General features: G+C 51.1%; 2 protein-coding genes and 2 long non-coding RNA genes across 17 annotated transcripts; 3 read left to right on the top strand and 1 right to left on the bottom strand.

Annotated features, from left to right (window-relative positions):
• Positions 1 to 16,676: 16,676 nt before the first annotated feature.
• On the top strand, positions 16,677 to 68,670 carry Vdr (vitamin D receptor). Of its 2 annotated transcripts, NM_017058.2 has the most exons (10): positions 16,677 to 16,693; positions 36,037 to 36,111; positions 39,492 to 39,639; positions 48,016 to 48,146; positions 53,904 to 54,088; positions 54,321 to 54,429; positions 56,454 to 56,625; positions 63,823 to 63,974; positions 64,170 to 64,286; positions 65,429 to 66,364. In NM_017058.2, exons 3-10 carry the CDS (start codon positions 39,494 to 39,496, stop codon positions 65,686 to 65,688), a joined length of 1,272 nt encoding a protein of 423 aa, NP_058754.2. In that variant the 5' UTR covers positions 16,677 to 16,693; positions 36,037 to 36,111; positions 39,492 to 39,493; the 3' UTR covers positions 65,689 to 66,364. The 2 variants fall into 2 exon arrangements, with proteins under 2 accessions (NP_058754.2, XP_063119075.1); XM_063263005.1 differs by lacking the exons at positions 16,677 to 16,693; positions 36,037 to 36,111; positions 39,492 to 39,639; positions 48,016 to 48,146 and adding an exon at positions 52,691 to 53,059 and having other exon boundaries at positions 65,429 to 68,670.
• LOC108351548 (uncharacterized) lies at positions 50,712 to 101,101 on the bottom strand. 4 transcript variants are annotated; one of them, XR_010053082.1, is made up of 8 exons: positions 98,186 to 101,101; positions 93,395 to 96,704; positions 83,958 to 84,203; positions 75,434 to 75,529; positions 74,679 to 74,991; positions 64,239 to 65,250; positions 61,719 to 61,757; positions 50,712 to 51,946 (listed from the first exon to the last, which is right to left on the bottom strand). It is a non-coding gene; the product is annotated as an uncharacterized LOC108351548 (long non-coding RNA). The 4 variants fall into 4 exon arrangements; XR_005487402.2 differs by having other exon boundaries at positions 93,395 to 96,701; XR_005487403.2 differs by lacking the exon at positions 75,434 to 75,529 and having other exon boundaries at positions 93,395 to 96,701.
• LOC103692974 (uncharacterized) lies at positions 78,541 to 80,392 on the top strand. Its single transcript, XR_593713.4, has 3 exons — positions 78,541 to 78,971; positions 79,941 to 80,129; positions 80,266 to 80,392. It is a non-coding gene; the product is annotated as an uncharacterized LOC103692974 (long non-coding RNA).
• Positions 92,253 to 130,421, top strand: Hdac7 (histone deacetylase 7). 10 transcript variants are annotated; one of them, XM_006242365.5, is made up of 26 exons: positions 92,318 to 92,535; positions 110,405 to 110,533; positions 112,519 to 112,709; positions 112,805 to 112,895; positions 113,192 to 113,303; positions 113,942 to 114,057; positions 114,509 to 114,634; positions 114,993 to 115,084; positions 115,299 to 115,409; positions 115,537 to 115,717; positions 115,907 to 116,103; positions 116,316 to 116,489; positions 117,430 to 117,631; positions 120,480 to 120,613; positions 120,746 to 120,866; positions 121,178 to 121,227; positions 122,519 to 122,626; positions 123,222 to 123,277; positions 123,394 to 123,481; positions 124,641 to 124,760; positions 124,951 to 125,048; positions 126,248 to 126,366; positions 126,990 to 127,123; positions 127,385 to 127,469; positions 129,063 to 129,198; positions 129,383 to 130,421. In XM_006242365.5, the coding sequence occupies exons 1-26, from the start codon at positions 92,517 to 92,519 to the stop codon at positions 129,426 to 129,428; spliced, it is 3,036 nt and encodes a 1,011-aa protein (XP_006242427.3). In that variant the 5' UTR covers positions 92,318 to 92,516; the 3' UTR covers positions 129,429 to 130,421. The 10 variants fall into 10 exon arrangements, with proteins under 10 accessions (XP_063120410.1, XP_063120413.1, XP_063120412.1 ...); XM_006242364.5 differs by having other exon boundaries at positions 92,323 to 92,535; positions 116,295 to 116,489; XM_063264341.1 differs by lacking the exon at positions 110,405 to 110,533 and adding an exon at positions 96,619 to 96,757 and having other exon boundaries at positions 92,328 to 92,535; positions 116,295 to 116,489.
• The last annotated feature ends 653 nt before the right edge of the window (positions 130,422 to 131,074 follow it).

Genomic DNA, 131,074 nt, shown 5'->3' with positions numbered 1-131,074 from the left:
ACCTATAAGGAGCCAGCACTCAAGAGGCAGAGGTAAGCTGAACTCTGTGAGTTCAAGACCAGCCTGGTCTATCTACATAGTGAGTTCCAGGACTGCTTTGTAAGACACTCAAAAAAAAAAAAAAATACAATGCACGTATTTAGATAATTACGAGGCCATCTCCCCCTTTGAATCTGTTAATTTTTTGGCTAGTGGATCTAGTTGGCTAATATTTTGCTTAAGACTTTCCTTAATTAAAAGTGAAGTGATGGTGATCTTGGGCATTTGCTGTAATTTGCTGTATACACTACTTTCTGTGCTTGCGTGTGAGGCGAGCTCCCATCCCCGCCCTTGTCCTCTCGGTTATTGCTGTGGTAACCAGCTTTACACAGCTGTAACTTGAAGGCATGTTCCTCAGCTCCCACATCCAATTCCCTCTCCCAGGTTCCAACTTCAAGGCCTGGTGTTCGAGGGTTTGGAAGTCTAGAAGTTCATGACAATTAATAACCCACAAGGCAACTCTTGGCCCCGGATGGACAGACGTGGGTCCTGCTCCCCTCTCTCCTCCCTGGCACACAGGATCCAGAGGAGCGCTCTACCCAGATTGCTCTGCCATAATTGTGTTGTCTGTTTTTACTGTTCCTTTTTCTTCCTGGTTCCTTCTGCCCCCTATAAAACACTTTACTTTCCCAAACAAATCGCCTACACCCAAGCCTTTGACTTCAGGTTTTGCTCTCCTGAGTGCCAGTTATGGTCCTTACCTTTTATTGAGCTTTCTGGTCTAAAGCTAACTCGATTTCTCTCTCCAGCAGGCATAAGACCCTTCAGATGTTTCTTAGTCAGCTTTAATACATTCCATTTCCAGGAATGTAGCCACTTCTAAAATGTCTTGGCTTCGAGTTGTTTGTTCTAGTTTTTCAACCATTTAATTTCCACAGCATCTCCAGCTAGATCCCTCCAGGCCCCTAAACGTCTACTTGTTTCTTCTTTCCTCCTGTGTCGGTTAGGCCTGACATGAGCTTGGCTGTATTATTAAAGATTCAACTTTTACATCTCTGTGTTACATAGTTTAAACTTTTTTTAAAAAAAATTTGTGGGGGTTGGGGATTTGGCTCTGTGGCAGAGCGCTTGCCTAGGAAGTGCAAGGCCCTGGGTTCGGTCCCCAGCTCCGGAAAAAAAAAAAAAAAAAAAAAAACCAAAAAAAAATTGTGATCTATTAACTTAGTTTCTTGGGCTTTTAAAGTAACTCATTACCCCACCCCCACCCCCTTATTACGCAGAACACTCATCATCCTAAATTTGAATTTAGAGCTGTCTCGGTGCAACTGCTCTTCAGCTGTAGCTCACGGACTGTGAAGCTCTTCCAGCCCTGTCTGCAGGGCTGCGGCTGGCAGTTTTACGCTTCAGCTTGCCTGTTTGTCTTCCTCAGGATTCCCGTGGCTGTAATAAAATATTGTGACCAAAAGCAACGTGAAGAGGAAAGGATTTGTTTCAGCCTCCGTATCCCAAACGCAGTCTGCATGAAAGGAAATCAGAGTGGGAGCCTGGAGACAGGAGCTGATGCAGAGGCCATGGAGGGGTGCAGCTTACTGGCTTGCTCACCGTGACTTGCTCAGCCTGCTTTCTTATAGATCCCAGGGCGGCCAGCCCAGGAGTGGCATCACCCTCAGTGAGCAGGTCCCTTCCACATCCATCATTAATCAGGAGTGTACACCATGGGCTTACCCACAGGACAATCTGGTGGGGGGGTATCTTTCCAGTTGGAGTTCCCTCTTTAAAACAGCGCCAGCTTGTGCTGAGTTGATATGAAAGTAGTCAGTGCACCATGTGTACCTGCTTCACGGGTTGTCACAAGAGTGCCTCGATCTGCAAAGGATGTGAAATAACTCCTACCTCAGAGTACGTGTCAAGCAACTGTCAGCGTTGTATATTCTCATACAAGGACTGTGTTAGCTGCACTGACAAGCTCCAATGTTTCATATGTACTTACTAATTCTACGTATTTTCTGTTTTACATAGTAGCTTATTTTTCAAAAGCCTGTTTTAAAAATCTCACATTGTATACCACTTTCTCACGTGCTTTGATATTGCCTGCTGTGGGGTTCATGGTTATTCCCCTCACCCCCACTCCACCCCCTTTCCTGGACCAGTCCGAGGATTATCTTGCAAAGAGACCAGAAGTTAGTCAAGATCATGTGACTTGTTTTGACCATTAAGTATGGCGGACTTTTAAAGCACAGTTATGAGGACTGAAAAGATAGCTCGGCAGCTAAGAGCACTGGCTGCTCTTGCAGAGGACCTAGGTTCAGTTCCTGGCACCCGCATGGAACTTCTGTAATTCAAGTCCCAGGGGATCTGATGGCTTTTTCCGACCTCCCTGCACACCAGGCACACATGTGGTGCATGTCCATACATTCAGGCAAAGCACTCGCATAAAATACAGATAAATAAGTAAATGCCAAACCAGATAAAATACAGTTCAGAGCAACTTAGAACCTTGGCCCATCCAGCTGGTGACAGCCTGCCAGGGTGTCTGTTGACATCTTGAACAAACATAAAATAAAAGAAGAAACTTCTGTTAGGTCAAAAGTTCCAAGGTAGTTTTGTTGTTATCGTTGTTTTGTTTCATTTTGATTAATTTTTAATGATGTATATGTGCCGTGAGGGGGTTGGGTGTGTGCACTTGTGTGCAGGAGCCACAGGGGTCAGAGGTGTCAGGTCCCCTGGAGCCAGAGACACAAGTGGCTGTGAGCCACCAATGTGTGTGCTGGAACCAAGCTCCAGTCTCCAGCCAGAGCCGTTCATTCTCTCACCTGAGGAGCCATCTCTCCGGTTTGTTTGCTGTTGTGAAACAGTGTATCTTGTATCTCAGGCCAGCCTCCAACTCCTTATGTAACTGTGGATGACTTTAAACTTTGTGCGTGGTCGCATGGAAGGGGTGTGTGTGTGTGTGTGTGTGTGTGTGTGTGTGTGTGTGTGTGTGTCTCCAAGTCAAAGCCTTATTCCCATCTTCCAGTGAACCTGGAGCTAGGCTGGCAGCCAGGAAGTTCTAGCTCTCCTGCTGTCTCCAAGCCCGGAGTGCACGGCACTAGGGGTTATGGATGCTTCCAGGTGCCGAGATTTCAAATCAGATCCTTCAGCTTGCACAGCAAGTGCTCTACTCACTGAGCTGTCTTCCCAGACTCGACCTTGAGCCTCCTGTCTCTGTCTCTCCAGTGCTGCATTACAAGCATGTCCTACTATGCCGTTTAAATCGCTCATTTGACTCTTGCCCCCTCTTGCTCTCTCATGTTCTTACCCTCTTCCCCCCCTCTGTCCCCTCTCTCCCCATTCTCTCCAAGTGCTCATTGCGGGCCTCTACTCCTCTACTCTTCTACTTCTCTCTCTCTCTTTCTCTGCCCTACTACCCTCATAACTCCCCTCCCTGTGCCCTGAATAAACTCTGTTCTGTACTAAAAACAAAAAATTAAAAAAAAAAATGTGCTCATTTGGTGTTGCCGGAGCAACCTCCCCTATCCTGCTTGATCTTGCTTCTTCTGAGTTGGATTGTGGTCAGAGAATGCAATTAGTATGAAAGTGATTCTTTGAATATTGAGACTAGGTTTATGCCCCAACATGGCCAGTTTTCATAAACACCCTACCCGTGTTCAAAACAATACTTATTCTCTTAAGTGCTGGGTGGAACGTTCCATCCTTAGAGCTTAAGTCACGTTTGTTCGTTCTTGTCTCTATGTTCACCAATTTCAAATTTTATCTTTATTTCGTTTTATTGGTATGTCTGGGTGAACGTATACACAGAGACCAGAGAGGGTGTGGGACCCCTTGGATCTGGAGTCACGGGTGGGTGTGAGCTGCATGACTTCCGGTGCTAGGGTCTGAACGATCGCCCTCAAGGTTGAACAGCAAGCGTTCCTAACCACTGAGCCACCTCTCGTGTTCTTGTGCCCGCCCAGGCTCCTTGGCATCGGGACATTTCTCAGTGTGACTCTGCAATTTTCATCTTGCTATCCTGCCCTTTGGCTCTCTGTGTCTGTGGCTCTGTCATGGCACACACACGAGCTTAGCACCATTTGAGAATCCTGGGAGACTCTTCAGAGGCATCTGAATTTTAAGTCAGTCTTGTTCTTTCCCTAGGATGTTTATTGAATGTTTATCGGTGTGCGTTGACTTGCCTTTTTGGGTGCTTTACCCTGCTTTTGCCTCTACATCTGACTACGGCTGAAAAGTCAGTCTCAAGCCCGGTCAGATCACATGGTAGGTGGCCTTTCTCTCACAGCTTTCAGTGACTTTCTGGATGTGAGCTTTAAAACACAGTTCTCCCGCCATCCACTGGGCTTCGTGGTTCCCCAGTGCTGGAACTACCTTAGCCATTGCCTCTTTGCATATGACCTGGCCTTTCTAGAACCCTGTTGCCCTGACGGAGCACAACTCATTTCCTTTACTCTCTCTGCCATATCCTTTAATGGCTCACGTTTCCACGTCTTTGCCCTCTGCTTACATTCCTGGTCTGGAGTGGGGGTGAGGGTGGGGTGGCTATAATTTCCAGTTCACTCATTTCCCCCCTTCAGGTATTGCCAAACTGCTACTTAATCTACCCAAAAGAGTTTTAAGAGTCAACACAGTATTTTCTATTCTTTCTAGAAATTCATTTGTTTTTCCCCCCCAGTCTTAATACTTATAGTTTCTTTTTACCTGATTTTTTTTTAGTTTCTCTTTTATTTATTTAAACTAATTAAACTTACTTTATACTATGACTGCATGTTTTAATATCTGAAGTTCTTGGAGTTCTTTCTGCCTTGCTTTGTGTCTGTGTGTGTCCTGGGACTTTGACAGCGACAATATTTGAGGACTGGGATGAGACAAGCCGCTCCGCAGAAACCAGCCCTGTTGGATTACACCAGTAGCAACACGGAATCACTGTGCATATATTTGTTTCCATTTGTTTTTTTTTTTTTTTTTGGTTTTTTTTTTGGGTTTTTTTGTTTTTTTTTGTTTTTTTTTGTTTGTTTTTGTTTGTTTGTTTTTTTTTTTTTGAGTCAGGTTTGCTTTGTGTAGCCCTGGCTCTCCTGAAACTCACTCTGTAGAACAGGCTGGTCTTGAGCTCAGAGATCTGCCTGCCTCTGCCTCCTACGTGCTGGGATGAAAGGCGTGCGCCACCGCTGTCCAGCCCTTTCATTTATTCTTTTGGGGAACACTATTAAGGATTCAATCCAGCACTTCATGTACACTAGACAAGCATTCTACTACTGAACTCATCCCTATCTTCTCCTCCGTTTTAACTTGGAGGCAGAGTCTCACTCCATTGTCATACTGGCCTTGAACTCACTCTGTAGCTCAGGCTGGCTCTCTCTAAACTTTGACTCTCCCACCTCAGCCTCCACAGCTGGGTTACCTACCTGTACCACTAGGACTGGCTTCTAGGATCACTTTAAATATATTATGTACAGAAGTTTTAGGATCTGGAAGCCTGTGATTTTGAACTGTAAGCCCAAAGAAGCTCCGGGTTTTGGTTACAGATTTAGGGTGTTATTTCCTACCATTTAGAATAACCAAACGAGCTTCCCCATGACTGAGGCTCACAGCTCATCCTCGCTATTGACAGCTCCCAGGAACACTTTGAGGGTTTCCCCTTTCACACAAGACATTTCTTGAATTTTATTTCCCACTACCACATCCCGTGAAGCCATTAAAACGAATGAAAGCTCAAAGACATTTCTTTATTTATCTATATATTTTATGGGACTAAAGACCTACCCATGGCCTCCTGAACACTAGGCAAGCTTTTTACCACTGAGTAACACCTCTAGCTAGCCCTTTTAATCGACTTATTTATCTGTTTTGACATGGGCTCTTGCTAATTGTCTGGTCCTGACTTAGGACCTACCTGCCTCTGCCTCCTAAATACTGAGACCACAGCTCACTTTATTTTGACCTCTGTGGATGTCTTTCTTCAGTGCCAGTTTGGTGATTAACCTGGGATTTTAGAAGGCTGTTGTTTCAACTGGGAGGCATCGAACCCTTCCAGTGATGAGAAACGAACTATCTTTTCAACCTTGGCACAGTCCCTCCCAAAGGCTCTGTCCTTAAAGGGTACGTGATGTTTGGAAGAAAGAAAGAAAGAAAGAAAGAAAACAACACAGCAATAAATTTTTAATTGCTAGGGATCAAATGTCAATCAATCATCTAATGAAGGAAGATAACAAGCGATCCCGGGAGGGACTGTGACTAACCACAAGGCAGGGATTGTGTCTGCTCACATGAAGAGCTTTGAAAAGGAAGTAAATGAGCTGTAAACAGGAAAGGAGACTTCTTACCGTTGGGCCTGAGTGCACCGGCACAGCCTGCAGGAGATGCAGTATCAGTTCAAAGTCTAAGATCCAAGAAATCAGGGAAAAGGTGGTGGGTAGGGTAACAGACGCGCTGGGTTCTGTCTCGTGTCAGCGCCCAACACAGAGGACAGCATAACTCAATTCAATTATCCTAAGAAAACACAAGGGGTTTTGGTTTTTGTTGTTGTTGTTTTGTTTTTTCACTTTCGCCTTTGAGATTCGCTTCTAATTCCCATATGATAAAGCATAAAGTTTCTGGGGGGAAAATAGCATCAAGAATTCAGTTTTTGGGGCTCATCATTCTCGGTTGGGCATCCTGTTCAGCCAGCTCTTTAAGAAACCACAGGCTACATTGTCCTGCCTAGAAATCTTGATTGCTAGTCGAATATGGAGCTCTCTCTGAACACGCAGCACTATGCCGGGTTCTAGAGCACACAAAAGCATGGTTCTTTGCCTCAAGGGAGCTCCTGGTCCCAATGTAGCTATTTAGTGTCAGTGCCAATGTCCTGTCTATTATCTGATGGTTACATTTATGAGAGGGATCTCAGCTTTTCACACTGAGTCTCTCTCTGAGCATCCCAGCAGCAAAAGGAACATGGTAAAGAACACCGTGAAGGTGGTCTTTGGAGAAGGCCACTGGATCTAGGTTTTAAGTGGACTTTTTCTTCAGTTATAACATGCATAGAGGCAAGACCCCAAAGAATGTAGTGAGTTCTCATAAAGAAAATGCATACAATTAATTGCTACCCAGGTCAATAAATAGCCAGGTCCCAGAACAGGGAAACCCCCAACTACCTTGTCCTATGTCAAGACCTCCAACCTCTTTGCCAAGGTATCTCCCATTCTAGCTTCTAACCCAGTGAACATCCCAGGCTTCTATCTGAACCTACCCAGCCGTTTGAGCTGGCCCAATGCCACTCAGGGGACAGAGTGTAAGCATACCACAGTTCTAACCTGGTGAGACCCTTTTTCTGTGGTGAAAGTTCCGAGCAGATGTTTCTGGAGTACTCTGGAATTTGTTAGACGTCCCTCCAAATATTTTGAGCATTTATCTGATGACCCCCCCCCAGGGCTATAACAAGCATGAAGAGGCCATGTGGGTCTATAGGACCATGGATGTCAGCATCCTGCCTTCCATTAGGACTCACAAATGCTGCCTGGGCCCTTGGAGCATATCATCAAGGGCTCTTTTTAAGACTGGCATGTCCACTAGCTTGCTGTCTACAGCTGCTCAAAGGGTCAATATATCTTTGGGTGGCACTGGACAACAGAAGCTTAACAGTCTCACCGTGACAGATCCAGGCCCTGGTGTCAAACAGTAGGTCTCCCTCAGGGTGAGGCCATTTTGGGGAGGAAAAGCAATCTATGCCTTGGAACTAACTGCCGGAGCTTGCGAAGTCCTGGCGGGTACTGGGTACTCGTAAGCTCACAAAGCAAGCAGAACAGTCTTCAACAGGTCAGGAAAATCTTTCTTCAGTTTAACCCTTCACCTTCCTCATTAACTTCATCCTCAACTGCAGAAGGCAGGCTACAAATGCCACTTTGTTCTAGAAATCAAGAGACAAATCCCCCCATGGATCAGGGTCTTTCTAGACAAAGAGTACAGATAAAGCCAAAGCAATTATGGCTTACACGAGGTCCTCTAAGGATCCTCTATGGTCTTGCTCTTGTGCTGGTGTGAGCGGCTTCCGTTTCTGAGTTTAATTTTCACTCTTGCAACAACCCCAGGCAGCCCGAGCCTCAGACAGTCAGATTGCACTCCTCCCAAGACCCATACGGGCAGCACTCTGGGCAGTTCTCTCCACCTGGCTCTATGGTTGGTCCCCCACGTCTCACAAAGCAGAAGCAACCAGTCGGAAGTGATCAGCAAAGGCTCCTTCAGGCCAGTGAAACTCCACCCCTCCCATGACCCCACCATCTGGGGGCCTCTGGTTCTTGGCTGATCAGAGCTGACTCTCTCAAGCCAAAGATCTCTAAGCTACCCTAACTTTAAAACATACTAGTTGGGCAAGAGAGACGGCTGAGGGATTGAGTGCACTGATCATGCTTCCAGAGGACCCAGGTTCAATTCCCGGCAACCACACATGGGGGCTCTTAACTGTCTGTAACAGTTTCAGACCACCTGGGATTCTATCTAAAAACAACCTATAAAGGTCTGACACCTTCACACAGGGCAAAACACCAATGCAGATAAAATAAAAAATAAACACATTTTAAAACAATCAAACAAAAATACCATACTAGGTAAAAAGTAAAAGTAACCTAAAACTCTGTGATGGGGATGCGACGCATTGCCAAGTGTCACTTACTATGTCCCTGGTTTTAAGATTAGGTACCATCATTGACAGCATAACTATTGATTCCTCTTTTCATTATGTAAGGCCAAGAATTCCAATTCTCTCTCTATCTCATGACCCCCCACCTCATCTCTAATCTATGAGATAAAAAGATCAAAGGGCTGGTGAGATGGCTCAGGAGGTGGTAGTCTTGCCCCATGAGTCTGATCCCCAGAGATTGCGGTAGAAGGAGAGAACTCATTCTGTGCATATGAGCTGTGGTATGCACCTAGCTCCATTCCCATGCACACACGCCACAGACATAATCATTACACGTTAGATTAAATTAAAAAGTAATTCGAGCACTCCGGAGGCAGAGCCAGGCAGATCTCTGTGAATTTGAGGCCAGCCTCATCTATATAATGAGTTTCAGGACAGCCAGGACTATAGAGAGAAACCCTGTACCTAAATAAAAATATTTATTGTCAATAATATAATATTTCTATTATGTATCTTATATATTTCTATAATTTGTATATTATAGTATCATTATCATCATTATTTAGAAAAGCATATAAGCTTTTTGGGGGGATTTAAGGCCTGAGTCTGATCTTGAGTCTGAGTCCACACTGGGCTACCCAGACCTGCCTGGGTTCTAAACACAGCCAACCTACGAAGATCAAGGAAATATGCAGCTGAGACCCCAGAAAGCAGCACAATTTTAAGGGGCTCTGCTAATGACTCCAATTAGCTAATAAGTTCATCCATCCTTCAGTAGCCCCCCTGGAGTCATCAACCCTGTGACTGGGATTTATTCTTATTCTATTGCTAATAAATCACACTCTCAGAGAGATCCAGCGATTGACCCCAAGTTGATCAGCCAATAAGAGAGACGCACACAACCCAAACGTGCCTCTCCCTACACTCTCTGTTCTTGGGACCTTACAGACGGGTGTCAGGGAGCTTTCTAGGCATACAGAGATCATGGCTACAGAGATCATGGCTAGAGACTCCTGTGTTTTCTGAAGTTAAAACTCTTTCAAAGCCAACTGAACATGGCCAAACCGAAGACTCCAATTAAATCACCCTACATCCAGAAGCTTTAACTTTCAGAGGGAGAACGTCCATGAAGGGGATATAAGACAGTAACTATGTCTAACTCCCTTTCCCAAAACCAGTGTCTCCATCAAGCCAAAGAGCAGCACGGAGACAAGGGGCAGAGTGGTGTAAATGCCGGACATCAGACTCATCTGCTGAGTCGCTGTTTGATAGCTCATTAAACATAAAGCTTTGACAGTGAATCTGACGTGCAGAGACTTCTGGATCCAGATGCTCCCTCTCTTCTTGCTAAAGCAATGACCTCTAAGAGAAGATGTTCTGTGTGGTCCCCTGTGCACAGAGAGGCAATATTCTGACTTTTTTTTTTTAAAAAAACTGTTTTGAGTTTTGCTTGCTGGTTTGTTTAAGACAGGATTGGTGTGGCCCAAGCTGGTCTTCAATTCTGTGAGGCTATGGCCTCGAACTCCTGCTGCCCCCTCTCCCACATCATGAATTCCTGGAAAATAAAATCGCTGAGAGAGAAAAAAAAATCAAGTGTTAATATGTTGGTTATGTTCAAGAGACACCAATTCCACCTTCTGGCCCTCTTATCGGGGAGCCGAGTGCCAAATCTGCTTTGTGAAATAAATATCTCAGTGCAAAGAGTAGAGGCCGGGGACAAAGGTCCAAACGTATCAAGAATATCAGTTGAAGTTAGGGCTGATATTCATTATGGTTGTCGATGAGTCCCACCCCAGTTATAGCAGGACTTGCGATATCTTAGCTACTGGTAGTAGTTCTAAAGGGATTTCTATGCGTGAGCACTGACAAATGGCTGAAATGCTTATTTAACACATCAACGCATATCTGACTGCCAGGTTCTCCCTGTGACCCTCAGTTCCTGCCGGTTACAGGCCCCCCTCCTGGCTGTCATATCTCACCGGCTACCCCAAACTTTTCCAGCCCAGCTGTCTTCCCTATAGAATAGAATCTAACCATTTGGGTACCTGGTCATTTTTATTTACTCTCTCTTGCGTCTCCAGGCTGACGCACCTGGTTCCCCTGCTCTCCCCTCTCCCGTGCCCTCCCCCTCTCCTCACATGACTCAGGGTCTTGTGCACTCTGGACTCTCCCAGGTGCCTCTGCCTCTGACTGGGCTCTCCCCTTTGCTTACAATAAACATTCTCCTCCACCATAAATACATAGGGGCAATCATGTCCTTCCCTTTTTAATTTCTCTTTTTCACTTGGGCATGACAGTTTCTCTCCTGCCGGTAGGTTTTCACAATAAAAGCATCTCGAGGTCCCTTCTCAGATGCAGGACATTCCAAAAGCGCACAGCACAAGACACCTCTGCCACCCTGTCCACGGTAACTCCAGCTGGAAAGGGAGGTGGACCGCAGGCCCTCAAGCTTTAACCATGCTGACGTCTTTGACAGCTAAGAACAATGAAACGAGGGCTTCAGAGTGGGGCAGCCAGGATTTGTGGTGCGCTTATCCCAGGCTGAAGGCCAAAGGCAGAAAAGAGGAGCTGTCAACGGCCACCTCTTTCTGGAGTCGGGGCCCCAGGGGAGAGATGTTTAACGCATTCCTGGGCTGCTGACGGAATGTCCTCCCTGTTCTGAAGAAACACGTAGGCGTGTCCAGGACCTGGGCTACGGGGCTTCTGCTCACTGGTATGAAGGAAGGGAGATGGTTGTCCAACCCCCCACCCTGGAGACTGTTTTACACGAGGAGGGATTTTAGAAGGCAGCCAACTTTCCCTTGCCGACTTCTGCAGCAGCACTGTGACAGTAGCGTAACTCCATTGCCATCTGTGTCAGCTCTGAACCACAGAGCCTCTCCACTTACTTCTCTCACTTGGCTCTTCCACAAGACCTTCTTCCTTAGAGGAACAAACTACATATTCTCCGATGGGCTGTAAATGCGATTCTCTTCACCCCCTGCAGGACTATTCACGAGGCTTGCAAAAAAAAAAACAAACAAACAAACAAAAAAAAAAAAAAACGCTCAGACAGTACCCGGATGGGTAAGGAGTGTGCTCTAAACCTCTGACTTACTCCAATGGTATTAATGGTTGACTACGAGGATTGGAGAAGTGTCATCATTGTCTGCTGCAGACTTGGACAGGAGCCTAGCAAATACCTGGGAGTTGGGAGAACTCCATGCTGCCTCTGCTTGGAGGTACAGGTAGAAGTCTGCACCTCCCCATCTGACACCCCCCCTTCCCCAGACATGCTGACTGACACCGTGTGCGGGCCAATGGATTGGCAACCTGGACTTGAAGATGTGGGCGCAGATGAGAAACAGATGCCCAAAACCCTGGAGGATAGACATGAGCTGGGCTGCTGGGAATGGGGCAATGGAGCCAGAAGGATACCTGGCAGTACCTGACTATGTCTAGAGCAGGCCGGCGGGTCTGCAGCTCTCACTCATGACTTTCCCCAAAGCTGTCCTATTCTGGGCAAGCCAGGATGTCTGAGATGCCATAGGCTTCTGGAGGATAGAAGACCCAAAGCTAGAAAACTCAGAACAGTGGTCACACTTGACTTAAGGCCACCAAAGCAAACCTTGGTAGGCAGCGGTTGCCTCAGAGACCTTGTGGTCATCATAGATGAAATCCCCAAAGCCTTGATGCCACCATGGAGCCCCTGTGGCATTCTTGATGATGCTCTTATAGTCTCTCATCTCAGACTCAGTTCTCCAGAGGTGTCCCATGGTGTGCTGGACTCAGAAAGGCAAAACTCAAATCCTGATTGAAGTCTACAATCTAGAGTGTGTGTGTGTCTGTGTGTGTGTGTGTGTGTGTGTGTGTGTGAGAGAGAGAGAGAGAGAGAGAGAGAGAGAGAGAGAGAGAGAAAGAGAGAGAGAGACAGAGCTAGTGGGGGAGGAGGGAGGGAGGGAGAGTAAGAGAAAGCGGGGGTCTCAAACCTAATTAACCCATTAACATACCAAAACAGACCTGGTCACCAGGTTCTCCCAGCACTCCTCAGACCCTATCTGCTATAGGGTATATCAGGCATGTCCTGCCCTCTACACTAAACTTCTTCAGTCCAGGGGCTGGGCTACCCTTCCTGATATAATCCAGCCATTTTAATCTACCTTTACTTTCCTAGGGTCTTGGCCATCCTCTTGGCCCAGGCTGCACCTCTTGGCTGGAGGCTCCCCTCCCCCCTCTGCCCTCCCACCTCCTCACCTCGCTCTCCCTCTCCCTTTCCATAGCTCAGGTTCATGTCCACTCTGGACTCTCCCAGAGGTCCCTGCCTCTGGTTATGTTCTCCCTTGTATCTACAATAAACCTTCTCCTCCACAACACCTAGAGGCCGGGCTGTCATGTCCTTCCTTTTTAGAAATTTCTTCTTGTTTTATTTTTTTTTTCACCCAGAAGAACCCATTTCAGGGCATCTCCTGTTTCATGGGAACTTTTCTGTACGTATTCTGGGTCGTGACAACATGCACCTTTACTGCACGGCAGCTGGCAACTAGAAAGCCATTACCCTAAGAAGGCCCCTTTTCTCTGCTTGCAGCTCCTCCATTTATTCATTTCATTTGCATCATCTGAACACAAACACGAATCCTAAAAGATGGCTAAGTTAATCTTCCCAAACTTTTAATTTCATAAAAGCATCTAAGTGAGAAGACAGTTTGGACTCTTCTCCCACCACGACCCTGCAGCTCTGTGGCTATCGGGGCATCTTTTTTTCTGGCATCTGTAGAGTGCTGTCTGTCTTCCCATGTGCCCATAACAGTAAAATACTGAGGAGGAGGAAAGAGACCTAAGGCGGGAGAAAGCCAATGGTCAGAGGGAAGCGGTCCATTGGTAAGCACGGGTCTGTGGGAATGTAAGAGACAAGGATCTGCTTTTAGGATCTTACATCATGGCTAGGAACTCGGAGAGGGCCAGCCAATCCCTGAGACATTGCCCAGGTGCAGAAAAGAGGGGCTCATCGGCTGATGACAGGCCACGTCCGCCCACACCACCCATAGGCACCCAGGGCCTAGTAGAGATGGACAGAGACCAGGGTTTTTGCCCCGTGGGATACACAAGGTGGTCTGAAGCCCTGAAGTCCCTCCTGCAGAGAGCATGCGCCTAGCAGGGATCATTTGTTAATATACAAATGGCTGGGTTACAGAGCTTTGATGTAGTCCCTGGTAAAACTGACCAGAGGTAGTCTGACCATGTGACTAACACCACCCTTCTAAAGACAACAGAGAATGAATGGTATCTTCAGAGGGGGGAAAAAGAAAATTCATATTTTGAGCAGAGGATCTAGCAGATGGTTCCTGCAACAATCTAGCAGAAGTTTGTTTTGTTTTGTTTTGCTTTTTTGAGACAAGGTTTCTCTCTATGGCCTGCCTGCCCTGAAACTCTCTCTAGAGCAGGCTGGCCTGAAACTCACAGATCCACCTGCCTCTAAAGGAATTAAAGCTACTAGCTCTGAACTAGAGTTACCAGAGAATGCTCTCTGCCCTCAAGGCTTCCAAGAAAGGAAGTAAGAACCAGTAACCTCCCTTCCAGGACCTGGGGGTGGGGGTGGGGTGTGTGTCAGGAGACAATGGCAGGTTCTAGAAGAACAAAGGGAGAAAAAAAATACTGCTTTTTCCACTGTTACAAAATTACTTTTCTGAGAACAAAGCTGGGTTAGAACAAATTCTTATTCAATATAAATACTAAGTATCTTGTTCTAAGGCGATAACCTATGATAGAGTAACACACACCACAGCTGATCATTGGTGCCTGGAGATGGTGGAAAGGGTTTGATGGACAGGGGTATGAAGGAGAGGAGAGTCAGGAGAGCCAGGTGAGAGGTGGTGGTCCAGGAATTGGGGGAGAACGAGGAGGACGTCACTAGGTGTATGGTTATTGGACCAACCACAGAGTATGCTAAACAGTGACGACATCTAGAACCTTGTAAATTCGCCAAACCTAGAACATCTGAGTTCACCGTGGTGGCTGGGTTTTTTTGTTTTTGTTTTTTTTGTTTGTTTGTTTGTTTTTAAATTTTTTGTTGTTTTAAGTAACATTGAGGGTATTTATTTATTTATTTAGTGTACATTGGTGACTTGACTGAATGGATGTCTGTGTGAGAGTCAGATCCCCTGGAACGGAGTTACAGAAAATCGTGAGCTGCTATATAGGTGTTGGGAATAACTGAACCCCAGGTCCTCTGGAAGAGCAGTGTTCTTAATGGTTGAGCCATCTCTCCGCCCCTCTCCGCACATGGTTGGGTTTTTCCTAGACTGTGATCCAATAGGTGAAAAGTACATGGAATTTTGTTCTTTTGGAGAGGCAGTATGAAAGAAATGATGCCCGTTAGTCAAAAAGAATCCAGGGTTCCAGTGGCTCTGTCATTGCCCAGCTGTCAAAATGCCAAGTTTTAAGATGCGGGGAGGCAGTTTTTGCTGCTCTGTCTTCAAAGATTGACACGAAGTTTGAATAAAACATCCAGAGAATTCCTTTCAGACTCTTGACTGTGCTACCTATGTTAAATTCCAGGTCACTGCTGTGAAAGACTCATAGCCAATCAGTTTGGAGTATGTTGGTGCTTATCTTCCTTCCCCTCCTGCACAGGCTCCTAGGACCTCAGATTGCCCTAAGGTGTTGGCTGTTGAGATTTCCTCCTGTGCTTTTCTTCTCACAAGAGACTCAGCTTTCCCATGATGCTCTGGGAAGTGATTCTTTCATTTAGAATAAATGATTTTTTTCCTCATTTAGAATGAATACCAGACTAGGTACCAAATACCAGTAGGGTTGGCTCCCAAAAGGTCACTTCCATCCATTCATTTGACACAGATTGTCCGTCCCTGGGTTTAAACACCTTGTGTCGAATGTTTTCTGAAATTGTTAGTCCTTCCAGAATGTTCCCATGACAGTCCCTTAGAGAGCTGCCTCACAGCTTCCCCCCTCAGACCCCACTGTCTGGAAACTCTTCCGTTTATCCTCTTTTGGTTTCTTGTAGGGACAGTCATCAAGAGCTGGAAGGGACTGTATTTCTTCTACTCTAACACCCCTGTGTCAGGCTCAGCTCTCCTTGGTCATTGGCTCACCGGGTCTGCCTGGGCAAATCACTCAGTTCTCCACCTCCCTGTTCCCACGGAGCCTCCTCAACATTATCTTCCCTGACTAAAGGAGGTCACCAACTGTCTGGTGACATTGTGGGTATCTATATTCTAGAACATTCTTACGTTTATTTGTGCATACATCCTCCTACTCAAAGGAGGGAGTCCTATCGACCCATTTCTTTCAGCATCTGGTGAGTAGAGAGTAACCTTTATCTAATTTTTCTACGAGTTCTCAGTAGCCACCCATAGTTCCAGGTCTTGAGGTGTATTTTGTGCCTGTTTCATTCCTTCACACAAGGGCTCTGTGGCAAGAGAGGATCTGGGAGGCAGAGACCTCAGAAGTTAAGGCAAAGCCCGCTGGAACGAGACGCAATTAGCCAGGAACATGTTCCGTCGCTGTAGTTAACAGAGGAATGTCAGGTAGGAGAGAGGCCGCAACTCCAACTTCCATTCCCGTCTCCTTGAGCTAATCCTAACCAGTGGAGTCCGGCTGAGCGCCCTGCAGGAGAAAGTCGTCGGCGATTCCCCACTGGCGCGCCGAGGACGGCTCCCTGCAGCGCGCCGCGGGCATCGGGGTCCCGGGTCAACTCAGGTACGGGTGACACACCTGGCGGAGGCGTCTACAGCAGACTGGGTAGAACCACGGCGGCGGGGGTGGGTGGCGGATACGTCACAGGTCACCACCGGCAGAAACGTGTATTTACACACACGATATCATCAAAGATTGCCCCACGGAAGGCAGACGCCTGCGCTGCGCTGTGGCCGGCGATCCTAGAGCCTCTCACAAGGCAGGGTCTCCAAGGCGACAGTGCAGTGGTTGCTTCCAAGTCAAGAAAGTTTCAGAGCTGCAGAGGACTGAACCTAGTGGGCGTGGTTGAGGGGCAGGGCGGTCCGGAGGTGGGGCCTTGCAGGGGCGGGGCCAGGTGCTGAGCAGTCTCTGCTTGTCAAAAGGCTGCTGTCGAGCCCCAAGCGCAGGGAGCGCCAAGCAGTGTGTCCACCGCCAGACCAGGTGCGAATCGGGGAGCAGGGGGAAGGGAGTCCTGGGTGAGTGATTAGACCCGGGGCGGGCGTCTTGGGTCTAGAGGTCTGAGTGTCCAGGTACAAACACTAGAGTCTAAGACTCTAAAAAAGCAAAAGTTGGGGACTGAGAACCGGGCTGTGGTGCCATGAGGTTGGGACTCTGAGAGGGCACCCAAGTCTGAGAAAGCTGAAGTTGCGATGCTCAGGACGCTCAGCTTAGGAGTCCTTCGCTAGGCGGGTGCTCAGCACTCGACAACAAGAAGCGTTTGTTTCTTTCCTCGGACCGGCGCTTTGGCTTTGGAGTCGGGGAGTAAGAAAGGGAACGATTGGCTGTCGATGGTGTTAAGGTCTCTGGAGGTGGAGTGTGGGGAGCCTGTTTATTACCTGTTTATTACCCCGCGGAGCCCATGTGTGATCACCTGTGATAATGGAGTGGACTAATTTAAATGGAGTTTTCCTTTCTTGACTTTCTAAAGTCACCGGTGCTTTGAGACTAGTGTGCTGGGTTTCTCTTTCAGGAGAGCCTGTCTACAGATGTGCGAGGTTGGGGGGTTTCAGGGGCGAGCATGGAAATTGAGAAAGGGGTTTTAAGGAATAGTTTCTGTTTGGAGAGGGAAGGGACTTGATCCAGGAGGAGAATCTAGGTATGTGATCTCGAGGTCCACGGTCTCCTCTATGACTATCCCCCCACCTGAGGCTGAATCTGCCTGGGCTCTGGGAGCCTTGGCTCTCTGAGCCTAAGCCACCCTTCTCCTCCTGCTGCTGCTCCTCCTCCTCGTGTTCCTCCTCCTCTTCCTCCTCCTTCTCCTCCTCCTCCTCTTTGTGGTGAGTGAGTCAGCCTCCTGTCTGGGCCCAGAAGCAGTGAGAGGGGCCAGAGCCCAGGCAAGCAGTTGGGCAGGCATTTTCTGGGCATTGCAAAAATTCCCTTGGACAGAGTTCAGGTCTGCTCCAATGCCCTGAGGAAGGCATCTTCTTCATGACAGCAGGGGGTAGGGGTGTCAGCAATGGCTGTTTGATGGACAAGGGATGATTCCAGGAGATGACCATGAAGAGACAGTGGTTTTGTGGTAAATCCATACCTCTTCCTATTTTTACGAACTAGAGATACAGCCCAAGACTGTGGACTTACCAGCTACTGGTTCCATTTCTACTTTGCCAGATACCCATCTTGTCTCATAAGACAGGCATGCAGGAGAAATCAGAAGGTTCAGGGAGCAGAAAATGCAAGGAATGGTTTCCCCAGGCTTGGGAGCGAGGACCCTTAACTCTGTGAACTAAGGGTATTTTACAGTTAGGGGACCATCTCTATTCCTTCCTTAGCTGAAGACTAGAAAGAATTGCGTGGATCTCGCTGAAATACTTCTCGGTACTGGCATGCAGCCAGAGCAGGAGGCAGTAAGAGTAAAAGTCTCTGGTTTTGTTTTGGATACTAGAGACCCCTTGAGCAGAAATAGGTGACCTGGGGGCCTTACCCGGTACCCTTTACTAGCTTGTCTGAGGCCACAGGGAGGCCATAGAAACATTGTCTCAAACTGCAAAAGGTAGGAATCCCCAGTCAGTGTTCCTGGTTCTCTGTTACTTGGTTCCCAACCAAGATGGAGGACGGACTAGTAAAGGAGAGAAAGAAGGAGATTTGGGCAGCTTAGAAGAGACCCTCATTCTTCTCCAGGTACAATCATAAAGTCTGTGTATTCTCTAGAGGCCCTGATCTGTTGAGCTCTACTTACTTATAACATGGTCTCTCAGTCTCCCTCCCACCCACCCACCCAGCCCCCCTCTGAACTGATCTCTTGGAGGGATTGAGTCCCTTGGGAAGCCCCCAAAGACCCCCTGAATCTGCCTTCAGCACAGATTGCAGATGCACAAAGCCTAGGCTTCCAGAAGGCCTAGGGTCTAAATGGCGAGACCAAGAAGTTACCCAATCTTATACTTTAGGGATTGGCTGAGATCAGCCCCTTGGCTGCTGTTGTCTACACAGCAGAGAGGCAAGGCCAGGGTGCCGGGATACCCTACTCTAATTTGTAGCTGGAGAGTGGGTGAGGGGGCTCAAGCTTCCGTTTGCCACTGCTGTGAGCTCATGCAGGTGGAGGGAATAAGGACAGGGCCATATTGAAGTGGGAGCCTTCTGTGTGTCCCAGCATGGTGGCAGCCCCCTCCTCCAAGGGGTGCCAGCAGAGGAGGGCTCAGCCTCCAAATCAAGCTCCAGGAGGATCAGCAGCTCTGGCTGTCTACCGTTGCTGTTCAGTCCGGGGAGGCTCTGACTGGGCTGAAGCCAGCCTAGCAGCAGCTCTGTACTACCAGGACCTCCCTTTTCATTACGCGTCTCTCCCGTTTTGCCCTTAACCTTGCTTCACGCCAGTGTCTGATGGATACGCCAAAAAAGAAAAAAGAGGGCTGGAGAGATGGCTCAGCCGTTAAAGGCTAGGCTCACAACCAAAAATATAAGAAAAAAGAAAAAAAAAGCGACCGTATGATTTATAATCCGAACTGGGATTCTCATGTGTGAAGGGGGTTTTGTGTGTGTGGCGACGCCAAGACATTAACCCAAAGCAGGGTAAGCCGGATACCGAATCATCCAAACCCAGGAGAGGTCACACTGAGTGATAAAGGGACAAGGGGGCTTGGGGAGACTTAAGGCTGAGGTGAAGGTGGGACAGCACGATCCTGAGGGCAGCCCCAGCACCCCAGTCCACTCTCTGGCCTAGTCAGCCAACTCCAGTCCTTCCTTAAGGGTAGAGTTGCCCCTGGCCACTTTGCCCCCAGACTTAGCCCACCACTGTAGCGACTTTCCTTTGTCCTTCACTTGTGACTGCCCTTGCCATTGTTTTTTTTTTCCCTGTGCCTCTGCAGCTCACAGAGAGATGAGAAGACCTGGCAGCTCTTCTTTAGCCTCCCCAAGGGAGCTGGGATAGACTTAGGCTAAGACTCAGCCACCTACTCCCTCTTCCCTGTTTCCTACAGCTGCCTTCTTGGTCCCTCTAGCTTCTCGGACCTCTGGGGACTCTCCCATGTCCAAAAGAAATCCCACTCTACTGTGAGTGAACAACCAGGGGAGGAAGGCTATTCAGATCTTGTCGATGTAGATAAGGAGCACAGGCCAACGAGAATCAGAAATCTAGGAAAATGACAACCGAGACAGGCAGTGGAGCTGGGAAGACTGGGTCGGGCATAGAACTGCTACCCTTGGATGCTAGTGTTTGAGTTTCCTGTCTCTGACTACTGGAGAAATGGTCCAGGGTGGGGACAGACACATCTTGCTCAACCTAAGTGATAGGCGTTGGTGGCAGTGACAGCATCCTATGGTAGTGACATGTGGAAGAGAAACTGCCCTCCCCTCTGATACTTGTGGTTCAGATACTCAGGGCAGCCTCTCTGAAGATTCCCCAAAGGCTGTGTGAGCGTTTAAGGCATAGAATACAGGGGTGTGGGTGGGGGGGAGTGGAGCCTCCATGACTATGGAATGACTGTTTACTCTGGCAAGCCAGAAGTCACTCTTTCTCATCGCTTATAATGAAAAGATCGAGTAGGACCTCTTGGGAAGTCCCGCCTGCCTGTAGCCTGCCTGTACAGATGGGGGAGGTGGGGAGAACCCCGTCTCCCTGCACTGAGATGGCTCGGAGAGGGCAGGGTGGCTAGTGGGCAAACGGCAGAGGCTAGAGGAAGAGGCGGAGGGAGCTGTGAGAGTCTGCGTGTGAGCCACGCTTCTCTGAACCTGCCCTGCAGGTCTCGTGCCAAGGAATAAAGTAAGCAGTGTTCCCAGAGCCAGATGCCACACAAAGTCCTCATTCTGCACAGGGGAGAGCCCTGTCGTTAGCAGGGTGTAGGCAGCTGTACCAGCGGGAAAGTGGAGTTTGGTCAGCACCAAGCTCCATTTCCTGGGAAGCTACTACCTCTCACTGGACTCCTGATGCCAAGCCGAACCCTTTAAGGACTTCTGCAACGTGTGATATTCCAGACACTCTGGAGCTCCCAAGCCTTTGCTGGTGACAGGACTGGGGTGTGCCACCTGCTGGCGCTGGAACCGTAACTCTAGGAATGCTCACTGGGCACTAGATACCAGATGCTGTGCACTTGATGGGTACAGCCTCCCGGTCCCATTGCTCTTCTGTGTTAAGAGGGAAGGACTCCTGTGCCCATCCTTTACATGGAAACACTGAGGCTTAGAGGGGTTGCAGTGTGAAGACGGAGAGTCGGGACTGCTGAAACCACAGTAGAAACCCCAGGAACTCTACCTCCCTGTGTTCCCAGGGCAGTCGCAGACACTTAGGGCCGTGGCTTTCATGTTATTGGCTCGTAATCAGTGTTTGTGAGCCGTGGGGTCAGACTTACTCACTTGTTAGAACGAGCTGACCCGAGTGTAGGTTCCCCTGGGCCAAAGGTTGCTCTGGGGCTGGTAGTGTCTCAGAAGGCTCCTTCCGACTCCTGTGCCTCTGTTGTGGTCTTAGATACAAGTTTCATTTCAGAAGCATCCAAGAAACTTAGCGTCACACGCAGAGTCCAGCAATACTTAGATGGTCTGGAAGGCAAAAGAATCCTCTTTCCGTTTTAAACAGCTGTGGTGTGCTAGGTGAACAGGTTAAAGAGGCCACTGTCCCAACAGCTCATCTGAGCTCCTCTTCCTTGTCTGGCCCCACCCTGCTCCGACTGTCTCTTTTAGGCGCCTGACCCCAGCCTGCTTCCGTACCTGGAGAAACGGACTCTAGCCAGGTCTCCAGTTAGGCCTTTGCTGAACTCCTGAGTGCACTTAGAGGCTTCCCCTTGGCGCTAACATTCCACAGTGCCCTCTAGCAACAATCGAGGCTTTGAGGCTGGGTTTGCAGCTGGGAAGAGCGGGAGAAAGAGTCAGAATTCTGGATTTGTCACTTTGGAGGCAAATTTCTTTTTTATTATTTTTTAATTTAATTTTTTTTTTACTTATTCACTTTACATCCCGCTCACTGCCCCCTCCTGGCTACCTCCTCCCACGGTCCTTCCCCCATATCACCTCCCCTTCTCTGAGCTGGTGAGGGTCTCCTGGGTATTCCCCTATCCTGGCACTTAAAGTCTCTTCAAGACTAGGCACTTCCTCTCCCACTGACAGCAGTCCAGCTAGAGGAACACATCCCACGTACAATACAGGCAATAGCTTTTGCCCACATTCCAGTTGTTTGGGGAGGGGGAGCAAATTTCTTAATCCCTCCAAACTCCCATTTCCTTATCAGTAAACTAGAGGTGATCATAGCCTCACTGCAGAATTGCTGAGAATTAGCAGAGGAAAGTCAAGTGCCCGGCACAGAGTAGACTTCTAAAAAGCTCTTACAGTCGCTCAGTGGACATGGACTAAGGATGTTTCTAAGGTGATAGCACGAGGGAGGAGAGGAGAGAGGGGAAACTGTGGCCGGGTTCCAAGTTGATAGCACAGAACCCCATTATGAAAGATCCTGCGGGATCTCAGGAACACTTGTCCTAGCGTCTGGCTAAATGCAGATTTGGTAAACTGGTTTCTCATTTCTCTGTGTGTGAGACGAGGAACCTGGGAGAGTCGCTGAGCTTCCGTCGACTCCCGCTCTTCAGTTGCCTTTTGTTTTTGTCTGTTGTTTTGTTTTAATTGAGAAATAATATATCACTCAAGAGTATATAACATGATTACAGATGTTATACAGCTACACTAACCACCCAAGTTAGGAGTAGAGCATTTACAGAAACTCATTAAACTTCTTAAAGTATATGTGTGTCTGGGCTGACAAGAAGGATCACGGGGTAAAGGCGCTTGCTGCCAGGTTTGACAAGCTGAGTTCAGGCCCCAGAATCCACATGGCAGAAGGGGAGAATTGATTCCTGCAAGCTGCCCTCCGGCAGCTACATCTATGTTGTCGTGGTGAACGCACACATGCGCGTGCACACACACACACACACACACACACAATAAATAAGTGAATAAATAAATAAATGTAAAAAAATGCAATGTGTGCACATGCATGTGTGTGTATGTGTGTGTCTGTGTGTCTGTGTGTAGGCATGTGGGCCATGTGTGCACATGCATGTGTGTGTGTCTGTGTGTGTATGCATGTAGATCATGTGTGCACATGTGTGTGTGTCTGTGTGTGTGTGTGTCTGTGTGTCTGTGTGTAGACATGTAGGCCAGAGTACAAGCTTAGGTGTTAGCCTTAGGAACACCGTCCACTCCTGAAGCTCATTAATTAGGTTAGACTGGCGGTGAGCCTCAAGGATCTGCCCGTCTGCATCCCCAGTTTGGGGTTACAACACCCTGACACACTGAGATCAAGCTAGGTCCTCCCGTTTTGGGGGAGCAAGCACTTTACCAGCGATGTCTTCTCTCCAGACCAAACAGTCTGTCAGAATGCTCTCGTCATTCCCCAGGGCAAGGTAGGTCCGGGCTTGTTACCCCTTGCTTTCTTTTATAAGTTTTCACATGGGTTTTTGAGACAGTGTCCAGTGCTGGGTTGCACGGCCTTGAGGGTTTTACACACCATTCTCTGTCACACGCCTTTTCATGGGACCTATGTGCTCTTCCACACCGACACACATCAGTTCATGCTGCGACGGAGCATTCCGTTGTGAAAATGCCACACACTGTATGTCCTCCCTCTGGTGGACAGTCATCTGCGTTGTTTCAATTCAGGGCTACTGTGAAATGATACTGTGCTTCATCTGATGGCATCGCTGGTTTACACAGAACCCCATGCTTGGAGTTGATATTAAAAACAAACAAATAAACCAGAACTCAGAATTCCCCCTTTGACTGTGAATGGAAGGTCCCTTTCCTCCGCCCTGGTTTTCAACACCCAATATCAACTTCATCTCCAAAATGACAGGATTGCTCTAGACAAGTCTATGTAGCCACGTTTAGCTACTGTGGTATTGTCATGGCCCTGGTTTCTGGCTTGTGGGTGTGATTGTCTGAGGCACTGTGGACAGGTGGGCCAAGCATTCTGAGACCTCTGTGCCTGATCTCTAAGTCGTATCTTTCTGGCCTTCCATCAGTAATAGGCAAGGGTTCGATCCCAAGCCTGCATGCTTGCTAAAATTTCACAACTCTTCAGTCCATTCCAGAACCTGATGTTAGCACCGAACTATCTGCATTAGCTACTTGGAACACTGAGGTTGGGACTATGATGGGATTCCATATAGGGATTCTAAGGTACTCGAGACACCAGGGAAAAGAGAGAGAGAGAGAGAGAGAGAGAGAGAGAGAGAGAGAGAGAGCTCAAGACACCAGGGAAGAGAGAGCGAGACTTCATTGGTCAACTGTTCAGAGTCTGACCTTGTTTCTTAAGCTTTCTGACTTGTCTTGGAAGCAACTGGAGGGCTGAGACAGGGGTACTGCCCAAGAAGTTGCCATAGGGAAAGAAGCCAAGTGCTATCAGTGTTGAACAGCCCAGGGATACTGGGGAAAGGAGTTATTAACTGCCCAGCATCCTGGTAGATACATAAACAGTCAGCTGCCCACCTAGCCACCCACCCATCCACCCGACTAAAGAATGTGGCTGGCTGGGCGGTTGCAAGGGCCACCCTAGCTGTCAGTCAACTCTGTAATTACTCCAGCCAGTCTGTGCCTGTCGATTTACAGAGCAGACAAGTGCCTTGAGCCTCGCTCGCCTTGGATGCCAGGCCCAAGGCTTAACTAAATCCAGGTCCTGACTATCTTCCCCCCACTGCTGCCCACACCCCCAACTCTACCCAGCATCTCTCTGTAAACCAACCTTTGGCCCTTAGGAGGTTAGCATATTATATAATAGTCATGGTAACCAAAGGTTAGTAAAACTTAACATGTTCCAGGCACTATATCAAATGGTTTTTTTTAATACCTTTTTCTCCTTGCTTATGCCGCTCTGATTTATGAAGAGGAAATGGAGATTCAGAGGATTAAGGGGTTGGCTTTCCTGCCCAAAGTCATTAAGTTACCACGAAAGAACCAGTACTTCAATTATGGCCTTTCTGAGCCTGAGAGGAGCTCTCTTCCCACGGCAGCTCCTGCTTCTGTAGTGACCTTCGTCCAGCTCAGACCTCAGATCCCCTCCCCTTCTTGTTCACTTGGAAAAGAGGTGGCCGGGGGCTCTGGCCAGAGCGAGCAGGGCAGCTTCAGGCTGGCCGAGCGGTGCTGGAAAACACCTTCAGGGCAGAGTTCTTCGTTCAGAATGGCTCTGAATTTCCGGCCTCGTGCCAGGGATGGGAAGTTACCTCTGCTCAGCCTATTTGGCAAGCACATGCACATCTTGGGTGCCATGATGTTCGGGAGTGGAGGAGGGGCTGCCTCGGGTAAAATTCCATTTTAATGAACTCTGTTTGAGATCTGAGGCCTTTGTCCTGAGTGCAGCCTGGGAAACTGGAGGGAAGGGAATGAATTCAAGTTAGGTGTCTCCTAATAAGGTCCTCAGATGTCCCGATTCTGGGAAAAGAGAAAGAATCAAATCCATAGCAGAACCCCCTTGGACAGCAAGGGCTGAGTAGTTGAAGACAGGCCCGGGCGAGGAGATCTTAGACCCGACAGCACTGTGACTATGTGTTCATTGTTGTCCTCCTCTCTACCATGAGCCCCAATAACAGATCCCATCCCAGAAAAGTCCCGACTCAACACAGGGTCCTAGCGCATCCCAGAGTCGTCCAGATGAAGTTTACCAGGTACAAAACACCTTCGTGTGTAGACAGACCGAGCATGCTGTGGTATGAAGGTCGGGGACCGGTAGCCGTTTACACGGTTATGTTATCTTTAAAAGCCAAGCCGAAGTTCAGGTGAATCGTCTGCGGTGATTATACCCACTGGGCACAGTCACCAGCACCAAAATTGATGGAGCAGGCACCGTGTGCCAGACACGGAACTAAGCCGTTGGCAAGAATTGGCCCATGGACTCCTTACAGGCTTAGAAGGTGTGGACTGTGATTTCTCTCATCTCGCAGATAAGGAAACAGAAGCCGAGAGAGAGAGAGAGAGAGAGAGAGAGAGAGAGAGAGAGAGAGAGAGAGAGAGACAGAGAGACAGAGACAGAGAGACAGAGACAGAGAGACAGAGACAGAGACAGAGAGACAGAGAGAGAGGCAGAGACAGAGAGAGAGAGACAGAGAGAGAGAGACAGAGAGAGAGAGAGAGAGAGAGAGAGAGAGAGAGAGAGAAGGTTGTGGTGAGTACAGCCAGTACAAGGGAGGACCAGGGACTGGGCCCAGCCAGGTAGGCTGGCCTCAGAGTTGCCCTTCTAGCCGTGTCTTTCTGAACGCTGAGCTCCGCGTCCATGCAGGCTGGTGCAGGGGCCAAGGCCAGAGAGTGAAGCTGTAGGGCGCAGTGAGATGTACGGAAGGACTTTGGGCTGGTATTCAGATGGGACCGTTGGAGGCCTGCACTGCTGGAACTACATCCCAGCGTGGCCTCATGATCCAATTAGGTTTTCATAGCAAGCTAGACATGCTAGACATGTAGGGTTTCGTTTCGTTCTGTTTTTAAGTGAAGTTCACCCACCTCTCCCTGTCCCTCTTTCTTTTTTTTTTCTACAATGCATGTAGGGGATGTGTGTGTGTGTGTGTGTGTGTGTGTGTGTGTGTGTGTGCGTGCGCGCGCGCGCGCGCGTGCGTGTGCAGGGTCAGAGGTCAATCCCAAGCGCCTTCCTCTGTCCCTCCTATACCTGTTTTGTTGAGACATTATCTCTGACTGAATCCTCACCAGGACTACAGGCCCAATACCCACCATGTTGGCTTTTACTCGGAGGATCCAAACATTGGTCCTTATGCATAGCAAGCACTTTATATCCGTTGAAATCTCTCTGTTCTAAAAAACAATGATGTTTCCTTTTTTGGTAGGAGGAGTTGGAGGCAGGGTTCAAGACAGGGCTTCACTGTATAGGCCTGGCTATCCTAGAGCTCAATCTGTAGACCAGGCTGGCCTCGAACCCACAGAGACCCACCTGCCTCTGGGATTAAACGAGTGTGCTGCCGCCACCCAGCTGATAATTTGAAAACTCGCACTCCCTGTTGGTGATGGGGGGTAGGCAACAGAACCCAGGGCCTCCTGAGGCCCCTTGGGCTCTATTACTCTATTTCAGCAGGTGAGGGCTACACAGAGGAAGGTGTCGAAAGCCTCTCCCTGGAGGAGCAGAGGCCAGAGATCCTGTTTGTAGTGAGTGATGAAGAGAGGGTTTAGGTGACGCCCCAAGTTCCTCCATTCCCTACTCCCTGCCCTTCAATCCTTCAATCTCCCATATGCTACCTCTCCAGTCAGTGATCCGCCACAAGCATTAGAGGGAAAATCATTAAGAGAAAGTTGTTTTGTTTTGTTTTTTTTTAAGCTAACAAGGCTAGGGGTGTGGCTCAGTTAGTAGAGTGCTTGCCCAACATGCACAAAGCCCCAGGTTTGAATCCCCAGCGTGGCATAAACGGGTTTGGTGGTACACACCGGTAACCCCAACACTTGGGGAAGAAAAGCAGGGGACCAGAAGTTCAAGGTCCTCTTTGAATCAGTAGGAACTTAGAAGCCGGGCCACAGTCTCAAACAAACAACAAACAAAAAGCAAGCAAACAAAACCACAAGGTGCCAAACAGTTGAAGGAAGGGGTGCTGCTGGGCAAAAGGAAACAAAACCACACGAACAATAGAGCTTTGTTACAAACCTGCTGCTCAGCGTAAACTACAAAGGGCCTCTGTGCCTGTGCCTCGGGCTGGGAATTGAACCTGGGACTCTGAGTCTGTGGTCCAGCACTGAGCTCCGTGGTCCAGCACTGAGCTACACTCCCAAATCCTGCTCTGCACTAGCTTCTCCCCAGCTAGACTTGGTGGTCCCGGGAGCCAGCAGATTGCTGACTATGCTCGTCAGATCCTTAAACAGGCGCCTGCCTTCTTCCTGAAGTTTATCCCTCCTCTTCAATACCTGGGAGAATCCTAGTAAAGCAACGGCTAACGCTTCTGCAGACAGAGCGTGACTATTTTTATTACACGTTCGGAAATGTTTTATCTCAGCTGATTCAACTGTCTGGTGAGGTTTGTATGGTTTACTCGAGGCTCAGTGTAGGAGCTATGCGTGGAGACCTACCATCCCTGGCTCCTACAAGGCCAGAGCATCATTTTTCACCCAGGACACAGGTGGTGGCAGGTGGCAGCCGGTGGCAGCCGGTGCTGATAGATGGTTGTGAGCCCAGTGCTGTTCATTACTGAGTTGCTATGTCTCTTTAAAGCCTGACTCCAGAGGAAGTGGCAGTGGGCAAATGAAAACGACCTAAGAGGATGGTGGCCCGTGGCCAGCTTCTACCCCCACTGCCTGTTACCCTGAGCTATTATTCCAAAAGCCGGGCAGAAAATAGCTCACTCGAGGGAATTATTTTTGTCTCTGTTAAACTTCAATCCAGAACCCGGCTACAGAGCTGTTTTTCAGGTCAGGAGGAGTTCTCGGACAGAAGGGGAAGCAGTGGATGGAGGGGTCACCCACCTCTCCTCCCAGGGGCAGGAAGGGCCATGGCCACTGGCCTAGCTTAGATAGCTGCACACCGGATGCTTAGCTGGCAGAGGCTCTAGGTACACGGTGAAACGGTGAATCCGGCCTGGGTAGGGAAGATGGTGGTGAGAGAGCTCGGTTGATCATCACCTCCTCTCTGCAAAGCCTAGCTCCAGGGTAGAGCAGGCACGGGGAAGGCCCTAAGCACAGCCTGCTTTCTGTTCTAACCCTTTCTGGAACCAGACTCTGTTCTTCTGGCAAGTTGGAAGACAGGGGGCGTTCCCGCCTCGTAGAAGGTGGGGCTACGGCTCAGGCGGGAAGCTGACCATGGAGCCACTTTCCGCTTAGGTCCTGGCTTGTGGGCAGCAGGTTGCTGACTACCAGAAGAGAGAAAAGCCATTCCTCTCAAGACCCAGGGATTAACTCCTCCTCTATCCCGAGGCCACATGTATTAAAAGTTGTCCCTGTAAGTTAAATCTACTCCTTCTCCCTCTGCAGGGAGTACCAAAGAAAATCAAAGAGGAGGATATCCAATGGGTAGGAGCTGGGCAAGGATCTTTCCTTCCACCCTGTGGCCCTGGGGGAACCTCCCCCAGCAGTATTTGGCTTGATACATTATATTCAAACATTGTTCTCCCTTGGAGCTTTGAGGGTAAGGTGAAGCTTGGGTATGGGCCACCCGTGAGTTTGGACATCTGGTCTCAGTACGGGTTGGCGTGTGCTCATAGACAGCTCGCCACCGCTGCCCACGATGTAAGTTGTTTGTGAGTGCTGTATATTTTCGCACCCAGCCCCTTCCTTGATGTGATTCCTGGCAACAAGGAGGTGACTTGGCCAAGAAGGCAGGGTAGACTGAGAGGCCGAGCAAAGGCAGATTTGGAGATCTGGAAAGTGGGAGGTGTCTGCTCTTCCTATGGCTGGCAACCGTATCTTGCTTCTCTGGACAACTTGATGAATGGAAGAAGGGTTGACTGGGGATGCGGAACTGCCTTTTCTCCAGCTTCTGTTGACTCTGTTAACCCATTTTTTTTTTTTTGGCCCAGAGCTGGGCTGCAAAGTTCTAGCACTTTCCTTTGCCTCACCCTTGTAGCTCAGTGACTAATGGCTCTATGAGAATTTCCCTGGGGCTCTGGGTCTATAGCACATCCAGTGGAAATGAGGCCAGGGGCTCCCCTGTGCTTACCTGCACTATAACATGTCATCCTCAGTCAAGGGGTCCTCTTTGTCATCCCCTGTGGCCGTAAGCTTCAAGAGGGCGAGAGCTACACCTCGCTCTTCATATACTTCCAGCCTCTAGGGCAAGCTTTGTCTTGTAGTCGGTGCTGAGGCTAGGCACAAGTCACCATCAAAGATCAAGGCTCTAGGTTCAGTCCTCAGTACAAACATCAGGTATGGCAAGCCAGTGTCCACCACTGTGAGGTCAGGAAGAAACGCCATTGCCCCTTGCCCTCAAATGGGTCCCCAAAGGGATCTACACACAAGAATGAAAAGTCTGGAGGGGGTTTCTACCCAAAACCTGGGGAGCAGCTGGTGTCCTCTAAGGCTGAGGTTCACCCACTTGACCTAGGCCTTGAGACGATAACTGGACACTTGGGGACATCTCTCCTCACTAAGGACCCAGAAGATAGAAAGGACACCATATGGTAAGTAGGTCCCTTATGGGAGCTAGACCTTGCCAATCCTGCTTATCTCAGAGAAGCCCGGAGCCTGTCACTGCTTCCAATGCAGGCCTCAGAACCTGTACCACCTAGAATGAAAGGAAAACCAGTGAAGGTCCCACTACAGCCAGCGCCAGGTCCTCTTACAGGACCTAGGAGCTGAGGCAGCCAGGGTTTCAGGGCACCACATCTCTGACTGTCACCTCCCAGCTCCAGTGCACTGGTATCTGCCTTTCCCTGTACACAATGGTGGGCAGGAGTAGGATAAAGGTCAGCTGTGTCCTCAGAACAGACAGGAGGACAGCTGGGGGACTGCCATGAATTCAGTCCCTCTGTGGGTGGGACAGAGATGTGAAAGGGGACAGAGGCCAGATTACAGGCCAGGGGTTAGTAATTAGTAGCAGCTGGGGAATGGCAAGCGTTCTCTTCCTTCTAGAGAGAGCCTAGATATGCAGGCCAGTTTCTCTACCTATGTAGAAAGAGAGAAGTGATCCATTTTCCTCCCCTCCGAGAAGCCAGTGTTTTGTAAGCCATGGCAAGTGGACGGACTGGCTAGTTGTTTATGCAGCCTGCAAACACATGACTTCCTGAGTAACATCTGGGATGGAGATCCTAGGGCGGAGGGTAGGATTCCTGTCCTCCCCGGTCTAGAACCTGCAGCCCCCCCCCCATTCTTCTGACTGATCAACCAAACGCACTCTGGGATGATGGTCTCTCAGGAATCTCTGGTCATCACAGCAGCCCCAACGTTCCAGCACTGTTGTGTCCCTATTTGTGGATGAGCAACCAGGGAAGGACACTGAGGGACAGGGCTTAGGTAGTGAACAGCATCTGTAGCTGGCTTTAGAGGTCAGACCACCAGTGGCTTAGAGAACTCACAAGGACCTGGAGTATTGCCCTGTCGCTGATGCAGAGAGAATCCGAGTGACTGAAACAGCATTGATCTCAGAGAAAAGAAACCTGGCCAGGGCCAACCAGAGGAAGGAGCCGAGGGCCTCCAAGCATTCCAGCATTCTTCCTGAGCTCCAGGGAAGCAGCCTCCAGAACCCCTCAAGCATCCCAGCCTGGAGAGAGAGAGGCACAGAGCACCCAAAGCTGGCCTTGGGGTTGCCTTGTTCAGTGTTGTTTTTGCTTTTCTTTGTTTTGTTGAGACAGGGTTTCTCCGTGCAGCCATGGCTGTCCTGGAATTGGCTCTGTAGACCAGGCTATCCTCAAACTTAGATAGCCACCTGTCTCTGCCTCCCAACCACTGGGATTAAAGGAGTGGCCAGCCGCCGCCACCCCACCAGGGGATATTTCAAAAGAAGAAACATTGTATCTACTGTCTGTAAGAATTTTCAAGTAACAAAGGCCCATTTAGCTCTCAGCTGTATCAGCATTAGCAGGGTTGGATACTCACAGGAGTCTGGATTTCCCCACGTGCTTGAGGTTGTCTCACTTTAAACTTCTTGGTCTCTAGTCACTGGAGGAAAAAAAAATCCTCTTGTCCCACCAACTCTTCCCTATACCTGATCTCCCTGAGCAACGCTCCCATCCTGGTATCCTAGGAAGATCCGCTCACATAGTGTAAGATCAGGCCCCGTGTACCCCCTTTCCGTGTCAGTGGCTTCTAGCTGTATTGACTCCAGCCCACCAGCTATGAAGGCTGAAACCAAGAGCTGTGCGTGCAGAGGCAGTAGCGAGCGCGTAGACCTCATCCACCTCTCTATTTCTCGTTATTTGTTGTGTGAGTGGGGTTGATATTAATTGGTAACAGCATTGTTATCAGGGCTTTTACAGGGGCCTTCCCACAACTGCCTTCAAAGAATGAACCCATCCTAAGGCTCACTTTTCTTAGGCCTTGTGGGGTCTTGGCTAGGAAACACTCTGTTCTGTAGATATCTCTTTCCTTGTGAAGGCCTCAGTTTTTCTCCGCTGTCAAACCCAAGAAATTGGCTTTGTGTCGTAGGATAGGGCTGACTCCCTCTGTGCTCCACCAGCCCCCTGGGGGCTGCCTATGCTTTCCAGCAACCACGGGGCCTCCTGCCTGTTACCTGGAGAGCAGTAATCAGCCCAGAAATCTTGTTGACAAAGCTGAGAGCAGAGTTTCCACTGGAAAAAAAGCAGCCTGCAGGAATAATTGTTGCTGATAAGAAGTGGAAACCCACCCAGCAAGCCATGTGTCTCCTGTCTCATCACCTAGGGCCTCCCAGCTCTGAATTTTACCCAGCTCTAAGACACCCAGTCATGATAGGGACCATCAGCCAAGAGATTCTTGGAAAAATGGGGATTTGTAGCCCTGTTTCTCTGGCATGACTCTCTAACCGTTGACTCTGTGGGGTACCAGGTCATGACTTTGAAAGGTTCTCAGAGATGTATATCAGAGATAGATATTCTCAAAATGGCTGATTAAGAACCGTCTCAAAGAGTAGACTTCCTGTCAACTGCCAGGACCATCAGCCACTGGATTTATTATGCTTCAGTTAGAGGTTAAATGTGTTTGGTAAGCATAATAAATGTGCTGAGGTGCTGCCGTTCTGAGGACAGAGGCAGCAGACTGTCTTGATTGGAGCACAGGCGGCCACACGCAGGCTTCAGCCGGCCCCTTCCCTCCCACGGAGGCAGACACAGCCTCGCCTTGTACAAATCAAGAGCTTACCCAGGATCGATGAAATTGAAATGCACCCAGAGTTTCCTACCTCTTCACCCCACGGCTGCCCCATTCACACCATTACATTGTAGGTCTTATTATTTTATGACAATGTTCTGTCTGGTGACAGAGAAGTCCACTCTTCTGATTGCACAATGATCCCATGTGGTGGCCCCTCTAAGCCATCCCCCCCAAGGATCCCAAGGGAATGGCTTCCTAGGCTCCTCTGAAAGAAGCCGACTTGACAGAGCGATTGAAAGCCAGGTGGTTTCTGTGCATCATGGACTTTCTAAAAGCCATCCAAAGAGAGTGGGTTGACATGAGAGATGGTTCTTCTTTTTCCATTAAAACCGACGGGAAAGTTCCAGAAAGGCACTAAGGTGGTTGGGTTAGGTGGTAAGGTGGTAGCAGCTTACCTTTCAAGGCTGAGATTTTCTGGGACAACTGGTAACCACAGGGGCTTCTCGTTGGGAACTGTAACCTGCATGGGGTATTTCTAGCCTTTCTCACTCTGGTTAATCTATGCGCGTAGGGGTGGGGGAAGTGAGCTAGAGGTAATTCAGAAGTGGTCTGCTTGGAGAGTACCTTCTCCCCTTCCCCATTTCATTCTGCACCCTGACTCCCACCCCAGCTTCTGGGAGGACATGCTGAGATGGGTCTAGACAAAGAGAGTAGGGTCTGAAGGGGGGTGGGGCAGAAGGAAGGAAGTGTGTCACGGTGGCTGGCCTTGACACCACTGTGCCTAGGTGACAAGTTAGAAGGGTCATACAGAGCTCATCCTGGACACAGAAAGATGGTAAAATTTAAAGAAAGAAAGCAAGCAAGAGACGGGCATGCACACATGCTTACTCCAGAGGAGCCCGCTATGCTGTTTTCTCTGTCGGTGTGAATGTCAGGAAGAGGGATTCTCTCCCCCTGTGGAAGAAAAGACTTGGTTTCCCATTTTCTTCTAAAAGAGCGGGGGCTTTGAGTGAGTGTCAACCTTTAAAAAGCCGTTTTGATCGCTGTGGTCCCAAGCTGGCTGAAGACCCCTCTCCTGGGCACTCGTTGTCCCCTTGGGGTATATCGGAGTCATACTGTTCATGGGACATCATGCTCTTCCTGTTCGTTAGCATCTAAAGACAGACATGCTACCAAGCATGCTGGGGTCTCTCTGGGGGCCAGGGGTCAGTTTCAGTGATGGCCTTCTTATGATGGGACTTTCTTGGAGCTGGAGAAGACTTCAGTGGCCACTCACAGCTCAGTTACCCTCAGGACCCCATGGAGAGGTTCTAGTGAACTTATTCTGAGAGCTCAGGGTCTTTGCTGCCGGAACATGACAACTGTAGTTTTAACCGCGCAAGTGGGGGCGTAGGGGAGGCAACGGTTGTGACATCGGTGTTGGGCAGGAACTGTGTGATCTCATTTCTTGCTATGACAAGGTCAGGGCTAGGTCAGGGTCAGGAGCAGGTTGCTCTGGTGACAGCCCCAGCAAAAGCAGTAGGATGTTCTCAGAATGCGATCGCTGGTGAGTAGATTTATGGACAGGGGCATGAAGTGTTTTTTCCACTGGTCCGCATTTTAAGCCTGTGTCTCTGACCCACTTTCATATCAACTTGACCTTGGACCCAGAAACTGACTCTAGCATAATTTCTCCTGAAAGGCCCATCTAGTGTTTGATTGGACGGCAGATGACTGTGTGGTGAGCAGGATTTCCCAGATGAGGGAGCCGCCTCAGTTCTTCTCTCAGGCCCTGGGGGTTTGTTGTCTGACTTAGTAGTCATGAAGGCTGTCTGGGCGATTTCCCACCGGGAGTGTGGCAGGGTGGACGGATACTCAGCTAAGCTCCAAATGCAATCAGCTTCCCTCAGTTTTCCCATCCCTGAGTCAGGGACAGTGACGGTGCTGCCTAATGAGGGTGTGGTAGGGCTTTAAGTAGTGAAGCCTGTGAAGGTCTTGGAGCAGAGCCCAGTGCAGAGCCATAGGTGTCTGCTCTGAAGACTGTCACCGGGAATGGGAGGAGTTTGCAGGAGGCAACCCTGGCACTGGAGTTAGCTTGCCCTTGTTTGCCCCTTGCTGGTACCGCCCACCACCGGGTAAGTCACCGAAGATGCTCTGAGCTTGTGTTTTGGTATCTATAAAACGAGGGTTCTCCCCGTGCCCCCCGCCAGCTCAGAGACCACTGTGAGGATTAAACGAAGTCAAGTGTGTGTGTCACTTAGCAGCCCTAGAAGTGTTAGGTAGACTCCGGACTTTTTTTTTTAAAGTTCAAGGGTGATGGTCTACCTGGATGAACTCTGACCTCGGGAAGCCTCGGGGATTGAAGACGGGAATGCAATGATGCCTCCCCTTTCACCCATTGTTCTCATCCCAAACTTCCTAAGAAGCAGGGAGGAAGCCTAGCAGATCCAAATACTGTTGGGTAGTGTGGGTCAGCAGTCCCTTGAGCCATGGGAACAGAGGGCAAGTGTCTCTGGGCAAGTGGCCTGTTTTCCCCTGCAGGCACACCTCTCATCACTCTCAGCCTACAGTGGGCCAGCCTGGATCGGATCATATTGTCTAAGCTACACATCCACCACCTCTTCCTCTGTCGTTCCTAAGGAGCGGGTGGTACCCAAGAGGTGGCAAAGGCTTAGGGGCCGGGCTGTTTCCTTCCCTACCTAGTCAGGCCGCTGTGAAACAGAGATCTCTGGAGAGTGGCAACAGCAGGCAGCCTGGACCCTCTCCGATTGGAGTGTGGTTTAAAATACCTTTTCAGGGTTCAGGTTCCAGGACCCTCGAGTCTATGTTCTTCTATGCTCGCCTCCTAGTGTTATCAGGGAGGAAGTGTAGTGTGAGCATATGTGTGTGAACCTGTCTGTCTCACAGTGGACAGACAGAGGAAGAGTGAAAAATTTCCCAACCCTACCTTGGAAACCAGTTGTGCCTGTAGGACTCAGAGTCTGGACCTGAGTCTGGGAAAGAGCTCAAAGTGGCAGGAAACATACTGTTTCAAGGCTGTGCGGTACGGTGTTTTTAAGTTCCCCATTTACCCTGGCAGCACCTTCCATTCCCACTCCCACTCTCCACAAACGGACCACAGATGCCTGCCCGGGGCAGTTGCCCTGGCCACGGTCACAACCATCATAGTTCCTGGCCCTGGAAGTCTGCAGTTCTGCCTGGCTCGCCATCTAGCACTCAGCCGCATTCTAGGCTGCCTTGTGTTCTACTTCCCAGGGTATCCCCCAAATCTGGAATAGGACAGCAGGGGATCGAGTCTTCCTCAGACAGGGGCGCCCTGCAGGAGGAAGCATAAGGGAGAAAGAGGAGATGGGACACACATCCAGGAAAGGCCAAACACACTGGAGGATCCCGCTGACCCAGAGCCGCAGCTCTCACCGGGTTCTAATTGCCACCTTCACTTCTTGCAACTCTTGTGTGCGCTTGCCCTCTGCCTTGAGGGACAGCCATTCTGATTACTATCCAGTCCCCTCCTCCTCATCCCTGGCAGCAATGGCTCCAATGTCCCCCGAAGTCACTTTCTTCCTGTTTTTATCTCAGGACCTAATCCCCTGCCCCCCGCCCCAGTCTCCTGTGGCATGTTGGGCTCCTTAGAGGACTGGCTTGGAGATGGAAGATAGCTTAGGTAAAACATCTCCCCTTGTTCGTTTCAGAGTTCTTTTGGTCGGACAGATCTGTGAGACTTCCCAGGAGAGCACCCTTGGGCTCTACTCACCCTGCTCCTTCAGGTAGGTGTGTCCCCAACAACTAAAAGCTTCCTAGCTGTCTCTGTGCGTTTGAGTGGCAAGGAGAGGTCGCTGCAGGGTATCAGGCAGAAGAAGGGCATGAACACTGCCCAGTCTTGGCACACGTGGGACCCATAACAGCAAAATCTTTGGCTGGTACTCTGGTATGGGGGATAGGGTGAGAACTAGAGCTCCGGGTCAGTGGGGTCCTCCAGTGATTTGATCTTCCTGGATGTGTGTCCCATCTTTTCCCTTCTGCACACCCCTGCTCCCTACCTGTGCCTCCTGGAACGTCTAGCTTCTGAAACTCTTGGGTCCTGAGCCTCCTCTCTCTATCTGGATTCTGGCTTCCTAGTTGCAGTAGTAAATCCAGACAGAGCTGGCTGTTCTCCCGGCTCTCCTGCAACAATCCTACTCGCTCTGGGTCTCTTGCTGCCAGATCTAGCCTTTCTGTCCAGCCAAGTGCCATGGCTCCCAGCCCCATGCCAGGAGGAACACCCCAGATGTGACAGCAATGTTTCTCCTGTGATAGAACTACACTGTGCCATGCTGTGGATCTGTGACTCCAGCTGGCTTGCATGGCGACCTCTTCAATGAGGTCATGCGATGTTGGACTCGCCTTGTTGGACTGAACTAACTGGTATTCTTCCCCATCTCCCATTTCATTCTCTTTTCCCACCAACCCAACAAGGTGCCGGGAGCCCAGGTGAGCCCAGGTGAGCCCAGCTCTGTGAGAACACTATGGTGTATCTCCGGTGACCTGGGATGAAACCACAAGCATCCCAAACAGCTTCTCCCGATACCCCATAATGATATCAGGCCCTGAGATCCTTGCCCACATCTTAGATGCCTGCTATGCTCTAGAATCTTGTAGGAGTTGCCCTGGACTTGGAGTCATCCCATCGGCATGCAGCCACAAAGTTCACGCTTGAGAGACACACAATTAAGCTAATGAAAACCATCAGACACACAGACACACACGCATGCACACACACATTAGGTTTTAAGTAAGTTTACAATTTTGTCTTTGGCCACCTATGGTGCATGGGCACCAGGTTGCACACATCTGTGAGGAGATGGACAGGAGTCACTTTTCCTTTTATTTTTAATTGTTTTGAGGTTAGTAAGTATTTCAGGGGTGGTTGGGATGGCTCAGTGGGTAAAGACACCAGCTCCTAAGCCTGACAGTCTGAGTTCATTCTCTGGGACCCATTTGGTGGCAAGAGAGAATCAACCTGCCCCCCACCTGTCTTCTGACTTCGACAAGTATACCATAGCATGTGTGCAACGTACATCACACACACACACACACACACACACACACACACACACAGGCACGCAAAACAGATAAGTAAATGTAATTTTAAAACTTACAAAGAGAGCTTTCAGATATGCATAGAAGTGCACATAAAGCATTACATTTTAATGGAGATGGATAGATAAACGTGTCACTCAAAGAAAGAACATCACTCCTACATGATGCTGCATGTTCCTGTCCGCCAACGGCTTCATCTCCTCGGTGATTTTCCTTGTTTTTGTTTTTTGTTTGTTTGTTTTTTGTTTTGTCTTTTAATCAAAGTATGTATATACGGCATATTTACGTATGTGTGTATATAGGGCATATTTACGTATTGTGTATATATGGTATATTTATGTATGTGCGTATGCACCTGCAGGTATCATAATCCATAAGTCTGAAACTAGCTGCAAAGGAAATATCAGTAATCTCACTCTTGATGTGTAACAGTTCTCAGGAATAGAGAGACCCGGAGCAACCATCTATGTGACTTTCTTTTGAGAATGACAGTGCCATATCCTTGCCTACCTGCTCCCACTCTTCCTTTGTCCCAAAGCTCTTCATGATGTTAAAAACCAAAGTGTTTGTACCATACATTTGCCAGTAGCAGTAGCTGTCCAGGATGAGACTTCTCTGGGCTTCCCTCGAGGAGACGTCACATCCATACTGCCTTATGGCCAGTGTTCGAAGGCTGGTGTTGGGGTACAGTAAAATCAGACTAATGAGCGTTGAGATTCCACAAGCTGCAGAAACCCACTCTCTCACCTACTGTGCCTGAGCCTGAGGCAGAAGTAGGCTCATCCCTATCTGAGAAGCAGGTGCTCATCCCTCATCCCTGAGAAACAGGTGTTCATCCCTCATCCCTATCTGAGAAGCAGGTGCTCATCCCTCATCCCTATCTGAGAAGCAGGTGCTCATCCCTCATCCCTATTTGAGAAGCATTTACTTATCCCTCATCCCTATCTGAGAAGCAAGTGCTCATCCCTCATCCCTATTTGAGAAACATTTACTTATCCCTCATCCCTATCTGAGAAGCAGGTGCTCATCTGTCATCTCTATCTGAGAAGCAGGTGCTCATCCCTCATCCCTGAGAAGCAAGTGCTCATCCCTCATCCCTATCCGAGAAGCAGGTGCTCATCCCTCATCCCTATCTGAGAAACAGGTGCTCATCCCTCATCTCTATCTGAAAAGTAGGTGCTCATCCCTCATCCCTATCTCTCTGCTATTTTCTTCCTGACCCACTTGTCTCAGGTCAGAGAGGCCACTCAGACATGTAATGGCTCTGAGAGGGCTCACAAGAACTGAGGGATTGAGTCCAAGAGCATTTTAGGGAGACCTGAGGTATCATAGAGACAGCTCTGAGCCTCACGAAAGTCAAGAATCAAAGTCAGTCAGCAAAGCCGGGGCCAAATTTACTAATGGAAAAGAAAGGTCAGCCATTTCTCGAGAAGGGCGTACGAGCAATCCCTGTCTCTCCCTTTTCCTCAGGTGTGAGGTCCATGAGCTGATAATGCCCGCTTATAGAAACCGTCTCCGAAAACAGAATTAGCTAATTGGTCATGACTCACATGGCTCAGAAGGACATCCAAACTCACACAAAGTGCACCGGAAACAAAAATAGAAAGACACCGCTGAGGACACAGGGCCCCAGGCTGCCTGGCTGCAAGAGCAGGCTCTCTCAGGACAAGAGCTTGGGTTTACACACCACTGTTCTTCCCCTGTTCCTTTTGGAGGCCACACTGAGTAAGGCACTGGCTCTGATCTGCCTGGCCAGGGGATGTGCCCACATTTCTTCAGATCACCCCCAAAAGCAGACCATCTCTCCTGATGAGGACAGCTGCTCTCCCAAAGCAGCCAGCAGGCATAGGGTTTGAATGAGGCGTGGTCCCGAGCCTCGTTCTTTCTGTCTTGGTGAGGGCGGCCATGCAGCAAAGGGTTCCGAAGAGCTCACACTTTGTCTCCAGGGAAGCACTCTACCAAAGAACTGTCACCCACTTTCCACCATGAAGGGAAGGGTAGCCGGTGGCTATACCAAAGGAGCCAGCCACATCTGACCTTGACTGTGACCTCCCTGCTGTTCTTACAGGGATGGAGGCAACAGCGGCCAGCACCTCCCTGCCCGACCCTGGTGACTTTGACCGGAACGTGCCCCGGATCTGTGGAGTGTGTGGAGACCGAGCCACAGGCTTCCACTTCAATGCTATGACCTGTGAAGGCTGCAAAGGTTTCTTCAGGTGAGTCCCCTCTGCAGAGGGAAGGGAAAGAGGGAAGCATACCTTTTCCTCAAGAGGGCCCTATGCTTTCTGAGGAACATAGCGGCTCTCCCAGTTACAGCAAGCAACAGGGCCTTTTCTCTTTGGGTCCTCTCTGTCCCGCTGGTGTCTGGTGTCCTTGTGAGTGAACCTCCTCCATGCTGAGGGCTGCGGCTTCCTCATTTTAAAGCCGGTCATGTCTTTGGGGAAGCCCCAGAATTTGGCTTTTCCGCTTGCCTCTCTATCCCTCTAAACTCTTCCATGAAACGAGAGAGACTTCAACCTGACCTCTTCATTCTTAGCCTGCTTTACCCCAGTGAACCAGCGAAAGCTTTCCAGTTAGTGTCAGGGGAGTCCACCACTCCTGTCAGGTCAGTCCAGGATGGTGTCTCCTCTTTCTTTTCTATTATTTATTCTTCCCTCATATATTACATGCAGACCGCAGTTTCCCCTCCCTCCTCTCCTCTCAACCCCTACTCCCACAACCCCCTTTTCCCTGGTCCACTCCTCCTCTGGATCCCTTCAGAAAATGGCAGGCCTCCCACAGCTCTCAACCAAGCAGGGCACATCAAGGTCTAGTTCTTTCTTCTTATGTGAGCCCAGGGATTGCAGGCACTGTCTGTGGAGAGTACCGGGAAGGTCCAAAGATGGCCTCAGGCAAAGCCAGAGATGGAGGGCTAGAGAAGATGGGAGGATGATGGAAGGATTTGGGAAGCAGGAAGCTTGAAAACTTAGCATTCAGCTTATATTGGAGAGAGAATGTTCCAGAAGTCACTCCCTGGGAAATAACTTGTGACTGCAGGTGGGTAGACAGAAGAACAGGGCATTGTCAGGAAAGGCAAGAACAGATCAGGTTCAGAAGCAGGCGGTAAGCTCAGCCTGGCAGTCTGAGGTGGGAGGAAGAGGTAGGTAAGCTCCCCTGGCTTAGGGAACGAGAGAATCTGCTTCAGGTCCCTGGGGTGGGCCACTCCTCCATCCATCACAGGGGTCTGACTCACCAACCCTTTACTCGGGAGCCAGTGTTCCGTGGCCTGGAGCCATTTTGATCTCTGGGCACTAGGGTTTCTATTGGTGCTAATTACCTATTTGGCCTGGCATGGGCTACCCTCTTGGATTCCCAGAAAGCTGCTCCCTAGTTAGGGAAACCAGACCAACTGTGCCACTGGCTGTTGTCTCGTAGTCACATCTGTCAGACCTCATGGCAGTATGAAGCCCACACTGCTGGAGGGTAGGTCTTCCAGAGTTCAAGTCCTATGTGCCAGGTGCCACCTGGACTCCATGCTGGCAGGGCAGGTGTGGCAGCCACCTATGGGGAGAGAAGGGAGAGTCTGGGTACACACTGAAACCAACACTGTCATAGAACTGGTCAGGGGCACGTTGAGTATTGTCCACGCTATCAATGTAATGCCCTCCTCCTTGCTGAATGCCGCTGTTTTTCAGCTAACCGACTCTACACACGTGCCCGTATCTGAGATTTACTGAGATGATATGCAGAAAAGAACTCTGGAAGGCACAGAATGCAGGGTGACTTATGACTTTTCAGCCACACAAGCCAATGCTAATCTCTCTTGGTGGAATTCTGCCCTGAGAAAAGTTTCTGTAGCCATCTCCCAATACCCTTCCTGGTATGTTTTCTTTCAAACACTCACCCACCAAACTTGACTGGACATAAACCTAGGAGCTGCCACATTTGAGACTCACCAGAGGTCATGTTACCAATCTCTAAGGGACTCCAACATCTCCTGGGGCTGTTTCACTCATTGATGGCGCCCTTACTCCCAAGTCACCTCATTCTTCCTCTCTGTCTTTTCCCCTGAGACCCAGCTATAGAAGATGGAACCCTAAGGGGCGATTTGGTGGATCAGGATAGCGAAAGCCCATTACTCACTAGAAGAGACCTAACTCCAATACGTTTGATTGATGACCCCAGAGAGATCGCTGTGGCTTTCCTTGAATTATGTTTGGCCTATAAATAAACGTAAACAAATTCATATAGACACAGGTGATGCTTGTTGTGTGTGAGTCCCATATTTGAAAACGTTCCGGGGCTGGGGATTTAGCTCAGTGGTAGAGCGCTTACCTAGGAAGCGCAAGGCCCTGGGTTCGGTCCCCAGCTCCGAAAAAAAAGAACCAAAAAAAAAAAAAAAAGAAAAAGAAAAAGAAAACGTTCCCAGCTGCCAAAATTTACCAGGATCGATCCTCGACACACCTGGGCTGTCCTTTATGGACGCTACAGAGCTGAGTCACCTGGCACACTCCCTCTCGGGAAAGGCTGGGCAGGGACACCATGCCACTTTCTGTTCTAGCTCTCACTCTACACAAACATCTTTGTGTTTTTGTCCTCCCCGCTCCCAGCCCCCACCCCCGCCCCTGTAGACCTGGAGAGCATGCTAGACAAGTGCTCTACCACTGGGCTACCTCTCCCGCCACAGTGTCCTTTTAGCTGTCTACCGACTTACTGCTGGGTTGTCTGTTTTGGAATTTTTTTTTATAATTATTGGTGGTTTTGTTACCTAAAATGGCTCCTAAGTTTAGTAGTGAAGTGTTGTGTACTGTTAAAATTCGAGAAGCCATGGTGCGACTTGTGGAGAAACCACATGCGTTGGGGCAAGTTTCATCCCCTCCGTGCATGCGACGCACTTTGCTGGAAGCTCACTGCTAGCAAACCAACCTTGTATGTGTCTCAACACAAAGACTTTAGTTAGAAAACATATATGAATCCAGATGACAAAAAAATGTTGTAACTCGAGGCTCACAGGTGACAGTGCAGCATTCAGGACTCCAGGGTTTTCAGTGGCTTCAGAGACAGATCACCGCTCCTGTGGTAACAAGAATTGGCCGTATTCTTCCTCCCCTCACCCAGTTCACATAGTTGCCCGAATACTCCATAGACTTATATCCGCCTATTCGTCAAAAGGCAGCTGGTGCCTTCTCTGTTAGACACAGCCTCCTTGGGACCACAGAGGTCCTTGAGACCAAGATACAGTTCTTCAAGAGCTCCCTCTATCCCCTCACGGCAGCTATGGGGAGGATTTTGCCCTGGGCTGCTCCCAAGCACAGAGGCAGGCTGTCTCCTTCACCCGTTAGTGTTTGGTTTGGGTTCTAACTACTGAGATACTGGTTATAGTGAGCCCAGGACACCCAAGGCTCAGTCAAGTCCAAGAGTGATTATGAAGTTTGAAGTCTGGGTCATGGTTCAGTTGCTCTGTGGTCAGGAGTTAAGAGTCCAGTGCCGGTCAGTCCCTCCTGTGGACTGTTCCACATTCTATGCACTTCCTGTTCTTCTGGAGAACATGAACACCACAGATGATATTTCTGGTGTAAATACAAGGCCTGCAAAGTAAACTTGTGGATGCCCAAAGTGTCAAGAAGCAGAGTCCAAGAAGGTCCCAAAAGGTGACAATATATAGAGCTACCTCACGAGATAATAATTATAGTGGATAATCTATAATAGGTTGGTGTAGAAAGATTTCTGGTCATGAATGGCTCTGTCTGAGGGTCTGTTGTTAAAACAAAGGCATAAAACACAAAGAAGATTGTCCCAAGGACTCTCTGATAAAGAAAGAGATCAAGGTTGATGAGGAAATTTGGGTGGTTGGGGTGGTCCTGGAAGCTAAATTGATAGTTCATTGTTTCCTTTTTGCCTTCCCCCATCCTATTAATATCTGTTGACAGAAACCTTGTAGGCTGGGGGTGTAGCTCAGTGGCAGCGTTTGAGTATCTTGTTCGAGGCCCTAGATTGAACCCTGATCCTGCAATCAAATAAACAAACAAAAGCAATGTGAAACTGGGCACTGTGAGTTCCAAAATAGGGGGGAAAATGTGTTTTCTTTCATTTGCCAGCCCCATTGTCCTCCGTGGCCTTGCTGATTATGGGTCTTCCAGAGCACAGTGGGTGAGAGAGTCCAGGAACACAGGGAGTGTTCTGCTTTCAGGAACATCGCCCGTTCTGTCTGGCTCTTCTAAGAATTCTCTGTGAAGGAAGCAGGGAAATGGGGAACTGTTCAGCTGATTCAAGCACAAAGTACGTAACGGAAGTCGAGTGGGTAGAAAAGATGGCCTTCTGTGGGCACACATCGGTGACTCACTAGGAAGTCGTTGCTACCAAAGAGAACTCTGCCCAGTTCAGCTCTCCCATGCTACAAGGTGTGGATGGTTGTTGACAGACGGCCCCAAGAGTCATGTGCTTAAAGGAAGGAGACCAAAACATGGAGGGCAAGGTCAGTTGGACTGTCAAGAGAGACAGCCACACAGACACAGAGGAGCTTCCATTTCCTTTGGACGTTGTTCTTGGCATCATTAGGAATTGAGACCATGGGAATCGGGGTGCTAATCTGAGCTATGCATGAATTCACTCTCATACCCCGGGTATAGGCAGAATAAAGCAGGAGGCTCACATGGCCGCATGCTACCCCTCCACTTCCAACCCACTCAGCCAGGGACTGCCGGTCACCCAGTCTTCTTCGCCCCAGAGGAGTCCTTCACATGACCTCTACTTCTGCTCTTGTGTTGGGAAGGCATGAATTGGATTGTTGCTCTATTTTGGGCCGAGAGGTGATAGATTCATGACGGAGAGCCTAGAGTGTAAGGACGGAAGCGTTGGAACCCCACAGATCTTAACTACGTTAAGTTGTCAACCTTATTAACTGCGGGGCATCAAGCAAGCGTGCTTACCTCCACTGTGCCTCCTGGCATTGCTTGTAGAATAAAGATAATGATTATTCCGCCAAAGAACGAAGGGTACTGGGGAGAAACGCCAAGTGTTGATGAGGAAGACTCTTGGGGATAATAACTGCTAGGGATCTCTTGTGATACCTCACTTTCTGAGCCCCTTTTCTCTTTGTCTTTACCGTGCTGACTTAGATGCGTGTGAAATGGGTTAGCAGGGATCTCTGTCGGGAGTGGAAGGGCGGGAGAGGCTCAGGTAGAAATAATTAAACATCAGATAAAACCTGACGGCTAAGCCAATGAGCTCTGAGGGAACGTCCCTTCAGTCAGTCTCTGCAGCTGGATTGTGGTCACTGCCAGGGCTGTGGCTCTGGACATCAGGTAAAACAGCCCGCAAGGAAACAATGCTCTGGGCCTCTGCTGTCTGTTGAGTCTTGGGCTGGGCACCGGAAGAGTGAGCTGGGGGCATGACGTCGGCTTCCAGGGTCTCAGGGTGTCAAGGGCAAGGGTGAAATTGACAGTCTTCAATCTCCTTGACACTCCTGATCTACCCACAGGGCGATCTCTAGCTTGGGCATTTAAGGGTTCATGCCTTCTGCAATGTAGTGCTACGGTCTTGACCAGTGTTAACCTTCCTGAAAGTTTAGATGAGCATCTGCCAAGACTCCGTCAGTATCGCTGCAAATGGCCACGCCACGGGGCATGCTTGCTTTGCTCTGCCCAGCTTTGCTGGGCTGTATCTGACAAAGAGAACTGGTCTACATGTGAGGTGCGCAGTGTATTGTTCTCTCTCTCCCTTTCTCTCCCTCTCCTTCTCCCTCCCTCTCCCCTCCCCTCTCCTTCTCTCTGTCTCTCTTTGTCTCTCTCAGTCTCTGTCTCTGCCCCCTCCCCCTCTCCCCCCCCACTCCCTTCTCTGTCTCTGTCTCTGTCTCTCTTTGTCTCTCTCAGTCTCCATCTCTGCCCCCCTCCCCCTCTCCCTCCCCACTCCCTTCTCTGTCTCTGTCTCTCTCTGTCTCTCTTTGTCTCTCTCAGTCTCTGTCTCTGCCCCCCTCCCCCTCTTCCTCCCCACTCCCTTCTCTGTCTCTGTCTCTGTCTCTCTCTGTCTCTCTGTCTCTCTCTCTCTGACACACACACACACACACACACACACACACACACACACACACACCATACTGTGAGGTGAGGTAAACACAACAGTCAACTTAGGTGGTGCGCTCCTGACCTCACACAGTCTCCCCTACCTAGGACTCCGCACAGCTCCTGTATCCTGCCCAGACACTGGGGTCTCTAAAACTCAGCCACAGTCAGAACTGAGCGGGCCCTTGACACCATGTTGCTGGCAGAAGCCACCCACTTCTCAGTCTGAGGCCCTAGCCCCTGGCACTTTATCTTTTTGTGAACTTCTTGTCTCTCTTACGTTTTGATGAATTGATCTCTGGCACGAGAACTGGCCAGTGTCCTCCCTGACCCCTGGCTTTCTAGAAACTGACTCTATATTTAGCCTGGTTGCACCACCCCCGGTCCCCTTCCTGAACTAGGGTATAATTGCCTGCCAGCCAGAGAATGACAGGGTTCGGACCCAGGAGCAGCAGAGGCACTGGGGCTCCCGTGGAATGAGAAGGCTCTTGTTTCTCAAAACCAAACTCGCTCATAGGCAATTAGCTTTGCGGGGAGGCGGGGTAGGGTGTGGATCTTTAGGACAAAGCACAGAGCCAGGGCTGGGTGGCCTGAATGCCCTGACTCCTTGTGGGCCAAGACTAGATGCCAGCCACATGTCTAAGTGCCCATAGAAGGTGGGAGGACAGAGAATGAATTGGTCTCCAAGCCAGCAGGGCCTATGACCCAGAAAAACGTCTTTATTAAAGAAGACACACCTAAAAGGCCAGCTCTGGGGGGCTCGCGGGTCGGAGAATGATGCAGCCAGTGAACTCTCTGTGGCTTCTAGAGCATGAAGTCAAAATGTCATCTTCCCACACACCATTCCTTCCCCCTGACTCAATATTTAGAACTCGGGAAGAGTCTTAACCATACCTTAAAATAATAATTATAATTGAAAAGCTTTCTAAAGCTTGTGTTTTGAGAATTATGACAACACCCATGGGACAAATGTGCAACTCTGTCACATTCCTTGACTTGCCTGCTATGACGGGCTGTAACCTGAACCTTTCTCTCTGAAGCCGCTCTTGTCACAGCGTTCTACCACAGCCACAGTCCCTCACCGAGGATCGTAGGCAAGACCCCTGGAGCCAGAGGAGGAAGGGCTCTGGATATTCTGCCTGGTGTCTAAGAAGCCCTCTGCACCACCAGGGACTGCTCAAGGCTTTGCTGTGCCGCTTTGAAAGGCACATAGAGGAGTGCGTCTTGGCACCCGTGGTCTGGGAGGGTTCACAGCCAGGACTTTTAGCTAGACACGATGGTGGGCGGAGAAGAGAGCAGCCACATTAAGACCTCAGACAAAATGCCTAGTTGTGAGCAAAAAGGAAATGAGAATTTGCTCTGAATTAGAAACATCTGGTCTTTCCAGGAGGTTTGGAGACTCGTGGGCATTTGTGGGAACAGGTGAGACCTCAAGAACCATGTCGGGAAGGAGAGGAAGGGAGGTCACATGGCTCATGTCCTAGAATAGAGCAATGTGGCAACTCTGACCTCATCCCTGGGTAACCCTGATGGTTCCCAAGTCGCTTTTGTATTCTGCTGTGAAAAGGACTGTCCTTGTAGCAGAGGCATATATGCAAAAGTTGAAAGCTTCTTGTCCCCGCAGAGGTGGACACTAGCATGCCACCCAATGTCCCCACTAGCTTTTACAAGGAGAGACAGGGGGTCTAAACTTAAAGTCTCACCATCCCTAATAGCCTGGCATCATCCACGTTCACCACAACCCTAGCTCTGTGGTTGCCCCCTTGTGTAAGACAGCTCATCAGTGGAGGGTACTAGAGCCAAAGTCCAAGGCCGATAGAAGGTGCTTCCTTCATTGTGAGCTGTGCTCAAGGACCAGTTGCCTGGGGCTGTTTATTGAGCGCTTTGAGTGTCTAAGCGTTGAAGGCAGGCCAAGAAGATAGAGGCTGAGCTCAGATCCCTAAGACTCTCCGATCTGAAGCCTTAATTTCTTACTGAAGATTTTCTTTTATTTTTTTAAGATTTATTTATTATTATATAAGTGCACTGTAGCTGTCTTCAGACACACCAGGAGAGGGCATCAAATCTCATTACAGATAGTTGTGAGCCACCACGTGGTTGCTGGGATTTGAACTCAGGACCTCTGGAAGAGCAGTCAGTGCTCCTGACCACTGAGCCATCTCTCCAGCCCACTGGAGAGTTTCTTAACCTCGGCAATCCCATCTGTTAAGTGAGGTGTTCATACCAATAGTCTTTTGAGTGTATCCAAGGGTCTGTGACTGTTGTTGGTAGTCACGGGGCCTCCCTCTGCTGTCTTTTCCCCACCCATTGGCCAGTCTGGTGGCTGTCGTCGTCTCAACCCCCATATTCCAATGACTGCGAACTGCTAGAGTTTGATTGGCAGACCCAGTGCAGGGTGGGCTTGGGGGTCACTGAGGGTGGCCCAAGGGAATAGAAAATGGGCATCTGAGGGCTTGTAGTCAGGTCTCCATAGTTACAGCCGCTGGAGGCTGTTCTTGGGAGTTAGAAGCAAGAAGGCCAGCAACTCGGTGCAAAATTGTGCTGTCCCATCAGGCGGAGCATGAAGCGCAAGGCCCTGTTCACCTGTCCCTTCAATGGAGATTGCCGCATCACCAAGGACAACCGGCGACACTGCCAGGCCTGCCGGCTCAAACGCTGTGTGGACATCGGCATGATGAAGGAGTGTGAGTATCCGGGGGTCAGGTGGGAGTGGGGTGCACAGCTATGGTCACAAGATGGCTGTGGTTACCTCATTCAGGTTTCTCCACAGAGCCCCAAGGACCCTGGAGCAGGGCAGGGCATGGGCGAGGCAAAGCTGGTGACAGTGCGGTTTGGAATATACCAAGGAGTTGTGGGAAAAGAGAGAGCCCATATAATGCAGCAGGTGCTGGGAGGGGCTCATCTGGGCCCTTGGACTGGAGCACTTCCATTCTGCTTTCTTTGCACGGTGCTGTTGGCATCTGAACTCAGACCCCACACCCTGGCTCCAGGACATAGCATAGCCCATGTCCTGCCAGTCCGTGGGCCTGCCGTCACTCTCCGAAGTCCTCTGGGGTCTGAGAACATAAGGAAGGAGCATGAGGCCGAAGACCAAGAAGATACACCAGGAGCAGACCAAAGTCAGAGAATAGAGAGAGGATCTTTCACGGGAGCAATAAAACACGCTTGTCACTGGGAAGCGGAGGCAGAATCACCTTGGCCCTCCTCCGTCACTAAGGCTCCTCCGACCTGATCCCAGCTCCCAGCCAACACCGGCAGCCCTGGAGTTTCCAGACCTTGGTTGCTGCTCATACCACAGCAGCATGCAGGTCTGGACATGTCATTGCTGCTACCTAGTCACTGCCCCACCCCACCCCTTGTGTTTATACTGGAGAGTGAGGCTCGGAGGCCCAAGGCTAGCTAGGTGCTCTCAAACATTCTTAGTGGGATCTGGTCTGCACCTCGTGCTCAGGTGAATGCACAGAACTGGCCGACTCTGTAGTGCAGGCTACCCCTTCAGAGAAGGTTCCTTCGTGTCCTGAGGTCCCCACCACCCAAGAATGGCCCTGGGTTCCATTGTTGGACTCAGTGGAATAGCTGTTGCTTACTCTTGAAGATCCTCTGAGGCCCAGAAAAGACAAACACCAGGACTGAGATCCGATAGCAAGCCAGTGGTTACCGGGGACTACAGTCCAACTCAGGACCTTTTCCAAAACCCACAAGAGCTCCACAGGCAGTACCCCAGCCCGCAAGTGCCGAACCAAGATACACGATATCTCACGATGCTGCCAGACAGACAGAAGTAGATGGCCTCCTCCAAAGCAGCTCTGGGTCTCATCTAGGTCCTCCATGAAGTCTCACATGTCCTGTCTTGCCCTCGGTCTGGTGCTCCCAGCAGGGAGCCGTAGTTGGAGAGGAGGAGAGGCCAGGGATCCAACTAGAATGGAACCATTTCTCACCACTCTGGAGGGACACGTGTCCCCCAAGAGATACAATTCCTGCCTTGGATCTAAACTGTGTCCAGCTTCTAAGTCTGGGCTTGAAGTCCCTGGCTTAGAACCCTCCAGAACCGACCCCTGCACTGGCTTTTGTCCCTCGAGACTTTGTCTCTCCTCTCAGAAACGATCGCTCTTTCCAAACACTGGGAAGGGGACTATATACCCAGTCTCTCTCTCTCTCTTCTAGCCAGCCCTTGGTAGGGAAATGTGGGAAGTGGAGGAGCACAGACAGGTGGCAGGAACCAATGTTTATTGACAACCTGCTATGTGCCAAATACTGCAAAGAGAACACAGATTTTCTTAAATTCTCATAGCCCCCGAGCATGTGAATATTACTTTTTTTTTAGCAGCTAAGAAAGTCAAGAGGATTAACCTGTTATGCCTCTGGGCTAGCATGATAACTGGGCTAGCATGATAACTGGGCTAGCATGATAACTGGGCTAGCATCTATTCTGCCCTAGGTCTGGCCTGTGGGCTCCTTCCTTAGGAAGCCCCTTAGGCACTCCCAGCAAGTCAGAGCTCTGCCTGCTGCCCCAAGGACCAGACTTAAGCGTTGTCCCTCTGAAGATTCCTTCCTCTGTCTTCAAGTCCTAGATGGTTTCATGCCCTTAGAATCCAAGACCTTTTGTATTTGAAGTATGATTCTTACTCTTGGACATAGGAGGTACTCAGTCAATGTGTTCAATGATTGAATGTCACCTCTCACCATGCTTCTGTCTCCAGAACCCCATCGGTCCGTCTATAGACCAGCAAGCTTAGCCTAGATCTGATACTGTCTGTGTCATTCATTTGGGAAGAAAGTGTCACGTCTTCTCCTCTGGCGTTTTGAGGTCACCGGTGACATCACGGTCAAAACTGTTCTGTGTTTGCAGATCTTGGCTTCCCCAACTTGAGCCTGGGCTTCATTGGCTGGGGAACATATTTTACCTGCAAATAACTGTACAAGACTATATCATGTCCCCCAAGGGATCTGCAAGGAGAGGAGACAGCGGCACGTGCTGACAGTTCACCAGATCTCTGTTGCTAGGTTTCTGGCTTCACTTCAAAAGCACATCCTCCAACCAGCAACAGGAATATCTGAGTGTCAACTCACCAAGAAAATCATTTTCAAAATGCCTAAGAGGCTAATAGGGCCTCAAAGTAAAATATTTCACAAACGGACAACATCGTAGGTGAATGGTGTGTGGTTGTCCCAAGTCAGTGTTGCCTTGCGGTGCATGGCCACTAGTCAATGCAAGGAGTGGGAAGACAGATCGTAAAGATTAACTTCGATCTTGTTTATTTGTTTGTTTAAGCTGGGGCATGTCATAGCACACATGTGGAGGTCAGAGGACAGCTAGGGGGAGTCAGTTCCCTCCTTCCACAATGTGGGTCCCAAGTACTGAGCCCAGGGCGTCAGACTTGGCAAGCCACCCTGGTCTTTCACCCTGAGGCGTGCTGCTTGCCTCTGAAGGTTAACTCCCGTCGTCTTTGCCTTCTTCCTGTAAGCCGGTGACAGTCTTTGTCCCTTTAACGGTTCATACTCTTTAGCTTCACCTGGGACACTTTGTGTCAGGACTCCAAGTCTGAGAAGCAGAATTCCCCTGAGCTGTTCAGCTGGGTTCGGTTGGAGGCAGACGGACTGTGGGCATCACCATTCATTCCAGAACCAGACTGCCCAGGTCTGAACCCTGGCTCTCCCACTGTTAGCTGTGTTACCCTGAGCACACCACATACCTCTCTGGGCCTCTGCTTCCTCTTCTTCAAAGAAGGGATACGGGTGATACTTACCTAAAGGATGCTTATATGTGACTCCCAGGACAGCTTGAGATACAGAGCAAGACTCTGTCTCAAAAGAAAAAGACACATGGGGTGGGAGGGACAGCTCAGTGGCTAGAGCATTGGCTGTTCTTCCAGAGGACAGGTTCAGTTCTCAGCACCCACATGGCAGGACTGCTTGTAACTACAGCTCCAGGGGATCTGACGCCCTCTTCTGGCCTCTGCAGGCATCGGACATGAATGTGATGCACGATGCAGGAAAATCACTCCTAAAATTTAAATAATAATAGTAATAATAATTTTAAAAAGAAAAGAAGCCATACTTCTAAAAGCAAGCACTGATAATCAGAAACAATATGTAACCTAGCAGAGATGTCAACAGAAGCCCATGTCAAGTCACACAAAGACCACAGAGCATACAATTCTGGGGTCGTCCCTGCGTCTGCAGAGTCTGAAGCGTCATCTGAGAAAAGCTTTTGGTTACTCAGGTGGCCCCGCACAGGTCAGTCTGTCTTGGAAACATTTTGATGAGGAGTGTTTACAGCGAAGAGGTCGGCTTTCATGGGTTATTCTGTGAACCTGCGTGCTATGGGTGCCGTTCCTGACACTTTGGAGTACAGTCAATCGGGTGCAGTCCTCTCTGGCCTTCTCTGTGCTGTGAAAATGTCTTCCAGAGTCCATCACAAGGGCACACTCTGTCGGTGTCGGACTACTTGGCAAGCTCTGGGGCAGACATCCCTGGCGAAGCTCTGTAACGGGAGAAGTGTAAAGAATCGTAAGTCATAACCGCTGCTCCTAGCATCCCAGGCTCTAGAAAAGAAAGCCTTGGGTTTCTTGTTTCTCTGTCAGCGTTCATTAAAACCTGTACTAGCTATGAGTCTTCGAGAGTGGGAGACGTAGGTACCTGTGAGTGTGGAAAAACACTGATCACGCAGGAGTAGGCGAGCGCACAGCCCCTCGGGGAAATCAAGAAAGGCTTCCTGGATAAGGAGGCAAAAAGCTGGCCACTAAAGAAAGACTAGAATATGCATAGCTGCTGGGCAGAGAAGACCGGGGGACAGGCATCCAGAACAAGTGTGAACAGGTCGTGTTTACAGCTCAGCCACGCCAACGTGCCTAGAACAGAAGCTGTGTCCAAGGACGCAGTTGGACTGAGTTAGGAAGAAGTTGGAGCATGGAAGGCCTTGACTTCGATTTGATCCCGGCGAACAGGGAAGATGCAGAAGGTTCTAGGGAGAATAACATCACAGGATTCTGGAAGGGCTACTGAAATCAGTCAGGCTCACCGACATGCCTGTGGACGCCCACAGCGGGACAGCAAGCCTCCTGAGCACCTGTCTCTTTCTCTGCCCGCCGTACACAGGGGCAGGAGAGACCAGACACCTAACCGTGGTTCCACCGGCCATGACCTCCAGCCCTTTCTTTCCTAGGGATGCTCCTGGCCTCCTAGCTCCTTCCCCCAACCCTGCCTGACCTCCTAGGCGTTGAGCAAACACCTTCTGTGGGAAGAGGGCTGGCAGCTCTTTGGGCAAATGAGTCAGCCACCTGGGCGTGGCTACCTCCCAGCACTGCTCCCAGTCTGTGTGCCCTGGGAAAGAAGAGTCCGTCTTTCCCAAATGTTTCCCTTTCCTGCTCTACCTGTGGCTTTGATTGTCCCCTCTGGCCTACCATAGGTACTACGTCAGCCCGGCCCCGCCCTCCATTGACTGCCCTCATCCTCTCCCTCCATGAGGGGCTGAGGTCAATGGACTTTTCTTGAAGCCCAGAACCCATTTACTCTGTGGTTCCAGTTCCTTCTCCCGCTCTTGTGAAACTCCGCAGTTCTGTAGGCAGACGCCCTGGCAGCTTTGAGTGCAGAGCGAGTAGGTACAGGCTGAGGGCCCTAGTGCCCACTCCTAACGTCAGGCTCTGCAAGCCCTGACCAGGCGGTCTGTTTGCCTGGCTGCCGTGCCAGGCATCCTGCTCCCGCCTGCTCTTACAAGCAGCTGCCCAGCGCGGGGTGTCAGGTGCCATTGCAGAAGCCCCTGTACCAGCCTGCTGGTGACAGGATCTTCCATGAGCGGTTAGCTACCTACTGCCAAGTGGAAAGGGTGCCACAGACCAGGGCTATGGGCCTCCTGCCTCCGGGGAGTCCAAGAGGGCTCAGAACATTCCGTTGTTTTGCGGAGAATCAAAGGAGCAATGTGTTTTCCTGTGGTTTAGAATTCCATATGAAAATGGCTACTTCACAGGGGTCCGCCTGAGCATCTCACCTCCAGCACAGCAAAAGCTTAGTTATGGACCACGATGCATGGGCAAGGGCTGGTATTTATGCCAGGCATTTCCCCTTCTCCATCTCTTCTCTCTTCCTCCCTTCCCCATCCGTCTCCGATAAAGAGACCTTGGAAAAGACCATGTGCCCCAAAACTGCTCACTTTTTATGAGCATGGGGAAAAAAAAAAGTCCAGAAATTCTGCTATTTTCCCCAGGTCCCACAACTGGTCCTTGAGAATCCAGACTTCCCAGTACCAGACTTCATTCCTCTCAAACCCTGTCCTCCCCTACACACCCGCCCTTTCACTATAGAAAACCCAGTGTTCTCCATGTTAAGGTATTGGAGTTAACATGGCAGCTGGGTCCCAAGGAGCCCATCCCGGTCCTTTTGTAGTGGAGGAAGGGTTCCTGGAGTTTTGGGCCATGACTCAGGACTCGTGTCTTGCCCCACAGTCATCCTGACAGATGAGGAGGTACAGCGTAAGAGGGAGATGATAATGAAGAGAAAAGAGGAAGAGGCCTTGAAGGACAGTCTGAGGCCCAAGCTATCTGAAGAACAACAGCACATCATAGCCATCCTGCTGGACGCCCACCACAAGACCTATGACCCCACCTACGCTGACTTCAGGGACTTCCGGGTACGTCTGTCAGCCCGGGGCTTGAACCCGGCTAGTGGAGAATCAGGTATAGACGAGGCCTGAGGAGCAGGGATGGAAGGTTGGGAACCAGGGAAGGTTCGGAGGCTGAGCTGCCCACTGTGAGCCCTCCCTCTCCCTGCAGACCTTCGCTGAACCCTTTGCTCCCAGAGGCAGGAAAGTGGCCCTCAAGTAGGGACCCCTTTGCCAAAGAGTATCCACCTTTGCTTTCCAGCCTCCAGTTCGTGTGGACGGAAGTACAGGGAGCTATTCTCCAAGGCCCACACTCAGCTTCTCCGGGAACTCCTCCTCCTCCAGCTCTGACCTGTACACCACCTCACTAGGTAAGGAGCACGTCTACCGAGAGTGCTGGGGGTATTAGAGCTCGCTTGCCCTGAGGCTGTAGGGATAGAGACAGAAAGAAAGGGGAGATGTTTATGCCCACTCGTCCTGAGGCTAAAGGAAAGAGACAGCAATCTCCCATCTGCATACTGTGTGTGGCATAGGGTCCTCCATACAGCCCTTCTTCCACAGAAACAGGGCTGGCTATGCAGTGCACATGCTGGGAAGAGACCGAGCTGGGGTTCTGGCTGTATAGATGCGCCATCTTGGTCCAATCTCAGCCTCTGAGATATACTCTATCCTTGACTTCCTCCCTGGAGGGACCTGGCGGTCAATATTCAATGTTTTGGTGCTGGACTCTTTGGAAGGTGGGAAATTGATGTAGGGAGGTGACCTATGATGGGGAAAGGGCCCGATGGTCTGAGCACTGGGGAACTAAACACCACTGCTTTGGACAAACTGTTGCCCACTACTCCTGAGAGTATAGCACACTGTCCCTTTCTGCTTTCGGCCCTCTTACACATTCCTCTGTCACCCTGTGTCAACCATCCTCGATCTGCCCTGCCCCTCCCCTTCTACCTCTCAACCAGTGTCCTCCTCTTGGGGCCTGGGAGAAGGTAGGGATGGAACCCCCACTCTGCCCACTCTGGGTGATTACAGCCTTCAGACATTAGACCTCTAGTCTCATGTGCACACATGTGCATGAGTGCGTATGTACATGAGTGTGTGTGTGCATGCACTCCCAGGCACACACACACTAAAATTTTCAAAACTTAAAACTAAAGTTTTAAAAGACTGAATAGTATTGTGAAAGTAATAACAAGTCAAAATCCCCTGCTATTGGATATTTAGATCGGTTCCTAGTCTTTTAGTTTTTCTCTTGGGTAAATATTTATTCCATTTCTTTTTCTTATAATGAATACATGCAAGTGGGATTACTCTACACATAACTGTAATATCTTTATCTCTCTTTCTCTCTTCCCTCTCTGTTTCTGTTTCTCTCTCTCTCTCTCTCTCTCTCTCTCTCTCTCTCTCTCATTTCTGTGTGTCTCTGTTTCTCTCTGTCTCTCCGTCTCTCTCTCTCTCCTGTGTGCGTGTGGGACCCCCAACCCATGGGGCAACAAGTTCCCCTTTGTAATGTTCAAGTAGCTAAGGTAGAGAATATCTTTATTTTCCAACCATACATTGGAACCAAACATAAACTTGATTCTGGAATTTGTAAAGATTGAAGCATCAAAAAAAGTCTTTGTGTGCCTGTATGTGTGCATGTGCATGCGTGTGCATGTGCATGCATGTATGTGTGTGTGTGTGCACATGTGTGTGTATGAGCAGGTGCTAAAAGTAGGCAGATCCCTGTGAGTTCAAGGTCACCTTAGTTTATGTAGTGAGGGTCAGCCAAAGCTATAAATTAAGACTCTGTCAAAACAAACAAACAAACAAACAAAAACAAAAAAAAATGGTTTTAGAGTTTAGCCCCTCCATCCACCTCTTGAGAACTAATGTTACAGGCGCACAGGACCACGCCCAGCAGCAACTAGAGGCTTCCCACTCCAAGTTTCAAACTGCTTTTTAGATTACCTGCACAACTATACCTCTTCAGTAGCGTCCATCACTGCAAAAGAGTTCTTGATGCTTCAGTCTTTAAAATACCATCATCAGGTTTACGTTTGCTTCCGGTGCACAGTTGGAAAATGCAGATGTCCTCTACCTTGTAGTTACTTGGTCATGACCAAGGGGAGCTTGTTACCCCATGGGTTGAAGGGCCCCAAACACATTTTTTAATTGAGATCAATAGGAACGGCATGCTTTGCAAAGTTATTGCTAAGAGGGATTTTTTTTCCCTGACTATCTCTGGCTCCTTGAATTTACTGCCTCTAACAGCTATAAGAAGAGATGGGGAGAGAAGAGACCAGAGGGAGCCTTGGGAGGAGCAGACCCTGGAAAAGGCAGTCACTATTGGATCCTCACAGGAGGGTCTGGCCCGGGTGTCCTTAAACAGTTCCACCTCTTTCCTCCTCATCCCCAGACATGATGGAACCATCCGGCTTTTCCAACCTGGATCTGAACGGAGAGGATTCTGATGACCCGTCTGTGACTCTGGACCTGTCTCCTCTCTCCATGCTGCCCCACCTGGCTGACCTTGTCAGTTACAGCATCCAAAAGGTCATCGGCTTTGCCAAGATGATCCCAGGATTCAGGTAAGAAGCTCTTGCCACGGGCGGAGAACTGTCAGAATTCTGTGAGGACTTGGGAGATGCTTGGCTGCTTCCTCCAAACACAGCCTCAGGCTCACCCCAGAGTGCCTGACCAGAACCCCTGGACTAGACCAGGACTATACTTTTGCACATGTAGCTGTCCAGCATTATGTTGAGAGCCATCCTCACTTTCCAGAGGATGAAGTGAAATCCCACCGAGGTTTCATGGCCACCTAAGATTCTTTTACGATGTCAGAACTAGCCCAAGGACCACCCCTAGCTCCTGCAGTGGTTTCCTACTCAATTCCTCTGGCTTGCGACTAGTCCTGACATCATCCCTTTAGACTCGATCCTGCACACGCACTTCTGAGGCCAGGATGAAATAACAGCGAAAACAACATGTAGGACTTAGGGACTTGTGGAAGAATTCAGGAATCTTAGAAAAATGGGGTTCACTGGCATACATGACCTGGCCATTCTTTACTCAAACCTGACATTTATCAAAATATCATCTCCTGGTCATTCTAAGCTTTCTTACCAAGATAGGTAGATAGGAAGAATCCACTAGAGTAGGCGTTTTGCTGTACAGAGTCCTTCACACAGATTTTCCCGTTTACATCAGTTTGTTTCAATAGCTGCATTTGGAGCTGGGGAGATGGCTGGGTGCTTAAGAGCGCTCGCTGTATAATCATGAAGACCAGAGTTCAGATCCTTAATACCCACATAAAGAAACCCACGCCAGGACTGGAAAGCGGGCTTAAGAGCACTGACTGTTCTTCTGAAGGACTCAAGTTCGATTCCCAGCACCAACATGATAGTTTACAACTGTCTGTAACTCCAGTTTTAGGACATCCAGTGCCCTCTTTTGGACTCCACAGGTACTGCATGCATGTGGTATACAGATGTACACCCAGGCAAAAATACCCAGATATAGAGATTTTTTAAAAAAAAAAAAATCCAGACTAGTTTGGTACAAGTCTCAGCATTCAGAGGTAGAGAGGATTCCTAGGGCAAGCTACATCAGCCAACTTGAGGGCTCAGGGGACCTTGCCTCAATATATAAAGTTAGAGTGATCAAGGTGGGGTACACAGTGTCAACCTCTGGCCTCCATACACATGCCTACACATATGTCTGTACACATATAAACATGCACACAGAGACCTGCACACACAGAGACACCCTATAGACTTATATTATAAAATATAATATGCATGTATTGTATATATTATATGAATATAATTATATGTAAATATAAATGTATGTATATTTATATATCTGTATACACATATATACATATAAAAATAAGATAACAGCCTGTATGTTACTTATACCTGAATATCCATGCAGTGTTAAATATTTTTAAAACCATGCAGTATTGTCACTTTTAATATATATATTGAAATATGGTTAGATCTATATTTGTGTATATTTAATATCTTCACTCTTTCCAAAAGTTCGTCAGGTACATTTCTGTAAAACCCGTACATAATGTGGTCAAGAGATAGGAAGAAGTCAGTCAACACAAAGTCGTGCTGTTGTCACTTCCTGTGGGAGCAGTACCACTTCCTGAACACTGAAGCTAGGGTCTGGTATTGGGTCCTGGGAGCTGGAAGTGATTTGTCCCTGGCTACCTTTGGGTAGAAGCTAACAGGAGGTGACTTTCATGTTTTTGCCCCACACACACACAAACACAGTCACACACACACAGAGGCACACAGAGACACACAGTCACACAGACACACACAGAGACATACAGTCACACAGACACACACACACAGAGACACACAGAGATACACAGTCACACAAACACATACATACAGACACAGAGACACACACATACACAGTCACACAGACATACATATAGACACAAAGACACATGCACACAGAGACACAGACACAGAGACACACAGACACACACACACACACACAGCCACGCACGTGCGTGTGTGCACATTCAGCTGTGGCGAAGGGAGCAAGGGCAGCTCTGTCAGCCAGCTGGTCACACTGAGGCGCCTGTGTGGGACGAGGCCCGGTTCACCCTCAGAGCCCTGCTGTGGAACAGGCAACACATTTCATTTAGCACGAGTTCCATCTCCTTCTATCGGACTTGAAGCTGCTATCTGCAAACGCCATGTCTTCCAAAGTTGTGTTTTGTGTAAATAACTGGAATCAAAACACTCCAAGGTACTGAAGTCCTTCCGGCAGCAACTGGCTTCCACCTGATTCTGAGGAGCACCCTCCTCTATGAGCACCATCTTCCCTCCCCACAGTGTGGGAGAGGGCGGACAGGTGGCCCCTGAAACCCCTGTTTGGTGTTTGGAAGCCGGAGAGGCAGCTTTTATTAAATGCATTGAACAGCATCTTTAACCCAGACCACCCAGCCCCACCCTTCCCAAGCACCTCAGCTCTCTTCTTCACTCTCTCCAAGGCCGAGACATCTACTCCTTCCTTTCCTTTCAGGCCTCATGTCCCCACAGGGTTCACTAGCTAAGCGCTGTAGCCACGGCTCAAGCGAGGGGCACATGAACAGACAGGAGAGCCGCCCAGGTATTGCTGCAACGTGGGCTAAATGGATGCTAAACACCCTCGGGTTGGCTTCTCTTTTGTCAGTGTGGCCTGAGAAGTTTCAGAGCAGGCTGCTTTATAACCAAAAATGGACCAGGCCTTGCCCGGAGCTCTGGAAGTACAGAAATGTGAATACCCTGACTAGACAGAAGGGATGCTACACCTGGACAGGAGCCAGCCCGGCAGCTCTCTGGGTCTGCGGTTTCCACGCTAAGGAGTTGTGTTTTTCTGAGAACAGTAGTTGCATCCCTGGCAACTTTGATCTCGTTGCCCGAAGGCAAGGGAGACAGGTGGGGAAAGGCGGGACGAGACTTCTGTGTGGGTGAGGGGCGTGGGGATGGGATGAGGCTCCCGCATGGGCATAGGACCAAGTCAGGGCAGGACTTTGATAGGCTCTTCTGAGCTTGCACGGCACAGGAGTGCACCCTTGGCTCTGCTCCCCCATCCTACCTCCCACTCTTCAGTCTGCTCCAGCTCACCCACAAACCTCTCTCTCCGCCGTGTTTCAGACGAAGTACATGGAGGAGGTGGTGTCTGCTGGGTTGCGCAGCTGTGGTAGAGACCGAGCATGCGCAGGCTGCTGTACCCAGCAACGTAGGGTACCAGACCCCAGCTGCTCAAGCCCGGTTTCTTAAGCTAAATGCTTGCCACCCACTTCCACTTCTGGGGACTCCTCCAGTCACAGGCTGGAGGTTGCGATGCTCCCTCGCCCTACAGTTTATCCTTCCATTCAGCAGCTTTCTTGTGTAAACCATGAGGGATTGAAGTTGATTAGAATATCAGCTCTGGCCTCCAGGGATCCAGGGTCTGATGGGAAAGATAGACAAGTAGACAATGGCTGCCAGGAGATAAGAACTCCGCTGGAAATTTGCTGGAGGTACAATACCGTGGGAAGACAGGCAGGGAGGGGCGGGCCAGACAGCAACAGAGTTCCAGGGAGCATCTCAGGTGCCCGGAAGTGGCCACAGCTGTGAATCGCTACTGTGAAGAGCACCGGGTTAGTACTTGCTAGAGCAGAGCGAGCTCCCTTCCCAGTTTCCTGGAACCATGATTAGAAAGTCCCTGCATTTCCCTGCTGTGGTGTAGTGTGGACTCCTGGTAGGTTTCCCTGACAACCTAGTCAGACTGTAGTCCGTCTGGATCACAAGAGACAGGGACGGACGGCTCCTATTGAAATCCCGTTTCAAGCAGCAGGCCCTGACTGCTCACTTTTAGACACCAGTTCTGAGCAATGACCTTCCTGGCAGTCACATGGAGGAGAAGTGAGAAGTAGCCAAGATGCCTCATATGTTGCTGTGTTGCAACATGATACAGCCTACCTACTAAGAACTAAGCTGGTTTTTATGGGCTTCTATACTTTTTCTTAATTCCCCAAGATTTAATAGCTAAAACTCAATGGAAGCGGTGTCAGCATTATTGGGTTTTGTTTTTTTTTTTTTTTTTTTTTTTTTTTGCTTTTGTCGTGGTGTCTCACTTCAAAGCTCAGGCTGGTCCAGAACTTACTATGTAGCCCAGGCTGGACTCAGACTTCCCATATTTCAGCCTCCTATCACTACACAGTTAGTTTTTACTTTTTAAATGTGCATTCAGTACTTAGATACCATATTGTTAATCTGTTTGTCAACGATAAAAGTAAGACAGTGTAATTCTCTAAAAAAGGCTTATTGGGTGAAAGTGCGTTCCAGCCAAGCCCGAAGGCCTGAGGTCATTTTCTCAGAATCCATAGGGAAGGAAAGACCAGAGAACTGATTCTCCAAAAGTGTCCCCCTGACCTCTACAAGTATGCCATAGCACATGTGCACACAATAGTAATGATAAATACATTTTCTTTTAAAAAAATTTTAAACTAGGGTTGGAGAGATGGCTCAGTGGTTAAGAGCACTGTCTGCTCTTCCAGAGGTCCTGAGTTCAATTCCCAGCAACCACATGGTGGCTCACAACCATCTGTAATGAGATCTGATGCCCTCTTCTGGTGTGTCTGAAGACAGCGACAGTGTACTCACATACACATGGCTACGGTTAGGATCTCTCACAGCTAATGCAGAAGTCTGGTGGTTTGATGAGCAGCTAGAACATGCACAAGTGTACTGTCCTATTGGTTAGGGACAGGCAGAATAACAGGCCATTGACCAGGCGCTGGGTAACAGCCTCACAGCTGGGTCCAGAGGCTGTGAGCTTGGCTCTTGGAGAACTCTGCAGAAGCCAGTCACAGCCGTTCAACAAGCCGAAGTGGAATTAGCCATGAGGTCTCTAATCAGAGCCTTCCAAATGTTATATCTGTGGGGTTTCTCAGTCTTGGCCCTCTAGCCATGGAAGCCGTTCACTTCCAACCCTCTATCAACTGTTTCCTGCATTTACATGGGGAAGTGCTGTGGAAAGTGTCTTCTGTCTACGGGAGACCTGCGGAGGAGTCTAGACAGTTGGGAAAGGAAAGGAAAGAAAGCCAGAAGCCAATTGGCTCCCCACTCCCAGCCGTTGCTTAGACAAGCCCAGCTCCTGACTCAGAAGATTGGCCTCTTGTCACACCAACCTGTTTATTGATCCTCTTGCATCCAGCATTCAGTAATCACTGTGGGGAAAACAATAAGGCAGTTAGGACTTGGTGTTGGCTCTCAGTAGCTTACAAACAAAACTTAGAACTGGGTGCCGCTGCAACCCCAGCTCTCAGGAGGCAGAGGAAAAAAACGCCAGCTGGGCTGGGCTACCTTGAGCCCCTGGTGTCCAGAAGAGGGGACAAAACAGAGAATGGAGGAAGACAGAGGCAAGGACAGGAAGGGAGAGGCCAGCTGGTGTCAGGGGGAGAGGCAGATTTCTGGAGACTGGGATGCCTCAGGACAGCATGCTGGTTTTTAGGCCAGCAAGATGGAGCATTAAAAGAAGTTGTTTCTGATCCCAGTGAGATGCTTAAAAAGATAAAGGGTCTCACTGTCAAGCCGGAAACCTGAGTTTAATCCATGAGACCCATGTGGTAGAAGAAAAGATTCTCCCAAGTTGTCCCTTCACATCCACCCATATCCTATAACTCACACACACACCCCTCCACATACATACAAGACAAATAATGTAATTTTTTAAAAAATCAAAGGAAAGGGACTAGAGAGACGGCTCAGCGGTTAAGAACACTGACTGCTCTTCCAGAGGTCCTGAGTTCAATTCCCAGCACCCACATGGTGGCTCGCAACCATCTGTGATGGGATCTGATGCCCTCTTCTGGTGTGTCTGAGGACAGCTACAGTGTACTCATATACATAAAATAAATAAATAAGGTTTTTTTAAAAAAAATGGAAGGAAAGAGCGGTTCCCGGCTCAGCTCCACATGTTCAAGGCCGGAAGTGAAGGAGTACCCGGCAATCCAATGCAGAGTGGTCCCGTGTTGCAAGAATGGAGAAGGGGTGGCGTTTGAAATGGGAGAGAGGCCTGGAAAGGCCAACCACTGCCAAATTGTGGACTTGATTCTAGGGAGGGTCTTAGGCACAAGAATAGCATTGCCCTGGGACAGCAGCAATAGGAAAGCCAACGAAAGGCTTGAGACTCTGGGATCCCAGTAGGAGGCTGATGCACAAACCACGGAGGGAGGGCCGTTATCATAGTGTTCTGTTCCTGTGAAGAGAACTCCATGACCAAGGCAACCCTTGCATTTAACTGGGGGGGGGGGTGGGAGCGCACTTGCTTATAGTTTTAGAGGGTTCCGGGAAGCAGACGTGGGCGGCACTGGAGAAGTAGCTGAGAGCTTTATATCCTGATCCATGGGCAGCAGGCAGAGGGCGAACCACTGAGTCCTGTTTGGGCTCTTTAAACCTCAAAGCCCACCCCCTAGTGATACACACCTTCCAACAAGACCGCACTTACTCCACCAAGGCCACACCCCCTCATCCTTCCCAAATAGCCCCACTCCTGGTGACTAGGCATTCAAATATATGACCTGGTGGGAACTACTTACATTCAACCCCCCACAGCTATGGAGACAGCTCAGTAGATCAAGGGCCTGCTGTGCAAGTGTGAGGACCTATTCAGATCCCCAAACCCCACTGCAAAGCCAGATGTGGCCCTTCGCATCTGTAAACCCAGTGCCAGCATAGGGAGGCAAGTAGGTCCCTACGGCTCACTAGCCAGATAGTCGATCAGAAACAGCAAGAGACCCTGCCTCCAGACACAATGTTCAATCGAAAACATTGGAGATCAACCTCTGGCCTCAGAACATACACATACACGCAAACCAAAAAACACGATGGAACTCTGAAGAAGTCAAGGGCTCAGGAGGTGTCCTGGGGACAGAAATGTCTAAGGTTGCTACTGAGGAGGACTAGACAACTGGAAACACAGAAGGTGTTGACAGCAGCTCTGGCTACACCTTTTGCAAGCCTGTGTTGTGTGCTACAACCCAGGGAGCTTCCTTTAGCTGTCCCTCCCTGTCCGGGATAGCTTTGGCTATCTGTCACCGAGCTACTGGGACAGCCCTGGGTTCTCTCCCTCCAGATACCTTCTTTCCTGTTCTAGCCAGGCTGGAACCCCTTGACGGAAGAGCCAAACACATGCTGGTCAGCCAGCCGGTTCAGTCCTGCCCAAAAAAACTAACCGAGGGCCCGTGACGTGAACTGATTACCTGACTTCTCCCCGCCTGCCTTCCCTGACAGGGATCTCACCTCCGATGACCAGATTGTCCTGCTTAAGTCAAGCGCCATTGAGGTGATCATGTTACGCTCCAACCAGTCTTTCACCATGGATGATATGTCCTGGGACTGTGGCAGCCAGGACTACAAGTACGACGTCACCGATGTCTCCAAAGGTGTGGAGGGCGTCCTCCTATACTTCCTCCAGCTCCCAGACTCTACCTCTATCCTGGCACTGGACCTCTGGGGGTTTGACCAGATACGGGGAAGGGGAGTGGGCAGCAAGAGAGAGGAGGGAAGGGGTAATGCCCAGGGGGGGTTTCAGGTAGGGGTGAATGTCTCTACCTGACCCTGGCTGCTCTCTTTCACAGCTGGGCACACCCTGGAGCTGATCGAGCCCCTCATAAAGTTCCAGGTGGGGCTGAAGAAGCTGAACTTACATGAGGAAGAGCATGTCCTTCTCATGGCCATCTGCATTGTCTCCCCGGGTACGGAGCCTGGCAGGGAGGAGCTGAGGGACCTGGGACACGTTGGGGACTGTGAATGACAGAGAGCTTCTCAGAGCCAGCAGGGAAGTCTGGGGGAGGAATGAACGAGAGAAGTGACAAGGAAATGTTCACTTTGCTGGGTTTGCACAGCCCAGAAGGCCTGTGGAGGGGTCGCTTGACACATGTGGCTTTGTCTTATGCAGGCCAAGGTGATTCATAGGATTCTGAGGAACCAGATGAGCAGGGTTCCACAGCTTATTCATGGGACTTGGGTGTTCCTAATACTCAGGCTCTGTTCTTGCGTGACCTCGGATGAACTTTCCAGTCTCCTGAGTTCCTCCGATGCAGGCACAAATCCTTGGGGACTAATATATGCTTCTGCCTGAGTTGACTTTGGAGGCTGGAGGCTGTAACCCAAAGGGAGGAGACACTGAGAAGGAAGTTGTTGTGATCTTGAAGAAATTGGTGATAAAACCCAAAGAACAGAGCCCTGACTCAGCCTGGACCATGTGTGCACAGGGGACAAACTAGTGGCCTATGGCCAGGAATGCCTAGTCTGAAGGCCCAAAGGACAGACATATGCCTCCCTCCTGCTGTCTAGCTGACGTGTGTTCACTTATTCACACGCTCAGTAATGATTAACTGAGCATCTACTATGGCCAGACACTGGGCTAGGCACAGGGAGTTGCAGTAAAAAGGATAGACTTCTCTCCCATGAGAGTTAAAGGAAAACAAAATATTACGAGAATGTTGAATATGAAGATGCTGCCGGAGAGATCCTGGTATAGGTCACGGGGGCGTGGAGATGGAGGGTTACCAGGAACGACCTTCTTCAGAAAGCGCTTTGCGCCTGTTCCGTGATAACCGGTTGGTCAGGGGGGAAAGACGAGAGCTGATTTCCAGGCAACGGGGAGGTCTGTTAGCCAGAGTAGGAAGTACCTGAGTTCCAAAGCAAGGACTGAACCTAGAGACAGAAGAAGTAGGGTGAGGTGGGAACAGGACCAAATGAGCCCGCGAAAGGATTTGGTCCCAAATGCAGGGGATGTCATCAGGGGGATGCTGGCATGGGGTACCTGGGTGATGGTGGATTCTGTGAAACTGAACAGTGAACATCCTGTCTCCCTCCATCCCCTGGGACACAGACCGACCTGGGGTCCAGGACGCCAAGCTGGTGGAAGCCATTCAGGACCGCCTATCCAACACGCTGCAGACCTACATCCGCTGCCGCCACCCGCCCCCAGGCAGCCACCAGCTCTATGCCAAGATGATCCAGAAACTGGCCGACCTGCGGAGCCTCAACGAGGAACACTCCAAACAATACCGCTCCCTCTCCTTCCAGCCCGAGAATAGCATGAAGCTCACACCCCTTGTGCTGGAGGTGTTCGGCAATGAGATCTCCTGACCAGGGTGGCCCACAGTGGTGCCTGGGTAGGGCCGCTCCTCCAGAGCCCTGTGCCCAGGCCCTGGGCTGGTTGCAGCCCAGCAGTGCCTCCTGCCCTTTCTGGAGTTCAGTCCTTCCTCTGCCATGGCCTCTGTCTGTCTGCCTCATCCTTTCTCCTGCCCAGCCTAACACCTGGTCTCCCTTTCCTGTAGACCTCGAGTTGCTCCTGTCTCTTGAGACCTCAGTTAGGAGAGGCTGCTGTTTATCTGACAAAGGAACTCAATTGGGGATAGAGGGCAGGGGCTGAAGGCAGAACTCTGCCTAGGGGATGCCTCCACCACAAGGGGCTGCTGCTTGTGTCAAGGGAGGCAGGCAGAAGAGACGCATTCACTCCTCAGGGACAGGTACCTGCACCTCCCCTCACTCCAGCCCTACCTGCCCAAAGCCTGGTGAGAAATCTGGCCCCTGCCTGCGAAGGGTACACAACCTACCCATCATCCCTACTGTGTCCCGTCTCATCCTGCCGCCTGTCTGTGTTATTCTGACCCGGGGGAGTAGGTCACTGAGGGGCCTCCTTCCTCTGCCTTTATACTCACGGGGCTCACTCACTGCCAAGATGACCAAATACACTACCACACGAACCAAGGAGCACTCACCCAGCCCTGCAGTTCCCACCTTTGAGGTTTTGCCATGGGAATTCCCCAGGGCCAGTACCTGTGGTACAGGGGGCTTCTTCCCCATGCCCAGAACCAGGGACCTAGAAACCACCATTGGAAAGGCCCCAGGAGATAGAATACAGGGCCCAAGTAATGAAGAACAGAGAAAGTCAGCCTCCCAGCAGAACAATGAATGAAGGTCCATCTATCTTGGTCATCAAGCTGAGGGTTCTGAAGCCTGGAGCTGTTGGGACCTCTCCTCTATAGCTATTAGATGTGTCAGGACCAAGTTGTCCCCAACTTTCAGGAAATCCATAGCCCTGTCTCCATCCCTTACCCCGCCAGTGTTTTACCACCTACCCAAGAAAGCAGGTCCTCTGGCCTCACACGACCTCCCAATTTGACCACCAGGAGTATCCCGGGAGTCATCTTGGCAGCAGTGCCCCCCACACACACACACACCAATGAGAGCTACCTTGTCCGCCCAATAGAATGGGATGGGAGAAGACCAACAGCTGCCCAAATGGGCCTCCGAGCCTCCTTTCCAGATGTAAGGCCAGATACAAATGCTCCCCCCTCAGGGGAAAGGTGGAGGGATGGTCAGAGCTTGTGGTACAGTGATCTGGGGCCGGTTCCTCCTGACTCTCATTCTACCACCCAAAAAGTCAATGTAGGCCTACGAAATGGCCAGGTGATGGGCTAGGTTCTTATCTTTAATTTCTTCCTCTGTAGCAATCCAGGACTTTGGAACCCTGGTCTCACTCACCCCAAATACACACATTGCTGATCATGGGTTGTGGATGCGGGGGACCCATACAGAGGAGGTTCTTTTCACAGGGGGACTCATAGACGGTCCTTCAAGTGAATGCTTGACCTGAGGAATGCAGCCACGTTGGAAGCACCAAGAGAGGGCTAAGGTCAGTGGGAACAGGGCCCCACGAGCCCCGCATGTGTCCTAGCTACATTTTTCCATTCCCTGAAAACCCCGAGATGACAAATTTAACATGGAAAGAGCCATTAGTGTCCGCCTGGCCCTATGTTTCCCAGAATTCCAGTGGGAAACATCTGAAAACGGCTCTCCCGTTCTGCGGAACAGCACAGGGAAGGCTTTGTTTTAGAGTCATTAGATCAGGTGTTTTCAGAATTAGACCCCACCTGTACTGTGTTCTAACACTGAGGGTGACGGCACCTGATTCAGAGTGGGGTGTGTGTGTGTGTGTGTGTGTGTGTGTGTGTGTGTGTGTGTGTGTGTGTGAAAATACTGTACATTAATGATTATTGTTACTGCAGACAAAAAAAAAAAAAAAAAACCTAGAGAGAGCGACCTTTGATTTTAGCTGCAGAACACATTGATCCAGCTTACTGCTCAACGGGAGGGAAAGTTTGAAAGTTGATAAGCGAATCCGGCTCCTTTACAATGAGAACCTGACATCAGAGGAGAGTGTGGTCTACATGGGCTCTTATAATTAGAAGCATCCCCAGGCCTGGAGAAAATCTGAACTGATGGTCCTGAGCCATTTTACAGTGAGCCTGTTTCCACTGCTCTGGTGGTTGCACCAGGATCTGAGGAAGCCTTGGGTACTAGCGCCAGTCTGTATCTGGGACTTTTCCTTCTCCCTGGGTAATAAACTCACCCACCCATCCTAAGGAGGGCAAGCACTCAGCCTCCCTGAGTGAGACTTGGTTTTAGGACTCTCCACATCAGCCCTGCATGCTGCTGTTGTCTTGTCAGAAACATGCGTCAGCCTTTAGAAAAGCCTCTGTCTTCCTAGCCCTGGCCTGTCCAGGAAACTCCTCAGGCATCCTGAGAATACCAGTTTCTCAACCCAAGGGAAGTCTGGGAGGAAAAGACACGAGACCAAGTAGGTTTCAGAAGCTGAACTGAGAGGGAACAGCAGCATCCAGTTTTATCCTGAATGTACAAAGGCAGGGCCTTGAAAGAGCTCGAACTTCTGAGGTGGAAATGGGTTCCAAAACGATAGATCAGCAAGATTTCCCAAGATAGGGGAATCCTCCTGCTGCCTGCGTGAGAGAAAGTGGGTCGGGGAGGAGTCCAAACCAGGCCACCAGAGATGGTTGAAAGAAATGACAAATCTGGTGGACGTCAGACATCATGGCTCTGAAGAGCTTCCTTCCTAAGAGACTTCCCAAGAGAAAAACAAAAGTGTGTTTTTCCAGGAGCTTGTCACATAAAAACCAATGAAAAAGCTTTGCCAATGGTAATAAAAGATGCTCACACATCGCTTCTCGGCCTTTTGGCTAAGATCAAGTGTAAAAGATGCGCTCACTTTCATAGCACTTGCGGTGTGATGAGGGCCGCTGTAAATAAATGCCTTGTGAAAACCAACTTGTTTGATCTTTATACGGACGGACGTGAAAGATGCAGTTTTGTTTCCACGAGGCAGAGCTCAAATGGAGAGTGAGGGGTGGGGTTTAGAGCCAGGCACCTATCTCGGGAAGCCTTAATTAATTGCAACATTCTACTGCCCCCTACAAAGTTAGGTGGTGTGACAAACGACAGGCACTCTTGTTACCACACTAAGGAGGACATGAGGGAGGTTTCCATTCAGAGATGGGGACACCAGAGGTGCTAAACCACAGAATGCTCTGCCTCCAGAAATATTTGGCCTAATGTGTAGACCCAGTCAGGTGTGGCACTTGCCAAAGATCATCAAGAATAAAAGCTAGGTGACCTCTGGTAACAGTAGCTCTTGCATTAGAAACATCCGCTCAGCCAAGACACAGAGTGTTATAGTAGCCCCTGTGCGTAAATATGTCTCCATGAGGACCCCAGGAGTGAGATACATATAGCAAGGAAGAATTCCCAACCAAGAGCTCAGAATGGAGAACTGCAAATATCACTGTTGCGCCCCACCCATGGTTTCTTTTTAAGTTGGTTCAGAAACCTGGGGGTGTGCCTTACATTAATTTGCAGAAACATCTGAAAAGTTTTCAAGCCACAAGCTAAGACAGTCCCAGCAGAAAGAGCCCAGGCTAGAGGGCCTTTGTCATGAAAAATAAGTTGACTTAGACACAGAAACCGGTATCTGTCTGAAGGAGGCAGGCTTGTCTCTGTGGGAAGGTGAAACTGAGAAACAGCTCAACAAATCCTGTAGCATTCTCAGACAATGCAAGGGAACACACAATCTGAAAAACGTATTAAAACTGGATCAAAATGATTTTGAGTTTTCGCACTCCAAGCTTTTCCTTTGTTCTATTCCTACACTGTTGAACCAGATAATTTCTGCTATGTGTTTGTTTTTCAAGACGAGGTTGAAACAATGTAACCCTAGCTGTGCTGAACTCTGCAGACCAAGTTGGCCTTGAACTTGGAGATCGGCCTGCCAGGTGCTGAAATTAAAGTTATACATGGCTATGCCCTGCCTAATCAGTTAAACTTAAAATTAATGATTTTCTAATGAAGCAAAGCAAAGCAAAGGAAGAAGACACCCAAGCACCTGTCCTGGCCCCATGGTGGGCGCCATTACAATGAGCAAAACATGATGGAGAGATGGGACACTTGATGGACAGAAGGGAGAGAAAGCTGAGATGAGCGGTTTGGGCACTGTGGAGAGAGGTGGAACTGGAGGTGTGATGGTTGTGAGGAATGGGCAGGGATGAGAAGACATGGTATGCTCCTGGCACCTGCTGCCATCAAGGGCAATGTCTGGGTCCATGGCCCTACTGCAGCAGCTAGGGTCTGTACTGATGTCTACGGCCCATGCTAGCGCTGAAGGCTATGGATGTCAGTGGTCTGGGCTGCTGCCTGAGACCATGCTGGTGGCTGGATGGTGTACTCACATCCGGAGGCAGAGTGATCTGAGTGGTCCATGTTACCATATGAGGCTATGCAGAGGTCCTGGCTTGGGCTGCTGCTGAGGATCATGTCTGGGTCCATGGTCCTGCTGCAGGTGGGGTCTATGTCAATGTCAGAGGTCGAGTTACCACCAAAGGACACGCAAATGTCTGTGATCTGAGCCGCCATTGGAGAACGTGTGGACATCTGAGGGCCATGCTGCCACAAGGGGCATACTGATCTGCGTGTCCTACAGTGTCACCTGAAGCCACAGTGACATCTGGGCCAATGCTGCCCCAAGGGGGTCACATCTGAGTCTATGGTCTTATTGAAGTCAGACCCTTGTTACCACCAAATGTCACTAGTCTGGGCTGCTGCCTAAATCCATGATGATGTTCAAGCACTGTGCTGAACTGACCCCGCCCTCACCAACCACCACACTTGGGAGAGAGAGTTGGCCCGTCCCTCACTGGCTGTGAATGACACCTGGGAAAATTGGCCCCACCCCTCACTGGCTGTGAGTGACACCTGGGAGAATTGGCCCTACCCTTCACTGGCTGTGAGTGACACCTGGGAGAGCTGACTCCACCCCTCACCTGGGCCCTGGTGGTGTGGGTGCAAGACAGCTGGTGGGTTGACCAATTTAGCTCCCACCCAGGCCCAGAACCAGGGCTCTGAGTTGGCCCAGCCCAACATACACTCCATCTGTGAACGGCTGGAGTGTGTGAAGGGGCCGGTCCTGCAAACCCAAAGCTGCGGGATCTCCATGACACAAGGCTACAAAAGGATATCCGAGAGGAGTTACAGTGAGGATCCAATATTGACAGTGTAGCAGAAGCCAGAGGCCTAGAACCATACCTGACTCATTGCAATGAACATTTGAATTAAACCTGTTTGGGGCAAAAGGGTGTCCTGTGTGATATACTGGAACACAGTACAACTTCCACAGTGAGATTTTGTTGTTGCTATCTGTTCATTTGTTTGTTCTGTTTTTGTTTCCTTTCTGTGTATGTGTGGTGGGGGGTAGATTGCAAGAGTAGAGGGGGGATATGAAGGGACGGGGGAATTGAATGGGATCAGGTGTATGATATGCAATTCACAAAGAATTGAAGTTAAAAAGTTAAAATTTAAGAAGTCAAGAAACTCGCAAAAAGGAAAGAAAGGAAGGATTGATTGTTGGGGGGAGAGCGGTACTGTGGGGAGGATGGGGAGGGGAACACCCATGTAGAAGGGGAGGGGGAGAGGTTAGGGGGATGTTGGCCCGGAAACCAGGAAAGGGAATAACAATTGAAATGTAAATAAGAAATATCCAAGTTAATAAAGATGGAGGGAACAAAAAAGGAAAGAAAGGAAGAAAGAAAAAAGAAAGAAAGAAAGAGAGAGAGAGAAAGAAATCAAACCAAAGGCCAGATGTGGCAGCATACACCTTTAACTTCAGTACTTGGGAAGCAGAGGCAGGCAGACATCTGTGGGTTCAAGGCCAACCTGATCAATGAAGTAAGTTCAAGGAGAACAATGGCTGTGTAGAGAGACTCTGTCTCAAAAGAGCAAAAAACAGACAAACAAAAAGGCATTTTTTTTCCACTAGACATTTCAGGGGGGAAAAGAGTCTCATAACTGGGAAGAAATTAAACTAAAATGAGCATTCAACTCTATAACTGGATGAGCCACGGCTCAGAGGCCTTAGAACGGCCATTAGGGATAATGTCCCATTGGACAGAGGTGGTCTACACCAAGCAGGCTTCCTTAGTGCTGTATTTTTGAAGACAGAGTCTTATCATATGGCACAGGCTGGCCCGGAACTTACTACATACCATGGACTAATTCCCAACTCAATCCTCCTGGTAGTGTGTGAGAGGAGATGTTGTGGGCTGGGCTGGCTGTTCCAGACAATGGCTCTAAGTCTCTGTTTACACACTTGTCCTTGTCATATACTGGGTAGTGTTGTGAGTGGGGACCAAGGGAAATATATCCTAAAATGTAGTTTGGAGGCCAGAGAGGTCTTCTACATACTGGAAAGAGGTCTCGAGAAGCAGCTTGAGGTGGAGAGAGAAAGCTGGGATTAGAAATATCCCATTGGAGGTCTGAGTGCCTTTCAAGGGGAGCCTGGAGCTGGACTGGCCTTTGGATGACATCGGGTTGAGAAAGATGGGTTTCCCCTTCACACACACTTTTACATCAAAAAGAACCATTAGGTTCCCAGAATTAGGGGTGACCTTGACATGACCTTGAGATATGCCAAGGGCTGGTAGGTGTGGAGGATATTTCTTTGCATTCTATCTAACCCGGCAAGAGCTTTTTCAGAGGACTGTTCAGACTTGAGAGGGTAAAAGTATTCCAGTGGCTTCCTTGCAGATCTGAGGAAGGAGATATCTCCTTCCACAGGGTGTTTTGAGCCTCTCCCAGCAGGGAAATCTGAGCTGGAGATTTATCTTGAGTTCCCCCACTAGGGGGAGTTACTACCCCACAGCAAGGCCCCAAAGTCCTTCTGCTGAAGACACCTGACGGTGTTCCCCTCCTCAGTACATTGGACACCTCAAACAGGGACCTCCCGAGGTCAAGATCTTGTACTTGTGGTCTCTGAGACCTATTTGTGGCAAGAGTGAGCAGGCTCCCCATAAGGCTGAATGTGTGTTCTTTCCAAAGTTTCTAAGCACAGACCTATTAAAGACAGTAGCAATAGAAGCCACAGTAACAGTTAAAGGCAAAAACTACACCCAGTCCTGAGGTTTTTACATGATGGTTTTGAGCCTTGGTTTCTTCCTCTATAAAGTGGCAGCAGTAGCCACCTTGAAGGGTTACTGTTGCCATGCTGCAGCCTGTGTAAAGAATTCATCACAAGGGCTGGGGAGATGGCTCAGTGGTTAAGAGCACCACTTGCTCTTCCAGAGGTCCTGAGTTCAATTCTCAGCAGCCACATGGTGGCTCACAACCATCTGGGATGGGATCCGATGACCTCTTCTGGTGTGTCTGAAGACAGCTACAGTGTAGTCACATACATAAGATAAATAAATTTAAAAAAAAATCATCACAGTAACTGGCACATAGCCATCGACCAAAAAAGGCCTGCCAGCATCATTCATACTCTAAAGAGATGGCATTGCTCCCATGCTCTGACCACTGATTCCTTCTTGGTGGCTTGATTGTCCCCAAGGTGATGTCTTTGACCTCTTCTTCAGATCTCTCTTGCTTCTGTACCCTAATTATCGGTGTCTAAAGAAAGTGTCATTGGACTCTCTGGCCACCAGAGGGCAGATGAGCCACTTAATAAGCCAAATAGGACTCAACTAAAGCAGACTGGTGGCGGCCAGGGGTGGAATCTAAGTTGAGATAGAGAGGACTGTGGTTACTGTCGCCACCAACTTTTTCCAGCTCCGTCCTTTCTTTTCCCACTTTATCACCACAAAATAATAAACAAAGGTAAAGAACAGACAGCACTCCCCGTCTCCTGACATCATGGCGTGTATATGTACTCAGAGAGAGAAGACACTGAACAAGTTTCAAGAGTCAGATCTGACCCGTTGGCTTTGCTGTGCAATGTTTTTCACGCTCACGTATCCCAGCATGCAGTGCAAATCCCACCTCATCTCTCCAGGGTCCTTGAGTCCCTGCACCAGATGTTGAAACTGATCAGGCCGCTGCTGTGTCCAGCAAGTGCCAGTTCTCTACTTGTGCGTGTTAGAGCCTGCGGTCCAGCAGTCCTCAGGCGCTCAGCCATAGGACGCTTTTGCCTCATGAAGAGAAGGAGCCCTGAGAACTTTTGCTTATGTAAATTATATTGAGCTGCTAGGCGTGATGGCGTAACAGCTGTAATCCCAGCACGGAGGAGATGGGAGCAGGAGGGTCAAGAGTTCAAAGCCGGCCTAAACTACATTGAGAGTCTGAGACCAGCCTGAGTTACGTGAAACACTGTCTCAAAAAAGAAAATAAAATGGCAATGTTTATGATATTAGAAATCAAAACCAAGGAATTTAGAGTATATATCATTACCCTTTCTGAATATAATAAAATGAATCTACTTGACAGTAATTTAAGCGATTGTTATTAAAATGACCATTCTTTGGAGCAGCACTAGTTTAATGACAAGGAATACTGTTTTCCAAAGCTCTTCAATGTTGTGCTTAACAAAAGCCAGTTGGACTCTCTATCAGCTTTTGTGTTCAACCTGGCATGAAATCCCAAGTCGTCCTAGAAGCATCTTTGGGGGAGGGGAGGCACTGTAAATTTAGGGATAGGAATAAAAAGGTAAAGAGTGTCTTGATAGTGTTACTATGAAAGGAACTGAAAACAGTTGCTGTTGCAGAGTCTCCGAGACCCACAGGGACCCCGAGACTACCCCTTGGGGCCTATGCTGTATGCTTTCTGCACACCGCCCCCTGAAGAAACCCCTCCCCCCTTGTTCTTTACCTTATAGTTTCCTAATAAGACAACTTTTTGCTCCTTAAATCTCCGGCTCAGACTTCATGGTTTTCCCAGATTCTCTCTTGACCTTTGTTATCCTGTACTCCTGCCCCACCCCACCTGCCCCACCCCGATTGCTGGCTTTGGGTAAAACTCACACTTTCACCGCGCCGTAGAAGAAAGGGCAGCATGTGTTTTGAGCTTGTTTACCAGACTGGAACAAAGTAGGGCTTCCATAGATCCAGCCAAACGTGTGGATGGGTTAACATGGCATGGCTGCCCACTTCTGTGAGCATCGGAAATAGCAACTTTTCCACAATAAGCATCGAGTGTTAAAAGTGTCGCAGGTCTGTAATTCCAATGCTCCAGAGGCAGGGCAGGAAGATTCCAGGGGTCAGGATAGCCGGAACTTTGTGCAAAGAGGCTTTCTCAAAACCGACCAACCAATCAACAAACGATTTGCTGAGGTCCCTTCGAGAAAATGAAATAGAAATGTTTATGCAAATGTGAATCCTTCCCTTGAACTTGGGAAAGTGGAGAGTTAAGTCCATGAGGCTTAAAATCCAACAGTCCCACGACCTCTTCATAAAACCTCTCCCAAATCTCCTTTCTTCTCTCTTTGACCAGATCAGATCTGATGATTTATCTTAGGCTGCTCAAATCCTTTGGCTCCTCCTTTTGTCCTCTGGTATTCTCTATTTCCTTTTCAGATTTGTTTTATGGGCATGCATGTTTTTGTCTGCACGTGCCTATGTGCACCATGCATGTGCCTGGTGCCCAGGGAAGTCAAAAGAGGACATCGCATCTCTTGAGACTAGCTGTGGGTCCTGGGAATCAAACACGGTTCTCTGTGAGAACAAGTGTTCTTAACCTCTGAGCTAGTTCTCCAGCCCCATCTACTATTTGTGATTACCTCGCCAGGTATCCTCCAAAACGTAGGTAGGTGTTGAGGGGATGGAGCGAAGGCTAACTCTCCTGCAGTTCAGCCTTTGTGCATTCGTCGGGAACTCTTTGGTTCAGTGTTGAAGACAGCATGAGTGAGGGAGGGGCAGGTAAAGAGAATGTTTGGAAAGATTAGATCCTCTGCAGGAATGTGGGGAGCTTGTCAATGCTAGCAGGGCCCATCTATTAGGCCCTAAGTCTATACAAATACCTGTAGAATTAGACCAGATCCATGCCCAGGGTGAGAATCCAGGCTTATTGGATCCAGGACACTCAAGAAGGGAAAGTCAAATATTCGATCTCAAGCTGCATATCACCTCTGTGCTGGACTCCAGGGAGAAAGGTCAAGCCTCCTAGGTCCTAACCTGCTGAGAAAGGAAGATGGAGGGAAATCCCAGGCAGCCCCGGGCAGAGTTCTTATCCAGACCCCAGAGGAGAACGGCCAACTTGACGGTCCTTATTTCCACTTTGGAGGAGGAGAGTTCTCCTTTCTTCCCCTTGCACTGATATCCAGTCCCAGGACTCAAAGGCCCATGCTACCCTCACCCAAACCCATTTAACTGAAATCCTAGCAACCATCTGTGGAAACCCGGCAGCCTATAGAACAGGTGCTCCACCCTGGCCAGCATCCGGCTACCCTTTCTCCCTCTGCCTTCTAGCACGGCCAGGCACATCAAGCGATCTTGATAGGGGACCCCAAAGCCTGTCCTGGCAAGGTCTAAGAGCTGAAGGCAACCGAACCAGACATGAAAGGCGGGGCTCCTTTGTGTTTGCCCCTACTCCAGTGCCCTCTCCAACCCAGGAGCCCCAGAGGCTCAAGGGAGTGGATTCTGAATCACCCCTGGGTGATAAAAGGGGGATGGGAGAAATGATTAAAAAAAAAGAGAGATGGGGAGAAGCCAGCTCCATTTCCTCCCTGATAAGAACCCCACCCTGAGGCACTGGCTCCCTGTTTTCTGCTGTGTTTATAGAGAAGGGCTTGAGGGGCTGTAGCAGAGACCAAAGAGGGTGGCAGATGGAGTTTAGTGGCTCCTGTTGTGTTGCAAAACTTTTCCTGGGGAGATGCCCCACATACATCTACTCACCCTAGATAAGGAACCCACAACAGACCAACTCCAGACACCACCCAAATCCAACTTGGTGAACCAATGAGTTTTATTCAAGTTACAGGAATATGGGTAAAGGGTTACTTACAGGGGTAGAAATGACTCAAAGATAGCTGCATCATCAAAGTCCACCCTAGCAACAGTTCACAAAGTTGGGAACCTAGAGCACTTGCCCAACCGGCAGACAACCTAAAAAGTTGGAGAATGTCCTTTCTTGGTGCCTCAGGTGGTCTGAACTTTTCCTTTTTTTTTTTTTTTTTTTTTGGTTCTTTTTTTCGGAGCTGGGGACTGAACCCAGGGCCTTGTGCTTCCTAGGTAAGCGCTCTACCACTGAGCTAAATCCCCAGCCCCGGTCTGAACTTTTCCTAAGCAGCTCTACTAGTTATTGCCTCTTCCTGGTAACCTTTCTTGCTTGAGAGTCCTCTTTGAACCCTGGCAGGGAAGGGCATAGTGAATCTAGTCAGTTTCAGGGACTTCCTGAAGCTGTTTTGTTGTTGTTTACCTCCCTTCTTAAGCAGCTCCCTGGAGCATAGAAAGTTTTAGTCTTGGAGAGACTGATATACAACACCTGCACAATCCTTTGCCCTGCAAGATCTCCAGTCGTTGTTTGGTTGTTTGCTGGTTTAGTTGGTAAATGCCCACTATAGGTCTTCCTACAGTAAACTGAACATGGTACTGGACCATGAGGACCACTTAGGCAGATAAGCTCTGTGGTCTTATCAGCCCTTTCTCTACCTGTCTCCTTAGTCTTGGTCAGAAAAGTCAATTAGTGGATGAGGGCATGGGCTTCCAGAGTTGGTCTTCCTGAGCCAACGAGATGGCCATCAAGCCTGATGACCTGAGGCCAGTCCTTGGGACTTACATGGTAGAAGAAGAGAATAGAATCTCATAAGTGTTTGCTGCCACACTTGTGCTGTAAGCATGCATGCCTGCTGCCCCCACCCCTGACTCTCTTCCACTCCCATACACATAAATCCCAGCAAAGGCAGGTGAATTATTCCAGATTCAGAGCAGGGGCAGGTGTGTTCAAGACCAACCTGACAACATATCAAGTTCCAGGCCAGCCAATGCTACAGGGAGACTCTGTCTCAAAAAAAAAAAAAAAAAAAAATGGTGGCCATCTTGGTAGCATCTAAGTGACCTTGGGGGAAGTGGCCATCTTGGTAGCATCTAAATGACCTTGGGGAAATGGCTTGGGCTCAGTTTTCTCACCTGTAAATGTCAACACAGAGTCTTTACAAAGACTGTATAAGAAGAATTGTGGCATGACTCTCTGGTAGCTTTGTCTAAGCAGCAACACACAGGGGCAGTATGAAACCAAGCCCCACCTATACTCAGGGAATGTTCTCAGTCTCTTCTGTAAAAACCGTCACTGTTCTCTGAAGAAAGGTACCTCCATAACTAAAAGCGGAGCGCCACGTATCGCGCCTAGTCTGTCCGTAAGTGCTTGAGGGATGCCAGCCTTGACTGTGATGTTTTCCTCATTCCCAGGGATGCGCTCCTCTAACCAGTCATGCCTTCCTTCCAACCAGTTGCCACTAGCTCCTCCCCCATACTAGGTTCAGAGGAATCAGGAGCTGAAACTGACAAGTTCCACCCTCTAAGACGCTCTTGTCACCCATCCTGGAAGCAGGGCATACCCGGTGCCATACCATGTGCACTTCAGAATCAGAGCAGGGGCAGCCTCTGCAGAGGCTGGAAGATCTTGGTGGTGGAGAACTTGCCGAGGGGGTATCTGGCCCTGACCACTGTTATCTGTGTGTCATTATCTCCTCCCACAAAGCCTTCTCCACCCATAACCCCCAACCGAGATGACAGACCAGCAACTGTCTCCAACCGCTCTGATTCGGGACAAGGCTCGACCCTGTCCCCACTGCCACAGACTCCATGGCCACCCCGCCCTCTGCCACATTTATTGAGAACAGGTTGGCTGTCTCTCTGGGAATGAAGAAGCTATCAAGGAAGGAGACACCCCAATATCTAGGAGACCAGGGGCCGGGATGGCCGGGCTCTCTGACAGAAGTTGTCTGTTCTCTTTTCAGCCTTCCTGCTGCTGCTTCTACAGTGTCTCCTTTCTCAGGCTGCTCTCCCCCAACCTGGAGCCCTGAAGCTGCACACCTGGCTCCCACATCAGATAACCCAACCACAGTAGTTCCCCTCACCCGACCTGCTCCCACCCTCTCCTCACCCCTCACCCTCTTCCTCCCCTGCTCTTCTACCCTCTAGCTTCTGTTGAGCCTAGATAGCCCTAGAGAGGGTCAAGGAGATTCAAAGCCCTCTGGTGGAAAAGGTGGTGTGAGAGTCAACCCCGATCAGTGTGTGCACGTGGTACAGGCGGATGGAAACGTACACTGTGTCACTTGGAAACAGTGATGGGGAAGGGACCCCAGCCCAGGCCTTAAGGTACGAAGAACAAACCAGATACATTGAGGGGGTGGGGACTCTCAGAAAAGCACAGCCCTTGGAGCTGGGACAGGGCAGGGGTGAGGTGGGAGGGGAGCTGGGGTTTCTACATCTTCTGCTTCTTAGTAAAGAAACTTACTGTCCCTTTCCCATGGATTCCTGGATTCCTGGGGTCATCTCAAGCTCGAAGGCTAGAGGTCTTCCCGTCAGAGATACCTGAGACCAGGGTTGAAGCCCAGACAGAGTCTTGGGCAGAGAAATAGGGAATGTATTGTGGAGTCTCCTCAGCCCTCTCCCCCAACCCTGAGTGGAGGCCACATCTCTATGTAGGGAGAGGGGCTTCCACGGAGCGTGTTGGTGGCTGCAAGACATTGTAAGGAGAGCATTGGGATTTGAGAATAGGAGACCAAGCTAGCGGGGGACCGGGACTAGCGGTGGGGACTGGGACTAGCGGGGGACGGGGACTTGTGGGCGCCTGGGAGCTGGAGGTTGGAGGTTTTAATGTCTCTTGACAACAAATGAATCACAGGCAAATGATGTGGAAAGGGCGGTGAAAATAAAGACGTGTTATTCAAGGCCCCAATGTGTCTGCCGAAAGGTGCTGAGCGGGGAGGAACCCAAGGCTTCTTAGGCCGGATGGTGTCTGTAGGTGGGGGCCCAGGTAGAGTTCCTGTGGGGAACAGCGAGGTGATGGCTCACACACATCTCCCGTCACCTTCAGGGTGATGTGAAACAGCAGGTGGTCAACCACAACCAGCCAGCCCTTCCCCCAGAGCTGTGGAGCCCTCCAATCCCCTCAGCTCCTTGGTGAATCCCCCAACCCTTCCCTAAGCTTGCTGTAGCCGCTACTCAGACACGCTACTCAGACACGTGACACACCCATCTTTCCTCAGTACCTGCTCTGCCCCGTCTCTGTCCTCAATAGTAGCAGCAGGGACAACGAAGTTTCATTTTCTGCCTACATCTTAGGACCTAGAGCAACCTAGGACCCAGCAGGGAGTCTGGGAGAGTACTGGGCCAATCCCCCTTGCTGTGGGCTTTCTGCAATCAAGAGAGTGAAGCTCGCATCCTTGGTGCTAGGATAGGAGGACTGAGCTGAAGAGGCAGACATTCTGAATGAAGGAACCCATAATCTCTTGTAGCCAAATGCAGGCTTTGGTGAGTCTTCACCCTGTTTCCACGGTGTTAAGAGGTTTTAATGAATGAGAAAAACGTGTACACTCATATTGCCCTGCAGCCCCATTAACTGCTTCCCCTTTGTATTTATTTATTTCGTTTCTCCTTTCCATTTCAGAAAGGGTCTCTCCATGTAGCCAAAGCCGGCCTTGAACTTGGAACTGTTCTGACTACGGCTCCTGAGGGCTGACGTCACAGATGTGCACCAACCATGTCCAGCTCTGAGTGTGTCCTCTTTTTTTTTTTTTTTTTTTTTTTTTTTTGTTCTTTTTTTCGGAGCTGGGGACCGAACCCAGGGCCTTGCGCTTCCTAGGCAAGCGCTTTACCACTGAGCTAAATCCCCAACCCCTGAGTGTGTCCTCTTAACCCCTTGCTGTGCTCCTATGTTTTTAAACAGTTTCCATCACAGGGCACATACGGCTCTGTATTCTCCCACGATGCCATATCACATTCATAAACATCTTTTTCACAGCTTCATAATTTTCTACTAAGTGGAAATACCGTACTCCACTTCATCATTTTCCAACTGCATGTTCATATTCAAATTATTTCTAATTTTCCGCATTACGAATAGCTCGACGGTGAGCGTGACGGTGTACATCCCTAACTTTTGACAACAGAGACTTGGCTTAGAGGTACACTTGGGTGGGGTAACTTGGCAACGGGGGCTGGGGAAACATCTCTCATAGTTCTCACCATATACTGCCAAGCTGACTTCAAAGGCGGTCTGCCACCGCTAACAGCAAGCACATGCCACCGACCTCCCTGGCGTTTGAAATGGCACCCGCCTTCTCTTTGTTTGATTGGCATTATTTCGAGTGCCTTGGGGCTGAGCATCCCCTGACTTTGTGTGTTTCCTCTTTCCCTGAAGAGTCTTTTTCTGTGCTTTGAACTTCATTCTACTAATGCTTTGGGGCTGCCTATCAATTTGTGTGCTCTCTCTGTGGGAAAGGTTTTTAAACGCTGTCAGCTGAACGACTGCAAATCTCTCCTGCACATTCTCTCCCCTCTCAGGATGCTGACCCGGCACTACTTGCTCTATTTCGGTTTCTGCCTGTTCCTCTCGGCCTCCCCCCCACCCCCAGCTTCCATTCTTCAGCCTATTGGTTTATTTGGTCCCCACTTCTGGGCTCCAGAGCGCGACTGTCTCCTCTAAATCTTTGAGTGTCTTCCAAGCACCTCAAACCTGCCCATAGCTCCATTCCACATTTCCCCACAAATTTGTCTCCCCGTGGAATTCCCTAATTCACCTGAGTACCTTTAGTTTGGGGCTATTTGGAGAAGGGAAAGAGGAAGTGGAGGCTACCATTGGTCTCTAAAGATTTGTTTATTTTCTTTGTATCAGTTTGCCTGCATACATTTAAGTGCAACTCCAATGTGCCTGGTGCCTGTGAGGTTAAGACATTGGATTCCTGGACCTGGGTGATAGGCAGGGGTTAGCAGTCATGCAGCTGCTGGGAACTGAACCAGGGTCCTCTGGAAGAGCGGCAAATGCAGCAAGAACTTTTAACTGATATGCCATCTCTCCAGACTCAGGCTAGTGTCCTTAGAGAAGCAGGGTCCTCCCAATCTTCAGCCCAGAGGAAGAGGCCTGGGAAAGGGATGAGAATGCCAGCTTCTACGTGACTCAGTTTCCCTGCTTGCATAGAACTGATCTCATCATTAGAACAGACCTCGGGTCTAGAGAGGTGAACAGATGTTGAAAGCAGATGACCAGCCACTCTACTAAAGCAAACGCCACCACGACACTGACCTCGCCAGCTGCCTCCTGGGTTCTTTCTAAGGGACCAAGGGCTTAGGGTCAACGTCATAAACCTGCGTTGTCCCTATAATAGCCACAGACATAGGGGCCAGCCAGAACTGAAATATGTTGTAAGTCAAATGTACACCCTGGATTTCAAGGACTTGGTAGGAAAAAAGGAAGACAATCGTTTTCTCTTTTGGTTATATGAGATGACACTTCCAATGCATAGTAAGTAAACATACAATTAACCATCTATTTCTGAACTTGTAGGTATGGCCACTAGAATATATAAAGTTGCACGTGCTGCCTTTACTCTGCTTCTACTAGATGGATCCGGTCTAGACCATCCAGCAGGGGAAACACGGGCTAAAAGCCAAGGAGCCAGTGATGACCCAATGGATTTGAGTACCAAGCTCCCTAAAGATATGGGCCAGGCAAAGCACCCACTAGATGCCTGCAGACTCTTAGTACCCAGCCTCCCCCACGAGAAGCAGAGCAATATGTTTGCTTGGAAATTCCTTCCAGCCTGACTTGCTTCTGAGCTGGAGCTTAGCTTCCTGGAGTCTGCCCTGTGCACAGCTCCAAGGGTTACCCTAGCTTTCTATCTCCTCGCAGCTCACAGGTCAGTTCTCCAACATTCCTCTTGGACCAGGTCCTGCCTCTCTTCAGCCTCCTTTCCAGAAGGCTGGAGGCGTCTTTCCTCCTGTCTGGAGTCCCCATTCCCAGCCACTTGAAATTAGTCTCAGCCTACCTACAAGCTGTTTGGGGTGGAGGTGAGCTCACCTTGACCCTGGGCCTCCAAATACACCACTTGAAGCTTAGGTACATTTTGTGCTTGTTCCATGTCTAACCTTTTTGTCCACTGGTCGGGAATAGAAAGGGAAGAGAAGTGGGTAGAGAGGAGACAGGCACACTCCATTAGGCACCCTTTCTCCTCATTCCTGCCTATGCCCAGCTGAGCCACCGGAGGGCAGGGACTAGGCCCATCTGCCTGCGCGGCCTGCCCCTCCCTCCAGCCTAGCTGACTCCACCTCTCCCAGGTCCTGGCGGGGATCCTAAGGCTCCAGGCAAGTGGGGGGAGGGGAGCCACTCCTACTTTCCCAGCAACTGCCACTGCCTCTTCCTGTTTTGCTAAAATTCTGGCTCTGGACCCAAGTGGGAGGGGGACATTGCCTGTAGCTCCTGCCCCCCAAAGGTCAACCTGGTTCCCTTGGCCCTCTTAGCTGGTTATTTATAACCCCCTAGGCCCTGCTGAGGAACTGGCCCTCTCCTCCCTCAAATGTCAGCAGCTGTGGCCATTGCCCTAGGGATGAAGCCAGATGCGCAAATCACTCCAGATGTGCAGTGCCACATTTTGGAGAAGAAGCCAGGCGCCTTCTACAGTTCATACGGTGTCCCTTGAGTCTGCCCCATGCTCCCTTTAAGGCCAAGAAAACCCCTGAGTATCTCAGGAGGGTCAGAAATGTATCAATGTTTCTATTTCGCTAACCCCCCTAGGCTACTTTGTATACCCCAGAACCGTGCTGGGGTAAAGACCCTCCAGACTGTTTGGTTCACTTGTAAATATTCGTTCAGGACTCATCTGATACCGACTTTGTGGGGAGACACAGACTGAGGGAGACAGAAGAGACAAGAAAGCGCGTTCTTCCGTTCCTGACGTTGGCATCCACACTCCAGCCTTAGCACAGCAGAGCATGCGTCAGGCACTGTGTTCAGCACTGCACGTCCTGATCGCCACAGCCCTAATATGGCAGCACTTCTGCGCCCCCCCCCCCCCCCCCCGGTCTACAGAGAGGGAGCAAAGCCTCCTCCAGGTTAAACAATTTGCCTTAGATACTGGAAAGAGACCAACTCTAAGCCAGGCCTCCAAATCTTTACTCTTAGCTACAGTACAGCACCTCCGTGTCTTTCCACAGTCCTTTATGTATCCTCAAATGCTCAGGGAAACTCCGGAGCCCTAGTTTCAGGGCTCCTAAAGAGGTTGTCTATACTGAGCCTCCCTTACCGTTACCCCATGGGCCCAGCAGGAGAGAGAGACCTGGCAGGGTAGGGACTGCTAGACTCACCGTTAAGCCTCTCCTCTGATAACCAGGGCCCAAGGGACCAGTGATTCTGATCCAGCCTTCCTTGATCCAACACTCAATGGCCTGATGAACTGGTGGAGCCCGCTCTGTAAGCCACTACCTCCTCTGTTGCCCACGTTGCTGGCGTCCATTGCTGTTGTGGGCATCCTTCTGAACTGTGGGTTCTTTTTGGATGATGATGGCTTCTTCATGGTAGGTGGCTGCTTATCCTGCCTCTGCAAGGGTTTCCTGAAGTATAAGACAGTAGATCTTTCTGTGAGCAGATGGAGAAGAGCCTCTCTTTGCGGCCCGCATTACACTGACACACACAAATACAACTCAAATACACACACACACACACACACACACACACACACACACACGGGGAAGAACAAAAAGAATGTCCCCACTGGGCAAGAAGGCCTCTCCTCTCTCCTACATTCTGAGGGCATGGCCCACAAAGAGGAGATCTGTACAGAATGGTCTTTCTCTCCAGTCTATGCAACCACTAGGAACAGAGGGTCATGCTGGGAGATATGACAAGGCCAATGTCAAGTAGGCCAGTGGGTGGACCGCAGTGTCCCTGCAGGGGCCCACTGGAGCGAGTAATTGCAAACTGGATGCAGAAAGGTATTTTGCAACTCAGATGGATTCCTTCTCATGATTAGAGTATGGCCCAGTGGCTGCCTCCCTGACCGTAATCTCTCCTGGCACTGGTGGCTGGGGCCGGGCTGCTGGCTTGTAGAAGTACTGACCTAGAAGGCTGGAGCAGAAGTCCCCCCCGCCCCACCGCTTGTTGACCATGTCACCCCTGGCAAGCTATCTCCCCTCATGCCTCAGTTTCTTCATCTGCAAGGAATGGTGTGGATTAGATCAGGGAGCCTCAAACTGAACTGGATGTTCCAAGGGCCTGAGAGTTTCAGAGCATACTGGGAGGACTAGGAGGGTTTCATAGCTTTAAGGTCATGTCTGGTCAGGAGACTTTGCACATTAGGTGACCTTATAAATCTCCTGTAGCTCAAAGAAGCAGACTCTAGTGAAAACAACAGTCAACACTATGAAGTTTTGCTGCTGTGGGACCGACTTTATCAGAGGGCGGATGGAAGACAATTTATTTTGTCATAGTTCCTACCCGTGATTATTATTTTATTGCCCCACTATTGCCCTGAGGATGGGGTGGTGCCTCCATTTGCTTCATGGTGAAGGAGGTCCTGGCCTCAGGGGTCCTGGCTCACCTCGGGCGCTGGGGGTGGGGCCGAGCTAGCAGAGCAGGGAGGGGTGGGAAGGGCCTTCTCTGGTGGGTGAGTCCTCTTGGCAGGGGTGACTGGAGTTTGGCTAGATGCGCTTTGGCATCAATTTCTGGACTGAGAGAGTCTCTTCCCCCACCCACCTTCCTCCCCTACTTTCCCAGCTCAGCTACTCAGCCTGGGGACTGCCCCTTCCCGACTTCCTCCCCAGGCTCCCTCCAGCCCGTGCCAACCTCATTCTTGAGCCTCACTAATCTGTTTGCCACCCCTCAGCTCCCTAGCCTCGCCCTTGCACATGCCTTTCTCCCTACCTGGAATGTCACCCCCACCCCCACTGATTCACACTTCTAGGCTCCCTCAAAACCCAGCTCAACTCAGGACTTTTTCCTGGATCCAGGCCGCTTTCAGTTCTGATCTCCTCAGACCCGAAGCCTCTCCTACCTGCCACGTACTCATTAACACTTGGGATAACAGAATCGGAAAGTGACAAAGTGACTTTAGACTCAGAGAAAAGGAGCAATGACCCAGAGCAAGGCACTCATGCAGTAGAGGGGAAACTGAGACCCAAGAGGCTGTGACTGAGCCAAAATCAAGTAAACCAAGAGATATTTCGCATAGCTGGCTTTGTGAGAGGTTCTCAAGTGTGCTGTGTGTGTTTGGTTTCTTCAACACATGGTGGTTTTGTTTTTATATGTAATGTTCTTTATCTCCACATTCCTCTGCCTGTGTGTGTGGGGTGGGTGTGTGTGGGGTGTGTGTGTGTGTGGTATGTATGTGTATGTGTTGTGTGTGTGTGGTATGTATGTGTATGTGTTGTGTGGTGTGTGTGTGGTGTGTGTGTGTGTGTGTAGTGTGTGTGGGGTGTGTGTGTGGTGTGTGTGTGGTGTGTGTGGGGTGTGTGTATGGTGTGTGTGGTGTGTGTGTGTGGTGTGTGTATGTGTTGTGTGTGTGCATTGTATGTGAGGGGTATGAGTGTGTGTGTATGTGTGGTGTGTGTGTGGTATGAGTATGTGTGTGTATGGTGTATGTGTGTTGTGGTGTGTGTTGTGTTGTGTGTGTGGTATGTATGTGTATGTGTTGTGTATGTGTGTGTGTGCTGTGTGTGTGGTATGTGTGGTGTGTGTGGTGTGTGTGGTGTGTGTGTGTGGTATGTGTGGAGTGTGTGTTGTGTTGTGTGTGTGGTATGTATGTGTATGTGTTGTGTGTGTGTGTGTGTGTGTGTGTGTGTGTGTATGTGTGTTATCCAGGAACTATAATAAACTATCATACTAGCTCAAACACTGAGGTGACAAAGATTCTAAAGCTTACACCGGGGCTGGAGAGATGGCTCAATGGTTAAGAGCACCGACTGCTCTTCCAGAGGTCCTGAGTTCAATTCCCAGCAACCACATGGTGGCTCACAACCATCTGTAATGGGGTTGGGTGTGTCTGAAGACAGCTACAGTGTGCTTATATACATTAAGTAAATAAATAAATCTTAAAAAAAAAAAAAGCTTACACCGGGCACTGTTCAAGCCACCCGATGACACGAACTACAAGTCGGTGGTGTGAACGTTCGCATATATTATTCACTGATTTCTGACCAGCTGCATATGTGAAGTAGGTAGCCAAGATCTCGCTAGTTTGAAGAGCAGGAAACAGAGGCGTAGACAGCACCCAAGAAGTTCACGTCTGATCTGACCTAGAACTTAAGTTTCCCTCCTGCTCTCAGCTCAGGATCCTGATATCCACAATGCTTCCCTTTCCAACTCTTTCCTTATGCTTCTTGTGGGGGTCGTCGAGGGGTAGCCTCTGCTAACATTTGCACTAGTTTCCTGTTCACTTTGGGGTTGAAGCCACTGTCCCTGGCTTCCTGCCCCTCCCCATCCTGTTCCAGGGTCTTCTCCCTGTGTCCCCCCACCACTTTGCCAGCACACAGACACACACGTATGTTCAGAACTGCAGGTGTCTAGGGCAACAGACCGCAAGACAAACCACATCACCTTTGTTGATCTGGAGGGAGGTGAGGGGAAGAGGGAAGAGACTTGGGTAGTTCTCAGCCTGTTCCGTTCCCCCACAGTCATTAGCCCTCCCAGCCTGAGGTATCTGGAGGGATAGCCATGGCCGCACTGCCTTTGTAATTCAACCACTCCACTCTAGCCTAGAGACATATAACGCTTCTTGTCTCAGAAGGGGAACTCTAAAGTGGGGTCTCCCTGCATGCTTGCCGAACCCCTAAGCCACACCCCCACCTTTACCTGGAATATTCATACAGCCTGTTGATGCTGTCTGTGCCATGTGTACCAGAGGAAGATGGAGGACAAAGACGAGTCCATGAGTTCAGGGAGACTGGTTATGTGGAGTGGCAAACAGAGATGAACAGAAACTTCGAGTAACCAGGCTACACCGGAGCAGGAGCCCCTGGCACGGCTTCTCTACAGTTTGGCACAGTCACGAAGGCTCTGAATCAGACACACTAGGATCAGGCCAATTGCTGGCTCTGTGGCCTTGGGCAAATTGTTTGCTCTTTCTGTACTCGGCTTTGTTCACTGCAGCATCTGTGCCATAGCGAGGTGTAAGCATAGGTTCCTGAGCGGCACAGGACACACAGGAGGTTTATTTATGTGTGCATGCGCGCACGTACACAAGCATGCATGTGTATTTGGGTAGAGGTGTCAGAGCCCCTGGACCTGGAGTTACAGGCAGTTATGAGTCACCTGAGTGGATTCTGGGAACTGGACTCAAGTCTCTGCAAGGACAATGAGCACTCTTAACTACTGTGTGTGTGCATGAGTGTATGTGCCTGTGTGTGTTTATGTGTGCACATACATGCACACACATGCACTCCTGCATGCTTGGTGTTGGATGTGTGTAGGTGCATATGTGTACAGTGCCGGCAAACACATCTGCAGGTGCATGAGGTTAGCAGGATGTCCTCCTTAATGGCTCTGCTCTTTATTTATTTATCAAGGCAGGGTCTCTTGTTGAACCTGGAGCTAGCCAACCAGCTTGCCGACCACCCTCCTCCAAGAATCCCGCCTACTCTGCCTCCAGAATGCTAGGGTTACAGGCAACTGCTGTGCCTGCCAGCTTTTATATGGGCTGTGGCTATTCGAACTCCCCTCCTCACGCCTGCACATCAAGCTGTCCCATCTCCCAGGCCTGTTCCTTCTACTTTTATTTGTAGTCCCAGGAAACCCTTTATTTGGAGTTGAGGACTTAACCTACCCTGTTAATCCGTTGGAATTTGAACCTGGGCTCAACCTAATTCCACATGATGCTGTCCCCTGAGGACTCCTGGGGTGGCCTTGGGGAGTGAGGACACCCTGGTTGGTCTTGTGATACACGTGTGAAAAATAAATGCAGGTTGGGGAAGACTTGTAACTGCAGTCAGCCCCTGTAGAAGGCTCGCACAGGTGTGGTCTCCAGTGCCCTGACACTGAGGCCTTTCTCCCACTTTGAATCTCTGCCTTAAGTCAGCTCCCAACAGCATTTGCTGAACGAGCAAATGGCCTGTAAGTTGTTGAGCAACTTTAGTCAGGTTTCTTCATTTTTACGGGCCATACTCCATTTATGAGCATAACAAGCATAATTAAGAATACGAGGTGGGGGAGGGGAGCTGGAGAGATGGCTCAGTGGCTGAGAATACTTGCTGCTCTTGCAGAGGTCCTGGGTTCAGTCCCTAATACCCACAGAAGAGCTCACAACCATTGGTAGATTAACTACAGCTCCCATGGGCTGATGAGCCTTCCTGGTTCCAGGGCAGACAACCTCTACTGTCCTCTATGAACACCATATACATACATGCATGCAGACCATATGCATAATATAAAAAGAAACAAATCTTCAAAACATAAAAGAAGAATGAGTGGCCTGATATTTGTCCGAAGGCCAAACAATTTGGCAAAAACTTGGTAAGAGGTAGCCGACCAGGGCAAGAGGAAAAGAAAAGGGAGAAAGAAAAGAAAAGGATGTGGGGGCTTTAAGGCAACAGAAAACAGAAAGGGACATGCAGGCTTTTCGTTGTCCAGAGACCCCTGGTTGGGGGAGCTTTGAAGGACTCAGGGCAGATCTTATAGGGCCAATCCCTCCCCACCCCTTTTTCTTTCTTTCTTTGTTTCTTTGTTTCTTTGTTTTTCTTTTTTCTTTCTTTGTTTCTTTCTTTCTCTCTTTTTCTTTAATTCTTCTTCTCTTTTTTTGGTTGACTTTCTGGTTTTTTGGCTTTTTTGAAACAGAGTTTGAGATAAAGTGTAGCCCTGAATGTCTTAGAACTAGCTCTGTAGACCAGGCTGGTATTGAACTCATGGAGATCCACTTGCCTCTGCCTCTGCCTCTGCCTCTGCCTCTGCCTCCCTGCCTCCCTGCCTCCCTGCCTCCCTGCCTCCCTGCCTCCCTGCCTCCCTGCCTCCCTGCCTCTCTGCCTCTCTGCCTCTGCCTCTGCCTCTGCCTCTGCCTCTGCCTCTCCCTCTGCCTCTGCCTCTGCCTCCCTAGTGTTTGGATGAAAGCTGTGCTCCTTCACTGCCAGGCTCAGAGCCTGTCTCTTCTACCTGGTGTTCAGCTGAGCAGGCTATGAGAAGTCTGGATTCAAGGGCTCTTGAGAAAGCTCCCATAGTAACCACCATAGCAAGAAGAAGCATGCAGTTTTCTGTCCTATATCTCTAGAAGGCTAACATATGCCACTAAGGAACACGGGACTTAGCAATGGCTTGGGAATCCATTGTGAGGCAGGGGATGTTGGAGTCCTAGGTAATTCTGGCAGCAGGAAGGCCCCGGTTCAGCATCCCAGAACCATACGGCACGTGCTGGTTTTCCTCTTTGCCTATGTTTTGCAGGCAGTGATCCCTGGTGTGAGCCTCAAGCCTCAAGTGAGCATTGTGAGCATTGGGTGGTAAGCACTGGGTGGTGAGCAAAGATGGTGGTGAGCATTGAGTGGTAAGTATTGTGTGGTGGGCATAGATGGGTGGCCACGCATCCTTACTCCAACCACTCAGAAGTCAGGGGTTAGATTAAAGAGAAAAGGCAGCTTCATGAGCAAATATATGAATACCAGTAGAAATGAATGATCAAGAAATTCATCACAGAAACAGCTTTAGGAAAGGAAGGCAGGTATGTGGGGGGCAATGTACGATCATAGGAGGAGAGAGGTAAACAAGGGCGATTGGGGAACTCCTGTGAACAGGTTCGTTTGATTTTTTTTTTTCCTGAAGGCTGTAGGTCTTGAGGGAAGCTTTGGAAGCAGAGTGCTCTGGTTTGCTCAGTTAATGAGCAAGTGTCTGGCGGAGTCAGGATGGACAAATCACTGGACAGAGGGTTTATCAGAGACAGATAGCTGGAGGGAGATCTTGGAAGGTCTTGAATATTCATGACCCCACGAAGAACTCAAGAGTTTGAATTCTCTGTGAGAAACAAAGCACTGCTGGGGTAGTGCTTTCGAGCCTTTTCTTGAAGGCTTGCGAGAAAGAAGAGATTCAGACTGGTAGACCAGATGGCTAAGGGTCGGTGTGACTAGGAGAAACAGTGCTGCGGTGGAGTCCTGCAAGGAAAAGAGGAGCCTTCTGGCTGCAGAAACCCTGAAACATTTCAGAAGGGGTCAAGGGATTTCAACAACAGAAGGGAGAAAGGCAGGGCGGGCATTTACTCTGTAGGGAATGTCTTAGGCCAAGGCAAGGAGGTGGGTAAGGACAAGAACAGATGGGAACAGCTAGCAGACAAGAGTTGGCTACAGTAATAGTAATAGTAGCTACCTCTGAGGAAAGTACCAGGAAAGACCGGGCAGGGATGTGTGTGGTACACAGTGCAAGAGGCCATGGATGCTAGGGAAAGTTTGTAATACCCATTAACAGGTACAGAGGGGTTAAACTTAGCATGAACCTGTGAGCCAAGCTGTTCATCAGTGGCATGGCCAACATCTCTCTAGGCTACTCTTGACTCTGGCTTCCAAGATAACACATCTCCAGGTCAGCCTCAGTTTCCCTTTCTAAAGGTTCTTGGAGTTCCTAGGACTCGGAGAGTCCACTGGAACCAGAAGGAAGCTGCCTTTCAGTGGCCAGCGCCTCCCAGGCAAGGGAGCCTGGTGTTCCTGGTGGATGACCTTGCTCCCGTCCCAGTTTTCTGACCTGCCAGATTGCTGGAGGCGACGGGGCTGACAGGCCAGCCAGGAAGCACAGTGGGAAGGTCCTCAGCCCCTGACCCTTGAATCTGACCTCCTCCCATCTAAGAGGAGATTGGGGGAGAGGCAGGGAGGGCTACAGTGCAAAGCCAGTCCTCAGCTGAGTTTATTAGCTGAGGGAGGGCTGGAGGCGTCTGCATTCCGACTCACAAACTAGAACATTTCTGTGATCCGCTGTAATGCACTGGGGGACACTGGGCACATTGCTGAAGTTTGACTCATAGGGACCAGGAGGGGGGGCAAAGGAGGGTCATTGTGGAGGGAGAGGAATGGAAGAGGAAGAGGAGAGGGTGGAAGGAAATCCCTTGAGAAATTTCTTTTTTTAAAAGTTTCAAAAACTGCATCACCCCCACCCCCTTTTTTCTTTTAATAGGAACAGACTGGACCCTTCTGCTCCCCTCAGCAGACAGTGGGGAGGAGGGAAGGGGTGCCACGGGGGTTGGACTGGGCAGTGTTTCAAATCAGACCCTGAAGCGTTCCTGAGGCGAGTCCCGCTTGAGTGTGTGAGGGGGTAGGATGGGGCGGTGGTGTCCGTCTGGGATTTCTTGCTCGGGACTCCAAGCGTGCCCTGCTCTCCCTTGTGTGTAGCGCTCCCCTCGTTGACTTTTAAGTGTGTAGATGTGTGCACAGGAGTCCTTCCCCGAAGCACAAACCACCCTGGCTTGTGTAAACATGGATGCACGCTCGTGTACGCTGTGTATGCACGGGTGCGTGCACTCAGGTATCTGGGTTTCCGGGAATTGTGCGCGGGGCGCAGCGCCGCGCGGCGGCTGGGGCTTCGGCGGCCGCGCGCGGGTCCGGCTGCGTCCCGCGTTCCGGGTTCTGCGCTCCCTCCGGGGCTGTGAGCCGCGCCCCGCCGCGATCGGTGTCTGCCGCCAGCCTGTGTGCCGCTGAGCAAAGCCCGGGTGGTGTGTCCCAGGGCCGCCAGCGCCGGCCCCCTCCCTCCCCTCCCCCTTGGCCCGCTCTCAGACTCAGATAAAGCATTTCCTTCCATTGTCATCCTACCCGGCCGGCCAGGCTGCCAGGGCCCTCCCCCTCCCGGCCCCCTCCCTTCCTCTCGCCGTCTCACAGTCGCTCTGCAGCCTCCGGCGACCGGGGGGATGTGAGGCCGGCGCCCCGGCCCCCCGCCCGCCATGAGCCCCCGGCTCTGAGGGCCCCGGCCCCTGGATGCACAGCCCCGGCGCGGGTGAGTACCGGGCGGCCACCCCCTCCCCGCCCGCCCCGCCCTGCGCGCGGCACCCTGCGCAGCCCGCCCCGGCTCGGGCTCCGGTTGCGGCTGGGTCTCCGGCGGGTCCCGCTGGCCGGGTCCTACGCGCGCCCTGGACCGCGCCCGCTTGCTGGGGCTCTGGCTCGCTCGCGGCCCGGGCTGGTTCCGGGGCCGAAGGGCTCCGGCCTCCTGCCGGGCGCCCACATCCGCCCGCTCCCGGGCAGCGACAGGCCCCGGGGAGGCAGTGGGAGGCCCGGGGCCGCCTGTGCATGGGCCGGGCGTCCCGTCACCCTCCTCCCCGGGATCCGGGAGGCACGGCCGGCCGCCGAGGCCCAGGAGGGGGCGGTGCTCCGGGGCGGAAGGTTTGGAAGCGGGAGGGCAAAGGCTAGGACCCACTGAACTGGGGCAGGACTTGCGGGGCTGGACATCAGCGCCCCCATTTCGTGGAACCGAGAGGGCCCTACTCAGATCCCGTAGCCGGGGTAAACGTCCCCTGGAGGGGTAGTGGGCTGGGAGATTTCTCGGAGCATCACCCCTTATCCTTGATCACCCATCTCAGAGAAGAGACAGACACCGTGCCCAACTGAGCTGTAAGGGCAATGCCCTTAAAGGTGTGGGGAAGTGGGGGCCGCAGGCTGAATACTGAGAGGTGGGGAGCTGAATCCCCCCCCCCAGTCTTACAGCGCTGAGAAGTATGAGAACCCGGGCATATCTGGCAGCTGAGCTGTCTTTTAACCACTATGAATTCTCAGCCAGGAAGTTGGAAGAAAATCCTGGGTCCTGCAGGTCACCTAATGAGTCCCACTTCCTTCTCACAAGCTGCCCGTTTGGAACTCACCTGTGGCTGACCATCCGGGTCCTTTAACTGTCAATGCTAGCTGTCCAGCATTCCCCCAAAGCATCCTGCATCATCTGGCGCCGGTTGGCTTGCTGCTAACTATCCCTTCCCTCATCCCAACTCAGCATCTGCTTGAGGCCCAGTTTCTGCCTGCCAAATTTTTAGGGTGATAATAGGACATTGGCCCTTGGTGGCCCTGGAGAGAGCGCAACATCTGGAATCCGGAGCTAGTCCTCCAGACTTGTTACCTAGACTTATGAGATTTTGCTCAAATTTCTGGCCCAGCCATTGCCGACTGTGACTTTAATTGGTTTCCATCCTCTAACTTGTACTTAGGTGACCCATTTCTTCCCGAAAGGACCCCAGTAGGCTGCCATATGTGCCTCCCCTCTGTGCCAACGCTCTTGCACCTTCCCAGCAACTGCAAATCATCCTCCACTCTTACCTCCTCACACTCTGCTTCCTGCCGTTTCCCCTCCGTAACTAAGAACTTTTCTTTACAGTCATTCCTGGGGGAAACTGAGGCACAGGGCAGTCCCACCGTGTGATACCCAGATAACTGAGATTGGGCCAGGTCCTGAAACCTGATGGGGCTGGGGCTCGTGTCTCTGTCTTTAGTTCTCCAAGCTAGATACTCGGAGCTGTGCTGTGGAAAGGTTGGGTACAGGGTGCATCTGAAACCCCCCCCCCCTCCCCGCTGCTCAGTTTAGTCCTTGGCTGGGGCATTTTTCTGTGTCTCAGGGGCATAAGCTGAGCTTTGAGGCAGAAGAGGTTTCTCTTCTAAGCAGGTCACCTTTGCTTACGTATACTTTTTTTCAAAATTAACATGACAGGGTGGCGGGCATGGGGTGAGGGGTGTCTCAGTTCACTTTTTCCAGAGCTCCGAACTGGAGGGACCAACCACAAATAATCAGTCAGTGTTGAGCAGGGAGTAAGGGAACAGGTAGAACATCCTTGTCTCGGGGATAACGGCTCTCAACTATGGTTCCTGGTGGCTCAGCCGTGCTAGGATGGGGAACTCGGACCCTTTTATACCTGTAGGCACACTTCCCGGGGTTGAGAATATGGAAACCTCTGAAAACCTTTTTGCCTTCTTTGCCCTTTGCCTTTCCTTAAGAACTGATAGTTTTAAAGTTGACAGAAGCCCCAGAGAAAGATGAGCTAATAATGCAAGGCCCAGAATCACCCAGCCAGGTGATGGCACCAACCAGACCGGCCTCTGCCAGCCTGAGTTCTTCCTTGGTCAGATGTGGTCTGGAGGTTGCAGGGGACTGTGGGGTATACTGCAGAGCTCCAAGGCATGTCCCCTTGGAGGCGCCAGCTCCGGGGCTTTGAATTTGTATATGTTGGATTTGTTCACTAGATGGGGCACTTCCTCTGGGGCAGGAAGCCTTGACTTCCTGTGTTGGGCGGTGGGTAGGGACCAGGAGTGAGGGGCCCGCTGGGCCATCCCTGATGTTGTTTGGAACCACAGAAGGGCAGAGCTTTCGCTTGTAGCTGCTTCCCTAATCCAGGAGAGACAGGAAGGAGAGCTCCGGCTGGGAGGCCCAGGTTGAGCCTAGTGAAGGCTCTAAGTGCCCCGAGATGGGGGGGGGTGGGGTGGGTAACACAGCAGGAAGCCTGGTGAGCAGGTGACTCTACCGGGTATTGTGTTCCTTATAATATTTTCCCTGTTTCCGTGGTAACATTCCATGGAGGCCTCAGGCCTTAGGGCTGCAGGAAGGCGCTCCAGACAGCCCTTTCCTTAGTGGCCCACGTACTGGGAGCCCCCACATCTCCCCTTAGCCTTTTCACTCTGTAGGCCCAGGGCCTGGGAATCCAGTCAACTGGCCTGACCGAGCACTGACTTGGGGCCCTATAGTGTCTCCTGGTGGGCAAGGGAAGAGAACTGGGCTGGATTTGGGGATGTCTCCAAGCAGATTGAAACACCAACCTTAGCCTCTGCCTCCTCATATCCCATCCTTCTCTCCACCGCCCTCTTCCCGTCTTTCAAGGGGTGGTGGACAGCACTGCCTGGGGCAAGGGGTGGGGAGGCAGGAGGGATGTTTTCATCAGCAGAGCATGGCTCCTTTAGTTCTGGACTTGTTCCCAGAGGCAAAATAAATTCAGGCTAGCATCTGTTTAGTGCGAGCCTCCGTGTGATATGCGTGTATGCACTGGGTGTGTAGTGGGTGTCTGTGTTTGCCCAGGGCTGTGTGTGTGTCGATGTGGTGGTTCTGTGGCAATCTGTGGTCCATGTGCTGGCTCTGTTGGGTGTTTGGGGGTATGAGCACATGTGGCGCAGATGTGTGTCTCCAGTGTCATGTGCACCTTCGTAAGTTATGGCTCTGTGTGGGGCATATAGAGCCTATGGAGAGGTTTTAGGGGAAGTGTACCTATGTAGGCGTTAGCTTTTTCTCACCTGTCCAGATCTTGACCTGTAAAAGCACTGTCCATGGTTTGTCTTCTCTCTCTCTCTCTTTCTTTCTTTCTTTCTTTCTTTCTTCCTTCCTTCCTTCCTTCCTTTCTTCATTTATTTGTTTGTTTGCTTGTGTATTAATACAGGGTTTCTCTGTAGCCCTGGCTGTCCTGGAACTCACTCTGTAGACCAGGCTGGTCTTGAACTCAGAGATCCACCTGCCTCTGCCTCCCAGGGCTGGGTGAAAGGCAGGTACCGCCACCATGTCTAGCATCTGTCCTTAGTCTTTAACGCCAGTTCCTGGACCAATTGCTTCAGGATCCTGTGAAGAATGTGTTTAAAAACACCCTCAGGCCCCGTCCCCACCATCTTTTAGAGTTTGTAGGAGTTGAGGGGGATACCTTGCATGGTGGGTGATTGTGGTGCTGAGCAGTGCACGCCTGAGTTAGCCTTTTTGTTTATTTCTGTGGAATAGACCTGCAGAAGGGTATGCGGTGCATCTGAGGTCATGGGGCTCTTTAGAGAAAGAACCCAAGACCCAGTGCAAGCTTCCTAAGACCGGTCCAGGACTTAGTATGGGCACCTGTGTGTGTATGTTCATGTCCGGCTTGGTGAAGGGGACCAGGTGGGGTTGGCTGGTGTAGATAGATGTCTGACCTCTGAGTGGCATTAATTTTTCCTTTGGGGTTCCAGCCTTTCTGGCCTTGTTCTTGTTCCCCTCTTTCTTCCTGTGTGGGAAAACCTTAGAACCCTCAAGAATCACACTGGCAGCCAGGGAAGGTCATTTGCCAAGCTGGTCACTCGGCAGTTCATCCATTTGTTGTAGACTTGCAGAGCTCCGTGTCACACACTGGGCACAGATGCGCGGCGAGAGCAAAGGCAGACCTCTGACCTCGGGGTGCTACAGTTCTGCTGGAGAAAGAAGAGATGATTAGCTTTACGAAGAAAACAGACTGGATCCAGAAGTAAACAACCAGATGGGATGGGGCGGCCATGGGAGGTCTCGGTGACATTGACAGCTTTTCTCCTCAGACTAGAAGTGAGTCCCCACAGCCTGCTAAGCCATTCTTGGAGGCTCCCTGGACGTAGGTGAGGGATCTGGACTAAGGTTCAGCTAGGGTTAGAACTGGACTGTCAGCCTGGTGGATAGCAGACTCCTCTTTCCTCAGGCAGCCCCTCCACAGGTTGTCAGAGGGACAGAGAAGCAGGAGAAGCCAAAGAAGGCTCAGACTAAGGTTAAGAACATGGCAGACTGTCAGAAACTCCCAAGCACCGCCCATTCCTGACCCTCTCGCTCCACCTTCCTTCCTTCCCAACTTGGGGGACCACTGTCCCCGGCTCCCATCCCTCTGGGTGCAGCTGGCTGCCTCTATGGCCACTGGGATTTATTTATCTAGCTCAGGGTCACCAAAGAGAGGGCGTGAGTCAAGGCTCAGAGAAGACTTGTGTCCTGGGAGATAACAGAACCAGAAATAAGGGTAGGGGCTCAGGCAGAGCTCAGGAGAAGTGCCCAGCGGGCCGTTCAGTGTAGGGGAAGTCAGAAGAGAGTAGGGAAGACCTGAGCATAGGAGGTTCTCTTTCTGCGTCCTTACATCTGCTCCCTAAGCTAGATGACTCTCAGACCAGAGGGGCAGAGGGGTCTGGTTCAAGCCACCTGCTCTACTTCCGCCAGAAGGAAGTGCCCCCTTCGGTCCACCTGCAGCAGGCCTGCCCCTAAACCCCTCTCTGGAGGTTAACTTTCACATCAGCTATTTGGGTATAACCTTCCTACTCTGGGGCCTGCAGCTCTCAGACCTCTTCTCCTCCCTCTCCTCAGCAGAGGGTTTTCCCTGGGAGACCCAGAGCTTCCCACTGGCAGCTGGCACAAGACAGTGCGGTCTCGAGGGATTGGAGGAGTCTTGCAGGAAGAGGTCTGCGAGGTCTGCTTCCCTCCCTTCGTCCTCTCTTCTGGCCCTTCAGGTGCCTTTATTCCTTGGCCTCTGCCTCCCAGCTTTGCCGGCCCCAGCTGCAGGCTCCTACTGGGGGTCGAGGAGAGGAGTTGGTTGATCGGACTCAGTGTCCCCACTCTATCTCCACGCTACCTCCCTTCTCATGTTGCCATGGCGGGATGGGAAACCCTGGCGGTCCGAAATCCTCAGCTTCATGAGCTGGGAGTAACCAGGAACTCCCATTCCCTCTTGCATTCCTCTTAGCTCCCCGAGGAGCTGGATCTGAGGAGCCCTCTCCTCTTTCCTACGGGAGCCCTCGACCCAGAAGTCCCCGTTTCCCTTCTGCAGCCTTCGGGATGGCAGGGAAGAGCAGGGCAGGCTGGGAGGTACAGGTTCGGAAAGAGTCGGGGTGGGGGAATTCGGAGACTTGGGCTGTAACCGACTTGTTTTGCTTGCCCCACAAACCTGCACGTCCGGGGCATCCGCTGCGCCCTCCGGGGCCTTCAGGTTGTAGAAGTGCTCTCAGAATGACAGAGTGGTGCCACCGGGTTGGGGCAAGAGGGTGGGGGTAAAGGGGGGAGCCCCAAGCAAGGGGGAGCTGGAGGGTTAAAAATAGCTGCAGTCGGGTTTCGGTTAGCAAATGTGGAGGCGGGGAGCTGGAGGCGCGGCAAACAGGGCCGTGCTTCCCCTGGGCCTCGGAGTGAGTCACCGCGGAGAGTTGGTGAGGCAGCACCCTCTGCAGGGCTGCACGCAGGGAGCCCAGGGCTCAGAGAGATCTGGCTGTGGGCCAGAAGGGTTGTGTAAAATGGGGAAGACTCAAGCCCGGGACCTGGGTTCGAATGCAAGTGTTGTAGCTGTGGGGGCTTGTGCAAGTTTGTTTCCTCCTGGCTTTTCCACATTTGTCTGCAGGCATCTGGGAATGTAAACTCTTGGTGCCGTCTAAAGAGCCCCACAGATGTTAGCTCCGATCGCCCTGTGCCACTGGCAAAACCCAGCAAGAGGCTCTTCCAGTAGGGACAAGAGGGAAGAACGGTTGTCTGGGCTGAGTCTCTCTTTCTCCAGCAACAAGCAAAGCTTGGGCACCTTCTTCTCCGTGACTGGGTTTCCTTATCACTAATGTGAAAATAATAATGTTTTCACTCTCACAGAGTTGCTGTGGAGACTAAAGGAGATGGTGTAAGTGACTTCTGCCACGTCTGGGAGGACCCCAGTGCACATTGACTGGTCCTCCTTGTTATTGATGTTATTGTTCATATTTTTAAGGTCAGGAATAGGGAATGTTGGAGCCATGACAGAACGAGTCCCAGCCCCAGTTCACAGGAAAAAAAAAATCAAGCCAAATTCCCTGCTCTAGACTCCTCCGCCCTTGTGGGCCTGGACAGCAGGAGTGTATAGCCAGCAGTAACAGGGTGGACCCCTCCTTCTCCTTCACTCCCTTCTCAGAGAAGCAGGGTGAGGGGGGACCCTAGCTTTTCTAGCCAGCTGGCTTGTCAAAGGAACTGCCATGCCACCCTGGGCAGACAGCTCCTGATGGCTTCTTATGTGGAGGACCTTGCCAACATCTGCTGTCGGTGACCTTTCTTTTAGCTCCTCCCTGGCAGCCCTTAAGAGGAGGGTGAAGCAGAGGAGGGATGGCAGGTCAGTGAGAACAGTTGCATTCCCAGTGCATTGGCCCTGGAAGAGACATGAGGCATTGCTCTCAGGAAACATCCATTATTCAGCTGACAGGCATCCATTAAGTAAGGCCTGACGTTGCCTAGCCTGGGCTAGGCCCTCAGGATGATTCATATGGGGCAGCAGCCCCAGCATGTTGATAACATGGATTCCCTGAGGGTGTGGGGTCCGAGAATATGTGGTGTCCTCGAAAGCCCTGTTGCCTAGTTCTCGTGAGACCCATGGTCATGGGTCGGCTTGGTTCCCAGGGTGCGTGCATGTGTGGGACGCGCACAATGAGCTATTACCGTGAAGGTACTTCTGTGGAGACAGCACAGGGCAGTAGCCACAATAGAAAGTAGCACCTATGGCATGCGAGGGACCCTGGACCCTCAGCACACGCCTTCCCGCTTTCTCATGCCCCCCCTTAATGGGCTGTCCTTTTTTCCTAAAATGAGACTGCACCGTGCATGCTGTTTTCTGCGCCCACGATCTGCGCCTCTCTCTGCCGTGTCATGGTCTCACCCAGTCCCCGTTTGTTCTTGCTGTTGCTTTGTTCAAACCAGTTGTCTGGGACCGTGCATCTGGCTGTGGAATTCCCTGAAAACTCTGTAAGCACCCTAGCTGGATGTGGTCTAGAAAGGTCTGTGGTAAATGCCAAGGGCAGTCCTGGCTGCAGAAAGGAATGGGATCACCCGGAGAATCTGCCCGATAGACTTCTGCCATTTTTCCAAAAATAACGGGAAACAGGGGAGGGGGGTCCCATGGCATGACTGGATTTGGGGATGTCTGGGGTATTTGCTGTCATTAATATTAATGTGGCATCTCTGAGTGCCAGCATTCATAACTTGCTGCTATTCACAGACTCCAGATACCTCCCATTTGCTCCGTCTGTACTAAATGCCTAGCCGTAGGCCAGTGGGCGACAGGGTCTGTGGCCAGTGTCCTCCACCTTCCTCAAACCGAGGGCTGTTTTGGCTGTCCTGAATGAGGGTGCTCCTCTCTGTTTCCACCCTTCCACCTGCCCCAGGTCTGCCCAGGGGAGAGGCTACATCCTTCCAAGGGAATGGACTCTAAGTACCACCAGTCCTAGGGCGACTCGCTCTGGTTATGCAACTGGCACTCGCTACAGGACTTGACCGTTTCCAGAGTGCTCTCACACACAGCATGTGATTCCTCCAGGGCAGCCCTGGGAGGGCTGCTTGTTTAGTTATACCCTGCTGGAGGGAGCTTACAGGAAGCTAATAAAATGGTAAGATGCCCATCAGAGATGGGGGAAATAGAAGATGAATAAGGAAGTAAGGATGAGCCCTCCTGGAGACAAAGGCGTGAGGGACTGGGGCCCGAGAGTATGCTTTCATTGTCTAGTATGTTTTGGATGGACTATCTCATGCTTTGTGGAAACCAGTGCTAGGGGAGGTCACTCTACTGTTCTGTGTGTGGCTTGGTGGCCTCGCCACCTATTAGGAGGTGTACTGATCCTAAGCTCAGACTCTGGAAGGCCAAGCAAGTTTCTTTCTTCCTCTTCCCCCTCTTCATCCTCCCCCTCCCCCTTTCATTTGCTCTCTCTCTCTCTCTCTCTCCTTCCTCTTGTCTGTCTTGTGTGGTGCAGGGGATAAGCCTGGGGCCTCTCTCCTGTTAGACAAACTTCTATGGCTAAGCCATACTACCCTCTGCCTGTCCCTTAACCTCTTTAGGCCCCGGGTTTCTTTTGTAGCAGCATGGATTTTATAAGGCTGTGGTAGGGGATACTTTGTCAGCATTAACGTAGCGCTCAACGGCCATTATTAACGCTGTCAACTAACGGTTAGACCAATATACTGAGTAACCCAGACCTTTTCCCTGCCATCTCGGCAACAGGCTGGGAGACCTTTGGGTGGCTTGGATGGAAGGGTGGTAAGGAAGGGCCTTCCCCAGGCATACAAGCCGCAGGGAGAGGCAGAACTTAGGAGCTAACAGGAGTGGGGTGCACAGGTGGGCCCAACCCAGCAGCAACCCTCAAGAGGGTGAAGACACCGGCCCCAGAAGCAGCACTGGGGTGCTGACTGTGCTTCCTGTTACAGGGGCAAGCAGTTGAGAAAGGCTGGCCGGGATTGGCTGCTGGGTGAAGTGGGCACCAGGGCATGGGGAGGAGAGAGACAAGGCAGAGGCTGACAAGCCCTAAACTCATAGCCTCCACATTACAGACGGAGCCTCGGACCTTGCCTGCTCAGGCTCTTCTCCTTGCAATAGAAAAAGATACTGACTAGACTTTAGAGTGAACTTCCATTAAGATTAGGGCTCCTGCAGCAAGGGAGTTGTGGGTGAATGGAGAATTTTTGTGCCCCAGGGCTTTCAGTGTTTAGAAATACCGTGGCAGTTTGGACTGCCTGGGAAGCCTGTGTGCTCAGGAATTCTTCAAGTAGCCAGGGCAGTGCAGAGCCAGGTTGCAAGGCAGGCCCTGGGAATAGGAAGTCATGGTGGACCCAGAGAGCTACGCTAAGGAGGCAACTGTGTCCATGCTCTACAAGAAAGCTCAGGAAGGCTGAGCTGCGGAGAGGCTCTAAGAGGTGACTCAGAATCTCTCTGTTCCTTAGCAGAGAGCAGCAAGGCCTCTGAGTGTCATACTCTTACACAAATGGCCTGGGATCCCTGCTTCGGGATTCATGAGAGAGGCTACCAGAGGTGGGGTGAAGAGCCTGGTAGGTGACAGAGTCAGAGGGGACACTTTGCCGCTCCTGGGAAGTTTGAACTGCCACTGTCATGATTACATCTACTTCCTGTTTGATTAATTTCAAACGGGGGTAGGGGTGGGGGTGGGGAGGGCGGCTGGCTCCTGGCTCAGGCTACCACTGTGTGGGGCTGTTTACAACAGCCGGCGTGTGGGATTCCCAGAAAGAGACTCCAAACCGGACATCCTGTGGCTGCAAAATACCCAGGTGTCAAGAGCTAAAAATAACCGCCCTAAAGCTCCAGCCACCCAGCGTTAGAGGGGAAAGGGCCCCGTTCGCTGAGTGAGTGGGCATGCGGGGGAGGGAAGATGAGGGTGCTGAAGCCTGCACTTCCAGCCCTCAGATCTGTGGATGTCAGGCTACCTACCATACCACCAGCCTCTCTCTCTCTCCTCTCTTTCTCTCTCTCTCTCTCTCTCTCTCTCTCTCTCTCTCTCTCTCTCTCTCTCTCACACACACACACACACACACACACACACACACACACACACACTGCTGACCCCATCTGTATAGGTGCATATCCCAAGCTGTCCACCTGCCAGCCGAGTCTGTGTCTACAAAGAACCTGTGTGGCTTGTTTTGCACCTTCTGTGAGAGTCTCTGGGAGGACTTGAGAGCAGTGTTTCTCAACCTGTGGGTCATGAGGGCTGATGGTCACAGGGGTCGCCTAAGGCCGTCCAGGAAACACAGATATTTACATTATGATTGGTAACAGTAGCTAAGTTACAGTTACAAAGCAGCAAGGAAAACTAATTTTATGGCTGGGGTGGGGGTGGGGGTTGTCACTCTCAAATGAGGATTTGTGTTACAGGGAAGGTTGAGAGCCATTGCTCTAGAGGAAAGATGAAGCAGGCTGCCACTGAGCAGAAAAATAGAGCAGTTGCCCCTCTAACCCCCTAGGCCTACACTTCTGTTATTGCTTGGTTTCTACTGACTCTGGTTCCTACAGGTGACTCTTTGGGGCTGTCTCCATGGGTACCCACAGGTCAATGAGACAGCTTCTGGCCCTGACTTGAGTAGGCCTGAGCTTGCATCTGGTACACTGATGCCTTACGTTTGCCCTGTGCCAGCCATCTTCGAGGCATGTGTTAGCTGAGAGCAGGATTCTAGAGTCAATATGCTTTGTGACGGTGGCGCTTTTAACTACCAATTGTATGCTACATGTCCCTGAAGGTATGCGGTGTGTGTGTACAGGAACACAAGGAGGTCAGAAAGGCCCAGGTTCCCCTAGGACCGATGTTATAGATAGTGGTAAGCTGTCATAGTGGGTGCTGGGTACTGAACATGGGTCCTCTGCTGAGTCATCTCTCCAGCCCCTAACCTCGGATTATTTAGAGCTTTAGGGTTTTAGTCTACCCATCGGTGTACTAGAGATAAAAACAGTAATCTTGTGGGGTTTGCTACAAGCATGGGGTGTAGTAGCAGATGAAAGGCATTTGGGGCAACTCGTACTAGCGCACAACAGTTTGGGTGGAGGGGAGTGGGGTGCCACTGTTGTTGGGAAGGGCAGGAAGTGATGGCGCTGGGAATACATGTACTGGAGACAAATGCCTATGGTTGAAGAGGGAGGGTGCACTAAGACCAGATACCCATTTGGAGTGTCAGATAGGGGCTCCTCCAGGTTCAGGGCAGACAGGAATAATGGACAGATGAGACGGCTCATGGCTGACCGCATTTGGAGTCACCCCTCACACTGGTCTCCCTAGACTCCTGCTGGTTATGAACTAGCACCCTACACCCCTCCCTCTGCCATGACAGCGCTGGCCTGAGCGAACTCCTGATGCTCCAGGATTGCAGATGGGGCAGCTGAAGCTCTACCAGATGTTGTCACACGTGTGGCTTTCCCCATCTGACCTAGCCACAGCCCTTAATACTATGGGCCTTCAGTCCCTTCCTAGGCTTCATTTGGGAGCCCACTGTCTGTCCTCTGGGCTCTGGATAGATCTCAGCAAGCAGCAGCTCGAAGCTAAGAACACGGCGCTTTGGAAGAGAGGGAGACCAGAAACTCTAAAAAAGGTCGGGTTCAAGGAAAATTTCAGGGAGTCCAGGGTCAGTGAGAAACTTAGATCCTGTCATATGTTTTTAGGTTCTTTCGAGTTTTCAAGAAGGATTTATTTTATTTTGTGTGTGGGTATTTTTCATGCATGCATATGCCTATCCCCTTGGAACTAGAGTTACAGGCGGTCATGAGCTGCCTTGTGGGTGCTGGGAACGGAACCCAGGCTCTCTAGAGGAGCAGCCAGTGCTCCCGACAGCTGAGCCATCTCTCCAGTCCCCACTGGATATTTTTAGTAATTATAAATAATGTGTATACTTAAAAATTATTATTTTTTAGGTTACAATATGAAGTAATGCATTTTTAAAAAACAGTACATGCAGGTGTATATGCTCATGTTCATGCGGTGTATATATTCATGCGTGTGACACATGCAGGCATGTGTGGTCATGTGCATATACTCATGCACGTCTACACATGCAGTTATATATGTTCATGTTTGTGAAGGTATATATGTTCAGGCGTGTATGCCCATGCAATTGTGTGTGTTCATGTCTATATATGTATATGGGTGTGTGAGTGTTCATGTGTTCATGTGTGTGGGATCCACATGTGTGTAGAGGACACAGGCCAGCCTGGGGTGTCGTTTCTCAAAAGATATCCATCTTGTTTTGACTGAGGGTCTCCTGCGATGACTGGGCCAAACTGTGTAGCCAGTGAGTCCTAAGGATCCCTGTCTCCCTAGTGCTGCTTTCTAAATCTGTGTCATTATACCCAGCTGGCTTTTATATTTTATTTTATGAATATAAGTATATTTTATTCATAAGTTAAAATGTATATTTTAAGTTTTTATTTGAAAAATAAAATGTATGAATGTTTGGCTTGCATCTATGCCTGTTACCGCCTGTGTACAGTGCCTCCAGAGGTCAGAGGTCAGAGGTCGGAGGGTGTCGAAACAGTTACAGACAGTTGTGAGCCACCATGTGAGTTCTGAGACTTGAACCCAGGTCCTCTGGGAAAGTGGTGCTCTTATCCGGGGAGCCGTCTCTGCGACCCCCTTTACCCAGCTTTCTAAGCGGGTGCTGGAGATTCAGCTCAGAGCATCCTGACACCACAGGCACTTTACCGACTGAGCTGTCACCCTAGCTCCTGAACAAATACTGTCAAGCCGGTCACTTTTTATTCCTAGGAGTAGATGCTAGCTTAGTTTGAGGATAGCCAGGGCTACCTACATAGTGAGTTCCAGGCCACCCAGGGTTATGTTGAACTAGAGCTCTGTGTTAGGGAAAAAATACTGTCCAAAACAAAGCAAAAACAAGCAAACAAAACCAAAACAAACAAAAAGAAGAATTAACTAAAGATGGAGGTGTGCCCGTGTTCTACATACCTGTAATCTCGTCATTTAGCCAGCCACAGCAAGAGGGTCGAGAACTGGAGGCCAGCCTGAGCTCTCCACTGAGAGCTTGTATAGGTCTGCCTTGGTCTTTAAGATTCTGGGCTATATTTCTTCTTCTTCTTCTTCTTCTTCTTCTTCTTCTTCTTCTTCTTCTTCTTCTTCTTCTTCTTCTTCTTCTTCCTCTCTCTCTCTCTCTCTCTCTCTCTCAAGATTTATTTATTTCATGTATATAAGTACACTGTAGCTGTCTTCAGACACACCAGAAGAGGGCATCAGATCCCATTACACATGGTCGTGAGCCCCCGTGTGGTCGCTGGGAATTGAACTCAGGGCCTCTGGAAGAGCAGCCACTGCTCTTAACTGCTGAGCCATTCCTCTGGTCCATTCTGGGCTGCATTTCATGTTTCTTTTCTTGCTTGCTTGGTTTTGAAAGAGAGGGTCTTACCGTGTAGCCCAGTCAAACCTCAAAGGATTGATCCCCCTGCCTCAGCCTTGGATTACAGGAGACGGCTGTTTGAAACTTCTTGAAAGCAGAAGCAGGCTCATAATCGGTCTCCTCCTCAGGCCCCAGCTGGTGACCTCTGGAGGGGGTTAGCACCTGCATTCGGAGCCGCCCCTCACACTGCTCTGCTTAGGCTCTGCTGCTTATGATCTAGCGCCCTCCACAAACCTCCCTCCGCCATGACAGCACTGGCCTGAGTGTCCAATCTCTTGCTGCTCCAGAATCTCCTAGCATCCCTAGGTTCAGTCAGATGCTCTGAAGAAGAGCCCTCTCTCTATGGCTCTCACAGGCCTTCGAGGCCCGACAAACATGACGTTTCTTCTCCTTGTTTATTCTTGTACTCTCCAGGGGCCCTCTTGCCTCCTCTGTCAGTCTCCACAAAGAATCAGGCTTTCTTCTTCCTGTGGCATGGCTACAGGGAGACTCTGAGCTGCAAGCTGGGGTGTAGGGGGCTCCTCGGCCTGGAACCCAAGACTTTGGCTTCCTGCTCCCCATCTGCTTTCCTCTTTTTTTTTTTTTTTCCGGAGCGGGGGACCGAACCCAGGGCCTTGCGCTCGCTAGGCAAGCACTCTACCGCTGAGCTAAATCCCCAACCCCGGCTGCTTTCCTCTTGCACCTGAGGCCTGGCCTTCCTATAGCTTCCTTTCCAAGTAATATCCAGGGACCAGGAAACTAACCTAGGCTCAGGCTTCTTGTCACCTATGGGACAGATTGAGACTGCGATGTAAGGCCCAGAATCCCAGCATGTCCAGGGGCCCCAGGCTGGATAGAACCCTGTGGTGTTCGCGTCTAGTCTGGAGATTACTGGACTGTGATGTCCCCACAGGGACAGCATATGTGAGGCTCGAGGTTCTGGGTGAGACTGATACTCAGGTTCAGGAAGGGAACTTGGTGCATCCAGGTTCTCCACACTGAGTGAGCTGCTTAAGCCTGATTGCAATTGCTTCCCAAAAAAATGGTGGAGATGAGCTACAGACAGGCTCCTGAGGAGAGCCCCAAACCCAACCAAGAGCTGTGTAAAGGATCAAGTCCTGCGCAGTGTTCTTGGTCCCTCAGGTCAATTCTCTCCTACTTTTACATGTGATTTGACCCCAAGTGAGTGACAGCTAGAAATGTATCGAGGTCATTGAGAAGGGGGATCCCCTAACAGGCTTGTACTGAGGTACGGAGTAGCCCCTTTTTCTCTTCAGCTCAGCCTCATCAAGGTCCCAGGAGATGCCATTCCTCTTCGAGCAGGGAAATATTCCCAGTGTTTTGAACTCCATGGCACTTGGCAGAGAGCTAGGGAGTAAAGGGGGTCCTTCTAGAAAGTGCTTTTGGGTTCAGCCTCTTTGTCAGTATGCATGCACACACGTCCATGTGTCCCTTCTGGACCAGAGTTTCTGTCATAGGTCGCCACCACAAACTATCCCTTCCAGTCATCGTAACAAACCACAAGGCCCAAGGTTATTCATTTCCCTCCCATCCACAGAGTGCACAGCGCCCAAATCTGTGGTTAGCAGGGGTGCGAGGCACGGAAGGTCTTACTATGAGGGGGGAGTGCAAGTGAATTCCCAGGATGCAGAGAATTCTGGGCCTAACAGGCTATTCAAGTTTGTTCTCTGGTGCTGTGGTAAGCGCCATGACCAAACATAAAAGCAATTTTGGGGAGGAGAGGGTTTATTAGGCTGAGGGTTCCATGTCAGGGGGGGTGTCCATCCTTGAGGAAAGCCAGGGAAGTGATACGAGCAGGAACTGAAGTCAGGAACTGAAACAGAGACCGTGGAGGAGTGCTGCTCTCTCCGGGCTTTCCCAGCCTGCTTTTCTGCACAACCCAGCACCCAGGGGTGGTGCTTCTCCCCTCCATCAATTAGAAATTTAAAACAAAAACAAAAGCAAAAACACCAGTCTGACAGAGGTAACTGTTCAGGTGCCTTCTTCCTAGGTATGTCAAGAGCACAGCCAAGATTAAAGGTTGTTACACAGAAGCTGGGCAGTGGTGCATGCCTTTAAACCCAGTCCTTGGGAAGCAGAAGGAGACGGGTCTCTGGGTCTTTGTGAGTCTGAGGCTAGCCTGGTCTAGTTCCGGGACAGCCAGAGCTACACAGAGAAACCCTGTCTCCAAAAAAAAAGAAAAGAAAAGAAAAAAGTCAACGTAGAGAACGCCACTGCTTTTGGAACAACTGTTCCTTGGGGATCACAGACCTTGAGAGATATTTGAATCTTAGGCAGGAAGTCATGGGAGGATCATTGTGCGTGATTCATTAGTTCCCAAAAGGGCTTTAGAAGGTGTGACTGCAGATGATAGTGACTGATACACGCTACCATTGATACTGTAGGTAATTAATGGCACGCCAAGGCGTGGGATGCTGTGAGTAGGTGAGGGGTAAAGAGAGCAGGTCAGGATGAGCCCCACACGGATACAGGCTCAGGCAGACTTCCAAAGGCGGCTTTATGAATGGACAAGGCAGCACGTCGGTCCACAACTGTGTACCAAGGCATGGGTGCCCACGTAGACTGGGCCGTTGGCTTAAGTCTCTTCTGCCTGGAGCTGCCCACTAAGTACAGGACCAGAAAGCAGCATCCGCCAGAAAGGAGCCTTCCGCACTTGGTCTGGTCCAAGGAGCATACCCACTGAATGCTGCCCTCCAGAAAGCTCCCAGATTCCTTGATCTTCCTGAGAGGGCCTTCAGTCCTTTGGCCCTGAGCTGGGATGGTGGGAGGGCGTGTTCACTGTGGGCAAGTGATATGAGAATTCGGATCTTCTGCTCCTCCCAGCCCACCTTGGTCTTTCCGTTGCCAGGCAGCCTACGCACGGTTCTATTGTAGTTTTTGTGGATTCTGAGTGGGCTTAGGAGCCTGGGAGAAGTGACCATTTCCAAAGAAAGCATTCCAAGGCCCAGGTAATCTCAGAAAGAGGCCTGGGAGCTTAGTGGGCCTCTTTTCTTGGACATTCAAGATGGCAGAGACACAGAATGGGCAGCAAGGGGAGAGAGGGCCCTGTACTGGGGTCCTTGGGGCTTGCATTTCCAGGCTTTCACAGCTCCTACCACATCTCCCCTGACCTGCAGCCACAGCCCAGTCCTTTCCCGCTGACGCTGAATTTCCTGAATGCTCCTCCAGGCCTGCTCTCCCCAGCTCTCTCCTGACCTCCCCAGCCACATGCTCCCACTTCTGGCCCGAGCACCTCCCAGCCTGCCTTTTCCCCCTCAGGCTGCTGGGAGCATGCTTTGGCTGCCCAGGGAAGATGGTATCTTCCACATCAGGGAGGGCTGAGGGCACTGCTGGGTGAGCTCGGGCCTCCTGAAGTTCTTGCTGTGCACTGTGCCCAAGCAGCTGAGTCACTCAGTAGCTGGCTACAAACGGAGGAGTCTGGAGTGTCAGGGAGCCTGCCTCCCTCCGCTCTCCTCCCTTGCCTCACAGACACACCTTCACCTCTCTTTCTACAGATGGGACCCGGGTAAGCCTGGGTGCCTGCTGCCCTTGGTTCCCTGGCACAGGTACAAGTCAGACCTGGGAGAGACTGGTTGGTGGGGGGGGTGAGGATGAGGCATGGGAAGTCTGGAAAAGGTGGGCCTGAGGTTTTGAGGTAGCTGGGCCAGAGAATTGGAAGGTGGGCATTGGAGGAAAGGGACAAAGTTGGGCCTCCAGATGAGTAAGAACAGGAGAGGCATTTTTGGGTCCAGCCTAGGAAGTACAACGGGAAAGGGAAAGCTAGACGCCATGCCTGTCTTCGTTTGGGTATAGTAAAACGGAAAGGAAAGTAGGAATCTAACGTTGTGCTCGGACACCTCCCACCCCCACCCCAGTCAGGCCCCGCCCCAGTCAGACCCCGCCCCAGTCAGACCCCGCCCAGTCAGACCCTGCCCCAGTCAGACCCCGCCCCAGTCAGACCCCACCACAGTCAGGCAGGCAGCAGGTGAGTTCTGTTCCTGTTTTCAAGTCGTTCATCCCCCATATGGGCCCTGCAGGGAGGAAAGGTGTCTCTTATTGATGAGATGACTTTCTCCTGGGTCCTCCCTGCTGGTCTGGGCCTTCTCTGCCGTCACTCACTCTTTCTTCCCGGGAGACTGGACTGCAGTGGACTAACTTCCTACTGCCAGCCAGATTTAGAATGTACCCCATGGAGCGAGGTCTAGAATGGAGGACCTTAACTCCCAATGGAAGATACCCATGGAGGACCTTCTAAGTACTCTCTCTCAGCAGAGAGAACCGGAAGACCAGAGGATCCTCGCCTTAATCCCGCTGTCCCAAAGTTTAGGAAGACAAGGGCACGCCAAAGAAGGGGGTGGTGCTGGTAGCGGCATGTGACCTCTGCTAAGTGAGAGGAACCTGAGTTCATCCTACTGCTCTTAATCGTTAATGAACCTCATCCCTGTGAAGCTCCGACCTAGGCCACTAAGGAGAAAGCAAGACTTCCCCTGTGGTTCTGATTACTGTCCCCCAGGTTGTGTTCTAAGTCGGGGTGATGAGCAGCAGCAAACCAGAGCCCAGCCTTTGGAGCTTATACTGGGCCTGCTGCCGCCGCTGGACTCTTACGGTGCTGTGAGCAGCCAACGTGGAGTCCAGGAGGAAGGTGTGTTGCACACTGGCCTGCGTCCAGCCGGGCTCTGAGCAGCAGATGGCATTTGGGAAGTAGAATACAGGAGTGCAGACAGCACTAGCAGGAGACATTGTGAGCCAAAGGCCAGGGGGGTAAAGGGTGCTGGCTTTGTTGTGGGATAAAAGGCGCTGTCTGAGTTGGTGACTTCGTTAGGTGGAGCAGACCAAGTTGAGGGCGGTGTCCATGAGGAAATGCTTAAAGGATGTTTCTCCGGAGAACTTTACCACTCCTGTACCCTGCCGTGGGGCTACCCTCTGGAGCCCCCCCCCCCCAAATGTTAATTCTCCCAGAAAGCGCTCTGTTCCCAGTGTCCCTCTGTTGAATGAAGGATGGTGGTGGCTGTTAGGCGGCTGCTCCTAGTTTGGTGAGACTGAAACCACAGGCCTCAGGTGTAGGAAAACCACTTTGTGTTCTCCTAAGCCCTGTGTCATCAAGGGAGTGACCTCAGGAAGCCAGTACACCAGAACTGGGGAAGGCTAAGGCCTCTCAAGGGCCAGGAATACGTCGCCGGTGGAGGCCCACACTCGAACGGAATGATTTCTTGGGTAGCCACAAGAACAGGGCCAAGGGCAGCAAATCCAGGTATTGTTTACTGTGGGTGGCATCTGGAAGCCCTCTCAGAGTGCTTAGTAGCTGGAGGGCCACAGACGGCCTCGCTGGACACTTCTCTCATGGGACACCCCTTTGTGGCAATGTCCCACGAGCTCTTTCCTTGCCCAGTGGGAGCCCCTTCCAAAGGAGGCGATTTCCTGAGTGTTGGTGGTGAAACGGAACCTTGCGCTGGACAGGTCTAGACACCGTCTTCTCTCTGCCCCTTGCTGGGTGGCTCCAGGCTCTCACCCTGGCCCTCACTTGCCTCGTCTGGGATATCGGATAGCGGTAATTAGCACCCAAGGCAGGTGGACTGGGAGCCGAGAGGGTTTGTTGCACACACGCACCACAACTGTTAAGGTTACAACTTCTATGGCTGTGTCCAGACTTTCTCATTGGTGGTTTGCTGGGGACCTTACCATTCCCTACCAGACCCCAAGGAGAACTAATGTTAGGCTCTGTGAGGTGAAGGCCTCTGTGGGGAGTTTCCCCCTCTCTTGCATTCTGGTCCTTTCCCTTTGGTAGGACCACCCCCTACCCTGAAGCAGCCCCACCTCCCAGCATCCCAGCATCCCTGGCCGCTTAGCTTGGCTGCTGGCTATGCTGGCACAGCCCCTGGCCTGCTGGTGAGCTATAAATAGCTCCTGCACCCACGGTCTTGGCAAGGTGCTCCTGGCGTGGGTGCAGAGGACAGTGGAGAAGAGGCAGCTGAGCCTGCTGTCCTTGCCAGGTCCACAGCTGGCTGGAGTAAGAAGCAGAAGCCTGTACCACAATCTCATGGGCCTAGTGAGCTGAGGAGAACCTTGAGAACAGGGTTCAGTAGGCCCTACATGGGCAGCCAGGGCTGATTGTGAGCTCTGGGCACTATGTCTGGAACCCAGGATCGGAACGGTACAGAGAATGGGAACACGAGTGGCCACTGAGGGTGTGTGAGGCCCATGAACTCGGGGGCCGAGGCGAGTAGGCCTGCCTGATCGCTCCTGCCCTAAGCCGGGCTGACCATATCCCTAGAAGGACAAAGGCAAGGAGGGTATAGAGCCTAGAACTACGCCACCATTTCATTAAATCTTGAAACTTTAGCCCCAAGCCTGTAGACAAGCATTCTGGAGGAAAACACCATGCTTCCAGTCAGACGGCTCCCTTCTAGCCATTAGCAGACAGAAGGGGACGTGTCTGTGGTCTATGGACCTCCTTTTTCACAGGTAGAGTGGAATCCAGTTCCCGCCTGTAGCTCGCCAACTGGCCTAAGGGAGGAAGAGACTCCCCGAGGGTATTTTGACTGAGGTTGAATCAGCCCCAGAGGATTCAGTAGTCTGTGACCAAGTTCCTACAGACTACTTCCACCTGACTCTGCTGTCTGTCCCCAGGCTGCCCTGCCCTCCAGCCAGACACACCAGGCTCTCAGCCCCAGCCCATGGACCTGCGAGTGGGCCAAAGGCCCACAGTGGAGCCGCCACCAGAGCCTGCACTGCTGACCCTGCAGCACCCTCAGCGCCTGCACCGCCATCTCTTCCTAGCAGGCTTGCAACAGCAACAGCGCTCAGCTGAGCCCATGAGGGTAAAGACAGAACTCCACTGACACACCCCAGCCTCCCTAGACCTTAGCTCTGTCCTTTACTCCTGCCCCTCCTGAGCTGCCAGCTCTGTCCACAGCTCTCCATGGACCCACCGCTGCCGGAGCTGCAGGGGGCACAGCAGGAGCAAGAACTTCGGCAACTTCTCAATAAAGACAAGAGCAAGCGAAGTAAGAAGAGGGGGCTCATCTCCCCTCTTCTCTGCCTGGGCATCTGGGAGGGATGAGTGGGAAGGGCACCATTTACTTGGATGCCCTCTGTTGACTCTGCCTCTGAACAGAGGTAGGTGTGGGAGTGTCTAGAGGCTTCACAGGAGGGATGGGGCCTCAGGGTTAGCTAGCTCTCTTGCCTGAGGAGTCCCTGAGACATAGTGTACTGAAAATGTGGCCCTGGCAATTTGCAGAGAATGTACCCAAGAGGCTTTCTATCCACCCGTTGCCAGCCTTCCCATTTCTCTGCTCCACAGGTGCCGTAGCCAGCAGTGTGGTCAAGCAGAAACTGGCTGAAGTGATCCTGAAGAAACAGCAGGCAGCCCTTGAGAGAACAGTCCACCCCAGCAGCCCCAGTATCCCCTACAGGTAGCTCACTGTCCCTCAGGTCCTTTTTGTACCCCCTCTTCCCTACATACTCACCTGTGGGTGTGTACTTGTGGGTATGCACCTGTGGGTATGCACCTGTGAGTGTGCACCTGCGGGTGTGCACCTGTGGGTATGCACCTGTGGGTGTGCACCTGTGAGTGTGTACCTGTGAGTGTGTACTTGTGAGTGTGCACCTGTGGGTATGCACCTGTGGGTGTGCACCTGTGAGTGTGCATATGGCCCCTCTCCTCCTCCATGCCCATCACCTTTTTCTTACTCTGTGCCTGAATATAATCTCTCCAATCCCCCTCAACCCATACCTGCCCTCCTCTCCCCTTCAGTTTTCTCCCTACATCTCACCTGAAGCCCTTCACATGCACAGAAACTCTGGTTCCTAAAAAGGTTCCTGGCACAGGTGGCACTGAGTCTCCCAGGAGCCCTAAGCTCCAAGGCTTGGGCTTAATACCTTTAGCATGGTGACCCACTACTGCCACCTGGAGATGAGTCCTGTCATGCTGGCTCCACACTGCCCAGCTCTGTTAGTGGCAGGCAGGCTTAGGAAAGCACCTGTGCGGAGAGAAATTGCAGGGCCTCGGGCATCCTAGGCTTCTGAAGTAGCCTTGACACTCACCCCACAGAACTCTTGAGCCCTTGGACACAGAGGGTGCTGCCCGCTCCGTGCTTAGCAGCTTCCTGCCTCCTGTTCCCAGCCTGCCCACTGAACCCCCGGAACATTTTCCCCTGCGTAAAACAGGTGAGCTGGGCAGATAGAGACCTCCGAGGGGCTTAAACAAAGGGCTTCAGATTTAGATCAGGAGTATGGGGTTGGGGGTTTGGGACAGTTGGCACACTGCTTGTTACACACACACACACACACACACACACACACACACACACACACACACACACTGGCTTTGCCTTTTCTCTCTCTAACCCATAGAGAAAGGGTGTTAAAGGGCACAGAAGAGGCCCGGCATGGTAGTGCAGCACTCAGTAGGCAGAGGCAGGTGGAGCTCTGTGAGTTTGAGGTCATCCTGGTCTACATCGTGAGACTCTGCCTCAAAAACGGAAAGAGAGAGTAGAGGGAGAGGTAGAGAAGGGTGGCTGGCCTATCGTCAGAGTGACACTAGTCCCCCCCCCCCCGCATCCTCCCCCCCCCGCATCCTCCCCCCCCACGCTCTGCACTCTCTCCCCCTCCCCCGAAGTGTCTGAGCCGAACCTGAAGCTGCGCTACAAACCCAAGAAATCCCTGGAGAGGCGTAAGAATCCCCTGCTCAGGAAGGAGAGCGCCCCACCCAGTCTTCGGAGGAGGCCTGCTGAGACTCTTGGAGGTAAGAGCCCAGCGAGGGGCTCAGGAGTCCCCTCCACGCTGTGGTCCCTTCTTCTGGCCGGGTTCCTCCCACGTGGGATTGCTGACTTTGTACCTGGGGCGTCTCACACACCTGTTTGCGGGAGGGCGAGTTGAGGCGAAAACCTAACCCTGCGGAGTCTCCAGAGTTAACATTTGCTGGGGAAGTGAGAGCTGCATGAAATGACTTCGCAGAGGTGCTGTGCTGGTCCGCAGCTTTCTAGACCCCCAGAAAGAAGGCAGTAATACACACAGAAGGAAAGGAGCTGTAACTCGGAGTCCTGCCCAGGGCCGGCCATTCCTGACCCCTGACCGTGCCTTCCTTTTTCCTCTGCCCTCAGATTCCTCCCCCAGTAGTAGCAGCACACCTGCGTCAGGGTGCAGCTCCCCCAATGACAGCGAGCATGGCCCTAACCCTGCCCTGGGCTCAGAGGTAAGGCCTTGTTGGGCACTGGGCTCTCTTGGGGCAGTTCTGAGTCTCAGCCTCCCTCCCCCGCCCCCAACCCCCCCCCCCCGCAAGTGGCCTGGCTGGCCTGAGGCTTCAGGGGCTGGACAGTCTCTAGCAGGACCTCTTGGGTGTTCTGGGGACGGCATACCAGAGGTAGAGTTCCAGGACTGGTGACCCGTCACCCTGCTCCCCATGGCAGGCGCTCTTGGGCCAGCGGCTGCGGCTGCAGGAGACTTCTTTGGCCCCGTTCGCTTTGCCGACAGTGTCCTTGCTGCCCGCAATCACACTGGGGCTGCCTGCCCCTGCCAGGGTGAGTGGCTGGGGCACCCTGCCCCCGCTCCGTGCTTCTTGGCCTCTTTCCTGCCTGTGTCCTGTTACCTCACCTTCATCTTCCTCTCCCGGAATCCTCTCCAACTCTGACTTTACCTTTCTTTCAGGCTGATGGTGACCGCAGGACCCATTCAACTTTGGGCCCTCGGGGTCCTGTCCTAGGGAACCCCCATGCTCCCCTCTTCCTGCACCATGGTTTGGAGCCAGAGGCTGGGGGCACCTTACCCTCTCGCCTGCAGCCCATTCTCCTGCTGGATCCCTCAGTCTCTCATGCCCCACTGTGGACTGGTGAGTCTTGCTGCTTCTCTCAGAATGGGCAGGATTTATGCACCCCACAAAGGGCCGAGCTCTGGGAAAACCCCATCTTCCAATCCCTCACTGTCTATATCTCCTTGCCAAGTCTTGCCTCCACTTGATGCCCTGTCTCCTTCCGTGGCTCCCAGGGTTCCTTCCTTACATCTATTTCATTCTTTCCAGTGCCCGGGCTCGGGCCCTTGCCCTTCCACTTTGCCCAGCCCTTACTGACCACCGAGCGGCTCTCTGGGTCAGGCCTCCATCGGCCACTTAACCGGACCCGCTCAGAGCCCCTGCCCCCCAGCGCCACTGCCTCCCCTCTGCTGGGCCCCCTCCAGCCCCGCCAGGATCGGCTCAAACCTCATGTCCAGCTGATCAAGGTGAGGGGAACCGGATCTGGGTGGCGCTAAGGCATGCCTAACTGAGCCCCCTGTGGACTGAAAGAAGAGTACTTAGGCAGAAGAAGGGCCTGGAGGGCTAGAGAAATGGCTGCCAGAGACCTAGCGAGGTGAATGTAGCCTTTTCCAACCCTCTACCTGCCACCCACACTCCTCTCTATCCCCCTTCTCAGACAGCCATCTCCCCTCCCCAGAGGCCTGCCAAGCCCAGTGAGAAGCCCCGACTGCGGCAGATACCCTCGGCTGAGGACCTAGAGACAGATGGTGGGGGAGTGGGACCTATGGCGAATGATGGCCTGGAACATAGGGAGTCAGGCCGTGGGCCGCCTGAGGGCAGAGGGGCCGTTTCTCTGCAGCAACACCAACAGGTATGGCTGTGCCCAAAGACCCTGAAGAATGTTCAGTCAGAAGGCTTGGGGCTTGGCATAGGATGGGGAAGGAAAGGGGATAGGAAATCAAGACCCACGCCAAGATGCTGATGCGCATGCGCGCGTGCACGTGCGAGCATGCATAGGCCTGTACTCCAGCAGCCCGCCTGTTTTCTCAAGTAGACCCCGTACCTGCTTCTTGGCCTTTCACAAACCACACATACTCCGTCTTCACACTTCTTTCTGCAGCTGGCTCTCTTGTATCCAAAGGTCGCTGGGGCAAGACGTGGGAGAGCAGCAGGTCCCTTGCCTTAGATTAATAGTATGGGGGTCGAGGCAGTGTTCATTTGCCCGACCACTGCAGCAGAGCTAGACACGCAAGATGCCTTGAAAGGCAGATAGTGGTCACCTTGAAGCTCTGAAGACTGAAAGGGTGAAAGCGAGGTGTGAGTTGGGCGGGGGAGGGGATATGTTCTGGGGGCTGTGAAGGAAGGAGCATCTGTAACAGGCCTCTTCTCAAAGGTCCCTTTTACAAGGATAGCATACCTTTTCAGTGAAGACTTACCTAATCATATTGTGTGACTTGATTCCCCCTTGCAAATTCATAGAGGCTTGGGACTCTATGAATTGGGAAATGCAATGGGATTCCACCAGCGGCAGCACTCGGTGGTGACCGTCTGCGCACGCATTTAGCGTCTCAGGCAGTCGCTTGTGGTTAGTGGCATAGTCCTATAAGAGGTGATCTCTGACAGTAGACTCTGGGCCCAAGAAGTTCTTGTGAGGTCGGAGCCTCAGTCTGAGTACGAGGCTTCAGGAAGGTCAAAGAACTCACTTCTGGAATTTCTCTAGAAAAGGAGTCTATCCGGAGGGTCCCTACACCTTGGGTAAAAGCAGGTGGCCAAATCTGAGAAAATGGAGCCTGTGGTCATGTTTCCTTCAGGTGCCACTCTGGGAGCAGCAGCATCTTGCTGGGCGGCTCTCCCAGGGAGGCCCCGGGGACTCTGTGCTGCTACCTCTGGCCCAGATTGGACACCGGCCCCTGTCCAGAACCCAGTCTTCCCCAGCCGCACCTGTCTCCCTGCTGAGCCCAGAGCCCACCTGTCAGACCCAAGTCCTCAACAGCTCAGAGGCACCTGCCACAGGTAAGACCAGAGGGGGACTTCGAGGGAGGCAGAAAGAGAAGGAGGTGACCGGGGCTGGAGTCCACGTCTGTGAACTGCCTTTCGGGACAGTTCCAGGGGCCGCAGAGCATGAATTCCATCTTGTTTGAACTCTATGGGGCCCATGAAGCCTGCAGATCCATCAGGATTTAAGAAACCTAAGTTGACAGTGACTAGCTTTTCGTTAAAGGACAAAGCGGGCAGTCGGGGCCAGGATAGGAATTTGAGTCCCCCACCGCGACCAGCCCTTTTAAAACAAAAGCAAACACAAAAGCAAAAGCCAAGAAAAACCAAGAACGTTACTTACTACTGCTGTGCTTGTCAGAGGAGCTCAAGAGTATGTCAAACATTGGAGAAATACAAGAAAATAATAATAATAAATAATAATATAATAAATATTATATTATAAATAATAAAAGAATAAGGGAACCACCAAGTATCTCACTGCCCTAAACTCTGTACTTCTTTCTCAGTTTTAGCTAGCCATCGTACCGGCCTAACGTCACAGACAGGAAGCTGTATTTTGCACCCGGCTGGACTGAATTTTTTTTCGATTGATTTAATTTTTTTTTTAATAGTGCTAGGAATCAGACTTAGAGTATTGTTTACGCTGGGCAACTGTTTGGTCTCCAGGCTGCTATTACCAGCTGTGTCCTCTGTCTTATCAGACGGCATCTTACTACAAAAATTCTTGAACCCTTAAAACCGAGATTCTCGAATTTTATCTTTTCTTCTTCTTTTTTTTTTTTTTTTAAGTTTAGCTTTTTAAGACAGGCCAGCCCTCCCAGGCCAGCTTTGAACTTGTAGCCGTTTTTCTCATAGATTCCCAAGTGCTAGGGTCACGGGGATAAAGTCACCACGCCCAACTCAGTATTAACTTTAATTCTTTTTTTTTTCTTCTTTCTTTTCTTTTCTTTTTTTTTTTTTTTTTTTTTTTTTGGAGCTGGGGACCGAACCCAGGGCCTTGCGCTCGCTAGGCAAGCGCTCTACCGCTGAGCTAAATCCCCAACCCCTAACTTTAATTCTTAAACACCCTAATAGTTGGGTGTTTAAACATTTTTGGTTTTAATTTTAATTTCTTTCTCTTGTTTTTGTTCTTTGTTGTTATTAGTTTTTCTTGGTTTTGTTTGTTTGGTTTTTTAGGGTTTTTTTTCTGTTGTTGTTGTTGTTGTTTTGGCTTAACAAGACAGGCTTTTTCTATGTAGCCCTGGCTGTCCTTAGAACTCCCTCTGTAGACCAGGGTGGCTTCAAACTCACAGAGTTTGCCTCTGCTTCTGGAGTGCTGTGATCCAAGGCATGACTCACTAGGCTTTAGTTTTAATTTTTTTCATTTGTTTTTGAGATAGACTCTCATTATGAGGTCCTGGCTGGCCTGCAACTTTCGAGCCTGTGATCCACCCACCTTTCCCTCCCAAGTGCTGGGATCAAAGGTGTGAACCACCACACTCGGTCTTTAAGTTTTTACTTTGGCCTGGGGTTATCTCTCCCGGGTCACTTAAGGAGTAGAATTTCTGGGTCAAACAGTGTGAGCATTCTGAAAGTCTCTGAGACGAAAACTCAATCCCACCTATGTCTCTTCTCTCCATAGACACAGACCCTTCCAGCAGCAATGTGTGTGTATAAGGTCGGGTTCTGGAGACTTCCCTTGGGGCAGACTGAAATACAGTTCCTAAGTACCCCAAAGGGTTAATTCTGGGACCTCAACACAATCTTGTAAACCTATGAAAACCACAGATGCTCAAATTCCCCATGTAAAGCACCACAGTGCTTGCGTTTAACCTATGCATATCTTCCCACATATTTAAATCATGTCTGTTTTGCTTTTAATACCTAATACGATGTGGATGCTATGCAAATCGTTTTCATGCTGTTTGCATATTGTTTTCAAGGTAAAATAGTTTTCTGAGTGTTTTCCAGTGCATTTGGGAGACTGACCACGTGGCCAGCGACTGTGGGATTCCTTCTCCCAGTCTTTAGGTTGCCCTGGAATTGTTTTTTCTCTCCGTGTTGGGAGCCCCTGGCTTTGTGACACCCAGAGGGAGATGTGTAGTAATAAATATTTAAAATTCCCAATGCGGGGGTTTCTCCCCGCCTTTGGCCATCTATGTTCCCGGATGAAAGACACAGACACAGCCTTTATATTTTAATATGTCTTAGTCAGCACAATAACTGAGTATCCATGTTGTTAGAATCCATTTTCCTACCGATAACTCCAAGTTACTACTCTTAACCCAGTTGGGTAGCCCTCTGGGCCACGTTTCCTTGGCCCTCACCCTATGGTGACTCTCCTTACCCCTCCTGTGCGGTCTTCTTCCGAGGCTGCTCCTAGCAATCTCTCAAAGCCCACGAAAACTCTTTGTCTCTTCTCCCCAGCTATTGGCTGCTGACGTCTTTATTTACCAATCAGAATTAACTGGGGGGCGGGGTCCCTCAGTGTCTTATAAGTGAGCTCTCTTTGAGGTAAGCAGGCCAACCCACTACAGAGATGTCCTGTGTTAAGTCTCTCTGGGTTTAGGGCATGAACTCTCAAAGGCATAGGAGGTGCATTGGGCCTTGTGAGGAGTAAGAGTACCCAGAAGGCAATGTGCAGCGGCCGTGCGGCAGGCACTGGCCTGGTGTGGATATCAGGTTATCAGAAGCATTTAGGCCTGTGCATAGGGAAACATAGCTCTTCACAGAAGGGTTGGAAAGGAAACGCAGACGTTCACGCGCCTGGAAAAGGCAGCAAAGGAGGTACGCATGTCTGGCTCCCCGGCTGTGGGCTGGTCTCCATCTGTAGCCACCGGGGAGGTCTCCCTGGCGTTCCAGCCCTGGCGTCTGCTTCTTGCAGGGCTGGTCTATGACTCGGTGATGCTGAAACACCAATGTTCCTGTGGAGACAACAGCAAGCATCCCGAGCACGCAGGCCGCATCCAGAGCATCTGGTCCCGGCTGCAGGAACGGGGTCTCCGCAGCCAGTGTGAGGTGAGGAGGTGGGACTATGCAAAATAGGCTGTGGGACGCCTTAGGGCCAGCAAGGGATGGGAGAGTGGGCGATCTGGTGGTGGCCTGGGCATGGGTGAGCAAGCCTTAGGAGCTCTGTGGGCCCTTTCTCAGTGTCTCCGAGGCCGAAAGGCTTCCCTAGAAGAGCTGCAGTCAGTCCACTCTGAAAGGCACGTGCTCCTCTACGGCACAAACCCACTCAGCCGCCTCAAACTGGATAACGGGAAGCTTACAGGTAGGGAAGGGAGACAGATGACATCTGACCCTGAGTCGCCCCAAACTTGCCCATCTCTCCCACTTGTGTGCTCTTGGCCCAGCTGAACCCCTTCAGCTTCCTGGATATTCCCATGCCGGTTGCCGTATCCCCTTGCCCGCAATCCCCGTACCCCCTGTCATCACCCGTCCGCGGTCCATACCTCCATAGTCCTCCCCGTCCCCGTTGCCCACCTCCACCTCCACATCTCCCCGTACTGCCTCTCCCTGCATAGCTATTTATCTTAGAGCATCCGTGTTCCTTACTCACGTGACCTGGGCTTTTCCCCACAGGACTCCTGGCCCAGCGGACGTTTGTGATGCTACCCTGTGGCGGGGTTGGGGTAAGTATGCCTAGAGATCTCGAGTGGGCATTGCCAAGGCCTTTCAGCCTTCGTTCGGTTCTCTCGGCCCATTGCCACCCCTCTGCCACCTGAAACTTGTGGTTCTGCCAGAGTCGGGAAGGCAGGGCCTTTCCCTTTCTGGTCTTCTATCTGGAAGCACCTTGTGATAGGTGTGTCCCAGTACCATAAGTGTCCCATGAGTGTGGAGCCCAGGGCCTCTCAGTTAGAAAGTATTTGGTAGGTGTTGAGTGAGGCTCGAGGTAGGGTCATACTGAGGCTAGACACTGCCCCTTTGATAGACCCCAGGGGTCAAGCATTGGCCATTCCACACTGGCTCTCAGAGTTGGCAGCTCTGCCTGCCCAGGAGTGGGCCTCTCTCAGAGACTCGAGGTGTGCCTTACTCGACCTCCAGACCTCGTGTGGAGCTGTGGGGTACCTCCCATGTACTTAGAGGTGTAGGACCTCCCGATCCAGGACACGGATTTCCAACCCTCTAGCTTTGCTTGCCTCCGCATCGCCTGCTGGGGGGTCTTTCTGCTGCCTCTGACATGGCTCTCCCGTCGTTGTGGTGCCAGGCTAGGTGTGTGGCAGTGAGGTGGAAGCCGAGCCCAGGAGAGCAAGCGGGAGCTGTTAAGGGGACTGTTGGGGAGCCAGCCAGTGCCCTGTTCACAACTCCCCATTTCTTGCCACTTTCTGGTTTTTCCAACTGTTGTTGCTTCTGTTTTCTCCTCCCTCCTCTCCCTTTCTGTCCTTTCTCTCTCTCTCTCTCCAGCCTCTTGCGACTCTTTCTGCCTTCCTCGCCTCTCTCCGTCCGCCTCGCCCTTCCCATCTCCCCATCATGCCCCCCGGCCCCTCCCTAGCCTTGAGGCCCAGGGACTGGGTTTGGGGGGCCTCCCAGCCTGGGCTAGGGGCCCCGTGTGGAAGACAGTGGTGCAGACGGCCCCTCCAGCTCCGACCGTCCCGCAGGGTCAGCAGAGTCAGCTGGGGCTTAAAACCCCTCCCGGCCCAAACCCCAATCCCGCCCAGGTAACGCCATGCCCCCTCCCCTGACTGGGGAGGCAGAGTGCTGGCCACACACGAGCTGGTGCTGGGACTTACACTGGGAAGAAGTTCTCCCGGGACTGGGGGACACAGGAGGCCTTGCCTTTGGGCGGTGGGGCACTGGGGAGGCAGCTTTGTCTGCCCAGCTCCCTGCCCCTGGGGTCCTGGCCATGGGGTGGGTACTGCCTCACTGGACCCCGGCACCTACGGAAAGCACAGGATGATGCAGTCCTGACCCTGGCCCCCACAGGTAGATACTGACACCATCTGGAATGAGCTGCATTCCTCCAATGCAGCCCGCTGGGCTGCAGGCAGCGTCACCGACCTTGCCTTCAAAGTCGCTTCCCGAGAGCTAAAGGTAAGAACTTTAGATGAAAGGCCGGTAAGCTAAATCGTTGGTGCCGGGGTGATGGAAGTGAGTCCACACTCCAAGCGTTCGACTTCCCATTGCTTGTGGGTGTTGCCTCTGGGTTTTGAAAGGGAAATCGGGGCTGGAAGCAAGGTAAGGCAGTTGGTCATCCTGATTTGAAAATCCCAGCCCTACCGCGTACAGCCACAGAACTTGGGTTGTTTAATTCACTAAGCTTTGCTTTCTTGTCTGTCAACTGGGGAGGGTGATGATGTCTTGTGCTCTAGGGATGCCGCGAGGAGCAAATGGAGTATCAGTGATGTACTGGGCACAGGACCAGGCACGTGGTTTTCTCTAGTAGTTAATAGGTGTCACTGTGATGACAGCCAGGAGCTACCAGGGAGGGGTGCTGTGCTCAAGTGCAGCCCATAAGTGATGACAGCAGTGTGGAGGAGAGGTCTGGACGTCTCAATGGTGCACGCTGCTGCCCCACCCCTGCCTTTTAATCCTTAGAGAAGGCCGCTGGGATGGAAAGCAGGCTCTCGGGCAGATGAGGACTGAGAGACGGCTACTGAACTGATAAATGCTTCTCCTCCCCTTTCAGAATGGCTTTGCTGTGGTGCGGCCTCCAGGACACCATGCAGATCATTCTACAGCCATGTAAGCCATTAGCGGGGTGGACCTATGTGGCGTGAGGTGGAGGCAGCCCTCCGAAGCCCTCCTGGAGGCGGAGTAGCAGGAGGATGGGCTGGCAGGACCCTCTCTCCTTCCTCCAGGGGCTTTTGCTTCTTCAACTCTGTGGCCATCGCCTGCCGACAGCTGCAGCAACACGGCAAAGCCAGCAAGATCCTCATTGTCGACTGGGTAGGTCCTGGCTGCTCTAACATCAGAGCCAAACTTGATGAACCCTGAGAACCCTGCAGAACCCTGAGCCTGCCATTGACGATGTGGCTGCATGTCTGAGTTTGGCATTAGCCTCTGCCTTACTAAAATCTGGGTGAACGCAGCACCCAAATCATAGAACTGCCGGGAGGCAGGTGTGTGCACTGTACACTCCTGTGGGGGGTGGGAGTTCGTTTACTGTCTTTAACCTCTGTTGGCTTCTTTTGGGTAGGGCAAGCCATTTCCCCTCCACAGAGTAGGCCCCGCAGTAATATCTAAGACCAGTAGGTCATCAGTCACATCCAGACACCAACAGTAGCCCATTCACAGCCCTGACTGTAGCCCATTTCACAGATGAGGAACGCACCTACAGAGATCGCTACGGCGACTAGTCACTCACCTCGTGAGATGGGAGACCCAAGATGGGAGGGCTGGTCATTTAGCTCTGGGGCCCATGGCTCTAACCACCAAGCTGGGTGTCATCTGCACGGACAGATGTGAAAGGGACATTTATAAATAGATGCTGAGAGCCCTAGGGGGGTTTTTCACTTTTGGACCTATGTGTGGTCTGCTGAGTTGAGGGCAGGCAGCACCCAGTACTTCCTAAAGGACTGCGTCTGGGTCCCTTTAAGCTTGATCACTGCCTCATGTCTGTGCAAGACCCAGTGAGAAGACTGTGTCCATACAGAGGTAATTTATACCGCCGCCCCCTCCCCATACACGCACATATACACACGCCTATGGAGAGAGAGTGTCTTTGCTAGGTATGTTCGCACAAGCCTTTAATTCCCAGTACCTTGGAGTCAGACAGGTGGGTCTCTGTGAGCTCAAATCCAGCCTGGTCTACATAATGAGTCCAGGCCACTCTGGTCTACATGGTGAGTCCCTGGCCAGCCTACGTAGTGAGACCCTGTCACAGGATAGGAAGTATCGTTCCATATGTAGATGGGGGAACCACTGCCGGACATTACCTGGGGCAACTCAAGTCATGTGAGCCCAGACACTGTAGTTTCCTGACCCCACCAGTCTAGAGTCTCAGTGCTCAGCGTGGTTACTGACCTTGAAATCCTTCCAGCATGGCCTTACCTTCATCTTTCTGCTTCTGGATTTACCCTTCCCCACTGCCCTCTGTACTGTACAGGATGTTCACCATGGCAACGGCACACAGCAGACTTTCTATCAGGACCCCAGGGTGCTCTACATATCCCTTCATCGCCATGACGATGGCAACTTCTTCCCGGGCAGTGGGGCCGTGGATGAGGTAAGTGCCTGTTGTGTCCGTATCTTCCGGTCCATTGACTTTCACCCTGGACTCTCTCTGCCCGTCCTGTGTGACCCTGAGCAAGTGGCATCTCCTTTCTGAGCCCCAGCCTCCCTATCTGGAAAGTGAAGAAGTTAGATGAGCTTGGGACTCCGTCCTCCTCACGTCTGCCTTGCGTCCCATTTTCTAGGTGGGAACCGGCAGTGGCGAGGGCTTCAACGTCAATGTGGCTTGGGCTGGGGGCTTGGATCCACCCATGGGGGATCCTGAGTACCTGGCTGCTTTCAGGTAAGTCCTCTGGGGTCTAGAGGAAGCCAGTCCAGCAAGACTACCTCTCCTCCCTTTCCCACAGCCCTCCGTTGGAAGCGATCAGCTGGGTTGCCAGCCTGTTCCCGTTTGGTTACTAGACATTATAGGCAAGCTCCAATTTAAAAAAAGGGGGTAGGGGGACACAGTCAAACATGGTGGCACATGCCGGTAATCCAAGGGAGGCAGAGGCAGGCAGATCGCTGAGTTTGTGACCAGCTTGTCTACATAATGCATTTCCAGATAGCCAGGGTGACACCCAGAAACCCTGTCTTGAAAAACAAAGAAAACAAAAATACAAAACCAAAAACAACAGCCAAAAGGTGTGTGTTTGGAGGGACAAGAACGAGAGAGTCAGAGTCATACGTCTTGAGGACCTTTGTGCAGATCACAACTGCCACATTTAGTCAAAGAGGGCTGCCTGGAGCCGATGGGTCACCGGCGAGAGCAGACACTTGATGTCCTCCAATGCGGTCCACATGGAGGATGGGTTTACTTTAGGAAACTGCCCTGGAAAGAGCTTTGAGCTCTCGAAAGGAGCCCTTGTCTCCTTCACCCCAGGTCCCCGCATCTGTTTAGGAAAGCGGAACCCTAGAATTAGATGTTAGTCCTTTTCTGGAGGTTCTCTCCGTGAACATTAACTCTGCAGGAGCCCCGAGTGGGACTTCATGGCATCTGTGCTGGGCTTAAATGACAAAATGGACACCAGTGTTGGGGTCAGGGGCAGACAGGGAGGAAGAGGAAGGATAGAGTTTGGCAGCTCCAGACCAGAGGGTCTAGTCCCCCTTGATTGCTCTCAGGCAGCAAGTTGCCCAGGACAGCTCTACTGTGTGCTCAGTTCCAGCCAAAGTGCTGGCTGTTTTCAGTCCCCAGGGCTGAGTGAACAGAGCAGGCCCTGTCCGTGTAGCTGGCTGTGCGAAGCACACACTGTGCTTGCAACCACACTTCTTTGTCCTTGATGTCTCTGCTTCGTCCTGCCTGTTGCTGGTTAAATTCTCCGTATGGCTGAGTCCAAGGCTGGGGAAGCAGAGCCACAGGCAGGGTGAAGGAAATCAGAGACACTGTGCTTCTTGGTGTCCTACGGGCCGGAGTCCTCAGCAAAGTTGGCAGGAGGGGCTAGCATGGGCTAGCCTGCACCATGGGTTGGGCCGGGTTGATGACGCCTCTCCCTGCAACTTTAGGATAGTGGTGATGCCCATTGCCCGCGAGTTTGCTCCAGACCTGGTCCTGGTGTCCGCTGGGTTTGACGCTGCAGAGGGTCATCCAGCCCCGCTGGGCGGCTACCATGTTTCTGCCAAATGTAAGGGGGGCCTCAGCTGTGGGGCAATTGTGAGGGATAAACCAGGCCGGGTGGGGGACAGGAATGCACTGCCAAAATGCAAGGGGCAGGAGGCAGTGGCCGAGGTCCGGGGCTACATGTTGTAAGGTATGGAGCAGTGCTGGAGGCTACCACAGCCTCATGGCCCAGACCTGCTTCTCAGAATCAGGTCATAGGTCAGACCCCTGGAGACTTAGGTCTGCCAGATGGAAGCCCAGTGGTAGAAGCCCAGTCTCCAGACTGAGCTTCCGAGGGAGGAAGTTAGAAGATTGACGTTGTTCCCAGAATGGATCTGTTGGTGCAGTCCACCATGCCCCAGGGCCTGGGGACAAAGAGGTAGTTGTGGGTCCAGTGAGAGAGACTTGGGCTGACGGCGGTGATGCTGGGATTCAAGTCTCAGCCCTGCCGCCTTCTGGCTGTGGGACCTTGCATGGAAGATCCTGAGCTGCTCAAAGCATAGGATGAAGCATACGGATGGGTTTGGCATGGGGATCTAGTCTTTGAGACACTGTCCATAAAGGAAGTTGCAAAAGGGAAATGGTAGAGGTGGGAAATGGGTCCGCCTCTCCTCCAGCCCCCTACTCTCCCTCACCTCAACCGTCTAGGCTTTGGGTACATGACACAGCAGCTGATGAGCTTGGCAGGAGGTGCGGTGGTGTTGGCCTTGGAGGGCGGCCATGACCTCACAGCCATCTGTGATGCCTCTGAGGCCTGTGTGGCAGCTCTTCTGGGCAACAAGGTAAACCCCCTGTCCCCCAGCTAGTTACATTTCAACGGTGCAAATGAGCCTGGCTCTCACAGCTGTGGGACAACAGGGTAGACAAGATGGGAAGGGATAGGGATAGGACTGTCCTCTTTTGGTAGTGTTTGGTAGGTGGGACAGTGGGAACCTCGCCAGGTCAGCTCTAGGGCGGGTGTCCTCTGACCTCGTAGAGCAAGCCAACAGGTCATGCCTGTTTGTGCAAGCTGAGTCGGGGTGCCTGATGGAATGTTTCTGCAGGTGGATCCCCTTTCACAAGAAAGCTGGAAACAGAAACCCAACCTCAATGCCATCCGCTCTCTGGAAGCCGTGGTCAGGGTGCACAGTGAGTTTTTCCCTGGGACACTTGCTGGGTCCAAACTTGGGAGAGCCTCGAGGGCCTACCATCCTGGGGCAAGGGTCTCAGAGATTCTCGTGCCAGCGAGGTCAGATGCACACTGACAGTGTCGAACAGGATTCCTAGGTACCACCACCTCAGGAATAATGGGGGGCATATCCCCATGACTGAATAACTTAGCCCTCCGGCTGGACGCACCATGAACAAAACAGCAGCCTCCTGTGGCAAGGACTGGTCTCTCATCTCTGGCTATAGTCTTGGATCAGGGGGGCTGACAGCAGCCCTCAGGCCTTGCTCGCCAAAAAAGGCTCCGTTTAACCTCTTCAGTGCTGGTCACAGGGACTGGAGAACTGTGTGAAGGACCTACCTGGGTCTCAGACTATAACCACTTGGAAGATATCCGGGGCTTGGTTGGGGAGCCAGACAGAGAACCGCAGATAGAGCTGACTGTGGAACCTCTTGTGGGCCAGGTTCTGCCCTGAGCTGGTCTATGTTTCTCATTGTGTCAAAATAGCAGGATGATGCATATCCCACGGACCAGAGGTGGCTGTTAGGATGCTTGCCCCTTCTCTGCGTCCTGGTTCTCTTACCCCCATTTTCAGCACCGGGGATTGAACCGGGGACTCTCTAGGCATTTACCCTCCTGCCGGGCTACAGCCCCAGCTCCTTAGTTGTTTGGTTTGGTTTGATACCCGGTCTCTGGGCTGTCTTCCAGCGTGTGACCCTCCTACCTCAGCTTCTGCCTGCTGGAACTGCAGGCAGTTGTTAGCATGCCTGGCTCCTAGGGGTAGGCTGGGCAGTGTGGAGGCCACATGTGGGGGGGGGGGGGAGGCTATGCTTTGAGGAGCTAAGACACAGGCTTATGAGCAAACCTTGACATAAGCCGGGATGTAGGACAAGTGACCCTACTGGTGCTTTTGGGATCCACACACCTATGGAGTGACCCCTTATTTTTGGCTTTTTGGAGACAGGGTCTTTCTCTGTATCCCTGGCTGTCCTGGGGCTCACTCTGTAGACCATGGCCTTGAACTCCCTCAGCCTCCCGAGTGCTGGGATTAAACATGTGTGCCACCATACCTTGTTTTCTTTATCTTTTTAAATTTTTTATGCGTACGGGTATTTTGTCTGCGCACCATGTGTGTGCGCCATACCCTTATCGGCCAGAAGAGGGCATCAGATCTCTGGGACCAGCGTCTGATAGAGTTGTAATCTACCAAGTCGCTGCTGAGAGTCAAACCCAGGTCCCCTGGAAGAGCGGCCAGCGCTCTTAACTGCTCAGCCATCTCCCCAGCCCTCTAGAGTGGAATTTTAGCTAAGGAGGGTGGGAGAGGGTTTTAGTTATCTGTGGAGCTGGCCTCTTAGCCATATTGAGTCTGCTCTGTTGCTCAGGGCTCTAGGGAAAGGGTGAGTTGTGAGAGGGTGCTTTGCTGGAGACGTGAGGGCAGGAGCAAGGCTGACCCCCCCCCAAGCTGATGATGTGGCCACTATTCTTGGGCTCTGGGCCCGAGTCCCCCAGTTTTGGTATTGGTCTGGGACATAACTCAGTTCGTCTTCCCCAACTGACCCAGCTTCTTGTCCTAGGGAAATACTGGGGCTGCATGCAGCGCTTGGCCTCCTGTCCAGACCCCTGGCTGCCCAGGGTGCCGGGAGCTGATGCAGAAGTGGAGGCCGTGACTGCACTGGCATCCCTTTCCGTTGGCATCCTGGCTGAAGACAGGTAATGCCAGATCCCCAGGCCAATGGCTTTCTGATCTCCTTGGATCCTCCCATCTTGAGGACCTCAGACGCTCATGCAGCTAATCTGTCTCAGGCCTTTACAGCAGAACTAGGACGGTAACCCCACCAGGGCCTGTCCACAGACCTGTGGCTCCCCCAACATCCCACCCTTGTCCCACTCCCAGGCCCTCGAAGGAGCTGATGGAAGAGGAAGAACCCATGAACCTCTAGGGTCTCAGAACAGATCAGCCTGCAGATGTGGCTCTCCTCATCACTGTTGTCAACCCTGCTCCTGGGTCTTCAGAGATCCCCTGGGCAGGTAGTCAGGTCCAGAGCACAGCCTACCCTGACGGCTATCCCAGGGAACTTGAGAAGACCACTGGGTCTGGGATGGGGGTGAGGGAGGACTCTGGGAGGAGGCAGGCTGGGCACCAGGGTCCAGCTGGGCTCTTCCAGAACAGATTAGGCCTTCTGGTGTCCAGGCCCCTAGCTGTGGCCTCCATCCCTCAGGACGGCACAGAGGGGGACTGGCTCAAGTGGGCCCATCCATAACCACTATTCTTAATGTGGCCTCAGCCGGGGTGGCCTTTCCCAGGTTCTGAAGGGCTGGAGGAATAGGAGGAGCCGAGAGTTTCCTCTCGCCTGCTTCCTCAGATGCCTTTCGGGTAGCACTGGGCTCTGAGAGCCATTCTGAGCTGCTCTCTCCCTGTGAGTAATCACCTGCAAGCCTCCCATACAGTCACTGTCCCGCCAGAAGCCACCCTCTGTGGACCATCTCAGTGCCCGGTGCAGCAGACAGGCGCTCTCTTGAGTCCTGTGTCTCCTACCCAATGGTGCCAAACCTTCATCTCCCTTCAAAAGCACAACACAATCCCAGGGATGCCTGGTCACCGCCCCCAGTATGAGCCTTCTGTTTCTGGGGTTCCCCCACCCCTCAGCTCTGACTGCTGCCCCACACAGGACTAGCTTGGCTGAGGGATAGGAAGGTGGGAGAGTAGACAGACATGGGGGAGGGGAGGCCACCCCAGAAGTCTTCAAGGCTTTTGAGGTCTAGGCCTGGGACCAAGAAAGAGTATTTTTGTGTATGTGTGTGCATGAGTGCGTGCGTGCGTGCAAGAGTGTGTATGTGTGCGCGTCTTCCCCCAACCCCACCATACCTTGTGTATGTATGCATGTTTTTGTAAAAAAGAAAAAAAAGTGAAAAAAAAAACCTTCCAAACAATATATGCTTTATTTGTGTTAAAGTCCTTGTGAGAACGCCTCCCAGATGTTGGTCCTGAATTGGACATCGTCAGTGGGTGGGTGTTCACCCAGCACCCTGCGATGGACTGGGAAAATGGACAAGTCAGGGCCTAACTAGGACTGTCTAGTCCCTTGTCCTTCCATGGCTACCTCATGCGGGAAGAAACCACTCCAAATATATGCTTGCCAACCCAAGAGAAAAAGGAGATGGCCTCGGGCTGAGCCCTACACATTGGGCCCCGTGCGATTTGGGATCAAGTTCTCAGATTCAGTTTGCCAAGACACCCCCACAAGGTCATGAAGCAGACACACCTGGGCTTAAGTCCTAGCCGGGAGATCAGTGAAGTCTTAGCCTCCTGTATCGGTAGGGGCGTCTACCAGTAGGAGGCTCTAGAAGGAGACACCATTCCTTGTCCCTTCCCGCTCTGAATGACATTTTGGGCATATGCTGTGAAGGACAGGTGAGGCAAGACATAGGCCAGGACAAGTGTACCCAGCCTCGGAGGGAGGTGCTAGCTTCTATCTTTCTGGTTCTGAATCTGCACATCCTGGTCACCAGGTACCTTGGAGCCCCAAGCAATCTGGCTGGGGTGGAAAACAAGAAGATTCCCTTTTCTGTCTGTCTTGGCTTAGAG

Source organism: Rattus norvegicus, chromosome 7 (assembly GCF_036323735.1).
Source record: "Rattus norvegicus strain BN/NHsdMcwi chromosome 7, GRCr8, whole genome shotgun sequence".
In the NCBI taxonomy this organism is placed as follows: domain Eukaryota; kingdom Metazoa; phylum Chordata; class Mammalia; order Rodentia; family Muridae; genus Rattus; species Rattus norvegicus.
The sequence above is the reverse complement of the archived record's forward strand: the minus strand, read 5'-3'. Positions and strand labels throughout refer to the sequence as shown.

Excerpts from the sequence above, each read along its gene's own strand:
- Hdac7 (XM_006242364.5), top strand. Across the intron at positions 115,410-115,536 it reads GGCTGCCTGCCCCTGCCAGG|GCTGATGGTGACCGCAGGAC; the intron begins GTGAGTGGCTGG and ends CCTTTCTTTCAG. Across the intron at positions 120,614-120,745 it reads GTCTCCGCAGCCAGTGTGAG|TGTCTCCGAGGCCGAAAGGC; the intron begins GTGAGGAGGTGG and ends GCCCTTTCTCAG.
- Vdr (NM_017058.2), top strand. The coding sequence starts at position 39,494 with ATGGAGGCAACAGCGGCCAGCACCTCCCTGCCCGACCCTGGTGACTTT. Across the intron at positions 54,089-54,320 it reads CTGACTTCAGGGACTTCCGG|CCTCCAGTTCGTGTGGACGG; the intron begins GTACGTCTGTCA and ends TTTGCTTTCCAG. Across the intron at positions 56,626-63,822 it reads AAGATGATCCCAGGATTCAG|GGATCTCACCTCCGATGACC; the intron begins GTAAGAAGCTCT and ends CTTCCCTGACAG.